The 144,179-nt window shown below is 40.0% G+C and overlaps 5 protein-coding genes across 8 annotated transcripts; 4 read left to right on the top strand and 1 right to left on the bottom strand.

Annotated features, from left to right (window-relative positions):
• The first annotated feature begins 2,694 nt into the window (after positions 1-2,694).
• LOC124288123 (leucine-rich repeat-containing protein 74A-like) lies at positions 2,695-33,488 on the top strand. The gene is made up of 13 exons (XM_046724722.1): positions 2,695-2,849; positions 18,703-18,949; positions 20,554-20,750; positions 21,055-21,162; positions 25,655-25,658; positions 26,031-26,080; positions 26,491-26,572; positions 28,732-28,817; positions 29,555-29,749; positions 30,293-30,388; positions 31,293-31,553; positions 32,198-32,283; positions 32,906-33,488. Exons 1-13 carry the CDS (start codon positions 2,748-2,750, stop codon positions 33,165-33,167), a joined length of 1,776 nt encoding a protein of 591 aa, XP_046580678.1. The 5' UTR covers positions 2,695-2,747; the 3' UTR covers positions 33,168-33,488.
• A 4,486-nt stretch (positions 33,489-37,974) lies between these two features.
• On the top strand, positions 37,975-44,373 carry LOC124274695 (ceramide phosphoethanolamine synthase-like). 4 transcript variants are annotated; one of them, XM_046710096.1, is made up of 5 exons: positions 37,975-38,050; positions 40,385-41,441; positions 42,006-42,125; positions 42,607-42,687; positions 44,097-44,373. In XM_046710096.1, exons 2-5 carry the CDS (start codon positions 40,689-40,691, stop codon positions 44,133-44,135), a joined length of 993 nt encoding a protein of 330 aa, XP_046566052.1. In that variant the 5' UTR covers positions 37,975-38,050; positions 40,385-40,688; the 3' UTR covers positions 44,136-44,373. The 4 variants fall into 4 exon arrangements, with proteins under 4 accessions (XP_046566052.1, XP_046566243.1, XP_046566116.1 ...); XM_046710160.1 differs by having other exon boundaries at positions 38,008-38,050; positions 40,350-41,441; XM_046710221.1 differs by lacking the exon at positions 37,975-38,050 and adding an exon at positions 38,066-38,492.
• A 5,050-nt stretch (positions 44,374-49,423) lies between these two features.
• LOC124274980 lies at positions 49,424-56,330 on the top strand. Its single transcript, XM_046710399.1, has 4 exons — positions 49,424-49,705; positions 50,110-50,322; positions 54,493-54,668; positions 55,115-56,330. Exons 2-4 carry the CDS (start codon positions 50,209-50,211, stop codon positions 55,152-55,154), a joined length of 330 nt encoding a protein of 109 aa, XP_046566355.1. The 5' UTR covers positions 49,424-49,705; positions 50,110-50,208; the 3' UTR covers positions 55,155-56,330.
• A 4,479-nt stretch (positions 56,331-60,809) lies between these two features.
• Positions 60,810-114,178, bottom strand: LOC124288030 (THO complex subunit 2-like). The gene is given in 38 exon segments (XM_046724625.1): positions 60,810-61,441; positions 62,285-62,346; positions 62,622-62,722; positions 64,966-65,023; positions 67,736-67,798; positions 71,642-71,677; positions 80,020-80,063; positions 80,754-81,097; positions 81,644-81,809; positions 82,765-82,849; positions 84,003-84,078; positions 84,365-84,480; positions 85,360-85,428; positions 85,867-86,004; positions 86,856-86,984; positions 88,117-88,271; positions 88,558-88,705; positions 89,995-90,121; positions 90,389-90,483; positions 90,781-90,840; positions 92,632-92,796; positions 93,320-93,499; positions 94,491-94,608; positions 95,134-95,230; positions 95,675-95,755; positions 97,552-97,645; positions 97,941-98,025; positions 98,456-98,491; positions 98,493-98,555; positions 107,520-107,680; positions 107,848-108,046; positions 108,347-108,519; positions 108,777-108,923; positions 109,593-109,688; positions 110,395-110,549; positions 110,937-111,070; positions 113,528-113,649; positions 114,095-114,178. Coding segments are annotated over 38 exon segments (4,284 nt in total). The 3' UTR covers positions 60,810-61,419.
• Positions 114,179-123,421: 9,243 nt separating this feature from the next.
• Positions 123,422-143,943, top strand: LOC124274595 (alkylated DNA repair protein alkB homolog 8-like). Its single transcript, XM_046709991.1, has 11 exons — positions 123,422-123,547; positions 123,790-124,033; positions 125,409-125,534; positions 126,051-126,251; positions 127,485-127,555; positions 136,202-136,418; positions 136,908-136,947; positions 137,088-137,148; positions 138,886-139,041; positions 139,228-139,377; positions 142,863-143,943. Exons 1-11 carry the CDS (start codon positions 123,422-123,424, stop codon positions 143,703-143,705), a joined length of 2,235 nt encoding a protein of 744 aa, XP_046565947.1. The 3' UTR covers positions 143,706-143,943.
• Positions 143,944-144,179: the final 236 nt, after the last annotated feature.

Here is a 144,179-nt window from a genome sequence, read left to right as displayed (position 1 = left end):
GCAAAAAGTTTTCCGAACGACAGTTATGGGCTGTACGACTGACTCCATCAAAACGATCGTTCTTTTGAATTCCTATATATTTCACAACATAGTCTGGAATGGAAGTCTGGGCCTAGATTTTCGAAGCTCTCTTAGCGCTAAGATAGTCGTAAGTTAATGTTAATGAATGGCACTTACGACTATCTTAGCGCTAAGAGAGCTTTCGAAAATCTAGGCCCTGGTGTTCGTGATAGGCTCTGGGGTAACCTGTAATGGGATCCTGAGATCTTTGCGCTGCGAGCACTAAGAGCAATGTTCCGTTGAAAGATAACGCCTGTTTCATATTGGCAATAACGTGCAGCTCAAAGATTTCACCAGAATATTGTTCGGCCATTAAGCTGTCGTTCATTTGCACTATGTTTCTCGTATTTGCGTGGGTGGTGTCTTCCAGAGTTTCCAACCCCGAGAGGGAAAAAAGCGTGAGATCCGGTGTCCAAGGGCCGCTGGTCCCGGATAGTCCAGGGTGGACGACAACGCATGATTGTGAATTCCGTTCTCAGTAAGTTACTGAAATCAATGTAGATAGATTCGAGAAGCGGATTCATATATATATTTTTCATATGAACCCAGTATGTCATGAGAGCCAAAGGCGTGAGAGTTAGCAGGTATGGTCTTCCCATATCATCACTCTGACATTTCGACATATGTCGACTTCCGGTATAGAGCTGGTAACACCTTCATTGCGCCGGTACATCTTGGCTCTCCAATACGCTGAATACAACTTTAATCTGGACTTGCTGCTGTGAAGCCCGTTTCTGGTGTACCTCGCTGTGATATTGCTGGAATATTGCTAAAAGCGGTGTAAAACTAAACTCACTCACAAGCCACGCTGCTCATACGAACTTTGCGCTATCGCTGGGTAGGCCTTACGATGCGTGCCAAACACAGATGACGTTGTATAATGAATTGACGGTATGGTTAGGCTGTGACAAGCAGCCTGGCTATGACCAGTCTCAGGAACTCATCACCTCGGCACATCCTGAGAAATTTGACGCAATAATGCCCAGAAAAGCGCCCTCCTTCTTTCATATCATAATTTTGGATAACCCACCATGTCCTTGTACATTATTAAGATAACCATCTTCTAGACAGTCCAACAGTGCTATATACTAACCTGGTACAAAATTACACCATAACCATGCTCCACATATTGTTCATAAAACGTTTACCTCAAATGCCTTAAGTTAGTGAAAATTGAAAGTGTGCCGTATTTTCAACATGGGGCTGAAATGGGTTCGTCTCAGTTTGACAGAAACAAATAACTATATTTGAATTGGAAACTAGCCCATGTTAGGAGGGAGATTCAGAACTGGAACCGGGGGACAATCCAGATTGCCACACGGCTTTGCATTACAGTAAGGGTTGGAAAGTAAAAATAATATGGTGCAGAACATCCTTTCACAAAGCGCTAAGGTGATCGTAAGTCACTAAGGTTGCCTTAGTGCAATGTTAAAGAATGGGAGTTAAGGTTAACCTTAGTAAAGGTTGCTTCATGAAAAGAGCCCCAGGGCCCCGTTTCACAAAGCTCTCGTAAGCAAAAGCCTCGTAACTTTTCTCGTAGCATTTGTACACCCTATACTGTAACCGTTGACTTACAATAGTCGTAGCGCTACGAGAGCTTTGTGAAACGGGGCCCAGGACTGTAAGGCATACTGGAAATGGGTTAACTTGTTCTGGAACATTCGAGCAATTCAGAATGACTGACTGAGTTTAATTTTACGCCGCTTTTAGCAATATTCCAGCAACATCACGGCGGGGGACACAAGAAATGGGCTTCACACATTGTACCCATGTGGGGATTCGAACCCGGGTCTTCGGCGTGACGAGCCAACGCTTTAACCATTAGGCTAGCCCACCGCCCCCAATTCAGAATGATCCGAATGTCACCAGAACCGTTTGGTACCAATCGATGTAGCCGAACTGTCACGATTAACGATTACAGCATTACATGCTTACGTTTAGCTGTCTGTTTCTGAAGTCACCACTTAAAGTTGAAGCCCCACATCGATCCATTTGTTAAACTCGCAATTTTGTTACTCGCTAATGTACAGCAACTAAACTTGGATACATTTTTTATAGGGAGTTATCTGATCAACTAAAATAAACGGATTATTAACTATGAACAACTCATCGGGTGATCTTTGGTCTTCTGAAACCCATGTTTCGGGATCGGTGGTCAGGCTCGCTGACTTGGATGACACATGTCATCGTCTCCCAATTGCGTAGATCGATGCTCATGCTGTTGATCATTGGATTATCTGGTCCAGACTCGCTTATTTACAAACCGCTGTCATACAGCTGGAATATTGCTGAGTGCGGCGTTAAACAACAAACAAAACATTGGTTGATCTAGTTCCATAACACGATCGCCAAATGCACACATTTCCAAAGAGCTGTACCTCTGTGTGTTTATCGGTAACGTGAATCACATTGGCATCTTTACAGGATAAAATCTACTTGTATAAACACACGAAATGTCTGGCACAACGGCAACATTCAGATTTCAATGAAGAAATCAATGAAATCATGTCGTCACTGCCTCAACAAACGAGTCGTGCGATCTAAGGGAGGTAACTCTAAATGCCAGCGTTGTATATGCTTTTAACAATATTCGATATTTGACTCCCTCCGCGCGTGCTCGGCTTCAGCATGTTCAAGACACCTGCATGCTGGCGAGAGGGACATTGGTTTGTGTCTGAAGCATCGCCATGATGAGGCTGGATCATTGTGTGATGGACACGGAGTGTTTTGAGAGAAATAAATTTCTGAACGACCAACACCACCTGAGGTCCACCTTTGACAAAAACCAGGTAGGTGGGTTCTTCAATAATTTGTTCTGATTTTTGGTGAGTGTTAGATCAAAGACATGGACAGCTGACTTTGGCGATTCCAATATAATTTCTTAAGAAGGACTGTTAAAACACATTCCAACACAAAAAAAAATAAGAAAAATACATTTCAACTGACTTCCTTATTTTAAGTGTAACATTAAAAGGTAGTGTCCCATTTTTGACAGCGTCTTGGTCAATGTTCCGTTAAAGTGTGAAGCGTCGCTCTCAAACTGGGACTAACAGAATGACGTGACAGAGTTATGGCGTCATATCTTTCTGCCTGTGGCAGTGTTGTCCAGTGATTGGGGGCTTTGAAGTGATTGGCTTTCAAGAATAAACTGTTTTAGTTATAGTCTTTTTTGTTTTAGTTTTAGTTTTAGTCGTATCCGACTTCTGTTACAGTAACTCCCACAATCACTGGCTAATCAGTGATTAACTGTGAAACATGTGTGAGCCGAGGAATGTCAAAAATGGGACTACTGGCTAGATCAATTACAGAAGTGTGAAATTTCACTGTCAAAATTGGGACTACTGGCTAGATCAATTACAGAAGTGTGAAATTTCACTGTCAAAATTGGGACAACTGGCTAGATCAATTACAGAAGTGTGAAATTTCACTGTCAAAATTGGGACTAAACCCATTAAAATTGCCAAACAATATACGTACTTTTTACATTCGTGCTATCTTAATATTTGACCATCACATCAACGTTCACTCACTGAAAATAACTATTTCGATCATGTGTTTTCGGAACAAATTTTAAAACCGAGGAACTGAATTAAATTAAATAACTGGTTTATATGTTTCCATTGTGGATTCGACTAGTTGGGTATTCCATGTAGACTTGGCCCGTACTGAATCACTTTTGTTTTCAAGGATATCGAATTTCCCATGTCGTGAAAAACATTCAATCAAAGGCATGTTGTAAATTTCGTGTCTAATTAAACAGCTCTGGCAAACCGACTCTGGGATAGAGAGATGCTTTAGAGAGAGTTGCCACTGGGATCAATAGGATTCAATTAGGAGGTATCTATCGAAGTATTTTTTATATGATTATTATTTAATCCTAGAATTGAGCGAGCAATTTATACTGCTTGAACCGAACTTACAACAATTGTTTGTGACAACACAGAATATATATATATCAGTATAGATTAACCCATCAGTGAATCTACAGAAATACCCCAATTTTAAATCAAAATGATGTGGTAAAATATACTGAAAACGCTGAATACGATAAAGGCCCCGTCACTTTACAAAGTGCAGTAAACTGTTACAGAATTTACTGAATGATGGATGTGACATCAACATCATCAATATCACCATGATGACAGTTATTGTGTTCGTTCATAAAATGAACTTATTGCTTATGTCACCTGCATGCTTGTAATTCTTTTAATTTAGTATTTTATGTGGTTCTTTCTTTGGGACCAGAAAATTGTGTCGGAATTCGGAATGAACAGATGTCGGATATTTCAATGTTTAAAGGTCACATGCAACGTAAAACACAACTTTGCAGATTCTGATACCTTTCGGAATGGACTTACCGAAACAAATCATCAAAAATGCAAATTCAACTTATAAAGTTGAAAAATACCGCGATGAAAAAAACCGCGCGAAATCGGAGTTCAAACGTTTCACTAAATTTCCCCAGACTTTTCTGGGGAAAACGGGTTTCAACAGCTGGGCTGCGCTCATAGCATGTGCGCAGTGAAATAGGTTCGCGCAACTTGGAAGCGGGCTGTCTGGTGAATACTCGGTGAAGGCTTTGGTGTGAGCTATTTTCATAATGTTTTGTTGATATCTCACAGGCGCGAGCTTTTTATATGTTATGACAGTATATATACTGTTTATATAATTTCATTTGTCTATTTCCCCACACGTTCTTCTTACCGAGTCACTTTCTTAGTTCGATACTTAAAAGCAATGTCATTATTTAGCGTTGACAGAATTTCTAACTGTGATATACTATGTAGATATGTCGCTGTCACAGACAAAACTCAATGTCTTGTTTAATTGACACCTGTGTGTCTGCCTGCCTGTCTGCTAATGACAATATTCAATACACAACTGCGATCACTGACCACATGCAATTTGAACTTAACACCAATCAGGCTATACACCATAAACAAAACGCATTGATTTATGGCCCGAGTTCGGTCGCTGTCACATTATGTGATTACACAGACAGGCAGGTGTGATACTTGAACACATGACATGTTATGATGTCTGTTGATTGCAAAATGTTATACACAAAAAATGAGCATGTATTTACAAAACCCAACATCTCTATATATACACACACAATCAGCCGTGAGGGCATCTGCAAATGAACCAGCCGTTACACCAGCCCTGACTGGGTTCGGTATCCCGGCTGCTTCGTTTCGAGGGAGGTAAACCCAAGTACACAATATTGCACTTTTTGATTTTTCGCTCTCTTGATGACAACTGCGTCGCCAGTTATTTTTTTCACAGATTTCGGATAATTCAGATGTCGGATTACTTTTATTGCAAGGTTTTAGTACTCACTTTCACAACAGTCAGTGTAATTAAACTGTATAAATCAGAAACACATTTATTTTCCATTGTCAAAAAAACCAAACATACAAAGTACCTGTGTGGTTGTTTTAGGTTCCGTCTTGGGCTGTAGTTCCACCAGCTTTAATGGCTAAAGTGAAAGCCAAACAATGAATAATTGAAAAATCAATAAGTGAGTTAAGAAGCTGAGCAATTTTTGTTAGTGTCCTTCAAGTGATTGTATCGATTTTATCCGATTTCATACCAGCCAAGCACGCCAGCTTAGAACGGTCTGCTTCCCTGCACCTTAATAGAGCAGGTGCTCTTTCTTACGTCATGTTATTGGCCTTAGATACTGGCATGATCGTTGTCCCCAGTTGATGGAGTCCTTCTTAATTCAGGTTATTTATGCGGGGAGAATTACTCTCGTTATGGAAATATGAAATCGTTTTATTGCCATTTTACTACCATGATAAAAAGGGGATTTAAGTGTTCATTTGTCATATATTGATAGCTCACGGAAGAAATACGTCTTTCATTATTGTTATTCTGGAGTCGCTGATTAATTACATTTTTTTCACAGTATTTTCTTCTACGGCTTGGGATTATTGTCAATACGTTTGATATAAACGATTAAGCGGAAAGTCACGAAAAGAAAATATTTTTTTGTTATTTGCAAAGAAATTGGATGATTTAATGAACAATACAAAAATGAATAATATAGAATTTACCACACCCACCAAGAGCATAGGCTTATTAATAACAATTAATAACAATCGCCAATCGGTTAATGCGTCCGACCACCACTACTGAGGTACAGGTTCAGTTCTCCACAAAGGTACACTGTGAAAATAATGACAACTCTCATTGTACCACACATATAGCCATTCGGTAATACCTGTCTTCCTTGGAACATGAAAACAGGCAACTGGTTTGTCAAAACTTCTCACAAAAGAGATAACTACAGCTTCAGCTTAGGCGTATACAAAGATCAACCACATCTCATTGATGTCCCTCCGGGTACCCACTCCTGAACCAGGACTACCCCTAGACTATAGGACGGAAGAGTCTGGGGCTTCACCTATATCAGCCAGACTAAACAGCCATGATAATATTAGAAATATATAATATCTCTCATATGTTTCTATCAGCTGACAAAAGTGATGTCTTCAGTTTTCTGAGAATCAGCTTATGCGGAGCTCAGTTGTTGAACAATCACAAATTACAAAGTATTCATTCATTCATTCTTCAAGCAGTAGCGAGAACTTGAGTAGTTCCTGCATAGAGACATATAAGATTTTGTCAATGTTGCATAGACCCTATAGTAGAATCAGAATACCATTTGCCTTCAGTTTCCATTTTATGCATATTTAAGATATTGAATTCTACCACATATCATTGCTATTATTATTATTAACAGCCAAACTTACAATGTTGTTCTCCACCTCAACTCAGCCAAGGAAAAAAATATTGTTAGCACTTAAGAAACAATTGTTTAATGACATTAACTATCCTACGTAGTATTACTGTCTACTCTGTATCTGTTACAGGGAATGTGTGAAACCAGGGATTTCACAAAATCCCTAAAAGAATCAGTGAGGGGCCAAAATGAAATGCGTCTAACACTTTTTCGATAAATTCACATTCTAAAGAGTCAAATGCCTTTTCAAAATCAACCGTTACTATAAGTCCGGGGAGTTTATGTACTTCACAGTGAGAAAAACGTTGGTCCACGCAAATAAGAAGAAGAATCCCGCTATTTGCACACGAAATAAGAGTAGAAAGGAGCGAATGAAGCAGGAGCTTAAGATACACGCATTTAAAGCAGCGAGAAAATGACCTTGGCACCCCCACTCAAGGTAGTAATTAGATATGGTTTAAACATATTTTATTCTATTCAAGAAGAAAGAAAAGGATTGGCAAACAAGCCTAAATGGCTTATATTAATGCCGCTCCATAATACATGTGAAGGTTCACATTTGTGCATAATACATATTTATAGTGGTTATAACAAGTTATCTCTGAATAATAACAATCATGGATATCAACAATTTATCTTGGTTTTGTTTCGTGGCCAGTTGATACAAATAAAAAAATAAGAGAAGCTACAAAACTTTATGAATCAAAACGTTTTGATGTAATAATGAATTGATGGACTGACCGTAGAATATCCATATTCGTCTGATGAGATACTGAGTTATTGCCATTTAGCACATCCCGCAGGGAGAAACCTTTCACATAGAAATACGATTCGTATCGAATGGTATTATATTTAGGACACATGAAAAAATAGTGGAATACATCCTCATAATCTTGTGAGCAGGAACAAGAAGCATTATCAGAAATGAAACGATTATACTTATCACTGTTTAAGTCACTGCATCCCAATCTAAGGCGGCAGTGTATTATTTGACAAAATCGACTACCAAAATTTAGATCGAACATTGTGTTGGTATTAACTTGTGGTGTGATTGAATTCTTAAACTGTCCAACAGAGGAAGCGTTTGTAGCATTTGTAGGTAGGTCATTCCACAGTTTAATTGTATCGGGCAAAAACGATTTGGCATAATTAGTAGATTTGCATCTTATAGTCTGATAATTTTCATTATTCCTAAGATTGTAGTTACTGTTATCAGAAACATTCCCTGGAGCAAGATCACAAAGATAGTCAGGAACCATATGGTTTACCATTTTGTAAAATAATGTTAATTTAGAAGTTTCTCTCCGTTTCGATAAGGAAGTCAGGTTTGTCTCATGATATAGTTTCGCATGGCTCGTACCTCTAACTGCACCGCATATTGTGCGTAAGGCATCTAAGTGAAGGTTTTCTAGTGACAAGGACTGTTCGTTTGTACAATTGTCCCAGAGATGACAGCAATAGTCAAATAGAGGTAAGATAAAGGATTTATACATTGTTTCGAGAGTTTTGCGTGATAGTCTATATTTAAAACTACGAAGGCAATTAATCATAGGGCTAATTTTCCTTATCATTTCATTAATGTGGGAATGCCAAAGGAGGTTTTCCTGAAAAATAATGCCTAAGTGTTTATGGATCTGCACTTCATTTATAGGGGTACCATTCATCGAGAGGGGAGGTTTCGTAGAAGGTTTCGTTTTGTGTGAAAACTGGATAGTTTCAGTTTTGTTTGGATTAAATTTTACTTGCCAGGTTTCCGCCCATTTAGATATTCTGTCTAAATCTGAGTTAAGAATAAATGCACTCGTATGGGGATCGTCGATTATTACATAGAGTGATGTGTCGTCTGCGAAAAGGCGTATATTACTTTCGATTCCATCAACTATGTCGTTTATGTATATTAAGAATAAAAGAGGTCCAAGGACTGATCCTTGGGGCACTCCGGCTATTATCGGTTTTAATTCTGATTTGTAACCTTGGATAACTACTCTTTGCATTCTATTTTGCAAATAACTTCCAAACCATTTCAATAACTTCCCATCTATCCCACATGATTTTAGTTTATGGATAATCCCTTTGTGCCAAACTTTATCAAATGCCTTGCTTATATCGCAGAATACAGCTCTTACTTCTTTTCCGTTGTCTATAGCTTTAGCAATAAAATTATACAAATGCGTGAGTTGGTAAGCTGTTGAATCTCCTGGCATGAATCCAGATTGTAAATTTGAGAGGCAATTGTTATCTCTCATGAAGTTAAAGACATATTTAAATATACATTTTTCAAAGACCTTGGATAAACAAGATGTTAAGGCAACGGGTCTATAGTTCGAACAGTCGTTAATATTACCTTTCTTGTGGATTGGTATGACTGCTGATTCTTTCCATATGTCTGGGAAAACTGATGTTTGAAGTGACTTGTTAAAGAGGTTAGTTAATGCTAGTGACAAGGAGGGGGATACCAAACGGAGGAAGCGGTTTCCAATACCATCTGGTCCCACTCGCTTTGGTAATGTTTAACGATGATAGAACATCTTCAACATCCTGCTTTGTAAGATATAAATTCCTCATATATTTACTATTATTGTTTAAGGTCATATTTGGAAGATCCTTATTAGGGTCAGCGATTGTTGCCTGGTCAATAAAGTAATTATTTATTACACATATGTCGTATATTATTAAGATTCCCTTCAGAGCGCCAGGGTAGAGACAGGTCACTAGTGACTACATACGACATCAGAATAATATACGACACGAACATGTGTACGAGGACACGCTTCCTGGCTATTCAATCATTCACACATCATTAGTTTCAGTAATTAAATTACACAAAAATTAAAAATACATCCTCGATCAGACAACTGTAGCGTGCAACAGACCGTGGTGTACTGCGCGAGCCGCGACCGATGGTAACATGAAATACTGTTTGCAACCACAGGAGTCAAATTTAGCATGGAAGGGTGTAAATAATACACCAGCTTGTTGCCGACCAGTGTTATGATGAATCTCTCTGGATATGGTGTTTCACACGGGGACTATATACCGGGCAAGAGCGTCACACAAACAGCTTCATTACAGCTTGAATGATTGAGTTTAGTTTTACGCCGCTTTTAGCAATGTTCCAGTAACATCAAGGCTGATTACATGACATCGCCTCAGATTAACAACCGCCAATTAATTGGTTTTACGCCGTTTTTAGCTATATTCAAGCAATATCACCCAGAAATGGGCTTCACGCATGGTAACCATGTGGGGAATCGAACCCGGGTCATCGGCGTGACGAGCGAACACTTTAACCACTAGGCTACCCCACCGCCCCTACAACATAATGAACATGTCAAAGCACATGCTAGGTCTTGGAGCAAATTCTCTATAATTTATTGTCCCGACAACGACACGTATTCCATATGGAACACATGTAGTTTTAATGCCTTTTGTAGTGTATTTACTGGTTTGGTTTGTTTTGGACAGGTAGGTAGGTAGGTAGGTAGGTAATTAGGTAGGTAGGTAGGTGGGTGGGTGGGTAGGGTAGGTAGGTAGGTAGGTTATAATACAAAATAATCACGACACAGATTGTCGACATTTTCGACGTGCACGCAAATACCATCTGAGCAGACGATTTCCCACCGCCTGGGTATATACTCTTACACCAGTGGCCTGTTGCAACCAGTCCCTTATCTGAGTGCCAGTTTCCAACCGATTTCATACTGTTGCGACTAATCCGTCTTGAGCTGGACATCTTTGCTGATCATCGACGTCATGTGTTTGTTGGTTTCGTGCCCTCGATCTGCTGATCAGTACTGTTACCTGATCGGTGTTTAAATGTGTTTATGAAAGTTCTGCTCACAACCAGACCTGATGCAAAAGGTGAATCTGCCTACCATACCTTGCTGGTCTGAAGGTCTGCTACAGGACAATCACAATGGTGTGTTTCGGACGTAAATCACATGCTTTCATTACAAGACATTGGTACAATTCACTGTAGTTTCACTCAAAACTTAACAAATATCCTCTCCTTTTTGCATGGTATGTTTGACAATGTTCAACATCCTCATCGTACGTCATCGTACCTCAATGGCGTCAACAAGTGCTCACAATAACAGTCACTTGTTTATCTGGTCCAGACTCGATTATATACATGCCACTATGCGCAACGAAACATTTGAGTGCGCGGTGTAAAACAACAAGCACGTAATGTTGGCCTCAATTCACCCCCACCGAAGCTCTCACCTGAAGAGCGTCCGCCCGGAGAGCGGAAGGTCGCGGGTTCGATCCCCGACCGCGTCATACCAAAAGACGTTAAAATATGGTACTTGTTGGTCCCTGCCTGGCGCTCGGCATTAATGGGTACAACAAGGACTGGTCGACTCGGAGTCAGTATAATGTGTCTGAGTGGGGTATTCATGCTTCTCTGCGGCATGGTATCTCAGTGGGCTAGCACTATAAAACCAGCTTCAGTCTGGGCTAGTACAAGCAGCCGCACATACACACACGCACGCATGCACGTCGTCATATGAGCAAAATATTCTCAAGCACGACGTTAAACCTAATTTCACCTCACCTCACCTGAAGACATCACTCACAAAGCCTGCAAGATTGTCTTTTCGATATAACAAATAACAGTTTGAAACAGATGGTATGTAACGAGATAATCAATAGAAAACGTTCAAGCTATTCTTATATAGCATTAATTCTGCTGAACTATGCTTCTTGTGAATATCCATAGACCTTTTTAACTTGCAAATATAGACTAACACTGAGGACGGCCTACCACATGCTTTGTTACCTCAACAATATGGTGTAAAAACCTCATTAAAATTGTTTTTAATTAACTGGAGGGCGGTGGGGTAGCCTAGTGGTTAAAGCGTTCGGTCGTCACGCTTAAGACCCGGGTTCGATTCCCCAAATGGGTACAATGTGTGAAGCCCATTTCTGGGTGATATTGCTGGAATATTGCTAAAACGGCGTAAAACCACACTCACTCATTTTAATTAACTGGCGGTTTTTAATCTGAGGCGATGTCATATAATTATTAATCACAAAAACAAAAAAGCAATGTGGTGATTATAAGCTACAACACGTTCACATACACTAAAACTGTAACAGTAATCAGATAAAATAGGTAATCCAAAACGTATTTGTCTCATCAGAACCCTTACATATAAATGAGCATAACCATTGCCCTTTAACGAGTACACTAGTACAATGAATGAATTATATATGGATTAGCAAATACCATACCGACCGATTACCTTAATACAATAGCTTACAGAACAGCGAGCATTACACCGTGGTTCCTTGCCTGGCCCTAATATTTGAATAAAGGATTTCTATAATTGCATAACATTTCTGGATTACCCCACAGAGAGAAGTACTAGGTGAATACAATAATCCCTAATACGGGGCGCCTTGTTTTACACAGCAGCCCTGATTAGGGATGTAAAAAAAATCAACGCGTATGAAAATATAAGCACGGTGAACCCCCACCTGCCCCGTCGTCATGGTATGTTTCACAACCTCCGTGGTATATAGCCATTATACAATGGGATGGATCCCAATCAGATCATGGCTATGGTTTAATTAAGGACACAGTTACCGCTCATATCAATCAAGTCGTACAGACAATACTACAGGCTCGAGTGTCGGTGTGCGTGTCCGCTGGCTCTAACTACATGGCGGGCAGGGTATTTACATGGAGGCTATAGACTATAGGTAAACTCAATGGACCTTGACTGATAGGGTCTCAAGAATTAGATTATCCTGGAACTTGACAGAAGGAGCAGTTAGTATTGTGTTGACTGTTGGGCAAGGTGGACTGTGTTGGACCCAAAATCTGACTTTGGGTTTTTGTCGCAATTGGACATATTGTTTCAAATCACAGAAAACTGTATGTTTCATGACATGTGACTTTGTGAAATGACTTAATTAGCATCGTCGTGACAGATTCGAATTTTGGAATTGGAATTGGAACTGGATGCTATGCGTCATGGAATTTGATGGCGTCTTGTTTATACCAGAGATTGTAGTTCCGGTCAGTGTGACGGTTGGCCAGTGGTCAGTTTTAGCTGGTGTACGTTTGTGATACAATGTGTCTGTACTTGTGAGGATGACAATGGTGTAGATGCTATTTGACGTAAACAAACAAGTATGACGTCAGGAACAGAGAGCGCCCGATCCTATGGATCCATGAACCCTGACACCACGCCCCGGTCTAAGGTAAGGAGCATGTGTAGAATGTATATGTTTGTTTTGGTTGTTGTTGTTTATGTGTGTGTGTGTGTGTGTGTGTGTGTGTGTGTGTGTGTTAAACGCCAACTCAGCAATACTCCTGCTATAGGAGGCTGACTAACTGAGTCTGAACCAGACAATCATGTGATTGACATCATGAGCATCGATCTACGCGTTTGAGATATGACTTGCATCAACTAAGTCAGCGAGCCTAACCACCTGATCTCGTTAGTTGCCAGCCCTACGGCAACCATGGTGTGCTGAAAAACAGTTCTAAATAAAAATATATTCATACATACTCGACACGTTGTATCTTTTGACCAAGTCAGGCATGAAATGTGACTGAGGAAAACACAACTACTTCTAAACGATCAATAAGCTTACTTAACCCTAGGAAAGATACCTTCCTTTGTCGGTGATGGGAAATTGATAAGGTCGCTCCACAGATTCTTTCTTTAATCAAAATTTAAAAGGAAATATATATATATATATATTTATAAACTATAGTATTTTTTATTTTATGAAAACTGTTGCCACAACGCACGTCACACACCCCAGCCACACCCTGCACCATGGACATAAGTGTAAATACACGGGTACCTTCCACTACCATACGGGTATCTGACCGAGCAATGACAACGCAAGAAACACGATATATATAATCTCCATGTCAAACAAAATACATCGACTGTACAGCCATATCAGATTACATTATTAACTTGTATGTTGCAATATGGCATCTACACCGATTGCATGAATATTTCATTACCCTGAACTGATTAGATAAAAAATGACCTTATTAAGCGTGCCCACGAATGGTTTCTATTGGAGCACGTCTTTCGTGGTGTATTTAAAAGACGAGTAACATAGTTGTCATGACAACGTTTAGACAATTCGTGCAAAGAAATAGACAACTCGTCTAAGGAAGAAGACAGGGCAACTAATAGAAGAATTTGAAATTGACAATTAGTAAACGGAAACCGACAAGGGAATGGCGGGCTGGTGTACATTTCATTGTCAGCAGGGTAGGCGCTCATTAGCGACCGTATCTGTCAAATGAAGCCTTTATGTCTTCACTATCTGTTAGATTTGCAGTTAGGTTTTTGTGTTTAAGGAATAGTTGACATTCTTTTGTACAACTGTTCGTGTTGAAGGCGACTTTATGATGTCGAACAGGGTTGGTTGACGTGTAGTGTAGGAGGGTGAACGGTGTTAACAGTTGCATATAGCATGTCAGACAATACCTACAACCATGGTTGTTATCAGGCTTTAGAAAAAGATCGACTGATTTGTATCCTGTGAGTGAGTGAGTGAGTGAGTGAGTATGTTCTTACGCCCATCTTGTGGCAATAATCCAGCAATATCTGGTCACTCAGTGTATCCGATGAAACCCAGGCGACCGCTTTAACGACTAGGCTATCGCAGCGAACATTATAACATAACATTCCAAAACTAGGCTAAGATTTTCATGTTTAGTTATTATTTAGTGTGTCACGTGATCCTATGTACAGCGCACAGGTAAAAATGTTTGATCGTGTGGTTTACTTGGACAGGTGACCACGTTAAGCGTTTGACCGCCAAGCCTTTTAAGAGCTTCATCTTGCTGCTCACTGAATCATATGTAACAAATGTCATATGTTGGATGCAGGTTTCTCCTTTACGACGTTGTTCGAGAATTGTCAATGAATGGGTACCCGGTAGGATGAGATTGGATGTGTCCAACAGGCACATTGTGTTGTGTACTGAGCTGGCAATGAATGGGTACCCGGTAGGATGAGATTAAATGTATTTCACAGGCACATTGGGTTGTGTACTGAGCTGGCAATGAATGGGTACAAGTAGGATGATATTAGATGTGTTTCACGGGCACATCGGTTTGTGTACTGAGCTGGCAATGAATGGGTACCCGGTAGTATGAGATTGAATGTGTCTCACAGGCAGCTTGGGTTTTTGTATTCCCTCTGGAAATGAGAATGCAAAACAAGGGCGGACTGATAATAGTACTTCAACAGAAGTAATGATATAGCACACTGATCATGCTTTTGGGTGCGGATATTGCGCATTATAGGTATATAAATATGACGTCATCGTATTATAGCCTGACTTTAAGTTTGATATATTCTGTCACATGTGCTACGTCTTGGCAGCATGTATCAGTTGTATTTGTGTAAGCTGTTATAAGGAAATTAATATCTTTGTCACATGATCATAAATCCCTGAATAAATATCTCAAGGCCTAATATCCTAATTGTATTCCAACACACCGCGCCAGCTTTCTACCAGACCGGTGCTATATATCCTTTAACGCATGTAACGAACCGTTCTGATAGCCACCTTAAGCCTCGACATTGTACACGTCTACGCCAAAAGCACCTGTTTCAGTGGTGCCTACTTAATCGTGTAATAGCTTCCAGAAACTAGACTCCTTTGTGTCCGAATTCGTCGTTAGAAGACTTGCCAATCAACCGAAAAATCCCCTTTTGAAGGGTCGTCGACATTACAGATTGACCCCCGATTTCTGACATGTCTTGGATTTGCACGCTCGGGGTTTTAATGTGAAGAACTTGTCAAAACATACATGGGGAGATGTTAATTTTGTGCATGACTGAATTCTACATGAGAAACGATAGATGTATTCATATTTGTCTTAGTGGGAATATTCCTTTATAATATACAATAACACCAAGGGAATTGTACGATTGTATGAAGGAATTTAGGAGATCTTTTTAAGATTATGAAAATCAACATGCTGCGAAGTCCCTTGTTTGTCGTTTGCCTACCGTCAGTACCAGTGGTATGCAAATCTTTTATATATGGCTTTGGTTTACAGGTATTGTTCCGGGTGGCATGTTTCATATAGAAATTTGTTTATTCCACGAACGACATTGCATAGCCAAATCTGTTTTGGAACAGTCTCTTGGTTTCGGACTGAAGGACACTTCTACGGATAATCAATTTGCAAATTATGCAAGAAAGCTTCATAAATAACGACTATATAGGCTTATGTATAAATGTGCCTCTTCCATTTCCGTTTTTATAATTAGATCTAGCATTTTTATTCTTTTCCCTATTTTTCAAAAGATATACGTTTAACGTAGTCTTTTTAAAAGTCATTTTGAAGTCCTTTTAAAACTAACTATATTTTCTTATATTTGTGAAGACAGTTGTGCGAATGAAGTGAGTGAGTATGGTTTTACGCCGCTTTTAGCAATATTCCAGCAATATCACGGCGGGAGACACCAGAAATGGGCTTCACACATTGTACCCATGTGGAGATTCGAATCCGTTTCTTCGGGGTGACGAGCGAACATTTTAACCACTTGGCTACAACACCGCCCCTCACAGTCTTAAAGCCGTCGGTGATTTGCCAAAATGCCACGTAAATATAACTGTGAGAGGCAAGTTTAAGACCTCTACAACTTTGGTGAAACCCACGAGCACCACCATGGCTATATCTAATCAGGTCGAACCAGGATTTCAACCAATAGCACAGCTTTCTTGAGCGATCAAGGGACGTAACTCCACATCGTGAATTGTGGCACATTAAGCGATTCGTTTACCCGTGGCTACACTTAGAGGTTACCGTTACACAACACCAAATGTTTTTTCATAGACTGCTATAGTAACGTAATATTTTTTAAACAATCATCCTGGCAGTCAACAGCCATTCAATGTACACATGGGTAGAGTCTAGCCTTTATACAACAATAACAACACAAATTCCGGCTAACTTAACCAGAAGATTTTCGGAGCACAGAAAGCTGAACACATGAACCCCAGTTCCGCACCAAATGTCACCTACTGGAAAATATCTGTACACACAATACGCATAAGTCATGGTGAAAAAAATGACAGCACTAAATACTTAAAATTGTGGTCAGTTTTAATTACTGGATGAATGTGCTTTTACAAATCATAAAAACTTACATTATTTCATCCAATCACAGCTGTCACATGTCTCTATCTCTTCAGATGTTTAGAACCGTCGTTCAGGGAGCATGTGATTCTGATTTAGTGTAGTGGAACCTAGACATATGTTGCTTTAACGCCTGGTTGATGTGTAATTGTACACAGCATAAAATTATAACATAAAAATATCTGGTTCCTATCTTACGAGGGATATATCTTAATCAATTACAGTTAATTATCACTTTAAAGCATTTATATAGTCACAATGTGATCAACTCATCTGTCTTTAGTTATCTTACCTCAGTATTAATAGTCATATCTCCTATCAGGGCTGGGATTTAGATAGGTAACCGATTCACACCTCACAAACAAACGTTTGTAACGTTTACGGGAGTCACGTGACTGAAGGTATATATCCCCTGTCCCGATATGTCAATCATGTTGTTATCTCTTTACCATGTCTTAATTTCATGACGTCATTGCCACACGGAGTCTCGCGAGCATTGACTGTCAGTCCGAGGGTCAACAAGCAGTAACAAAACGTATTCTTTTAGTATCCCGAAACGAAATAATCCTGGGATGTTTATCACCGATCTAACCCCTGTAACAAGTGCGTTTGGGTATATAATAACTGTATTTTGCATGTAAGGTACATATATCAAGCCAGACAATCTGTGGCCTTTACAAATCAGTGACTTGGTATTTAAACATTGGGTGATCTTCATTGATAAGGTATCTGAATAATCAATGATAGCAGAAATAGTATCAGTTAAAGCGGTGAATCACCCGCAGGAGACAGGTTTGTCCGTTTTTATTTTATCGGTTTAGAATTTGATTTTGTAGGTAGTTTGTATTTAAAAATACATTATTACAGAATGCATTTGTATTTTAGAGTAATGTAGTTACTTTGTTTAACCGCAAAAAGTTATTACTTCTGTACACAGACCGACGCTTGTCACATCATTTGCGGCATTAACATTAAGTGATAGTTGAATTTGTAATTAAACTTTTAAAATAATGACCAATGAATGAGACGTTTCAAGACGCCGTATCGCTTGTTCAGAGTGAATAGAGCATAACGCTGCTTTGAACAGCATTAATTCCAGTTATATTTCGGCGTGCAGCTCTATCATAGAGGAGGGCCCCAAGTGATGCAGGTCTCAAACGTTTACCACAGTAACGTATACGTTGCTGACAAACATAAAACAAAACCGGGAGGACAGGGATTCGAATACACGATAATATGTCTCTGGAGCGCTCAAGGGAATGCAACTCTGAAGATTGAATTGCCTCTCCTCAGACGTCTAGCCGCGTTCCTGTTCTGTTGATGTGAGTTTACCACAAGCACAGTAATGGTGCTGAAACCCCATCTGCACAGCCACTTACAGCGCATTAAACTAACGCTCCTGTGAATATTTGGTAGGTAATATGTAATTGGTTGTTTTTTGGTCTAACGCCGCACTCAGCAATATTCCCCAGCTACATGGCGGCGGTCTGTAAATAATCGTGTCTGGACCAGACAATCCTGTGATCAACATAAGGAGCATCGTTCTACGCAACTGGGATAATGTGACATGTTTCAACCAAGACAGCGAGCCTGACCACCCGATCCCGTTAGTCGCCTCTTATGACAAGCATGGGTTACTGAAGACCAATTCTGACCCGGATCTTCACGGGTATGGTGGTAATATATACAAGATACTAGTATACAAACTGCATAGTTCAGTATAGTGTTATATAAAACCATATTTTTTCTCTTCCAGTTCGACATATGGAGTCTGATAAAAAGACCTATGACGGCAAACTCCTATCAACTAACGGCGCGATACCGCGTCAAGAGCGCCCCAGTGCGACGCGCAAAGAGCGGCGTTGTGACGCGTCGACGACGACGTCTTGAATCCCGTGCTGAGAGTGAGGGGTGCGAGTCCATTCACAGCATCACGACTGCCACGGACTGTACCTTCTTTGATCTGGACAAGGACTTGCCGGACGACTTCTTCGATCAAGATGGTTGGTTATTGTACAAAATCATGATTACAACAGTGATATATACTTAGATATAACATGTTAAATTGTTCTAAGAGTTCTTATAGTTCTTAAACTATCGGCGTAAAACCATACTCACTCACTTGATCGTGTTTTTTATGATTATAACATAGTCTATGGTTATAGCAGCTTCTGTAAGTATAGCAAATTTTAATGATAGCCTGTTCTTTGGAAATAACACTTTCAATAATTACGTACGACATCTTTATAGTCATAAGATTGATATAGTTAAAGTTATCAATAATGTTGAAATCGTTAAAACCAACTCATTCACACACTCATTCACTGGCTACTACTGATTCTTAGTTTACAACATTTGCGAAGGAAGACAACATAATAACATTATCTATTATTGCCGAAGGGTTTGCCATCGATCTTGAACTTTATTCTCCATATTTTGCGCTCGTAGTAGGATTTATTTGTGAAATGAGAGGATTGCTTTTCTTTATCCGGGAAAATCTGTTTATGAATATATAGAGATTAGATCACAATTTTCAGCATGTCCCTTACTCCGAATTGTATTTAAATGGGTGGTAGTACTGAGTTATAGTTATAAGCTCTTCCGGGTTGCGTCCCTTTGGTACACCAGAAACCGGTTCGTAGCGATTGTCACCAGGTGTGTCAGCGTCTTACCCATGCTTGTAGGGTGGCATCAAGACGTAAAAATCTGACAACGGCGTTAACCCCAACTCACTCACTACTATGTTGTGCCACTGTAGGAAATACCAAAGTATCTGAAATTCTACAGTCACGCGCTACTGCTTTTAACCTTTGTCCGGTGCAAATCACAATGCGTAAATGCACAAATTAAGAAAAGTCAATGAAGTGAAAGCAATAGTTAGAAAAGAAAGTTAACCAACGTATGGGTTATTTATGTATTGGCTTTCAACACGCTGGCTGGAGACATTGCACTAAGTAGCGCTGTGTTCACAGGCCAATGTCAGGACGGTATATGAATGGCATGACTCATATTAGTTAAATGACCAAATAAATATTTAAGTTGCCGTTTGAAGAAAAATACACTGCAATTTCAGTATAGATCTAGAAGCTAGTTTACTAGAATTCGTAGGTCACCGAAGCCCGTCATGATGTCAGATGATGCAGCGTTTGATCTGATGTGCTCTTCATCTGGTAATATGTGTGTGTAGTCATGTATGTTGTGGTATAACATTATCTTTGTTCTGTTTTGCATTTTAGGGTTCTTTATATGTTGTTTTTGTTGAACAACGCTGCACTCAGCATTATTCAGGCTATATTACGACTGCATGCGTGAACCAGACAAGTCAGTGATTGACATCGAATTAGCAGTGTGCATCGAGCGATGCAATAGGAATACGATGACATGCATCTCCAAGTCTTTAAGCCTGACCGCCTGATTCCTTTAGTCGCCTCTTACGTTAAGCATGGGTTGCTGAAAACCAATTCTAACCCGGATCTTCATGGGTCTCATAGAACGGTGGTTAACTGTAGCATAGTCGCCGCGACACGTTGACACGACACATTTCTATATGTTTCTATACATACATACAATGGCAATGCGACCAATCCATATCCTTACATTGCTTCAGATGACGAGGCAGACTCGCCCCGACGACCCCAGAGTATCGCTGGAACCCACAGTCAGAAAATGTACCTGCGTACGTGCAAGGCGATGAGGATCACCCCAACCAACTACGTATTTCGCCACCTAGCGGAGGAGAAGATGGACCTCAAGCACCACCTGCTGGGACCGGAAGGAGCAAAGGCATGCGCAATATCACTCGTTGTAAGTAACCTTGACGACGACATTGTGGCTTGGGAGAATTATAATGGAGAACATATCTTACTTTACGTTTGAATGGACATATGCGTACCTAGATATTCTGAATTAGGTTTAAATATATTTCCCGAAAATCAATCTGTAAAGCTGGGTAGCTGAGTGGCTACACTCGCACACTGAGCAGTCGTTTCCAATTTCTTTGCACGAAAACCTTTCAAGTTACGTCCACTGATGTTTAATTTTCAAATATGTGTCACTGTCGAATCGGTAAAGGTGTTTATTTCTGCACATATCGTTTCGTGTTCTCAAGGAGAATTCCACCGTCCAGAGCCTTGACCTTGAAGACAACGCAGTAGGAGTGAAGGGGGCGGGATATATCGCCGAGATGCTCACAGAGAACAGCTTCATCACGGAACTGGTTAGAACCAACGTTGTTGTTTGTGTTTAGTCATAATGAGACTTATTTCTGACATGGCTGACGAAATAACTGAATTCAAGAATCAATGTTCTTTTAGACTTTCACAGATTCTTTCAGGAAATGGCAGTTGACAGTCCAAAATTTATACTCTTTGATAATGGGGTTTGTTTTTTTAAAAATACAAAAATTAGAAAAGAACTACGTCTCAGTGATTAGTTTGTATTATGTACTTTACTCCTCTTTTTAGTTCTATGACCATTACGGGGCGGTGGGGTAGCCTAGTGGTTAAAGCGTCCGCTCGTCCCGCCGAAGACCCGGGTTCGAATCCCCACATGGGCACAATGTGTGAAGCCTATTTTGGTGTCCCCCGCCGTGATATTGCTGGAATATTGCTAAAAGCGGCGTAACATCATACTCACTCACTCTATGACCATTATACTAACTGTAACTGTAAGTCCAAATTCACATTTAGCTTAATCTATTTAGAAAATCCCCAGAACCCCGGCGAACCATTTTGGCATTCCTTTTATGCTTGAAAATGAAATTATAACATGTTGTTGCTATATATCCTTCAACGTTAATGAAAAATGTACCGATTTTGCGTCCCTGATTAATACTAGATGAAATCAGGAGAAATCATTTCTCATGGGAAAGCCTTCACGCCAGTTAGTACACTTGGGTGAATAGATTTCGCAATGATAGGATTGCTCAGTCATATAACGCTGTGGAAGTGAAACAGTCGTGATTTCGAACTGCATATTCTTCCCGTTTATAATCAATTGATTGTCGTTCATATGTCCATTGCTTTCAACAATACACTTCTATAACATACTTCAATGTGGAGAGCCCTCACATACAAAGCTGAAGTGCTTTAATGGCCAGGGGGGCGGAGTAGCCTACAAGACAAAGCGTTCGCTGGTAACGTCGAAGGTCCAGGTTCCACTCCCCACATGGGTACAATGTCTGGAAGCCATTTCTGGTATCCCCCACCGTGTTACTAATACCATACTCACGCTCTCATTCACTGAAACCCCATCTCACGCTCTCATTCACTGAAACCCATCTCACGCTCTCATTCACTGAAACCCCATCTCACGCTCTCATTCACTGAACCCCATCTCACGCTCTCATTCACTGAAACCCCATCTCACGCTCTCATTCACTGAAACCCCATCTCACGCTCTCATTCACTGAAACCCCATCTCACGCTCTCATTCACTGAAACCCCATCTCACGCTCTCATTCACTGAAACCCCATCACGCATTCACTGCTCTCATTCACTGAAACCCCATCTCACTCTCTCATTCACTGAAACCCCATCTCACTCTCTCATTCACTGAAACCCCATCTCACGCTCTCATTCACTGAAACCCATCTCACGCTCTCCATTCTCCCCATCTCACTCTCTCATTCACTGAAACCCCATCTCACGCTCTCATTCACTGAAACCCCATCTCACGCTCTCATTCACTGAAACCCCATCTCACGCTCTCATTCACTGAAACCCCATCTCACGCTCTCATTCACTGAAACCCATCTCTCACGCCATCTCCCCATCTCACGCTCTCATTCACTGAAACCCCATCTCACGCTCTCATTCACTTCTCACGCTCTCATTCACTGAACCCCATCTCACGCTCTCATTCATTGAAACCCCATCTCACGCTCTCATTCACTGAAACCCATCTCACTCTCTCAACCCATCCCATTCACTCTCTCATTCACTGAACCCCATCTCACGCTCTCATTCACTGAAACTCACGCTCTCATTCACTGAACCCCATCTCACGCTCTCATTCACTGAAACCCCATCTCACGCTCTCATTCACTGAACCCCATCTCACGCTCTCATTCACTGAACCCCATCTCACGCTCTCATTCACTGAAACCCCATCTCACGCTCTCTCATTCACTGAACCCCATCTCACGCTCTCATTCACTGAACCCCATCTCACTCTCTCATTCACTGAAACCCCATCTCACGCTCTCATTCACTGAACCCCATCTCACGCTCTCATTCACTGAAACCCCATCTCACGCTCTCATTCACTGAACCCCATCTCACGCTCTCATTCACTCACTGAAAAACCCCATCTCACGCTCTCATTCACTGAAACCCCATCTCACTCTCTCATTCACTGAAACCCCATCTCACGCTCTCATTCACTGAAACCCCATCTCACGCTCTCATTCACTGAACCCCATCTCACGCTCTCATTCACTGAACCCCCATCTCACGCTCTCATTCACTGAAACCCCATCTCACGCTCTCATTCACTGAAACCCCATCTCACGCTCTCATTCACTGAAACCCCATCTCACGCTCTCATTCACTGAAACCCCATCTCACGCTCTCATTCACTGAAACCCCATCTCACGCTCATCATTCATTCACTGAACCCCATCTCACTCTCTCATTCACTGAAACCCCATCTCACGCTCTCATTCACTGAACCCCATCTCACGCTCTCATTCACTGAACCCCATCTCACGCTCTCATTCACTGAAACCCCATCTCACGCTCTCATTCACTGAAACCCCATCTCACGCTCTCATTCACTGAACCCCCATCTCACTCTCTCATTCACTGAAACCCCATCTCACGCTCTCATTCACTGAACCCCATCTCACGCTCTCATTCACTGAACCCCATCTCACGCTCTCTCATTCATTCACTGAACCCCATCTCACGCTCTCATTCACTGAAACCCATCCCCATCTCACGCTCTCATTCACTGAAACCCCATCTCACTCCTCTCATTCACTGAACCCCATCTCACGCTCTCATTCATTCACTGGATGGAGGATGGAGGAGGAGGATGGATGGAGGAGGAGGGAGAGGATGGATGGAGGATGGAGGGAGGGATGGATGGAGGAGGAGGAGGAGGGAGGAAGGAGGGAGGAGGATGGAGGGAGGAGGATGGAGGAGGGAGGATGGAGGAGTGGATGGATGGAGGAGGATGGAGGAGGAGGGAGTGGAGGATGGAGGAGGAGGAGGAGGGAGGGAGGAGGAGGAGGAGGAGGAGGAGGAGGATGGAGGATGGAGGAGGAGGAGGGAGGATGGAGGAGGAGTCATAATTAAAGCCGCTGCTCATACACACCTAAAAATGGACACTCGTCATCACTTTCCGTAACCTGCAAGTTATTCGTCTTTTCACGAAATAACACGAATTTGTCACGAATGAAGCACCGAGGTTGCTGCGTGAACCATCATTGGAACCAATATAATGACATAAACAACATACCCGTGAAGGTGCGGGTTTGAATATTGATCTTCAAGAACCCATGCTTGTCGTAAGAGGCGACTAACGGGATCGGGTGGTCACGCTCGCTGACTTGGTTGACACATGTCATCGGTTCCCAACTGCGCAGATCGATGCTCATGCTTTTGATCACTGGATTATCTGGTCCAGACTCGATTATTAACAGACCGCCGCCATATAGCTGGAATATTGCTGCGTAAAACTAAACTCACTCACTCACATAGACAACATTAATATACAAATGGTCATCTCCTTTCACTGCATGACCGGAATTAATCCGGCTCCGTTTCTGAGTCAGTCACATTCGAACAACGGCGCATTCTCGGATAAATTACGGAAAGTCGAGATCGAGACGTAATGGAGATTATTTCCTGAGAAAGTGGAGAAACGGGTCACGATATTCAGACCTGGTTTGATGTGAATTCCATGTCGTAGCATTGTTGGTTCAACCGAGATCAATATACGCTGTCAATTTGAACACAAATCGCACCTTAACATACAACATCCAGTGTTCTCATGACGATTTGGTTCACTTGCATTCCATTCGGATAAGGTGCAAATTCTATGAATAAAATATCTTAAATGTATTTTTGTTTTGCACTGGCGTTCGCGTCCCTAGGTTAATTACAGGTAGATATCACCTGTTGATGGTGATTACATGTGACAGACACACGCACAGTCTAGGTATATTACATTTCAGTTACCGACCCCATCCGCATCCATAATGTATAGTAAACAGATCGTGTTGGAAATGGGGAGAATTTGTTTTGATAAAATTAATTATTGCGACTGAATTGTGATAAGACGATACAAAATAGTTTCGATGTTTTTGGTGGTTTGAGGCGAAAATGTTTTTGTGTTCATCGATTTGGGTTTTCAACGCATTTTGTCTCAACCCGTTTGTATCTGTTATGTTTTCTTTACACCTGGAACCGATGTCTTACCTGTGACGTTCATTAACATAACACGGACATTAAGCCGGAAGACATACCTGTTAACTGCTTTAACACGTTAGCTCATTAATGAGAACCCCAAACAGAACATTTACCTTTCGCTGATATATAATTCATATGCATATCTTATATCAAAGGCCTTGGTGTAGTACAGTAGTAAATGATCCGTTATTTGTTAAAATCTGCATAAATATTCCAATATATGGTTATTAATATTACTTGGGGTACTGCTAAAATTGTACAATTTAAATAAAGTTATGAAACTGTCTTTGAAGCAAGGTTTATATAAGGTAAAGCTGAGGATCCATTTAAACTATTGGATACTGACGTCAGGTTCCTCAAGTCATAGCCCTCAGGATTAGGTTTACACGTCTTGTGTAGAGCTGTTACTTTCATTAACGTGAAGCCAGATATCTAAATAAAACACGGAAATCCTCATCCATAAACGACAATTAAGCACGATGTAAAAATTATTTTAATGTCCAATCCAACAAATATATTCTATGTTGTCTTGACACGAGTTCGAATCTCGATTGTGTTTTGCGTCACATAAATTTTCAACTGAAAAAAAGAAGATTCCTTCGTGTCCCTTTTGAATTACTAAGTCCTAATGTAGACTGTGTATAATGTTGCTCTGGTGTTTGTTTTCAGGAAACAACCTACAAGAATATGACGGAGCGTTGTTCTCCAATCTCATTGAGGTAAAGGTTTAACGACACAGTGAACCCCTCCAATCCGGACGGCCTTGATACAAGTGAAATCGTCCGGCTTATTAATGTGCGGATTAATGATTTGTTTATGTAGTAGTAATATTCATATGTACTGTCGTGCAAAAGAAAGTATACACACATATTTGAGTGTGGTTAGAAGTGGAACAAACAAGGAATGATTATTCTATGGTAACTGATATGGATATCACAGCTGTATTTTGGACCTTATGTTGGCTGTGTTTCGGCGACTGTTCCCAGGCATGTAACAGTTTGATAACGTTTCTAATTTTCAAGCGAATATTTTTCTCGCCCAACTCTGACAAACGACTTCACACCAACGTCGGTGTTTCTGGTTACGCTCATTTTTTATATATATTAACATTTAGTTGTTTCTGTTACAGGATTCACAGAACCTTAAAGAATTGAAACTGAGCCACAACTGCTTCTGTGAGATCGGCGGTATCACCATCGGCGATGCTCTTGGTGAGTTTAATCAGAATATGTTGGAGAGTGAGTGAGTTGGGTATAACGCCGCTTTAAGCAGTAGTTCAGTTATATCATGGTTTTACAGCTTAATATGGGAATGAAGCCCAACATTTACCACTCTTGTGAAACCAACATGCACAGGTATGCTGCTGACAAACCATGGCCAAATGACCGAACCGGGATTCGAACCAAAGATCTTAGGTTTCTGATCCGGCTAACAGCAAATGTGTAGGTTCGAAATCATTTATTTGGTTTGATTACATTTTTTATTTATGACCTATAGTTCTCCCTAAGACCACGTGTAACGCGGGACGAACAATACTGCTTTTATAAAGGCAAGTATAGACAGAAGCATCTATATTAAACGAATTCCACTGTATGTAATCCATCAACATTAACTGTTACGGGGTACGGGATACGTGTGTTAACTTCAGAAACTAATTTTCACATATGCAATCTAATGTATAAACATAAATGTGTCCTATGAAACGAGCCTGATAATTTCCACCAGGGCACCGCTTCAAAAAGCGAACTTAAGGTTACCGTTGGCTTATGTAAGTACAACCAGACATTATTGAGAATTTAAGATTGTATTTTTTTTTTTAAATTTCACTCATTACTTACGTATTAAATGTGAATATTAGCAGAACATAACTTTAGATTCAAAGACAGATGAACAGTTAATATTTTCTCAAGTCACCATGGGCAGCAATGCAGGCTTCAATGCGGCGGGGCATACTACTGATCAAAGAAGTTAGAAAGACGTGGTCCATGCTGTCCCAATATCGGACCACCTCTTCTTTCATGTCAGCAATATTTGTCAGATTTTTCTTATTGACACTTTCCTTCATAAGTCCCCAAACATTTTCTATTAGATTTAGGTCAGGGCTATAGCTTGGTCATTCTAATAATATCATATTTTGGGTCCGAAACAAGGCCTGTGAATGCTTTGAACGATGTTTTGGGTCGTTGTCCTGCTGGAAAATCCAAATATTTCCATAGAACACGTGAGCAGATGGAAGTAAATGTCCCTCGAGAATATCTGTGTACCGCTCACTGTTCATATTCCCTTCAAATACACAGAGGGGCGTTGCCCCTAACACTGATATGCCACCCCACACGTTAAATTTCGGACTGTACTTTGGGCGCTGATACAAAGGTTTTTAAGTTTGTTTGGTCCAGAATTTCAGTGTATTAGAAAACAGCCACACAGAACTTTCATCTGAGAAAATCACATTGTCCCAGTTAAAATTTCTATGCTGTAAGCACCAGTTCAACCTTCGCTCCTTTTGTTCAGGTTTCATGATCGGTGATGGAATTCCTCGATTTTTCTGCCAACCACTTGCGTGCAGCTCAGTTCTAATTGTCTCCTTACAGACAGCCACAGTTCCTCTATCAATCATATCCAGCCTTAAGTTTTCTAAACTCATTCGTTTGTTTTTAGAAACAAGAATACCAAGCCGCCTCCTGTCACCGACAGTCAATTTTCTGGGCCTACCTGCGCCTACCTGATGCTCAATGCCATATCCATTTGCAATATTTTTCAAAACACGATAAACAGTGGACAAAGGGATGCCTGTTCTACTTGAAATCACTTTAGCTGATCTGATGTCCTTGTTAAAATACTCTAAAATCAAATTCCTCTTCTCTAAATCATCCATACTGAGGATCACTGAAAATGTCGTTTGCTAGCAAGTAAACAATGGGGGATAACTCTTCACAAACCAATAAAAAAGGATTAACGAAGTTGTCTCTCTTGAATGAAACCAATCACTTGATAGCTGGTCAAGGTTGTTTATATTAGAAATCCATTTATACATATTCCTAAAATTCTCAATAATTTCTGGCCATAGTGCTCTGTGAAACGAGGCCTACAATTCCCACCAGGGCCCAGTTTCACCAAGCCGTTTTACTGCTACGCCTGGCTTACGTAACTTCCGGGCTCTAAGACTATAGTCTGAGATTTTGCTTTGAAGACGGGAACCTGGGGCTCTTTTCACGAAGCAGCCTGTACTAAGGTTAACCTAACTCCCATTCTTTAACATTGCACTAAGGCTACCTTAGTGACTTACGATCACATTAGCGCTTTGTGAAAGGAGGCCCTGGGCAATACATTTTGAGCATTAAGGTTTCTCAGTATCTAGAAATGTTTTCAGGGTGGAATGACACGATAGAGTTCTTGGACTTGAGCTGGAATCATCTGAGACGGTCCGGAGCGACATCGATTGCTAAAGGAATTGGCGTGAGTAGATATCTGACGCTTGACTAACCATGGGAAATAATCAGCGAAGAGCATCATTTGGTACTTAAGATTAAGTGTTAATAAGTGCGTCTGTATCGACCAGACCAGAAATGTCTGGCCCTCGTTAGATCTGCCCTCCATTAAGGAAGCCAGACTGTCATTATGAGGACAATAGCGTTCCAGTTAGGATATCTATATAATTTCTGGGACAAGACATTATTGGTGTTTTAGAATTATGCTTGTAATAAGTTAGATTAGTGTTCTTTACAACCGGAAGAATCAATCAAGAAAATGTTTGTAATTAAACTAATGATCAAGTCACCAAGACTAGTTATACTACTCTAGATAATAACTAATCTAGAAACAATGATAATGCTATGGTCCGTATGACTAGTTCCAACTAAGGCCGCGCGGAGGCTGACACACAACGTTTATGTAATTACCACCAAAAAGGGTCTTTCGGCAAAAATACAGTGGTGTCAGACACTAACATTACTCTTAGCGACTGATCGGGTGGTCGTGGTATATTTTTGCTGAACGCAATATCTATAGCAGAAATACACAGTGCACTTAAGTATTTCTGTGTTCTGTAATTATTCTGATCAGTCAATGATTAGTTATCAAATCCTTATTATCAATGGTGCTACGATGTACTGTGAACATAGAATCAACACTGTCAGTCAAATATATCTTAGTTCCATAGTATTTGTAACACTGATAAATCCCCGTTCTTCTAGATCAACAGTGGGCTAAAGGTGCTGGACTTGTCCTGGAACGGCTTCTATCTGGACGGATGTAAGGAGCTCGCCAACGCCTTGGAGAAGAACTCGACTCTGGAGGACATCAACCTGTCATCCAATAGGATCAACAAACAGTGTCTTCAGGAACTCTGGAAGGGGCTCAAGAAGAACGAGACACTGCAGAAATTACGGGTGAGTATACTCAGTATAGATCCACAAGGTTTATATTGACTTGACTTGGAGCACAAGTGTTTCGTGAGCAGATACAAAATAGTGACATGGATAGGTATACAAGAGTTGTATCCTTTTCCCCAAGAACGAATACAGTAGGTCCACAAATGTCAATTAATAGATCAACCAAAGATGCACGAGAAAGTCCACAAAGGCACATCAGCAGATCCATAAATATGCACGAGCTCTGAAAAGATCTATCAGTAAATCCACAAACAGAAGGTCCATCAAAGATGTCATCACAAACATTAGTTGACGAGTCGGGGCGGTGGGGTAGCCTAGTGGTTAAAGCGTTGGCTCGTCACGCCGAAGACCCGGGGTCGAATCCCCACATGGGTACAATGAGTGAAGCCCATTTCTGGTGTCCCCCGCCGTGATATTGCTGGAATATTGCTAAAAGTGGCGTAAAACCAAGCTCAGTCAGTCAGTTGACGAGTCACTCGAGACACTCGAGAGAACACATCGTTTTCTGTAAATCATTGTAATTCACATTGTATATTCCAGCTGTCTGACAACCCCATCACATCCAGTGGAGCCTACTTCCTCCTCAATTCACTGAGAGAAACAAAATCATCCGGACTAAACTATGTGGACCTGGGGGTAAGCATACCATTGATTATCTAAGTCATACAAGTGGTAACTGAGTCTTTTTAGTGGCCACTGAACGTGGATAGGACGATGAGGACGTTTGCCGTGATTTGCATCTATTATAGAAATAGATGGCTCTCAGTGTGATCCCTTTGCCGAAGCACGCGCCTTGAAAGATAACATGACGGTCGCATCTTGCAGATGCAGTGTTGCTTCCCCTGGGCGAGTTAGTGTCCTCTGATCACTGGCTCTAAGCATAGATTCGGCTCAATTCAGTTTCTTTCAGGAATATATGCTTCGTTAAACGTCTGCCTTAAATTCGAGATTTAATCCACGATAAAAGACATGACAATAAATTGATAATGACAGGAACAATAGGCTAAATAGGTCATTTCCATAAAATCAGACAGGTAAGCACGAACATCTCTCAGGTTGTAGTACGAGCGAAGCCCAAAGTCGCCATATTTGACAGAAAGGGGTCGGCGGCATGGTGACCAGTCGATCTGAGACGCTGCAATACCCTGTAATAATTTGCGTCGTGCCCGGATCCTATGATCGGTTCGTTATGTTTCTTGGTTTGATAGCAGTAGACCAAACTGTCACCCGTTAGAATTGATCTTCAGCAACTCATGCTGGTCGTAAGAGGCGACTAACGGGATCGGGTGGTCAGGCTTGCTGACTTGGTTGTCACATGCCATCGTATCCCATTTGCGTAGATGGACGCTTATCACTGGATTGTCTGGTCCAGGCTCGATTATTTACAGACCGCCTCCATGCATGTATATCTGGAATAGTGCTGAGTGCGGCGTTAAACAACAAACAACCAAACGAACCACACAGCGCCACTTTGGGCCAGATAGCAAGTCGTGATGTAACGTTAACCAAATAAACCAAAGTCAACCATTCACCTTTCCAGACGCAATGCGTGGAGGGGCCGTTCGTGACGATGTTGCAAGACATGCAGGAGCAGCGGTCCCTGCAGATGAAGTACGGTGCTGTGTGGGACCAGTCGATGGAGGCGGAGGATGACGAGATGGACCTGGTGGACGAGAACCCTGTCCTCATCTTGATGGAGTTCGGCAAGCTGCTGGGACTGAGGTTAACAGACCTCTTCTGTATGATGGACAAGGACAACAGCAAGACGCTGACTAGGAAGGAGATCAAGTGCGGGTTATTGGTGGGTCATAAGCTCAAAGTGACAAGTTATAATCCTGATTCCCGAGGATGATACAGTATTCAATAATCGTGAAATTAATGATAAACTCACTCTTCCGAAATCCTGTCCGGGATATATTCAGGATATTTCGATTTAGGTCTGTGCTTCAAAACACATAATTCTTTTTGTTATGTATGGCATTTGTTTAAAAAAGGGATTGTGTTATTTAGCTAGTGTTAGTATTAGCATAATTTTCATCACGTAAAAAAATGGGTTTTACGTGAATATTTCGCTCAGACAACAGGTGAGAGCTGCTTGTACTAGTCCAGACATTTTATAGTGCTAGCCCACTGAGATACTGCCGCAGTCTGTACTCCACTCAGACACATTATACTGACTCCGCACCTTTAAGACAACATAATAATGTTAGGCGGAAGTAAAAACATCCAGTCATTCCATTTTTAGACCTACGCTTAGGCTATGAATATACATACATTTTAATAGAAAAAAATAAGTTGAAAAATTGAAAAGGAGCCCCAGTGAGATGGGAACATGAGGTAAATGTAGACTTCATTTGGGTTTTCGCAATATAGAACGTGCTGGGCGGAATGGAAACATTATGTGGTTTAGAGACTCTGAGACTATCCAACATTGTACTCTTTCAGGAGTGCAACATACCGCTGTCAGAGAAGGCCGTGGACCACTTGGTAGAGAAGCTGGATCAGGATGGTGACGGGGAGATTGACTATGGGTAAGACGTCAGACCATCAGGCAGTGGGGTAGCCTAGTGGATTAGGCGTTTGCTCGTCACGCTGGGTTCGATTCCCCACATGGTCACAATGTGTGAAGCCCATTTCTGGTGTCCCTTGCCGTGATATTGCTGGAATATTTGTTAAAAGCGGTGTAAAACTAAACTCACTCACTCACGTCAGACCAACTGTTGTTACTTTGTTGTGCATCGCACTAAGCAAAATTCCAGGTATATGACGCCAGTCTGTAAATAGTTGAAGGTGGGTCAAGTAAACCAGTGGCTGATGACACGGGCGAAACCGAAGAATTTACTGTCGACAGTCCTGCTTACAATTGTGAAACGTATATTATTGTTTTACTAGCTGATCCAATCTATATATGATATTGCTGACGAAGATCAACAATGATCACTCATCCATTCATAAATGGCGCTTAAATATACCTTGTATCCATTTACAAAAGGTGATTGGTTGGTCAGATTCAGACACGTCGTTCCGTGATGGTCACGTCGATTGTCATAATATCTCCGGTTTGCCTGGTCCGGGGAACTCTCACACTGCTTGCCCACAACCCCAGTAAATTCATTCACATACAGTAATTGTACATCCATCTTCTCGTTGTAGAGAATTAACAGCTGGGCACCAGCAACACCGACGGAAGTTGACGAAGACGATCATGATGTCGCGAGAACGTAACGTTGACATGGAAGACACAGATGTGGGCCGTGTTCGGAAAAAGCTACAAAAGCTGATGGCGAAACAGCTCGGCGGCGCCATCTTGAATACTGGATTCAGTACAATTACAGATCTCGCGAGAAAAAACGGGAAAGTTGTTGACACGAAGGACAAACAGAAGAAGGCAAGGCCTTCCCAAAAACATAAGTGATATTATGTTGATATTACAGAAAAATATTGATATTATGAGTGCATTTACAAAAGATTGTGATATACATACGCAAACTAAGTATTGGATACAAAGGAGCCAAGAATTATCTTATGTTAAGTGATTTAAAAACGGAATGGATAAACCTGAGAATGAGATGATGGCCAAGTTGTTGGTGTAACATTCGGCTCGGCTCAATCCAGTGAGACCTCGGCAAACACTGACAAGAACCCATGTTGAAACTAGGCTTTGATGAACCTTATATGACTGTTCAAATTGCTTCCGTTTTCTTTTGTATTCAAATTAAAGTGAAATATCATTTTCTGTTAAGCGCCAGATAACCTGTCTTTTAAAGAGATGTTGTTTCATACCACCTTTTAAAGAGATGTTGTTTCATACCACCTATCTGCGGCAGGGCTTGGCGCTTTCAGCAACGGCCTTGTCGTACACACTATACCCGTCTCACAATTCACAACCCAGAGTGGAGCAACTTCGGCGGACCAGAATGTTATGAACGGGTTCGAATCCCGGTTCTCCCTGATAATGTATTCAGGTTTGTCCCCGCCATACCAATGCTGGAGCCTCGAGGGTTTTCTCCAAAGGGTTAAACATCTTGGACAGCCATCAATTCCAACATCCAGTTAGCACATTGGGGTGATGAAACAGAAGCGATTGTAAATCACTGGAGCATAGGAGATGGCTCAGTGCATGCTCTGGTTTTAGTAACTTTGTTGTAATTACACGTTGTTTGAACAGAACAGAATACACTTTTATGACATATGGGAAAATTGTCAGAACAGAACACACTGTTATGACATTTGGGATTGTTGTCAGAACAGAACACACCTGTATGACATAGGTGGGTGGGTGTGAAGGATCGGGGGCGGGGTAAGGAACAGAGAACACTCTTGTGACATTTTTGTCAGAACACACCTGTCTGACGTGGGGATGGGGGTGGGGGTGTTTCGGAACTGAAGTCACTAATATGACATGTGGGATTGTTGTCAGATCAGAACAGAGTTTTATGACATTTAGGATTGTTGTCAAAACCGGACACAGTTTAGAATACATTTGGGATTTATTATCCGAACAGAACACTGCTGTGCAGTTGGAGACGACGTTTAGACGACCACAGCATGATTTAGTAATAAAAGGAGGCACGGCTCGCCGATAGTCGAGAGAAGAAGTTGTTGTGGTAACACGCACTGCGGTGGTTGATCAAACATATATTTTCTATACAGACGTCCAGATTCCATTCGCCGTTCAAAATTTCGGGATGAAATTCATAGAGCAGGACTGGAGGTACTTTGTAATTTATTACAGATAGTGAAGTAAACCTCTGAAGTATTCAGGCCAACAATATAACACATATAGAACAATATATCACAGTTACAGACATATTTCACATGCGTACTACACTGACGAGCAAAAGAAAGTATACACTTGAAAATTGTTATCATACCTTATCTACTGAGAATAGTCCACGACACACTACTAACAACTATGATATGATCCATATCAAATACAGCACCATTGAATAACAGACCTTGTTCGGTTGAACGTCATCAAACGTGTCTACTTCATTTCGTTCGAACAAGTTCCTTTCGTTCGGTAATTTGTTCAAATAGGGCTGTGATGGAACATTCATCCATCGATCATTCATTCATCCATTCATTTATTAATTCATTATTAACATTCAAATGATAACTGACACATACAAGAAATGTGTTCAGTTCATCACATCGTTCCCCAGCATGTGTGATCGGTTCCCAAAGTCTACTTATTTATTGCCAAGGAAACGCATGGAAGGAGATTCATCATTGGAAAATGCAAAACGACGGGAAAAGGAGGCTAATGTCTTCAAAGCCAGGAGTTCTATACGAAGGCACCGAAGAACATTAATTTTGACATATGCTTAGTGAGTTCTGAATTAATCATTTCGTGTTATTCGGGAAACAGATAGATTAACGTTGCACAAACATAGATCAGATTTGGAGGAGTAGTTTTCACCAAAAGTTAATGACTTTCCTGATTCAAGCTAGTCTTTCCTCTGGTCTCACCAGGTTCATAATATGATGCGCACGTAAAATCACGGTCATGTCTGCCTGTTTAACGGGTCAGTACGGCCACATTTTACTGATGGTTCCTGTGTCTGAATGAATTTTCTATACATTGATCAGAGGGTCGACAAATTACATTTACGATCCTTTTGTATGTTGAGAATGTAAAACACACAGTTTAAAACACACAGGTATTCACGTACTTCACATATGGTGTATTCACACTGCTATTGGTGTTCCCCGTCATGTTTTGCAAGCCATTATAGGGCAAGCCAAGTAAATAAGTACATAGAGATAATAATATGGTATAGGTAAACCAGTATAAACGACATGTGAACACGCATGCACGCACACACGCAGAAGCACACATACACACTCGGTGGTGATGTAACAAGTGCTAACCATCAAGTGCAAATCATAAATGAAATTAGCATGCTGAATACTTATCTTATCCAAAACATATCCTACAAGCATAGGGGCGGCGGGGTAGCCTAGTGGTTAAAGCGTCCGCTCGTCACGCTGAAGACCTGGGTTCGATTCCCCACATGGGTACAATGTGTGAAGCCCATTTCTAGTGTTCCCCGCTGTGATATTGCTGGAATGTAGCTAAAAGCGGCGTAAAATCAAACTCATTCACTCACTCACTACAAACATAACCATTTGCAGTAGTGTATGATGCACTACAGGTGAACTTGTTGCTAAGAAAACTGACACTGTTTTACACCGTAGAGACAGGTGTATTTTGCTACATTCTTGAGTGATTCGGAGACACATGTTACGAGTTTTGTAATACATTTTAATACCAATACAAGCAGCTTCCAAATGGCTTAAGTCTGAATTGAGGATAAATTTAATTACAGGTCTCGGTCTTCGGTAATATAACCACACAGATCTTTAAGAAAATGACTTTTAATTCTTGAAATTTATTGGTATAAGTGTGTTCTTCAAATGTAAATGCCCATTTACCTAGGCTTCCTGTAGAACTATATATTGCCTTATAAAAATACAATGAATTACTGAAAAAAATCATTTTCATTTTTTGTAATCCATTTCCACGCAATATATATGCCTTTGTATTTCAGTTTTCGGACCCAGGTTCGATTCCCCACATGGGTACAATGTGCGAAGCCCATTTCTGGTGTCCCCCGCCGTGATATTGCTGGAATATTGCTAAAAGCGGTGTAACACCAAACTGAATCTGTCTTATCATTTGTCTATACCTATCGGTCTCTTATCTCATGCTTTCTTCCTCTGTCACTCTCTCCTAGTTCTACCCTTGTATCTTTATCTCATTTCTGACTGAGTCTCCACTGCCATCTGTCTCTCTGCCTTTTTTTACCTCTGTCATCCCTCAACTCCAATCTGTCTGTATCTCCAATATCCCTCCCTGTATGGATCTCCGAACCCTATACTTGTATCGTTATCCGTAATCTGTCTCCGTCTGTCTCTATGTGTCTATCCATTTGGTTACCTGCCCTGCACTGTGTGACTATCTCTCTAACTATCCGTCCAATTCCCTTCCAATGTTTGTGTTTGATGTACATAACCCATATTCACTCTTTGTTGTAAATCTTCATTACTGGAGGAAATAAAATATATCCCACTTAAACGAAATAATATGAAAAACTGATTAGATATAACTCGGAACCACTGTTCAACACATACACACCACTGAATACCTCAGATTATACCTTTCACCGGATATTGCTGTACAACAGAGAGGAACGGTCGAACTTCTCGCAAACTAGTCTTGGGAATCGGAAACCAAAACCACTATCGATTATCGGAGGACTTGTGGTGAACGATTATCGGTTATAATCGAAATATATACATTTTTAATGTAATCACCAATTTTAAGGGTTTTTCCCCAGGGTTTTTCTAATTAATGTTTTTTTATAACTAATACTGTCATGCAATGAAATGAACGCATGCAAGTAAGACACTGGAATTGTAATTAAACAATAAAAGTGGTTAAAATTCTACAATGCGCATAGCTTTACGCTGTTGAGCGCATGTTTGTTCGTGAATATTCATCAAATTAAATGGTTAGTATACTTAATTCAAGGGTGTTATATAAAAACAACAAAATTCTGACTAATAAAAAATAATTCGATAAGAGTGAAAATTGAGCAATGTGTGAGTGAACGTTTATTGCCACATTGAGCAATGTGGGTGAAAGTTTATGGCCACATTGAGCGATGTGAGTGAAAGTTTATTGCCACATTGAGCAATGTGAGTGAACGTTTATTGACACATTGAGCAATGTGAGTGATCGTTTATTGCCACATTGAGCAATGTGTGAGTGAAAGTTTATTGCCACATTGAGCAATGTGAGTGAAAGTTTATTGCCACATTGAGCAATGTGAGTGAAAGTTTATTGCCACTTTGAGCAATGTGTGAGTTAAAGTTTATTGCCACATTGAGCAATGTGTGAGTGAAAGTTTATTGCCACATTGAGCAATGTGAGTGAACGTTTATTGCCACATTGAGCGATGTGTGAGTGAAGTTTATTCAAGTTTATTCAAGGCGACTTTCCGAGCGAGTGAAAGTATTAGACGCACTGGCGTCTAACTGTGGATATACGACATTCCAGAACTGTGCACAACATTTTTACTAACCAGGATTCACTTATAAATAACATTTTTGAAAATGCAGCAACTCAGTTCATTTTGTAAAAACACAAATATCACTGCTCACAAAAGGGCTGTTTGACTGTGACGCCCGTCTGTCTAAATATAGATTCGACATAGTTAACAAGCCGAGATGTCCTTGGAAGGACCATAGACACATAAGGGAGTGATTTGATGGAGTGCGTTCACAAATAACGTGAGTATTTGTCTTCAGACAATGCAGTTTAACTAAACAGGGATTATTTCTGGAATCAACAACTTTCAGCTTGAGGGTAACCTTACCAGGGTTTGTTTTAGTTCCTGAACAATTGATCGTCATTGGTCACCCAAGTACACTAGAGTTACCTCCCTTGCCAGATAGTTTCGCCAGTCTGCTGGGACTAAACTCACCTGACCCTGGTTCCCGCGTTCACTCGTTAGTCCGATGTGCTCGGACATAAGCTGTTGTATTCGCGCGGTTTGTTTCACGTTCTCGGAAAACCATGAACATATTTTCGATTTCTAAAATGTTTCTTGTCTTCTCGAAATCAGCTTCTTCTGTGACGTCATTTTAAGACCCGAAGTCCCGACCTAAATTGGTATATTGGGGTAGAATAAATACCCAGTACCCAGTGCTGTTCACAAGAGACGACTAGTGGGTAAGTTTGGCACAAGTGTAATCAGTTTAATGTTGGGTAAGAGGAGACACGATGTAAGTCTATATATGAACGTAAGCGTGACTTGGCATATGCAACAAGTGACTCTTTGGGAAACGAGACGGACTTTTTTTTTTCCGAAAATCTCGTTTCCGTTTTCTGCAAACATTCATCGGAGAAGTTATGCGTAATTCACCAATATTGAGGCCACGTATTCATGTATTTTGAGAGGTGGGCTAGTATTTATTTCATATGAAATTTGGTGACTGGTGTTATTAACACTTCACCGCGATATACCTAATATACTTAAGTTGCCACACTTTCAGATGTAATGTTTTGTTATATTGCTAATTAAGTATAATTAATATAATTTATTACTCACCCGTTGAAGATATCACTATTTAATAATTTTACAATGTTATTACATATTGTGTAATAACATCACGTGATGCCGTACGTATGACGTCAAAGTGGTTTACAGTTATGACGTCACAATGCTCATACCTCTGTCACAATAGTATTAGACCTTGCCTGACTATCGGAAAGCTGAGAGTCATCACACTCGTTGAATTCTTAAGAAAGAATTACTTTGCTCGATATTATTTTGCTAATGTTTGGTGAGTAATAAATAAAATACTAAACTATGTCCCGTCTAGTATTCTCTATATAATAAGTCCAAATCTTACATGTTTCGCTAAAAGATCAATGTACACTTTATGTAATACGTCACACTGAATAGACGTCACTACGCCATTCGCCCTCGTGCTTTAACCATAGGCGGATCCAAAGTCTAGTGGGTCTAAGTGGCTCAGTATTATTCGTTACACTGCTACACTATCTTGGTCGCGTCAGCTAACCTTTGAGCGACCTATGACCGTCCAATCAAACTTAGACGGCCGAACGGATTTAACCAATCAGACAACGACTACTTGTTAGGGTTCGGCGGGACTTACAAATCGGTTTTTGGATTTTCTTTTCCCTGGTCGCTGACACTGATCTATCAACAAACGAAAATCAGCATAAAACACAGATATTTGACCTGCAGTATATACGCTTATGGGTTTTCTAATGACATGGTTACTATTTGCTTATATTTTCGCAAGATGACATCCTTGACTATTGACAGAAACGCTATTTTCAGCGACTGTTTACTCATTACGTGTATCACTCGGAAGCGATCGTGTGGAAAATAGCATTCGGAATCGTTCGAGTCTTTGAGGTAAAGGATCAAACGGTATGTGCGAATGTTAACTTTCGCGATTTGGTAAGCTATGTTCTGATTGATCAGTCCAAAAGGTTAGCTGACGCGACCTTCTACTAGGTTTTGTTAGACTCAGTATAGCAGAAAAAGGAAACATGTTTTAATTATGTTTTATTAATCAGGTTACTTTTTCGCATTGGCGGAGCCCAGGCGGGATTGGGGGCACCCCCCTGACATTGGATTCGCCTATAATCAGAATTCAACTATAATAGGTCAGGGCAAAATTGTACTTTATTACACCAAACATGTACTGTTTCAAATATCTATCCAATTGAAGTGAATTATAAACGACGAATGTGACGGACTCAAAAGCCCTTAACTGTCGAACAAGAATACTCATTGTTAACCTTTTCGAGGTTGAAATGCTAAGAAAACACATACGGAGAATCGCATTCCTATCTGGTTAGCGGCGCTCTGATTGGTTAGATGAAAGGTTGTTCTGACCTTGACCTTGTGATGTCCCCAGATCTTTGTTTAGCAAGTGTAGGTGTTAGAGACCATGGTGCGATTGTGATTGTGTGCAACGCTACCAAACCGTACTTTATGAAGTCAATACCACGTATATCTCGCTATATTCATGTTTTTTTCTGTCTTTTCAGATATGTGTTTTCTTGTTTTTTCCTTGTTTTTTTAGTTTTTGGTCGAATCAGCTGGATCTGCCATGGCAGGTAGAGAAGTGGTTTACCACATATTGACAGCTTCGTGATTTTACTTGCCTTGTTGGTATTGTCAGTGGTGTGGGAAATATTATCTGGATACATTCAAATGACCAAGGAGGAAATATGAACAATCAAACAAGACTGCTGCATGGGCCTGACTGACTATCAATGGCGTTGGACTCATGAAATGCCTATCTCTTATTGAATTGTGTATGCTTAAATATTAAACAAGTATTATTTTGCGAGATTTATGTCACGGACGGCAGGTGTAAGTTTGAAATGGCCCCTTGTTTCCATAGCTTCCGTGGTGAGAATTCTGTGATTCTGTCTGTCTGTTGTGTAATGGCAATGTATTACATCATAATGGATATGAGTTTATATTACACGCTCCACAATACCAGTTTAGTTAAAGAAGCAGCCATTGACGATCCCAGTCGATTCTCACCCTTCCACCCACTGACAATAAGGCTGCTAGTCTTGGACCAGACAAACCATTACATCGTCAGGCCATCTACGGAAGTGTTCAACTACATGACCAACTTCAGCAACGTCTTTTCCTTCATCTCCCCCAACATCATCAGCGTCACTCACGCCTTCATCAGCATCGTCGTGGGAAAGATGGTGTCGTCAGACAACTTACGTCATCGACAAATGGGAGCGTTTTTCTTCGAGCTCCGAACATGGTTGGTTAGTTTTGCTGGTGTCGTGTTTCGTAGCCAGGCTGGTCGTCCTATATTCAGCTCCCTTCACGGTATATATGGAACAACTCTCAACAGCGTATGCGACATGCTTGGAGGGGTCGCCCTATGCGTAGGCGTTTGCGTGTATGCTGTAAGACATTACGGAAGACGAAGAACAAATGAGGTGTCTGTTGGAAAAGGTTTAAATGTACAGGTCCCATCAAATCGGGTGATTGTTTTTAACGTTTTCTTATACGCACTGTTGGTTGTACTATCATACGGATTCCTGGCCTATTTTGTCATGCATCTCGAGCGGTTCCTGGAGAAGCCATTCCCAGATCCTCAGCTAACGGTAGGGTTGACTTGTTTCAGAAGTGAGTATGCGAGTCAGTTAGGCTTAATAGTGCAGTGGACACCTTTCCAGTGATATCACAGCATAGAAACAGCATTAGTAAATCCCCGCGAAGATTAGAGTAACAGCTGGTCTCCAGCAACACTCGCTTGAGGTGACCAACGGCATCGGGATAGGGTTCACCCTGACATTATATCGCAGTTGCGTAGATCCGTGCTCACGGTATCAGTCACTGGATTGTCTGGTCCAGATTGGATTATTTACACTACCCCGCCATATAGCTGAAATATATTGTTGAATATGGCAAACATACAACAAACAAAACTAATTTCATGTCTCCAAAATGCGTACGTAGATCGATGATCGTGGCATCAATCACTGGATTGTCTGGATCACTGGATCACTGTATTGTATATCTTTTTGTGTCGTAGATCATTAGTCATAATGTCATGATGGTCCGATATGAACCGGTATTCAATGCAACGCGGGGTACTAAATCTTTTGACATATGTGGTGTGATTATTCTACACTCTGAAAAACAGAAACCTATTTGCCTTTGACCAGACAGTACAAACGACTCTTCTCCATGCTTCGTCTACCTGGCTCTTCCTCTGGATGTGGCGGTTCTTCACCCAACAGATGTTCCAGTACCTTGTCATCGCCATTGCAATGGACAAAACCTGGGTAACATTCCTGAACATAAGTTTTTTAATTTACTACAACACGGGCGCTATTGACGTTAAACGCAACGCATATCGCTTGCAGTGTCGCGTCCCTTATCCATACCAGAATACTGTGACCATTGGAATTCCAGATTCGCTATGTTTGTGATTCTTGGTTTGTCCCCACCATGGTAGTGTTGGTTCCGAATAACGTGGGGTTACAGATATATAACTGAAACACTGTTGAAAGAGACCATTACTCACTCACTCACTGGGTATATCAATTAGTAATATGTGCTAATGAAGCTCAGCTGCCGTAGACGTAAATAGTACATTTACTGTAAGATAGTTGTAAGTACCTGACAGCATTCGGTGATTCTCCGTTTGTCGTGTCGAGTGATGATCTGGTTGAATGCGTTTCGAAGTTTTTTGTTTTGTTTTATTTATTCTTCGATATAATATCCGTTACGTTCTTTAGTGACTGGTAACATTTATATTTTCAGGACTATGTGAGCATGTCGCTGTATTTCTTCTACCCGACTGTGATAATCCTCATGTCCCTGTGCTATATCTACATCGTCCATGTGAGTGTCTCATCAAACAAGTAGAAAATATCCAACTCTGAACTGATTATCTGCAAATACATCGTGTCAGCAGCGACGCTTTGTGGGCGGACTTAAAACATGCATTGTCGAGGAACGGGTATTCGATAATTTCAAGATGTTTAAGTATATTAATGTCCATTGTCATTTTAATGAGTTTGGAGCAAAGCATAAGGAGAATTCTAATTCAACTTAGTATGTAGCACGAGTTCTGATTGGTCAGTGCTATAAATTTCCGACCGTATAATCAGCATATACGGTCGCAATTTGAAAACCGATTCACCAAAACCTTTGAATGTATCCCTACACTATTGGGGTACCGCTGCTTTGCAGGACATTGTCATTTGCAGAAGCCATAGGTCAATTAACTCCCCTTTCCAGCTAAAATGGGTGGAATTTGTGTTAAAAAAGACAAAACAGTATCATAAATTTAATTTTAAGTTCAAACAACTTACTCGCAACAGGCTGTTGACCCAACACTGTTAGATCATGAAAAAAGATTTATGACGTCATTATGGAGCGTGACGTCACCTACTGTGACGTCATTTGACAACAGAACTGATAATGGCCCGTAGTTGGTGTAAGTTCAAGGAGTGATATGATTAACCTTTGACCTAGGGGAACTTTGACCTGGTTTAAATAATGAATTCCTTTCACGAAAAAACAGCTTAAAACGAGTTGAATTAGAATGGGGATAACTGTACTGTGTTTGACCAAAGACGTATATAGTTTGGCGATACCGCTATATCGGCTCCGCTTGCGCGTCGCCGATATAACTAAATTTGCGGCTATATAACCACCGGTATACGTCCCCAATTCGTCAAACACAGTACAGTTATCCCCTAAATGTTGACGCGACAGAAACTTTACACTGTGCCATATATTAGTGACGTCATGGATAATGGATGACGTCATATGACATTCTTCCACAAAATATATGACGTCATATCTTCAACTGACCAATGATCACCGAGATCTGCTCGAATGCAAAATCGGAAGGTATCCTGAAAGTTAGTAGAAACATGTACATTTTACACTGTTTCGTGTTCTGCTAAGCATGTTTATCATAGGCTGTGATGATGCATGTTTACCGCTTCACATTTCCTTTTTAAAAAGGGAATCAAAACGTCTTACACCTCTCCTAACGTTTTGAGAAGAATGTTCGAGAGAAAATTTTAATGATTTGAAGCAGCCGGAAGTGTTATATGACTGGCTGCATTTTATTGAATCCAGTTGATATGGACCTGTGACCGAGCAGGAAATTACACTGATTTGTCTGGTTAAACTATAGGCTAAAAGACTATATCCAGTGATATGACTCTAAATATTGTTGGTGTAAATGCTACTGTTTGAATTGCGATATATTAATACATATCAAATCTGGATTTCAGATGAATTCTATTATCCTGAGCGGCGAGTTCACCTCGTGACGTTTGTAGACTTCACCTGGACAGTATCAACACGATCTGCAAATTCTTCCAAGTCATTCACCATCTCTACTAGAATGTACTTGCGTTTTCAGGAGACATCCACGCAATATTGCAAAGAGTTAAAAATATTACTAATGTTTGATGTGGATTTTATATACTCAGCAGCAAAAAGAACGTCAGTACGAATTCAAAATCAGATAGGCACTGTAATCAAATCATTACAGAAATGGAAACAATAAGCGGATCAAAAACATTTTTGTGTACAATATCCTATCACATGAATGAATAACTCAGCACAATTCCAAGACATTACGTGAACGTTTGCAGTCCATTCAGACCCTTGACTTCAGTATCTAGTGTGATCACCACGAGCGGTAATAACTGCAGCACAGCCTCTATGCATGGAGTGCACCAATCGAATGATGAAGGCCACTGGCACCTGGAACCACACTCATTATTCAATCTCCTCTGAATTTCATCCCAAAGATGTTCAATTGGGTTTAAAGCACGACTAAGGGCTGACCACTGCATAATGTTGACACCGTTCTGCTGTAGGAAGTCCCGTGTAGCTCTGGCAGTATGGGCCAGGGCGTTATCATGCTGGAAAATGTTGTTCCGGTGACGTGCGAAATGTGGTATGACGTAGGGTCTGAGAGCTTGGTCGATGTAGCGCACCGCTGTGAAGCCGCCTCTTCTCCCTGGAACACCACAGGACCCACTTTCTGGTTCAGGCCTATTCCACCCCATACCATGATGCTTGCACCTCCCCATGAGTCTCTTTCCATAACACATTGGTCTGAGTAACGCTGGTCTACGACAATAGAGGTTCCCGCTGTAAGACGTCGGCGTACTGTATCAGTACTGATTGGTCTTCCGTGTGTTCCGACTGTCTGGCGTGCTGTCTGGCGAAGGGATTCTGTACGTGCTGTCGCACAACATGGCGGTCGTGTTGTCTTGTGGTCGCCCTTGGTCTGCCAGTACGGCGCCTGGCGCCTGGTTCCTCTTAGCTGTCGTGAGTCGCGGCATCATGCTGACGTTGTAATGTGAATGTTTCAACCAGGTTTGGGGGTGATTTTATGGGGCTGGTCCTTGTGAACATCACGTGCAGCATGAGTTGCATGAAAAACATGGAGAACACCGTACCATCTCCGAGATCAGGTTGCATTTTTGAGACCATTTCCTGGGTTCAATTCTGAGTTTGGGAATGAATGTCTTTGCTCAGGTAAAGTTGGAGATGTTGTGAAAATATACAATCAAAACATAAAATGAGTTTACAGTTATCCGTTTCAGCGAAGGAAAATTCCAAACTGACGTTTCTTTTCCTGCTTAGTAAATATTGATGATGATTTAATGATGTACTAGTCATGCAATACGTGCATGAATGTTGTGCAGTGCCTTTAATATTTGCAAGACGTCATGCAAATGTGTGATGTGTCAAAATGCTTATACCATTATTATGAGCTGAACATATACTCATGCCAATAATGGTTGTCATATACTCATGCCAATAATGGTTGTCACCCCCCTTTAATATTTTTTATTGGAGAGGGTGTGTTGGGTTTGGGGTGGGGAGGGGGGTGACAACCATTATTGGCATGAGTATATTTAAACAGACTGGGCTAGAAGAAGTGGCTGATACATAGATACGATCATATGATAAACAGTCGAGGCTCAAGCTTGCAGTCTCAAAATCTAATCCTGGTCTGTTTCGATTTATTAGATATATTTCAGAAATGAAAAGAGAATCTGACTCTCCGATCTGTTCAACGTAACATCGATATTTTTTATCCACAGGTCACATACGAACCACGGATGAATCTCTAATATCTAAACGGCCAGTAGCTAGTATCAAAACGTTTAGATTTTGTCTTTCGTTGGATTTATGATTTTCTATAACTTTATAATTACATTCCATGTGAATAAAATGGTTGAACATATTAACTGTATTCGCATATTCCTGGACTAGTTTCACTAGGTAGCATCACCACACGGCTATGTTAGTAGGTGTTTTGGTTTGAAAGCCGTGAAGGTCCGGGTTAGAATTGGTCTTCAGTAACCCATGCTTGTCGTAAGAGTCGACTAACGGGATCGGGTGGTCAGGCTCGATGACTTGGTTGACACATGTCATCGTATCCCAGTTGCGTAGATCAATGCTCATGCCGTTAATCACTGGATTGCCTTATCCAAGCTCGATTATTTACAGACCGCTGCAAAATAGCTGAATATTCCTGAGTGCGGCGTTAAACAACAAACTATACAAACTTTTGGGTTGAGACACGGGTCGGATAATCGTTACTCTGAGACCCTGTTAAGCGACTATTCTGACGGTGGAGACCGTGTTGTGAAGCAAGTACTGGCAAGGTTCCATATCGGGGAGATCGGTCTATGGAGCAATGCCTTGCGGGGTTAATAATCCGTGAATTAAACACAGGGGGCGCTGTTTAAGGCAAGATCCTGTTACAGAGTACCTGGACTGTCAATGCTACAATGTTTTATACAAGTTCGTATCAATTTCATCCTGCTATATTTCAGCTTGATAAACAAACACAAATTCTGTAACTATTTGTAAAGAAAAAGGAACTTTATGTTCGCATTCTTAGTGTTATTTGCTTTTGAGCATGTGGATGGGAAACCTATCGTATCTAAACGACTTCCAGCACAGAGAATACTGATCCCCGGGATTTCCGTCGTCCAATGGCCTGGTATATCTGTAGACTTAGTCTCGTCGCCATATGGCTGAAATAATGCCAGTGCGACGTTAGAATTTTACTCACTCACTCTCAAGGAGTGCAGTTCGTTATGCCTTACATTCCGTATGGGGGCGGTAGGGTAGCCTAATGGTTAAAGCGTCCGCTTGTCACGCTAAAGGTCTGGGTGCAAAGCCCATTTCTAGTGTCCCCCTGCCGTGATATTGCTGGAATATTGCTAAAAGCGGAGTAAAATCATACTCACTCATTACATTCCGTATGATCAGAGGTTGAAGCCAAGATTCGCTCGGATTCTAAATATTTGGTTGTCAATACCATACCCGTCAGGCGGTAATATGTGCGACACTTCGAGTCTGTAAATAATCGAATCTGGACCAGACAATCCAGTGATGGATATCATGAGTGCATCGCTTTATGAATTCCGTTCACATCAATCTGGCTCACCTAGAGCTGAAATACTGCTCACAGCGGCATGAGACTCTCACTCACTCACTCACTCACTCATTTTTGATTGGCATTTAGCAGTTAAAAATTAGAGTGAAATATAACCTCCCCATCGTAAGTAACTTAATCATAACGATTCATATATTAAAGGGCACGTTATCAATTCATCAAAAAGTAATATACAAAAACAATATCACATTACACCGTGAAATAGCGATATTAAGAGTTGCGTTAAACAAAATTCTCTGAAGCACCCACTTATTTTTTGTATTGGTGCTACCAACTCGTTCACAGACAACGTTGTCATATAGATCGCGGTAGAGGAGTTACCCGATATAGAGACTGATCAATCACAAGTCATGGTTCGTGTTCAGCTACAGTCAACGGGGGGTCGGAGACGCTACTTCAATCGACATAACTCTGTTGTGAATGTGAAGGGTTATTTTCATATAGTCAAGGGTCCTTCTCGACGATTTACATTCGAATTATTGATGATGCTTAATGACAAAGTAACATATAGTTTGATATAAATGTTGAACACGTAAGTGTAAAATACACTTTACAGGCGAATAAATGAATAACTCTTACTGAATAAAGCTTAGAGAAGGACGAAGAATTGAATAATGCTTAACGAAGAAATGAATAATGCTTAACGAAGAAATGAATAATGCCTAACGAAAAAATGAATAATGCTTAACGAAGAATTGAATAATGCTTAACGAAGAAATGAATAATGCTTAACGAAGGAATGAATAATGCTTAACGAAGAAATGAATAATGCCTAACGGAGAATTTAATGCCTAAAGAAGAATTGAATAATGCTTAACGAAGAATTGAATAATGCCTAACGAAGGAATGAATAATGCTTAACGAAGAAATGAATAATGTCCAAAGAAGAATTGAATAATGCTTAATGAAAGAATGAATAATGCTTAACGAAGGAAGGAATAATGCCTAAAGAAGAATTGAATAATGCTTAACGAAATGAATAATGCTTAACGAAGGAATGAATAATGCCTAAAGAAGAATTGAATAATGCTTAATGAAAGAATGAATAATGCTTAACGAAGGAAGGAATAATGCCTAAAGAAGAATTGAATAATGCCTAACGAAGAATTGAATAATGCCTAACGAAGAAATGAATAATGCTTAACGAAGAATTGAATAATGCCTAAAGAATAATTGAATAATGCCTAACGAAGAATTGAATAATGCCTAAAGATGAATGAATAATGCTTAACGAAGAAATGAATAATGTCTAAAGAAGAATTGAATAATGCTTAATGAAAGAATGAATAATGCTTAACGAAGGAAGGAATAATGCCTAAAGAAGAATTGAATAATGCTTAACGAAATGAATAATGCTTAACGAAGGAATGAATAATGCTTAACGAAGAAATGAATAATGCCTAAAGAAGAATTGAATAATGCTTAATGAAAGAATGAATAATGCTTAACGAAGGAAGGAATAATGCCTAAAGAAGAATTGAATAATGCTTAACGAAGAATTGAATAATGCTTAATGAAGGAATGAATAATGCCTAACGAAGAAATGAATAATGCTTAACGAAGAATTGAATAATGCCTAAAGAATAATTGAATAATGCCTAACGAAGAATTGAATAATGCCTAAAGAAGACTTGAATAATGCTTAACGAAGAATTGAATAATGCTTAATGAAGAAATGAATAATGCTTAACGAAGGAAGGAATAATGCTTAATGAAGAAATGAATAATGCCTAAAGAAGAATTGAACAATTCTTAACGAAGAATTGAACAATGCTTAATGAAGGAATGAATAATGCTTAACGAAGGAATGAATAATGCTTAACGAAGAAATGAATCATGCCTAACGGAGAATTGAATAATGCCTAACGAAGAATTGAATAATGCTTAACGAAGAATTGAGTAATGCTTAACGAAGGAATGAATAATGCTTAACGAAGGAATGAATAATGCTTAACGAAGAAATGAATCATGCCTAACGGAGAATTGAATAATGCCTAACGAAGAATTGAATAATGCTTAACGAAGAATTGAATAATGCTTAACGAAGAATTGAATAATGCCTAACGAAGAAATGAATAATGTGTAATGTGGTCATTGATTGACATTTTTTAATAGAACCCGAAAGTGCTTTAAACTTTTGAGACGCTCCCCACGTGCACCCTGCAACAAACAGGTGCGAGGCCCGTCTCAGGTAGCAGGCTTCCGGGCTACTCCAAGTTTACCTATGTGATCTACATGACACGATACTTTCGTGCGGGGAGCTTCGTGTCACGTGACACACCTAAAGACCCAGGTGGATTATGCCTGTCCGCGGAGGAACGCCGGAGAAGTAGATTAGTCTGATAGTGGTGTACCGTTGTACGGGAGACAGCCTACATTCAGCGTTAACATAATTACCGTTACTTCATGGTAAGGGATTTTTGGATCTATCAGATCAATGGTCAGCATTTGTGGAGATCTTTCAAATTTGTGATATAAGTGTATTTAGAGAAGAACGTTAATTCCGTTAACGCTGCCAAATTCTGATAAGACTCAAAACTCCTTGGGTTTCTTTAACGAGACACGCACGACGAAAATTCCAGCGAGGTTTGGATTAGTTCAATACAAATGAGATTATAAGTCTCATTTCGGGAGAAGCGAATCAGCTGGGTCTCGAGGCAATGTTTGTTTTCGGATTTAAATCCAGCCGACCGAAGTCTGTGTACTAATCAAACACCATCATGACATTTCAGTTGTGAAATATCTCAGTATCAATCTATCACCGCGACATATTTTGTTGTTGACATTGACAACATTTTTCTCTGTTTGCATAGTTGTCAGGGAGGTCAACGGTGTCAGTTGTGCCCGGTGTGTGAATCGTCGACTTTACTCTTCTGTACCCCACAAACCGGCGTTCGACATCAACTAACAATATGTCGGCTGTTGCCATGGTAATGAGAACAAATGTACATAACAAGTCTATTCAAAAGGAGTTCCTCAGCAAGTTAACGGAATATATGGCCAAACTCTTCGGCATTGAGACCAAGGTAAGCCAGAGGGAAAACGTGGAGTGAATGGATAGTGGGTGAGTGAGTGAGAGGCGAGAGTCCTTCCCCTTCAACCCTCAATTTCAAGTGCGTGAGTGAATGGATAGTGGGTGAGTGAGTGAGTTTTGGCTTAAAGTGAGAGGATTTGACGTGATCTTAGACAGAACTTAATCACTTTGGGCAAACCTACTGGAGGGTAATGGTGCGTACAAACTGAGGTTTATCAAGATCATTTTGGTCATCAGATCCTGGCAAGCCCAAGGGACGCGACTCTGGTTAACCAATTGCTAAACATTTCTATGTGAACCTTTCGCAGTCTGTACCACCGATAGCAAACACAGTTTTACATGCTAATATATGGAGTGTAAATTCAACCTTATATGTATTTACACCAGCGGTTAGTCACGTGGACTACATATATGTACAGTCTGCAATTTCGTCTGGTGATCTCTTTACAACGAGCTCTTTTCATCAACAGAAGAGAGAAATATATCACCATCTACTTATCATATCTTGTTTGTTTCATGTTTAGACATTATCAAAAAGAGGATTACGCTTTCTTATGCAGTTTAGATCAGGGTATGCCTTACTGAACACATGGCAAACCACGTGGGTCAACTAAGGTAAATGTTATGGTATGTGGGTGGACTGTTAATCACTGATCAGTATACCCGTGTTAACATAACCAGTGGGGCGGTGGGGTAGTCTAGTGGTTATAGCGTTGGCTCGTCACGCCGAAGACCCGGGTTCGAATCCCCACATGGGTACAATGAGTGAAGCCCATTTCTGGTGTCCCCCCGTCGTGATATTGCTGGAATATTGCTAAAAGCGGCGTAAAACCAAACTCAGTCAGTCAGTAACAGAACCAGTTCAGTCAGGTACCGTTACTAAACGTAGTGCTACAATGAATGAGCCTTTAATATGTATGTACAGGGGGCATTCTGATTTGAATATGCATACAGAATTATCAGATAACTGTCTTGAAATATGTATAAATATGACACTTGTTTTGGATTATGGACAAAGAAAGTTTGTCTTGTGATCATGCCATTAAACAGGTTGGAAACTTCTTACCCATGTGAAGATAACTTCAAACAAAACTATCGCTAGTCTGTGTTTGATTCTTCAAACTTCCTTTGAAAATCTAATTTCTGTATTTCGTCGTCTGTGACGTCATTAAACAATCGAACGTGACGTCAATGAATAGGGCCATTACACTTACTCACGGTGTTTTACTGCACAAATGTACATGAATAAAATGGATAATAAAGAAATCATTACACTCGAGCACATGTGTCATACGACTTATACAAAACTCGTGCAAAATTATGTACTGCCCTCGCTCTCGCGATACCAAATTTCACACTCGTCTCATATAAGTTGTCTGACACATTTGCTCGTGTAACAATCTCTAATATCATCCCACGCCGGATAAATGAAATGACACCACTATGCTTTGAAGACAACTGTGACATTATCAGTTACAATGACGTCACGGTCAAATTAAATCCGTGGGTAATATCTCTGCTGTTCTTTTTGCTCCAAAGACATTGGTTAATGTGTTTACACACTGAATGAATTTTTTTTGTTATAAACACAAATTGTGATATAAAGAAAAATGTCTTATAAGTTGTGATGGTATATCAAAAGCAACTCGGAGGAGACTCATCCAGGAACAAGATCCCACGCAAGGCAATAACACTGGATATTCAGTCTCGTGTACAATGTCATTCATGTTCATTCGGGTCGAGTGCATTCTGGCAGTCGTAATCCCTGCCAGTATATCACTATTGACTGCTGTCGAGCTGACAGTTCATGCAAGTCAGTACGGTCGACAACGTTCTTTACACTGGTAATTTCAGTAACTGTATTATTGTGCTGGGCCGAGCGCCGGGTTATCAATATGTCATTGGCAAGTATATCAGTGTCATGCTGTACAGTGGGATTAAGCCTAACCCAAGCTCACACAACGATCAGCTATACAGGAGGTTCCCGACCTGTACCATATACATAGACTCGTGGCGTTTGTTATTTTTGTCCCCACATGAAAATGTCAAATAAACTGACGTCCAAAAGAAAGTATACACCCTTGTTTGATCGTTGTGGAATTGCAACGAACTAGGAATTGTTATTCGACGATGATGTATTTGATACGGGTATAAGAGTGAGTGAGTGAGTATGGTTTTACGCCGCTTTTAGCAAAGTTCCAGCAATATCACGGTGGGGGACTCCAGAAATGGGCTTCTCTCATTGCATCCATGTGGGGAATCGAACCCGGGCCTTCGGCGTGACGACCGAACGCTTTAACCACTAGGCTACCCCACCACCCCACGGGTATAAGAAGCATCATATTAATGAGTATCTCACAGCATGGGACCGTTTAGCAGCGTCCGTATTGTTAAGTCAAGTGTTTTCAAGGGCACAGTTTCTGTACGCATTTATCCACGGGATTTGATGTGCAGTCTGTGATTCAAGTAAACTACGTTTATAACGAACAGACGGATATATCGACATGTTTTGGTCCCGGCCACTTGGTGTATATTTAATCGAAATACATATAACGAACTATGGTCATTCGAGTTCGTTATAACCGTAGTACTTGATAAAGGTATCAAGTTATATTGTGTTGAGTTTGATATTTCACTTTCTGATGCGAGAGTAGCGCGTATTTAAGAGGTACCAAATTAGTACCTTCCAATAAGGGCTACCAGATCCAACTTTTACCAGCCTGAAGGGAATATTTATAAGCGCCCCCAACTAAGCCCGAAATGTTTTTCTTGTGTCTTGTACAGACCTCTTTACAGAGAACAGCAGTGTAGAAGTGTTACATAAATTCCCAGTAGCACTGTTTCAGAAAAGGCTTTCGATTCATCAACATGTAAGCCAAGTTTGTTCTCTACCGTTATCACTGCGAATACGGTAGCATGACTGTCTGCCTGCCTTTCGAAGTCTATGTGAGACAAGTCCATCTTATCAGGGGTCGGTAATGGTTTGGTGATTTGTGCACAGTTCCTTTACACCCGACAATCTAAGCCTGACAATGGATGTGTGTGAAACGAATAAGAAACATGCTAATCACACACAACCAAGTGTTGAAACAGTAACTGTCATTTGAGAACATAAGTCCTACGTTACTGATGCACAACAGTCTCATGACAGCTGAGTTGGTACTTAATGATCCAATGGATAATAAACTTGTCTAAACACGCCACTTAGCTTATTTTAACAGTAGACACAAGTATTTAAAACACAGTTTGAGCATCTCATATATTTTTTCTAAAAACTGGGGATGGGTAGGTGATGAGATAAAACATTATGTTGCATTACGTATACTACCTGGCAAAAGAAATTAGCGTTATCAAACCCTCACAAGGTTGAAACCAGTCTCCGAAACATTGCAACTTAGGTCTATGTATACATGTGCGGTATAAAGGAACACCTATTATTATACAGATGATATGGCCATGATCGCGAGGATGGTTACCGGAAGTCACGTTGTACCTACCGCGAAATCAAGTGGCGAACATATATCATTCATATTGGAACATTAGATTCTGGAGCAGATATGTAGACCATGTCACTTTGTTGAAAGTGGATAAGGCAATCAGTGACTTCTTTCTTTCTTGTTGAATAATAGGTCATTTATCCATTGTCATAGGTGTTTGGTCAGTGCTAACAGAGCGACAGGTGTTATGTTACTGACACATGAACACACCGGGTTTAGCCAAATATTCGAAACAGCAATAAGCCGATCGTGACAGCCATGGGATACTACTCTTTGCTACAAGTCCCATTACCTCCATCTAGTGGGCGACTCAGGCCAACAGTTAGCTGGCATGGAGATGTACTCCTATAACTACACAGCTAACAAAAAACATGAAACACCCTTTCCAATAATTATATCATATTTGAGCCTGTAGTATTTCAGACCCGTGAAGATCCGGTGTAGAATAGGTCTTCAGCAACCCATGTGCTTGCCATAAAAGGTTGACACGTCATCGGTTCCCAATTGCGCAGATCGATGCTCATGCTGTTGATCACTGGATTGTCTGGTCCAGACTCGATTATTTACAGACCGCCACCATATAGCTGGGATATTGGGGAGTGCGGCGTAAAACTAAACTCACTAACTCACTGTAGTATTTCAATCACATCCCACTGTTTGTTTAGAATGTGACCATGGAGCTCCACCTGGAGGCACTGATGATGAGAGCAGGATCCACTGCACCCATGATGAACATTGACCTCCACCATAACAGTAACCGGGCCAACCAGGAAAACAAACCACAGCTCGCATCAGACATCGCCACGTTCATATCAGCTCAGATCAGGATACCTGAGGATAGGTGAGCTATGTTTTGTGAATTGCAGATGAGCTATATTGCTGGGTGAATTGAAGGTCAGGACAGTGTCCTTCTTGGCAATGGGTTACATGTATGCTGCTGGGAAATGTGCAAGCATGGTGGGAAAGCACCCTTGAATTAAGTTCTTAGATCAATTGGTATCAGGGCAGCATCTCTGGGCAGAAAGTGCTAGGTAAACTGTAGGGCTGAATGTCCCTAGACAAGGTGACCTGTTGTAAAATAGGTTAACAGTACTTTCAATCTTCCCATGCTTGTCAGCAAAAGAGGACCATTGGCCACTCCTGGCAACTAAGCCAGTTGCATCCTATTGGATGGTGTGTTTTGCTACTGTCTGGGCCATTCATTACTTTTTAAAAGTCTTGATGTAACTAGTACTGCTTTGGGGTTACACATTATAGTCACTCACAGTTTCCATGTTTTCTTTGCAGGATACTGGTGCTGTTCTTTGATACACGGAAATGCACATGAGAATACAGCACTCGTATCAATACATCCATGAATCCCTCTTCCAATGGTGGTGTTATGTACTGAATCTACATAGTGCCTGCCTTAATAATTATGAAACTTGCCAAAAAGTGACATATCCCATTGAACCCAATCTTGTTTTTGTTGTATCCAGTCACAGATTTTATGTATTCTTAAGATTGTAGATTCATTTAGCTGAACCTGAATGTTAATATATTTTATAACATTGTCCTGAAACTTCAGTAACCTTGGAATGGCTACATTCTGTGTAATGAAATAAAATAAATTCTTATTTCAACATTTAATGAAAACACAACAGTTGATGTTGAATCTTAGCTCATAAATCTGAATTTCTGATTCCAATGTTTTATATATTAAAAGTTGAGGTTGTAAACAAAAATCTCAATCTTATGTTTGTTGTGCTAAGCCACCTTTAGTCAGCAAAGTTTCAGTTACCTGTTGCAGACTACTCAAAATAAGTCAAAAACACCCACAATCTTGGAAGAGTGTTGAACACTGAGAAATAACTACAATTGTATGAAAATATGGGCGTTCTTGAACATATTTGAGCAATATATTTCTGACTATCTCATGTCTAGGTCATTCTTCAAGAGCTGAGATTGCTTTGTAAATAAGGCCCCATTGCCTACAAGAAAGAGTACCAGCAACATCACAGCCAATAGCTGGTCCTCAAGAGCTACCTTATTTGTCACAACTCACATCACAACCTTAAACAGCTAAGAAGAAAGGACCAATGAGAACCCCCCTGTTTTGCACTTACTTTTAGCGGGCAAAGTAATAAACAAAGTTTACTAAAAAAAAAAGGTCTGGCCTTAAAAGTGAGGGATGTCCCCAAACACTAACAGTGCTGATTTACCACACAGACTCTGTTAAGGGGCTCACTCAGGAACATCACCTCAGGAACCAATAAAAAACAACACATAACCTCAGGCAGACCTTCACAGAAGACAAACAAATCATATTCTGTACAAAGTTTAATTACAATTCATAAAATGTATGAACACATTGAGTAGTATGGGTGTTTCAAAAGCAACGAACAAATGTCATTACTTGAACAGATGACAGTACAGGGAACCCTCACATGTGAGGGTCCGACATCTCACACAGCTAAGAGTATTACTAGGGCATTACCCCTGCCAATATCAGCACAGAGGCTCAGAAAACCATTCAGTATCTTGTAACTGATGACTCTTTATTACTGTTACAAATTTATCAATATTTCAACTAAATTTTTCTGTTAATTTTTCACAATTAACCAATAACATATTTTGATATATTAAAATATTTTAATGATTTCAATTTGTTACTGTTTGTCATATAGGTAATATTTTGGAAGCTTTCAAAACCAAGTTCACCTTTTAGAATAAACAGTGTGATTAATGTCAAATCCTCCCTTCATTGGTTCCCTTGATGAATGACATGAAAAATACACTTGGAAAAAACTAAACATATTCATTTTCACATGTCCTGAAATTTTGGAGTTTAGTTATTTTTGCAATGAATACATATGACAATGATCACCGATTAACAGTTGGTTCAAGAACACTTTCTCTTCAATATCATTTAGTGTTGACATAGAACAATTACAATCAAATTCATTGTCAGTAATTCAAAGTATGTCACAATACAAACAAAAGTCCATGTGATTTGTCAAAATTAAAGCTTGATATGTTTAAAACATCCATGGCTGTCTAACTTGGAAATACAAACCATGAGGTGCTTAATTATTTTCCAAGTGTATAGTTCGCCTTCCAAATATTGCTTGTTTACTGTGTTTTAGGTACTGAACACAGATCCATGTAAGACATGTCAACAAAAACATGTCTGTAACAACTTCATGGAGACATACAACCAAACTGATGATCTGAGCATTTATAGAATTCATACACATTCACCAAGTTCTAATGTAAGTTTCAGGTATTCCTTGCACCCAGATGAGGTTAAAAAAGAAATATGTATTCAAAACTGACTGAAAATACAAATGCAAAAAAATGAACACGTCTGTAAATGTAACAGAAGAAATAATAAACTCTGTATACATCAAATGCTCAGACTATGCAATAATTAATATAAACATAAAATGTTTAAATGGTATTTTTCAAAATGTCATACTCAATTCATATTTATTTTTCATATTCATCTGTAACATTAATAAAAAAATACCCCCACTTTTCATATCATCAAAGCTTTATATGGCACATTGTTCAATGACAAGCAGTGTTCCTTTTTCCACGGTGATCATAGCACTGCTGATACTTCCAAAAACCTTTTTAAAACACTATCATGACAATAAAAGAACACATAAGATGCACTTATTAAAGTAAAAAATGATAGTTCTTCAAGAGAACTTACTTATCACACATACATACGAACATAGGGTCTAGTCAATGAAAAAAATAACTTCATAAAGATGTAAAAATGCACAACTGCCAATGAAACGATAAATGTCCCCCTTCAATGAATCCTTTTCATAAAGTTAGAGATTTGATCTAAACCCTCTTTATAATGATGATTATGAAAGTAAACTTGTTAAAAGCAAATCTAAGGATACTGCATTAGTTTTCTGAGTGAGTTTGGTTTAACACCAATCTTAGCAATATTCCAGCAAATATCATGGCAGGGGAGACCAGAAATGGGATTCACACATTGTACCCATGTGGGGAATCGAACCCAGGTCTTCAGCGTGACGAGCAAATGCTTTAACCACTAGGTTACCCAACCGCCCTGCATAAGTTTTCTGAAACACTAAACCACATCTAAGATTTCAGCTCCATGTAGAAGGTAAGTCCAAACTGACATGCCTTGGATGTTTACCATTTTAGAGAAGTCTATATAAGTGTGATTCAAACAAAACAAGCATATAAATCAGAGCAAATCTTGGATTGAAAAAAAAGAGGCAGAATCAAGCAGAGTGCTCTAAACTGCTCAGCCACCCATGCCCTGACCAGTTTGGGGTCATATCAAAAGATGACTGAAGCGACAAGGAAAACTCAAGAACCCCAATAGTAAAATCACAAGCTACGAGCTATCTAGGAGCAACGAGTGTATCCATGTGAGGATTCAACCTGTGTACCACCCTTCTTACAGACAAAAAGCATGAAACTCTTCTCACATTACCATTGACTTTCATATGTAGTAATAGCTTCACATCATACCACAAGAGTGAGTGAGTGAGTTGAGTTCTACGCCACACTCAGCAATATTCCAGCTATATGGCAGCGGTCTGTAAATAATCAAGCCTGGACCAGGCAATCCAGTGATCAACAACATGAGCATTGATCTGCGCAATTGGGATACGATGACATGTGTCAACCAAGTAAGCAAGCCTGACCACCGGATCCTGTTAGTCGCCTCTAACGACACACATGAGTTACTGACGATCAATTCTAACCCGGTCATACCACAAGGGGATGTAACTAAATGTTTTTATACAGAGAGAGGTAGGTATGAATGATACACTACCTACTGTTTGACATGTATTCAACATCAAAGGTACACCAGAATCATAATTCACATTACAATAAATTCCTAGACCATATAACATACACCTAACGTTTTACAAAAATGGACAAATTGACATGGAAAACATAACAACCGTAACAGTATTTTATGACTGAGGTCTCAGAAACATAACCAGATATTACTGAATAATTGAATGTCAATCTAAGATTGCAGAAACAGGCAAAATACATTCATTATTTCAGGATAGACAGAACACTTCAAAATGAAAACTAATCTTGGGTCCACTTACAAATGTGTTAAGACTAATAATATTCCCTGTTTAGATCCATTATTGCATCATTTGATCAAAATGATAATAAATCTCAGTTTAAGGATGAATAGAAGTTGAGGTGTTGTATCTCCTGAGGGGCAGATCATGGCAAGAAGTGGTGTAGCATAGATAGTGGGGAGTTTGTGACTCAAGGTATTTTACATGCATACTGACCAGTGTGGCAAAAACTGGCTGTCCACACCACTGATGCTAAAATCTCTGTCTAGCTAACCCATGGCTATCTGCAGAGTGAGATGGGGCATAAAGCTGTGTTGTAACATTTAAGTAAAAATGAATGTACAGATTTGTAGTGATCCTCACTAGGCTGTAGACATTTATAACCAGAGAAACCCCCAGCATAACTTTGGCACTGACAAATTAAGAATCAAAAGTGATTATGGGGTTCAAAAGCTTAGGCAGATCCTGAATGATTAAGGAGCAAAACACTGCACAGCAAATTGTACTGCCGAAAAACATTTGGCCAACTGTGTATAAGTAAGTTTTACTGGCTATTAATGTGCATTCTAATCCCATACCACTCAAAATAGCATCTTACAAAGGAGTATGGTGCATTAGCATGAATTATTAAAGTGAAGTACAAGTGTGTGTATGAAACTGCAAGCTGACAATGGCTGCTTTGCAACATTATAAGAACAAGACCAGCTAGTTCTGTATTGTGATTTTATTCATAAAGCTTTTCAATTCATCTGAACCACACCAAAAGGTAGTCCTGGGAATAGAACTGCAATCTCTACATGACAAGTGAGAGCACTATCTACTTTCCCAATGTACCATGAACTCAATGGCTACATATATGTTACTGACAGGGTGTGTCAGATGATGACAACTCACAAACGTACGTCCTACTAAAACCATAGAAGGCCCATTCACATCATTACGAGCCAACTACATGCCTAAGCCATGGAGGCATTTATTACACCCACTAACTCATCAATGATCAAAATGGGATGAGTCTATAATCTCTCTTATCATGAAAATATGAATCCAACACACAACAAATTCAGTGAGTAAACCATTTTGTACCGTGAATGTCATGAATTCCTACAACCACAACTGGTGCATTTACCATAACAACCAAAGACAAATTACAGCATATAAACAGTTGGTGCTTACAACACAGCTATTTCTTCAAAATGACAATCCACTCTATCCAAATAACAATGTCTGAAGAGATGAGTACAAATTGGTACATGGTATTGAATTCTTTTAAAATGCTGCCATTACCTAAGCTTTCCCTGAAGCAACTAACAATGTAACTCTGTCAAGAGTAGCATTTTGATGTATAAAGTACTTGTCTGGTATTTACATGGTGGTTTTTTCCATTTGGCATTAACATCTGAATCAGGACATCAAATATACATAGATATCTGTCTCTATAACATATTGAAATTGTGAATATTCTCATCAATGTTGCTTGCTGTATCACATTATTTTTGTTCATGTTTTCCACACACACATTATTTTGGTAAAACATAATCTTCAGCTGAATCTAAAAGATGCTTTTTCATGCTTCTTTATTCAAATCTGCTATGTACAGTCTTATCATACTTTTTCTTGAGAAAAAGGAAGGATTTTGTATGTAAAAAATCTCACTTAATTCAACAGTAATGACTGAAGCGAGCATGCAGCCAAGATGGACTACCAATGGTATTCAATAACCCTCCCTTAACATGAATGTCCACCTAAAGCATCATTCAGCATTCAGAGCCATTTCTTTCAGATTTAATCCAGACTCTTCAGCAAACATCCCCTGGAATCTTATCCACATCTCCATCCCAAACAGCACTACTGCACAATAACTTCAACTGCATATATAACAACCATGTATGATGGGTCAGTATGTATTTGATACACACATTACACTGCAGCCACGAGTCAATGCTGATTCAGCACTTTTACAACTCAACACAGGAAAGCTTAGAACAATGAGCAAGTCAGATGGCCTCTTTCTGGTCAATATGTCTAACAATCCAGTAACCTTCAGTTATTGTTTAGGGTAGTGATGATTCACAAATGCATCCCAAAGCATATCACAACACCCCAAACATCTGTCCAACTGAAACAACTACTTTTCATCCAGAAACAGTGCACATACAAACAGGCCATTCTCAAACAAAGTGATATGAAAATGTTCATCAACATGTGACAAAAAATACCCCCAACCTAACCAAGTCATGACACAATGTAACAATTTATCTAAGTCAATGGCTATATTGACAAATGACTGTTTGATCTGCTGTCGTGAGATTCACACTACTGTGACATTCTCGCTAATACTGTGTTTTCTTCATCTATGTAAACATGAAGGCACCATCGATGATAGAAAATTAGGTATACCTGTCTCAAGAGGAAATGTCTGTACACAAAAATAAAATACTTTGTGTGTATGTATGTACAACATATACAAAACTTGTTACGACGAGTCTTGGTCCTGCTCGTCTGTTATCACAGAGGTCATTTCTTCTTGGAAGATGAACTGGGATAATTAAGGAAACACACAGGAGAACAATGGAGAATACATAGTGAAAATAATTGTGAATGAGTTTGCTTTTATCACTGCTTTTAACTCTATTTCATCTATATTATCTAAATGAGAGGTCAAAGTGAAAAACAGGTTGCATAAATTTTCCATTTTTGGGAATTGCTTTTCAAGGTGATGAAAACCTCCGAAAGAAAAGCAAGGCAAAATGGGGTTCAAAAACGTCATCTAAGGGACATATTTTTGCCAAACAAGAAGCACTATCTGAGATGACTGGGCTAACTTTGCTGCCAAAGTAAATATTGAATGAGTTGTATTTGGTAATCTTCCTAGATATCTTTGTGTCTATCATAGGACATCAGCCTGATGTGTCCCAAATGATAGATTTTCCCTCTTTTGTGAAATTCAAGAGAATTTTTAGAAAGCTAATAAACCAAGGATCATGGTTACAGCAATTCCTGGATTTGAACTCAGGGGTGGGGTTTTACTCCACTTTTAGCAATATTCCAGCAATATCACGGCAGGGGACACCAGAATTGGGCTTCACACATTGTACCATGTGGTTAATTGAACCTGGGGCCTTTGGCATGATGAGCGAACACTTTAACCACTGGGCTACCCCAACATCCCCTTGATCAGCTGATCTTGGTACCACAAAGTACTGTAACTCTACTGTATACACTGTACTGTACTGTACTTTTGAAAATGGATACAAAAATTTCAATTTCACAGTTTAGTGTTAAATTGTTACATCAATTGACATTGTCATCCATCATGAGTATTGTCTTTTTTCTTGCATCAACATGATACAAACAGTGTCCTACCAGTGTTTAAGGATACGTTTTCTCTTTTTTCACTTTGACTTTAGACTTGGCTGGGGACTCGTCAGAATCAAAGACTTCCTGTGAACAAATGTTACAGAATAATCAACCATAACAACTATAAACAGTTCATATTTATGTACATTCTATACAATAAATTCATTATAACAAATATGAACATCATACATTAATTTCTTCTGCTCCCCTAAAAGATATGATATGAGTTAATTTCAACCACTGCCCATTTCACAGAAGTCAATAAAACACTATTTCTTGCTTACTGAAATGTTAACAAATAAACTGATTGACCCAACTATCATGGCAAGTTGTCTCAAAATGAAGAAGCTGCTACAAACCCTATTGCCACGCCTTGGCATGGATGGACTGGATCTCTCCCAGCTGTGTTCCCGGCTCCTGCTGCGTCTCCGATCGGGTTCACCATTCAGCTTGGACGTTTCTGTGAAGAGAAGCATGAGAGTCAGAAGGGCACAATGCCATGTGTAGAAATATTCCAGCCATTTCACAGCATTAGATGCTAACGATTCACACACACCATTCATGGAATCAGATCTAGCAATTTGGCATGATCTTTTAATGCTTAACTTATGTGAGTTAGTGAAAAGGGTCTTAAATCACTTCAAGCAATATTCCAATATCACGGCGAGGAACACCAGCTATGGGCTTCACACCTTGTACGAGCGTACCCATGTGGAAAATTGAACCTGGGTCATTGTTGTGACAAGCGAACGTTTTAAGCACTAAGCTATCCCAAAGACTGAGTGAGTGAGTGAGTGAGTGGTGGTTTTAGAGCATCTCAACAAATATTCCAGTATTATCATTGCACAGGTCACAAATACATTGTTGCAAAATATATTTGCTTTAAAAAAATATAGGCTGAAAATTTATGAACTTTTCTCTCACATCAGTGGGTCCCTCAGTGTTTCTTTACTTTTCATCACGATATCATGACTTGCCTAGGATCTGAAGATTGAAGCCTTTACCTCAATAGCAGGGAGTTTGTTTGCTTAATGCAGCTTTGAACAGTATACCAGTTTATCAGTGTAGCACCTTAATCAGAACTAAGGGACTGTTCATTATTCATGGCTAGGGGGGTTGATGATGATTTTTATGGAGAAGCTTGTCCAATGTGAATGACCACCCCCAACCCCCCTGCCTAACATTAATGTACAAAGTGACTCCACTCCCACATGTCATGTACAAAATCTATGACACCCATCTTCCCATAATTTTTTAGCATAATTTCATAATATTTTATGTACAAAACTGATGAACACCCCCACCCCCCACGTGCATATAGACAAAGTTGATGTCCCCAACCCCGAACAAACTGGTGGCTACCCCTTAAAATCATCAAGCCATAAATTATGAATGTTCCCTAACTAACGTATTGACAACTGGTGGTGAGGAGTCTCAGCATTTTATTGAATGCGGTTTATTGTCACAACAATCTTTATTTCTGTTGCTTGAAATTAAAGGAGTCTGTGGATGAAACAAGTGAAACTTTCCATTTCATTGTAGTACTGGTCATGAGAATCAATATCAGCTCACTACCATCATTCACTCCACCTCATCCTAATTGCAGTGAAGTATAAATAGCTGTGTGAGGGGAAGAAGAGTGAGGGGAGAGTTCTTTATCAACAACATCCTGAGCCATTTCTGGAGATTTAAACATATGCTTGCATCTTGATATCATCAACATGGTCACTATTTTTGAAAGGGTAGAGGCTTGTTCCATTTGGACCCTGGCCTATACAATTCCAAAAAGTGGGAAAGATAAGTCAACGTAAGATGGAAGAGAAGTACAGATTATGGCCATTGTTTTGATCAGATTTTGATTTGGAACATTCACAAAAACTCAAACTTAACCCCTTTGTTCATGCACTTGTCCAACATGGATCATGTTTAGTAGTCAATATATAAGTAAGGCTAAATAAAAAAAAAGTTGTGGTTCCAATTACATCTCTTAAAAATTTAGGGTAGGTAGGTAGGAATTTAAAAAAAATTTACATGTTTTTTTTTTAGAAGGTACTAAAACCATATGTATCAATGTGTAATTGTTTATTCAACCAAGCTTGCTGCCATCATGTTGACTTTCTCTATCAGAATGACCGATATCTGTCGGTGCCGGGAAAAACAATGGTATCTGAAAGCTTATTTTATTCAGTGCGCTTAAAAAAAATAGGGTTGGTACCAGAATTTAAGGGCTGGTCGGTAATTAGACCCACAACATTCTTTTTGTGCCGAAGGGAAAGTATATTCTGAAAGAAGCTGCAAATAATGAAGACACCTAAGATGGGAAATAAAAGGCATAAAACCATATTCACTTAAACAAGATAATACTGCATTACTTCGCCATGTGACTTACTCTCCCTACATTGTTTCATTGTATACCAAAACAAAATTCCCTCGTTCATTTCAAAATATTTTTTTAAAAGTTTTGTCACAAGAGCCAAATGATCAGGATATAATGTGTGACTTGCCTGCCCTGACATGGATCAGTGGTTATCAATAGGACGCAAACATTTCAGGATTGTTGTATCGCCATGTCATGGATTGTTATTGTATTTAATACTACTGGTCGAACTTGACCAACTCATATTACTAAAAGACTAAAGTGATATAACTGGAATATTGTAAGCTGTGCTGTTAAATGATATATGCCCATTGTGTCAGTCTTACTTGTGTAATCTTCGCTGCGCCTCCTCTTGGTCTCGTTGTCCATTTCCAGTGAATGGTCCTGAATAGTGAGACTAGTGGATTAGTGTGGGGATAGAAAGGATGGTAGAGAGGGATAGTGGGTCAATGAAGCTGATGAATGACTTTGTAGAGGCAGTGAGATTATATATGTACATTATTACCTATGAGGGCGAATGTATCGGGGTTCATATTTTTCATACGATGCCCTATGGCAAAATATCACTTTGTCATGGTGACGTGACGTCATGAACAATGCTATTATGTCACATTTCTTCTGTGACGTTGCGATCTACATGCGGCGACAGTGGGTAGACAGCCTATGTTTGAAAGTAGATTTGGGTTATTTTCCTCAATTTGACGACTTCGGTAATAAACAGAATATTATATTCGAGCCCATATCATACTATTTTTACGAAACTCGTGCCTACATATCGGTATATTCCTCGCTCTCGCTCGGGAAATACCAACATTTAGGCACTCGTGTTATAAACATAGGTAGTATGACATGGGCACTCACATAATATCCTCTATATCCTAAATTAGTCAGCAACTTAGGGCTGATCACATTTCATCAGATTTTTTACTATAAAGCACTCATGCATTAAGAAACATATACTCTCAAGCATTAGAAGTATCATGAAACCTATGAGTCTTGTGTGTATGGGAGATTCTCAAGAAATATTTAGGCAGGAAGAGAACCTTTTGTCCCAGTGGAATATGAACTGTTTTAATCTGCCATTTTGACATATTTGGTGTTACTGAAGATCCAACTCAAGAATCATACTCTTTGTGACCAGTAAAGGTTTTCCCTCACTTAATTAATAACACAGATGCATAGTCTGTTTGGGTTCAAATGAGAAAGATGAATGATTAAGTGACACGAAATATGGGTAAGTGCACTAAACATAAATAAGACAAATGGTCCTGAAACCTCTGTACCCAACAGGATCAGAAATCTGACGTTTTATGATCGATCTCGGAAAAAGTCGTTTTAGAAACCATCATGTAATATTGTGCTATTTTCACACTTCACACCGAAGGGTGACAAACTGCTGTTGGAACAGCACCAGCACACATTCAGATGCATCTCAGCACAGCCAGATGAGATGACCCCAGCTGGTCAGGTGCTGTTCCATCAGCTGTTTGTCAAAAGTATTTAAACTTCTAAACATATAAATATATAGAAGTCTCAAATTACAATCCCCTGAAATAAAATGGTTGCTCCATCAGTTCATGCCTCCTGTATCTGTTTATTTCAAACGCTGATTCTCGTCATGTGCATACATCATACTTCTTGTAAGTCTGATGTCAGTAAACATACTTTTAAATATTAAACCCTCCCCTTGAAATCTGACTGTAAAATGTTGACATTTTTAGAAAGGAAACCACACATTCCATTGGATTAATGCACAGCAGTTCATCAGCAAGGCCAATACACCAAGGAAGGTTGCCGAATTGTTATAATCGTTGTTGTATTTCATCCTGTTGTAAGTAGAGTTGATGCTGTTCGTTTCCTTGAAAATATAGGATGGTTGCCTTTATGGTCATTTATTGACTTTATCAAAAACTTTTTTCACTTTTTTTTTATTAACAGCGTGTACATATTCCATAGGTTGGTAGCTCTATGCTAGTTTCTTTGATAGGCTATGCTTGAGATAAACATCAGGAAGAATCTTTCTATTAAGATCAGCTGACATGGCAGCCATTTTCCTCCAACTTCCTGTGTAGTCTATTGTAACAGAATCCTTTTCACATAGACCATATGTTGACAATGGGTGTGTTGCATATGTCTGTGTAGAAATATATTCTGCAAAATGCATTATCAGCTGACAGCCATGTTTGACTTGTGAACAATAAATTCTTCTTAATTTATACTGGAAAATTGAAATTGCCTCATTAAAGAATTTTGTAATCTCTCATAAGGCCAGACCAATTTTATTATTTGTTTTACGGATCAGCCGGACATTTTTTTTCAAGAATAAGAAATAATAATAATAATAATTTTCCCTGCCCAAAAAATAAAATCCAATTGTTTTTATTGGCCAAAAATGTAAACTTACAAAAACATTTTTAAATTTTCTTTTGCCCCATATACACTTCATAAATTGCCAAAAAGTAAAACACTTTTTAGTACTTAGCAGGAATATTACTTTGATTGGTGATTTTATTTGGGTTTTTTTCCCTCCTGCCCTAGGTTTTCTGAGGACAAAAATCATATCTGCATTTCAATTTGCATCCTTGGCCAGTACCACTGACAACCCTAACACAACCAATGGTAGAACCATATGTCTTATTTGAATCATTTATAACCAATAATCTTCAGGCCCCAGGCTGTGAACCAAGAGTTCCTATTTAACAGACCATGATGTCATATTTTTATGGGTTTTTTTTATACAGATGTATTTACAGTAAGTTAATTAATATCAGTAGAAATAGAATTAGGGTAAGTAAGCTTGATTTCAGTATTGATCTCCTTGCTTCACTTACTGAACATTTTTGTTGTTGACATCTTCATTTCTGAACAAACATTCAGATCTTCAGAGTCACATCTTGAATAACTGGTCTTTTTGTCAATAATATCTTTACATGGAAGATTCCAGACAATTTGTCCATTAGATATTTGTGGATAAGTGTCATATCCTATACAAGTACTTCTTGGGAAAAACATTTTGTCCTTCCAGGTTTTCACTAGTTTCTAGGACTGATCCTTGTGGACCTACTGAAGATTTCCAGAGTCAGATGACATGCTTACCCTTTTCCTCTCCTTCTTCTCCTTCTCTCTGTAGATCTCCTTTTCTCTTTCATAAGAAGGGCTCTAAAAAAGATGAACAGGGTTATGTGCAAAGTATAGTACAGGTGGGCTATGTTTCTGGTGTCTGCCTCTTGGTGTGGAGTTCCTGTGCGGTTCTGGTTTGGTTAGAATTCTTGCCCGGCAATTCATGCTTGTATTAACAGTTGTAATAGATCTGGTGTTAAGCCTGCTGAGAACTACTTGATTGTGTTCGTCACCACCCCTCCCATGTTGGCAAGTTCAAGCTCTCAATCAATGGTTTGCCTGGTCCAGACCTATTGACCTGCCTCTGTGATGTGGTTGGAACATTGTTGACTCTCTCTCTCTCTTCGGGTTGAGACAGATCTAAGTGATACACACAGCTCCTGATGCCCTGTACAAGAGAAGGTCAGCAGCAAAGTATCCTAATGTAGTAAAGGACATGAACTTCCCTCTCCGATCAGTACCTGTCACACAATCATTGCTTCATTTCTAGCGGAGGACAGTTAATACTTCAGGACTTCAGTAGCTGAACTGACCACTTAGGATGGTAGTACTGATGTAAGCACAGCACAATGGACAGACAGGCGCCCAGAAAAAGTGCAGACCATAACCCTCCCTCTCAGATCAGTACTTGGCATGCAATCTGCTCCACTTCTGGCTTGGTCTTCAGCCCTTTCATCAACAGAACAGCTCGAGTGGACTAATCACCCATAAAAGACATGAATATTGAAGCATGTGTCTGTATATCCATGTCCAGTGATCTTTATAAGTTCAGGTACTGCAATATCTCTGTGAAGGTATGTTCCCATTAAAGCAAGACAATTTGTCTGCTAGCTTTCCAGTCTCAAATGAGCAAGGTTATAGGTTGATAATCCTTGACATATCAGTGTTCTATAAATACAAAGTTGAAGGCAGCCTGTTCACATTTGATAGTTGCCACTAAGGCATCATCAGTTACATACACTATAAGTCAATGCTATTTCACAGATGTATGTTGACGGTCTAGTCTTGTCAGAATTGGAGAAGTCAGATTGATCAACGCCACCAGTTTACAATGATCTACTTGATCAGCTAAGTCTTGGTTGAGAGTTGGCTTTCCATGGTCCATCAAACGTCCATAATCAAATCCCATTTCGTTTCAGGTCTTGGGGACACGCTGTGTTATACACTTTCTTCATAGACTTTATGACATCAATGTAACCAGTATGTACATGAACCCTACTTTGCTCAAACATAACGTTCTTACATCATTTCGGATAACTGCCATCCAGTGAACTCACATCTAGAAGGACTATTCCCTATATGTTTTCTGTCTTAATTCAGTGAGATAAATAAACACATGCTTTTGTTAAACCTTTGTGTGGTAAGAGGAGAGAATGATTACTGACAACAGAACTGCTTGTTACCAAAATAACATTAAATAGAAACCAACTGTTTAGCAGTAACAGAAGAGTGCTCAAGACACCTGTCAGGATGGAACAGTTTCCTTGTGAACAGAAGCACTCATCTAGTCAGAACTTGGGCTGTTTTGAAGGAAAAGTCTGAGATGCCAGAAAAACATATTTTCAGCCTGGCATGGATATAGATGTAGTTCCAGCGCATTAGTTACTGGTAAGTGAAATCACCAAAGTGACTACTGGCAAGCGTGCAATGTCAAGACTGAAACATCAGCACTGCTACATCAGAACTGAAACAGTTGAGCAGCGATGTTGGTGATGAAACACTTGTTTGGCAAGGTCAATACTGAAACACCTGTGCAGCTGTGTCTGTTCTGAAACAGTTGTGCAGCAACATCAGTGCTGAAACACTTAATGACTGACTGAGTTTGGTTTCGCCACGCTTTTAGCAATATTCCTGCAATATCACGGTGGGGGGACACCAGAAATGGGCTTCACTCATTGTATCCATGTGGGGATTCAACCCGGGTCTTCGACGAGCCAACGCTTTAACCACTAGACTACCCCAACATCAGAAACACTTAATGGGCCACAGGGCCAATAAAGAACAAATTGTGCAGAAATGTCAATACCGAAAGACCTATGTCAATACTGAAATACCCCTGCAGCAAGGTCAATAGAGAAACACTTGTGCAGCAGGGTAAACAGCTGCGTAAACAGCAGGGTAAACAGCAGGGTAAACAGCTGCACAGCAAGGTCAAAATGGTGACACATCTGTGGTGAGGTCAGTATGGAAACGGTGAGCAGCAAAGTTAACACTAAACAGACAGAAACAGCTGTCATTACTGAAACGCTTGTGTAACAAGGTCAAAACTGAAGCACCTTTGCACCAAGGTCAAGTCCTTAACACATGTCGAGCAATGTCAGAACTCCTACATCTGTAAAGTAAAGTCAATAAAGACATACCTTGTGGAGTATGGTCAATACGGAAACAGGTTCAGAGCAAGGTCAATGTGGAAACAGTGTGCTGCAATGTTAATACTGAATGGAGAGAAGCAGGTATGCAGCAGTGTCACCACTGAAACATTTGTGTAACAAGGGTCACATCCAATCAACCATGTCACTACTGAAACACTTGTGCAGCATGGTATGTACTGAAACACCTGTGTTTCACCTCATCTATTAATTGCCTCAGATGACAAGTGTTGGATGCATGGGATAATATTAATGAGAAGTCTTATAATGCGCAACAAAGCATGCTCAAAGCGCTAACACCCTGATTATTATTACCCCGGATAACCCAAGCTGCCTGTTAGGCGTTGGAAGGTTATAGTCACATGACTTTATCCAACCGGGTACCCATTTTCTGCTGGGTGAACAGATTCAAGGGGATCAATTTAACACGGAACTCTGTGGGGTTATATGATACTTTGCATGTGGGTGAGTACTGAAATATCTGTGGAAAGACTGTGGACTGAAGTAAAGACATGAAAAGACTGTCTTGTTCCACAATGTCAGGTTTAATGTGCTTGGCTTATGGGGTTTCTTCATAATTTATAATTGCAAAACCAAGATTGATTTCCAATGTTGGTGTAGTGTTTTGATCTAGAATAAAGTCTCTATGCAGTGGAAAACACAATAATCCAGTATTATTATATTTCTGTTTGCCTGTGTGACAGGAGCTGTGGCGTTGTTTTCTTTATCCCTTTTCAGAGTATTAAATGGTCATAATGTACATACTACTTTTTTATACATAAATAGGGGTGTTGTTCAGAAGGATGTATGCACTTTGCTGTTGTTGTTACCAGTAGCTGACCAGGACAGATGGAGACACCAGTGCAGCCATGCACTGATGGAGACACCTGTTTATCACTGTACAGACACTAGGACAGCCCTCCTTTGATTGAGAAGCCCTGTAGACATGGAAGCAAACATCTAGCCCTCCATAGATTCAGATTTTAGTGAAGCCCTCTGTATGGAAACAAACATCCAGCCCTCCATTGAATGAGGTTTCAGTGACGCCCTCTATACACTGAGACCACAGAGAAGCACTGTGTAAATAGAATGAAACACCAGTGCACTCCTGCACAGACGGATACAATTGCAGCCCTCTAGAAGCTCAGACACAAGTAAAACTTGGTCGAGGGTGAGAAAAACCCAAACAACTATAATGAGGATGTGTAGGGTAACATGTCTCACAAGCATGATGACACGGGATCCCATGTAAAAGCACATAGGCATAGCCTAGGTGAGGTGAAATGGAGGTTGAAAACCAATTAACTGCTGCAGTTACAGTACCACCTCATCCATTTATTTGTCAGCTCCTCAACATCTAGAACAACTAGTAAATAACAATCAATCGATTGGGAGATAGTCCCCACAGTTAACCTCACATTCAAAGAAACCTGTTGAGTAAAAAAAAACGAAAAAGAATGTCAAGTAATCATATAATGTATGTATAATGCACGTTTGCAGCAACCAAACTTACCCTCTTATGTTTGGACTTGCCCTCATGGACAGGCTCCTGAAATATAAGTTCTAGTTGTAAGATATGTTATATGGGTAAAGTTTCCCTTTGAAAACACAATGCTCACATAAGTGACATCAATAATAGTTCATGTCAACTTGAGGAAGTTTTACAGAGAACATATCTGACCAGATGGGTGAAAATCATGCAGATATGTCTTACACCACTGACCAGAAGAGGGATTCAAATTTAGACACACTGGCATAGTACCTGTAATACCTCAGCAATCGCCACAATTCAAATGGATTAATTTTCATGAAAAAGCTGCGGGTAGATAATACCCTGAATGATTGTAAAATGAAATAATTCAGACTTTTGAATGTTTCCTCTGTACACACACATATGGACATGACACTATGTGAAAAAAAGGACCCAAACGGTAGAAACGGTTTCTAATGTAGATGTATCCCTATATGGCTTGGCATAAGACATGTCTGTTGTTACATGGATAACAACAAGATGTACAAAGAGCAAAACTAAAATACATATCTCAGGGCCAGCCATTTGATATTTTTTGAGGGTGGAAAGGTTGGGGTGTGGCTGGAATATTTTGCTGACACTGTCAACCGACAATTTTTCTTAATTTGAACACACATTATAGTTCGGAACATCCAGTCTGTGATTTTGGTATAAAATATGAAATGTCCCTGAGCATTTCCTGGTTCAAATTGTGTCCCCCAAGGACTGACTGACTGAATATGGTTTTATGTCGCTTTAAGCAATATTCCAGCAATATCACAGCGGGGAACACCAGAAATGGGCTTCACACATTGTACCCATGTGGGTAATCGAACCCGGGCCTTCGGCGTGACGATCAAACGCTTTAACCACTAGGCTACCCCACCGCCCCTCCCCCAAGGAAGTCAAATGGCAGGTCCCTATAAGCTTGATGACAGGCGTTGGGAACCTTGATCTTGGCTGATTGGTCTTCTCACCAGTATGGAAACTCTTCGATCCCTGCCGTCATCTCTCTTGACCACAAAATCACCTTCCTTCCCATTCCATAACAGACTTTTAGGAAGAAGATGATTGGCTTAACTTCACAACTTTGAATTTACTGCTTGTAAAAGCTGCATCCATAAACTATGCTTAAGTGTTACTACGGCTGTTGGACCAGTCAGTTTATTAGTTTGACTAATTTGGTCAAGTGTGTAGACTGCATATATAAATGCATACAGATGAATAAGTATTTCACTACTTGATTTACACAAGTTCTTACAGTAACAGCTTAATCAAAGATTGTTACAATCTGAAAGGTGATTATGGCTGCTTCAGCAATTTTTCAGGCCATCTATAAAGTCTTACTGTATGAGAAGACAAATCAAATGAGGAAAATGAGCTGATACTTTTCATCAGTGCTTGATTAAAGTGGAAGACACATAAAACCTAACGACCACTGGGAGAGGTTAACTTGATCCCGCATTCAAAATGTTGCTTAAGAGACCCATCAGTATGAGGTAAGTCCAGTTCTCCCCTACCCTCCTGCCCCTGGTAGGACAACAATGAGAGTCCATCTAAAATTATCCCAACTGTTATTGCCATTTCACTGCTCCCTGAACAAATAAATCACAGATATTTTTAGAGAAACCAAACTACCAAACTGGGTAGGCAATTTAGAAAAAGAAATAATGATGATATTGTTCAAACTATGATTTTTATAATATTGTATCTTAATTTGCCATTTTGGGGACATTTTATTTCAAATTTATATTTGGCCTCTGAGTAAGATAAATCCCTGCTTCAGTTCATAGAGAGATGCTTTGTGGAAAGTTCAGATGATTACCTTCACCAATAAATAGGCAAGCAAAACATGTTCTTTACAGCATGTAACACTCCACTGTATCAAGCAACACTAAATGACATGAAACAAGAGCAAAGAGTTGACATCAATCATACAATTAGTTACTTGGTTTATGAAGCACAATTTTATTGTTCATGACATCTTATCGATCATCACTGACACTCTCCTTTTTGAGAAATTCTGGAGTAGAATTCAAATCATTTACACATGTAATCCATGCAATGTAATCAGAAACAAAGACATAAAAGCATTTTCTCCAGTTTCAAAGTGTAACAATGCTACAATATTAACCATGGTTCACTTGAACCCAAGACCACATCCTGTTATCAAGTAAGCTTATAAAACCAGTAATGTTCAAGATGTTATCATTTCACAGGTAGACAATGGACTATTGTTACCTGTCAATGGTGAACATGAAATTATGGAATTTCAAATACTACTCAGTTAAAGAATATTTCAATGAACCACTGATATATGAAAAATGATTAAAACATATCAGGTTTGGATGAAATTAAAACTCAAGATCAGGTCTAAGCCATAAATACAGAATTGAACACTCACTAAAATAACCTTGATGTGACATATCAATGTAGACAATTATTGATATATGTTTTTTTATGTAGGTCATGTAACACTGGAAGAAGTTACAAATATGCCCCAAAATAAGTGAATTGAAATATCTTTGATTGTTGGGCAAAGTTTGATAAATAACAGCCCTTCATGGCATGAAGATTTTATTGTAAAGTCAACAAAATAAAATGGAATATTATTCATTATCCAGTGCATTGTATCTCAAGTATATTATGACAAACACTCTGGACCCATTCATCACTATGGCTTCATCTCTATCTGGTTTATCAGTAACATTTCATAGAATTTCTCTTGCAAATTAGAGTAATTTCATTGGATAACTAAATGTACCAATGTGTCATTTGAATCAGTCTCAGACTGACACTGTGATAAATAGAGGGTCAAGGATGTTCACCAGGGCTTGATTTAAGGAAGTAAAATCTCTCTCACTCACATCTTAAAGTAATATCCTTGTTTCACTAGGCCAAAACAGGTTGCACCTGTTACTCAATTTTTTCTGGGAAAGAAGTAGTTTGTAATGATATCCCATAAATTATATATCATTTCTTATGCTTGAGTGTTTGTACTGATGCCATAATATGACATCAATATAAACAAAATTATTCTGGGTCTGAAAAGATGATGTTCATGACATTGTAACTGCTTCAAGCCAGTTTCTCATCCCACCAGTTTTCCACCTGAAGTCTGTACAACAAACAGTACAATATTTAACATGTACTGAGTGCAAGCTGGTAAACATATGAGGCTCCATTTTACACCAGTGCTAGTTCTAAATGCTTAAATCAAGCTCTGTTAATCATGATAGAACAGAGACCGACACACTGGATAATTGATGGGGCTGAACAGAATTTAAACATCTAATTTCAATTTAAAAGAAGTATGAGTGAATTTCACCATCATGATTTTGACCATATCAAAACGCTACAATATACAAAGTATTAAAAAACATGATACTCTATCTGTTCTTATCACTGATAACTACTTCATTTTCGATCATTCAAAATAAAAACTATAATTGACTTAAAAGTGCCTTAATTGTGTTAATGAAATCACCATGTTGACACTACCAGCCCATAAACCACCGTAAATTGCTCTGGGCATATCATTCAAGACATAACATCTCGGATCTTAATTTTCTTAACATGACATCATCCAAATCCATTACAAGTTCAAAAAGTGAGTGAAACTGTTTTAGCCCTACTTTGAACAGTATTTCAGTATGATCAGCACAAGATAATCTGAGTGACATATACTTTTTTGTGTGAAACACTGGTATGGTGCTAGCAAACTTAAAATATACAAGGCAAAGCTGGGATTCAAACCCAAGATCAGACACCTGACACAGCTAACATGGACCCTGGGTCCAACATTGATTGAAGGACATATTATTACTCTATCTTCATAATCCAGTTAAATCCTTCACAAACATGATGGCATTATAAAAGATATGCTGAAATGGTACATCATTTTTGATACATTGAAATCACGGTTTGTCTTTTGTTTCTCCAACATGATGGAATTCATGCAGTGCATGTTAGTACCTCTAAAATGTATTTCAACTGCAGATCTTTATTTCCTGTTACCAGTTAATGTTCACTGCCATACTGACTACAAAGCATATTATCATTGTTATACCAAAGCTATAGCTGTATTGTAAGATATTCTTGCTTTGAAAATCTAAATCTGTGACACAACAAACAAGTCTGATCATGAATGACAATACTGGCAGTATTCAAGTATACATTAATCATGGAATGTTGAAGTACTTTAGATTACAACAAAACCATAACATGTTTCACAAAACACCAAACCACAGAGTTCATGAAACTAAATAAGTGAAGGAATTATGTAAAATTATTATCTGCTATTAAACCATTACGGTAACATCATCACATTATTGTTGTTGCATTTGATTCTGAGCCAGACATTCACTGGCCATCTTGAACAAGCATTTTAACAGGCAAAGCTAGAGGAACTATATGTCAAAAAAAAAAAAATTAGGACAAATTATTTATCAACCATGACATGACAGTCATTAATCAACAGGCCCTTCTTGTCAACAGATTTCTTTGTCAATTATTCCGTAACCTAATTCAATATTGGGGATATTGGCACTGTTTTATAAGCATGTTTAGAAGGTACTGAGTGTCAATCATAAGAGAATCTGAACAAAGCAGGGAAGTATTCTTTAGTTCCAAGTTTCTGCACTATATTGTTAAATCAATTCTCATATATTTAAGCACAAGTGGACACATGTCTGGTGAGGAAGTACCAAAATCTGAGGGTATGTATTTGAAGACTATTTGAAACATTTAAAACATTATGATCCAACTGTGCAGAAAGTTTGAAAAAACAACTTGTGTTTGTCAAGGGACAGTTTACCTAAGTGTATACACAAAAATTTGGTTTCCAACTGAGAAAGACTAATATAATGAACCTAAAAACACAACTTTTTAAGGGGGGAATTCAAGTCAAATAAATACAATGTCTTCAGTAAGTCGGTCTAATAATCTCCAATGAATCACAGTTTGTCAACTTTGTTTTTTACTGCTTGCCATTTTTTCTAAAATTCAAACCATGATTATGTGAACTACCACATAGTAGACAAGAGTCATCCATTTCTTAGAATTACTCACAGAGGTAAATTTTGCTTGTCATGAGAATAACAAGGTTGCACTGTATATTAGGTTAGTGTTACACTAACAGCTATGCTTATACCAATTCCATGAGAATCTGTATCTTATACAGTGCCAATTTCAACCACCTCAATCCTATTTTGTATATACCCCTATTTTTATGCTTTTCAAGACCAGCCTTGTGTGCTACATCACCAGGGCTCCAGATAAGGGCCGACGTGTCGGCATGTACGGATATAAAATAAGCACGATCTGTAGGGAAACATTTTTAAAAGCGTAGCAGATAATGGGACCACAGCAATGGTGTACGGTTTCAGAATAATTTTTAGACGTATTTATCTGAAAAAGTATTGTTTTATTGTTTACTGACCTGTTTACACAAGAGTAGCAATGTTGTGGTGCATATATGAAACGAAACACAAGATTCCTGATACGCCATTAAATTCCATTCAGTACTCTAAATGTACTCTTATTGTTTTCCAGTACTCCTATATTGAAAAAATAAGGAGTACGTACTCCTGATCATGAAAAATTATCTGGAGCCCTGATCACATTATCTATAAATTATGTCATGTTGTCCCACCTTCCTCCAATGTCTTTGATTAATTTTCTTACTCTGTTATAATGCAATGGTATTAGAACAAGAATTGTAAGAAGCCATAATTGCATTGATCCAGTGTATAATCATGTTCCTCATTTTAAAACAGCTATCACTACACTACAATATGAAACATAGCTTTGATGAATTCAATATTGCAAATCCAGCAATTAACACAGAATATACCATGGAATATTCTTTTCTTCATATTGATTGAAATATTTTTCTTGTTTGAACTTAAATGATTGTGACCATAACATGATCATAATACTGTTTTTTACCAATTACTGACAAAAAAATAATTTTACCAGTTAAAATATGCACAATAAATGAATAACAGATTCACTGACAAGTTTCTCTGTGTTTTCCATTTGAGAGGTAAGTAAAAATCTTTGCAAGGCACAATTAAGCTTCACATTACCAGTCATTCTCAGACATAAATACCATACAGCATCATGGTTCAATATCACAAAGACAAATGGTAGCCATGGTAACATAAAAGCAAAACAATAAAAAATCTGTCAACACAAAGTTAACCATAAACCAAATGTGTAATTTGTTAATTGATATACATTCAATAGTAACAAAAGTACAAGAAAACATGTCTAATTGCCCATTGATATGAGATAAACAACTGAACTGAAAATGAAACGATGGAGTAGAAAAGCATTGAAACAAGGAGAAAAGATAAATTTCTGGCATCTTCTTCAGGTGTTGACAACTTTGAATGACCCTCCATCACTGAATTTCACTTGGCACTCACACAATTTAAATTCACAAACACATTTCAGACACTTTCTTGAGACTCCTCAACATGGAGTCGTTCTTCGTTGTTTCACACACATTTCTCCACATATTCGGTCAAGCACTGACGAATGCCTTCAGGGATTTCTTCATTTACACACATGGGGACTCACTAGCAATCACAATTGATATCACGGATTAGTGAGTAAGCACCAATACAAACTCTCTCTCCTTCCATCCTGTTGAAAATGTGGTTGAAAGACTGGAGTGTAAAGAGCTCCAGTGATGAAAACAAAATCATTGTAAACCAGCGCCTGACAACACAGAATTTGGCAGGGTTCTTGAAATACTTGCACTCTTTGGAAGAAGATAATATGGCTTGTTCCATGGCCATATTAGCTCATGACGTCAATATATATTATCTCCTGATTCATAGTCCTGAATATTTATACCAGTTCCTAATCAGAAAAATGTTATGAACTGAAGATATCTTCTTATTGCTTAACTGTGATGTACAAAGTCTTAGATAAACATTTAAACTTAAAAAGTGTCACTTTTTACTACCTCGACTATATTATTTTTATAAATCTTACAAGAATTATCATGTTCAACTTGTACTTGTAAATTGATGTACAATTCAGACAAAAACAATTATCATTATTATTAACCATAAAAGTCCTGATGAGTTCAAACTTTTGATATCTTTTACACAGAATATATCTGGAACATTACTTATGCTTCAAGAGCACATAGTCCAATTATAATACATGTTGAAGTTGTTACTCCGATACTGAATCAATTAAGCTTTTTACCACAATTTCTAAAAAACTGATTACTATACTCTGTTTATCATCCTTCAGATGAATTAATGAATGATTCTTCAGCTTCTCTCATCAAGATTTTTTCCTCTTCTTCCAAATAAGAATTTTTAAAATGATAAGTCCTTTCATCAGAGTGACATCCTCTCCTTTCCAATGATCCTGGCACTATCCACTATGGAGATCCTCAAAAAGCAGAGCAGCGTAGAATTTCTTCTCATTTATATTTAGGATTTCTTTACACTTTGGCAAATTTGGCGGAAACAGATTCCAAGACACAGATTATGCTTTCATCTCATCCAATGTTCTTTATCTCAGTGTTCATTCACATCCCATCTTCAAACACGGATTCAACACATGAGAGTCTCTCCCCATTTGAAGGCAACTTATTACGTGACGTGAATGTCCATATATTTTCATCAACTGAGGAGCATACTTTAATACAGACATCTTGACTGGCTTGTTGCCTTATATGGATTACATCTTTATCAACCACATTACCCTAACCGGGTAAATGATTCACCATGACTTTACAGGGAAGATCTGGAATTACTTTAGACATCACAGCTTATAAAAGCTTCTTCTCCACACAAAGGCCGATAGAGGAACGATTTCAAATTTCTTCAAAATTTTCAATAAAAGGATGACTCTTATAGCGATAGGATTTCCTTTACCATAGACATTTGGACAAACAGCATTTGACAAACAGCTTTTCCAGGCCGGCAATTAGATGGCCGAATCTTGAGCCAGAAGTGGCTACCTTGATTTGGCGACATCCTTCTGATAACACTCATGAGGGTATGCAAAGCCCCGACTTGAGATGAGCTGTGGCCAGGTGATGTGCACATCTACGATGTCGCGGTGTTGTTGCAGTGATGGACCCCCCACCAGGTGGCAGCATGCGCAATATGCTAGCTTCCTCCATCCCCCCTACACTACTCTTATCTGACCCTTCATCACCGATTAGCTCCCATGACTTGAGCACTCACTCCTCCGTGCAGACTTGAAAAACACAACTCCTCCCTAGAATACTCAAAAAGAAGACTGATTAGTAGGCAGCTGCCTGTGCCCCACTCCTGCGCTGACTGTATCCTCCTCCTCGAGTGCCACTCCTGCTAGGAACATACCTCCATAAGCTCTATACTACTAACCTTAGAACCTGACGCTGACACGTCAATCTTCCTCCGTTTGGAATCTGAAATACACAAGTTACAATGAGTTCTTTATTTACCTTAACACATTAAGTTAGGGTTTCACATTTTATGCAGGCAACACTTCCCATTTCACTGTTTTTCACCCTAAAGGTTCCTTGCAGGGGGACTCTGCTGAAGTTATAGGCACTTCTAGTTTAGTGACCTTGACCTCCAATCTCAACCTTGAACAGCCTAGAGATTTTGGGGTTTACTTCACACTGAGCGACCTTGACCTTCAATGCCATGCATTAATATGCAAGAATATCACCTGGTTTAGACATGAAGTCACCAAACAATACTAAACAATATATATAGACAGAAACTATTTACAAGCCATTTCATAAGTGAAAAGACTTCAAAGTCATTGTATTCATTTGCCACAATCAATTTGTGATATTTGGCCTCTGGTGACCACGATCTTATACAGAGGACTGATGTAAAAAACAAACAAACCTGCTTCAGAGATCTTGCAAACTAAGCTCATCAATATTAAACTGAGTAACCTGAGTATCCAATCACACATCAGAAACATACCCAAGCTAAAATAGCAGGTGTATCCGGTATGAGGTCTCTAACTAATCTGTCATAAGCTTGTGGCGGGACTGTTAACAGCGGGTTACCTATTGAGATGTGATTAACTTAACGTGCCAGTCTACTTTCCAGTTATTGAACAGAACGTGCAGACATCATACCTCTTTCATCGCCATATCGAGGAGAGTTGTCTGTACTATGCCTCAGGGAACTGCCACTGCTGATAATCCGCTCGTCTACTCTCTCTCCAGGCTCCTTGCTTACGCTACTTCTGGATTCTTCCTTCTCCGACCGATCACTGTCATCTTTCTCACGTTTCACCTTCACCTTTTCCTCTTTACTCTTCTTCTCACCCTTCTTCTTCTCCGACTTGCCATTCTCCCGAGCTGCCTTAGCCTCTGCACGTTCCTCCTTTGTCATGGACTTGTCCTTGGTCCTCTCCCCAGATTTGTCCTTGTGAGACTTCTCCTTCACAATCTCCTTGTCCTTGGATGAAGACTTGGAGCTACAGACGGAATTGGGACATTATATGTTACTGTTTAGCAATTATGCCAATGAGGAATGAAATATTTTTGATGACATCTTCTACATCAAAAACACACACAAAACCAAGCTTGCTAACTAACCAGAACCCAATCAGGACAATCAGGTTCTAAATCTTACCAAATGATGATAAGAAAACAAGTTAATTTCTGGATAACTTCAGAGGTTTATTTGTTGCTATGTACCAAATTTTCACTCTTTCCCCAGCTATTGTGCAATTCACATCCATGAATCACTAAATGTGCACAATTGGTATAGGACACTCAAAAATGTCGCCTCTGTGTCAAACAGGGTTGTTTATGTCACTAGTTTTGCTTAAAGTTGATCTACAGATGATTTCAAAAGCTGTAAAAACTCAAATTAAAATTTTCCCAAATAACTCTAGACCAGAAGAACACTTATTCAATTTAACTAGTCCTTTTGAAAAAGGACACCAGCAGACCAGTGCCAGCGTCAAACACTGCGAAATATTCAAAACATTCCCCTTGTGACTGGTCCCACAACTCACCTTGAAGTATCTTTCCCTTCATCTGGGGATTTCTTCTCTGACTTAGATTTTCCATCTTTCTTCTCCTTCTTCTCTGACTTGTCTTTCTTTTCAGGTTTATCTCCCTTGTCACCACTCTCCTTACCCTGTTTGATGTCCTTGTTTTCCTTCCCGTCTTTCATACCACCTGTAACAAATCATTGTTATAATTTAATACGGTCAGTTAATGTTTTTAGCCAGAAATATTACAAATATATGTTGGCTGAAAGTAATACAAATGAATCTTCTGAATATACAAACAAATTCTAACTCGTGTGATCAATGACAACACACACAAAAATAAATTTGGTTACAGTGACCGCTTGCTATGGGAGGAAAGTCTGAAGTGAAGCAAGCAGTCCTGGACATTTACAACTATGGTAAAACTCACATGCATTAGCATGGTGCTGACTATAACTCAAAAAGTGACAAATCAGTGATTCGAATTAACACTCTCCTAGTAAGGCACCTTATTATCCCCACACAGTCACTGTAGCTTCCACAGAAATGGAAGTCAGACAACTGGTAGTCCAGATCAACCTATATTGTCTAACTTGGATTTGCAACCCATGACTATAGGTTCCTTAGATATGCAACAGTTCACAGCACCCACAACTCCATGACAGAGATTCAGACTGGCTTTGGTTATTGGTTGGAGTTTGTAACTGGCTGATAGGAGGATACCCTTTATCACCATTTAATCAATCTGGCAAATACCAGGTAAATAAATAGTTACTCCTCACTACTGGTTCTATAGCCCAAATAATATCCCGAGTGAGTGAGTGAGTGAGTGAGTGAGTGAGTGAGTGAGTGAGTGAGTGAGTGAGTGAGTGAGTGAGTGAGTGAGTGAGTGAGTGAGTGAGTGAGTGAGTGAGTGAGTGAGTGAGTGAGTGAGTGAGTGAGTGAGCGAGTGGAGTGAGCAAGCGTTGTGTTGGTAAACTACAAGTTGATGCACATAGTTGCTACCAAACCATCAGATAATGTGTGTGTCAAAAGGGTTTAAATGTTCTGAGTAGGCAAACTACAAGTTGATTCACATAGTTGTTACCAAATCATAACATCAAATGACTAAAGGGTTTGCACGTGTTGTGTCAGTAACATACCATTTGATTCACGTTTCTTCGCATCCTTTGCAGCATCTGTTCTGATCCCAGAGCCATTGGCTGCTGCTGCTTGGGCGGTCTTTTTCTGAAGAAAATAAGAAGACATCGATCATGGTATGCTGCAATTAGTATCTACAGTTCATCCGTTTCTACCAATATTCATTTTTGAATTGTGGCTGCTCAAGTTGACTGTAATGGAGAAATCATGAGAATCTCTTTGTTCTTTTGAAATCAAAACATTTGATTTACTCTCTGCATTGTTTTGTTTGACACATAATTTCTCTAGAAGTTTGCATGAGCATTACTTTTGTCTAAATTGCACATTCAGTATGGTCTTGAATGGTATTTTTTCCAATGTTCTATCCAGAGAAATCATATTCTGGTATTTTGCAAGAGGTACTAAATGCATTTGTAACTACTTGCCTCTTTCCGTGACCTACAAGAAGACTTGTACCCCTATCGTACGCCATTATTGCCAAGAATCGTGGCAAACCAATCAAATCGTGCATAGTAAAACGCATTTCGAAGGATGAAAATGGCGGCACGTTGAACTTTGAAACTTTGCTAACTATGCAAAGCACAATTTCAACACAAACTTTGAGCTAAAGGAGCAGCAACTTTCAACACTGAAACATACTTACAAAGGGAATGACTGTATAGTTGTTTTGTCCATGGGATATAGCTATAGGATATTCTTGGAGTAGCCATGTTTGGAAATTCAGAGTTATCTTTCCTTGGTACTAGTACTAGACTATTTTCATCTCCGTGCCCTTTTGTGCTTAGACAGGGCCTAGTCGTAAATATGGCCACGAGAGGGGTACAAGACGCCATCCGGCTTGCCGGAATGACACGAGTAGTTACGAATGGTACTAAATGACAACATTAATGTAAACAAGGTGACAGGAGTGTGACTTCATGTTGCTTTGATCAACTTTGAAGAATCACCTTCTCCACAAAATCTAGTCAGATTAGCTGCAATACTGACTGACTGACTATGGTTTTACGCTTCTTTTAGCAATATTCCAGCAATATCACGACTGGGGACACCAGAAATGGGCTTCACAAATTGTACCTATGTGGGGAATCGAACCCGGGCCTTCGGCGTGAGGAGCGAACCCTTTAAGCATTAGACTACCCCACCGCCCCAGCTGCAATACTAAGAGACAATGACAATCACTTGATCATCAATGAAATGATCAATATATCCATTCCACCTTTCCTATGTACAATTGACTCACAGCTTCAACATCTTTGATATGGAATCGAGTCTCCGGCATCCATTGTTGCTTCTTGCTCTTCAGCTGACCAGAATATCTGTTTTAATAAAAATCATACAGTTAATAATTGATATGCGTAAAAGGCACTTTTAGACTAATCTAATATCTGTGTGCATATCCCAAATTCAGGCAAAGACACCAAGACTGACTGACTGACTGGTCTTGTGGGGATCGCCGCTTTCGATCAATAGCCAGCAATTTAACCACTAGGCTACCAGAAATGGGCCCACATTGTGCCCATAATTAACCGGGTCTTCTGCAAAGAAACTACTAGGCTATCATTTCAAACACCAAGACTATCCACTAGGTCACACAACACCTACCCCATGGCCAGAGCATATATGTCTGGTCTCTTGTCCTTCTCATCCTTACTGAGACGATCTACTCGCCGCTCCAACGCCTGGCCAAACTGCATGATGCGGGGGTAGTGAGGTAGAATCTGGAAACAAGTGGTACTTATGCACTTTTTTCTTTGTATTATTTCATTTGTAGATTAATTCTTATTTTGTTGAACAATATATTTGACTCATCAAATGATGTAACATGATATTATAACAAGGCTCTCATAAGAAGTTTGTTGAATTATTGTGGAAATAAAATGTGGAGCAGATATTCTTATGATTATTTTTCATCGCAAACAAATAAGCAGTTACTTAGGTAACAAGTCAGGTGAACATTGATATATTTTGTTCACATAAATTCACATTTTATCACAAAGTACCAACCATGCACATATTGTTTTTTTGACATGTTGCTATAAATTTTCAACATTCTTATTTCTGAACACAACAAAGGATGTTTCCACTACATTTCAGAAGAATGAACTGTAAGTGTTAGACATAGATTTTTCTTTTAATTTATTTTTCTTTATATATATTTATATAGCACCAATATCCAGATCACCTGCTCAAAGACGCTTTGTTTTTCCCTCGATCATTGGATGTCAGTCTCAAACGGCACAATGTATTATCAATCTCAACTCCCTGGGGATCATACAACTCTTGCAGCCACTAGGCGCACCGAGTTAATGTGGCTTTCCCATTCTTACAAGGTACCCATTCACACCTGGGTACAGCTAAATTGCTATGTTTTATGCATGTAACTAGTCCAGCAAACTTCTTGGTATCTTGTTTTGCAGCAGTGCCATGTTTTAGCTAAAATGTGGATCACAAATGTTTTCGAATACAATAACTGTTTCACAATGTCTTCGTTGCACTTTCACTATAGCTGAACAAAGCAGTTAACTTTCATCCAATAACATTCACTGCTTCCTTCGTTCTCTTTGTCCATGGATACAAACTATCACCTTGGGCCTCACCTTTGTCAGGATGATGAGAGCATTCCTGATCTGGATGTAGTTTTGGGATTCCAGACATGCTACCATTGCCTAAAAATAAGTCACAGTCAAGACAATCAGACACAAATAAGCATTAAACATATTTTATTTCATCGTCTGAACTAAAAGCTTTACTTGTGTCATTTGTGTATTTTCATAGTCAAACCTTAGTCAGAAAAAATACACTAAAGGGGAAACAATTCATGCTATTCTATTATTCAAATGAACCATTTGTCTTTCAAATTTGCTGACATGGCAAAACAATGCCATGTTGAAACAATACAAGTCCTTGTTTTCTTCAAGGAGTGTAATTCTTTGTCAGGAATCCTTTCAATATACTTAAGAATTCCCACAGTATGAATGCAGGTCAAATGTTCAATTTACAATAAACAAACTTTATTCCTTACCATACATTTTAATACATCAAGATATATATTCAACATTGGATTTTTGAAATCCCACTCCCCTCATGGATTCATGTAAACCCACCTTTGTCAGTCTGAAATGCCACTTGTGGCACACATGTCTGTAGTTCTCAAAGTCCAACCCATCTGCCTTGTTGCTGTTCTCTTTATCCTTGGTTGCCTTCCTGAATACCGTCACAAACCCAGGGTACCCAAAACATTCCTACAGTAAAGAACCACACTGATTAGAACAACAACAAAAACAACAACTGCAGCAATGTGCATGTCTAAAATGAACAAAAACCAGACCTTAATGCATGCTCAAAACAAAACATTATTTCGTCAGGGGTATATAACCCAAGCTGCCTATAAGACGCTAGATGGTTAACAGTCACATTACTGCTATCTCCTCCTACCTGGTACACATTCACTGCTGGGTAAAGAGACACACATTTTAGTTCATTCTGACAGAGCACTGTACCAGACAAAGCTAAAGACATTTGTTACTTATATTTCCCAGTAACTGGTATGCCATTTTTATTGTTTCTATTTATAAGGACCATTTATTGTTAATGCAGCAGTTATTACCGAGGCTAAAATTTGATGGCCTGTAAATAATGAAATCTTGATCCAATCAATCCAGTGACCGATATTATGCGCTACGTCACATCAACTAACCAATATCCTGGGCCCCGTTCCACAAAACGATCGTAGCGCTAAGATGATCATAACTATCATACTTTATCATAGACTTACGACTGTCGTAGCTCTACGATCACTTTGAGGAACAGGGCCCAGATCTTTAACTACCTCTTATATTTTATCGGTTTCTTTTTTAATCGTTTAATAGCACACTCAGCAATATTGTCTGTCTGGTAGCAAAGTATATTCAGCAGGTAAGTTACAGCTAATACAAAGCCCAGAATATACACCTTAACAACTGATCAACACAAGGAAACTATTTCACAGACAGCATTATTTAGACAGCAAGGCCTCTATTATTTAGATAACTCTGAAATTGCTGTATCACATTTTTATGCCCTAAAAAAGCCATAGTCAATAGTACATTCTGACCTTTTCAAAGATGGCACTGTCACTATGCCATTTCATGATGGTGTCGAGTGCAGAACAGAGGAAACGTCCATACCGACTAGCTTCATTTTCCGTGCAGCTGGTCACAGTATAGGTAATATCACAGAAGATCTAAAACACAAGACACAATATCAGGGCTGAAAAGCCTGATAACACTTAAAACAATATTGAGTGTGAAAATAGCAAAATCATAACAAGTGTTTGCCACTGATATGGTAATGTCCTGCCACTAAAGAATGCAGGGGTCGATTCAAGGAAATGAAACATACTTGCACCCAGTGCAACCTAAAGCAATCACCTTGTTGCATCAAACCAAAACAGGTTGCACCTCCTGCTTAATATAAAATCTTATATAATGCTTGAGTTTTGGTAAAGATGGTTTAGAACAGTAACCATTATAACAAAAGAAATCACATACAAGATGTCTGAAATGGTGTCTGCATAGTCACCAAATGTAGGCTGTTGACATAACTGAAAACATTGGGTGTAATGTTTTATGAGATCGCATTTAAATAAGTTTGAAAAGTATTCAAAGTGTTTGTTGACCTTGAAGATAAGGTCAAGGTCACCCAAATCAACTGGTGTCTGCGTAATCCCCCAATGTAGGCTGTCACCATATTGGAGATATTTGATACAACAGTGCAGGAGATATCATGTTAACAACAATTTGAAGAGGGTCAAGGTCACCCAAATCGACTGGTGTCTGGGTAATCCCCCAATGTAGGCTGTCACCAAATTTGAAGACATTGGTTACAACCGTTCATGAGATATTGCGTTAACAAGAATCGGGACATACGGACGGATGTACGTACGTACAGACGCCGCCGAATACAGAGTGCCACCTTCCGCGTTGCGGCGGGGGACAATGATCTGGACATCCCATTCTTAGTGACGTTATGTCCATTTGCATTTGATTAAAAATGTCCATAGCAATCAACACAAAGATGGTTTTGTAGGACACAAAGATTTGATGTGATTCCTGTCAAAAGCCACACTCAGCATTATTCCTGCTACATGGTGGCCTGTAAAGCAACCAGTCTGGACCAGAAAATCCAGTGAAGATACTGTGAACAATGATCCTACATGGTTTGATGACATCCTATCAATTAATTCATCAAGCATGACTACCCAAACATGTTATTAGGGATGAAGTCTGACCCTGAATTTCTATGGGTTGGGAGGGTTTCTGAACTAAACATGTTCTGTACAAAGTGGAAAAAAAAGAAGTTCCAATCTGTCTTACTCTATCATAGCAGATTAGAGTTGAGAAGTGAGGTGTCTTCAGCTCATGAAGCACATGTATGAACTTGGCACAGAAAACAGCATCACTGGCTGTGAAGCAACATCGAGGGAAGATGCATAACTGGAGGACCTCTGTGATCGCCTCACTCTTGGAACCTGCAAAACACAAAACAGGGCTGCCAATAATTCAACAGAAAATTCAGGAAACAGTGATATGCTTGCAGCTGATAAAATATTAAAATTTGATCTGTGGAACAAAACACGGGCTTCCTGCATGATGTATATTGGACCACAAGGTTATCCCATGGCCCAGGCTGCTAACGCAATGAATGCAAGCTTAATAAATCTCAATATCACAAACTTTATTTCATTCATCAAATGTCTACAGTTGTTATGACCAATGCGAAAAGTGATATGTCTGAATCCAGTTAATGTGTCATACCCTCACGTGACAGGAACCAGTGATCACGTTCATGCTGGAGTCGAGCCATCACTCGATTGACATGCTCATTCTGCTTCTTTTCCTCCTCCTTAAGTTTCTCCATCAGGTTGTTACATCGTTCCTTCTCCTTCTTCTTCTTGCTCTGGGGCTGCAAGGGAAGAAGAGATGTAATGACAATCGGAATAGAATGACTAGCATTCCACAGTATGTATTGATCTTGTCTGTAAAATCTATGGTATTCACAATGACATAGCAAACCATTAAGCATCTCTTCATTAAAACTGATAACGCTTATGTTTACAAGAGACAAACTGTTCAGGTAAGTTAAAAAGAAAAATATTGTACCAATTTTAGTCAAAATCATGATGATAGTATGGGAAAATTGTGAAATCACAAAGCACATGTTTGAATGTGTAGCTAGCACATCAGCATCAGTAGTGGTGGGTTGTGATGGAAGTGTTGGTTATGGTTGCATTGGTGGTGTTGGTGCTGGTTGTGGTTGCATTGGTGGTATGTTGGTGGTGGTGATGGTGATGATGATGATGGTGATGGTGATGGTGTTGGTGATGGTGTTGGTGATGGTGGTGTTGGTGATGGTGGTGGTGATGTGTGTGATGGTGATGTTGGTGGTGATGGTGGTGGTGGTGGTGGTGGTGGTGGTGATTGTGCTGGTGGTGGTGATGATGTGCTGGTGGTGGTGATGGTATTGATGGTGATGATGGTGTTGATGTTGGTGATGATGGTGTTGATGTTGGTGATGATGGTTTTGGTTGTGTCGGTGAAGGTGTCAGTGATGGTGTCGGTGATGGTGTCGATGTTGGTAGTGATGGTGATGTTGGTGTAGGTGATGGTGTTGATGATGATGGTGCTGGTGTTTGTGGTGATGGTATTGACGGTGTTGGTGATGATGGTTTTAGTGGTGATGGTGATGGTGATGGTGGTGGTGGTGATGGTTATGGTGATGGTGATCATGTGGTGTGGTGGTGGTGATGGTGCTGGTGCTGGTGGTGATGGTATTGACGGTGTTGGTGATGATGGTGGTGGTGATGGTGATGGTGATGGTGGTGGTGGTGGTGGTGTTGATGGTGTTGATGATGATGGTGCGGGTGCTGATGGTGATGGTATTGACGGTGTTGGTGATGATGGTTTTAGTGGTGATGGTAGTGATGGTGGCGGTGGTGATGGTGGTGGTGATGGTGATGTGATGATGGTGGTGATGATGGTGATGATGATGATGATGATGGTGGTGGTGGTGGTGATGATGATGATGGTGATGGTGGTGTGGTGGTGGTGGTGGTGGTGTTGATGGTGTTGATGATGATGGTGCTGGTGGTGATGGTATTGACGGTGTTGATGGTGATGATGGTGTTGGTGGTGACGGTAGTGATGGTGGTGGTGATGGTTGCAGGGGTGGTAGTGTTAGCTGAAAAGACTCACCATGTCCCTGTTATCATCAATGGCATTGATCTGGCTGTTGAGCTGCTGAATCTGTTTCTCATACGCTGGAGTCGGGGCTGCCAGGTCGTACATTGATAGAGACCAGAAAGTCAAGTAGAACTGAGGGCTGCAACAGCAAACAAACATGTTCCAATCAGTAACACCATTCTGTGTATTTCAATGCTCCTTCCTAATCTCATGGGCATATTTCAAGAAAGGAAAAAGGGTTCGTTTGGAATAAAAGCAGTACTTATGAAGTGCCTTCAGAGGTGAAATGAAGGTTTCCTAATTGTGATTTGTCATTTCTAAGCATGGGTTCTTTCAAGCTAGGCTGACATAGCACTGCCAGAAAAGCAACATAATTATTTTCTTGAGAGAGTGACGTAAACTGTACCTGATGTCTTCCCACACTTTGCTTGGATATAGAGAATGGACCAGGTCAATGGTTGGTTTCAGGACTTCTTCAGATGCTTCAATATAGCGTTGAATCTGTTGACAGAGAACAGTGGTCAACTGCCAGCAAACATGATCAAGAACACAAACAGCTTCCTGAGATCATGTCCACACGTACATCGAACCATATTCACAGAGGGATATGCCTGCACAAAAGTTTACTTTACAGGCCTGTTACCGTACACCGAGATGTCCCAACTAAACGTAATCTTTACTCATGGCATGGTAGACCCTTGGCAGAAATAAAAAATATAACATCTGCCTACTATTCAAGTGATGAGAATGCATATACTGGTAACTAAAACTAGTAACAGTCTCAGGAACAACACTTACCTTTGTCTGACTACTACTTTTCTGGCCTTTATCACTCTTTCTCTTTTCTTCATACTTGGCCTAGGAAAAGAATGAAAAATAATACAGGTTAAAACGAAAGGCATTTGTTGGATTTCTGTTGAACTAAAATATCATATGCCAGAGTGTAACATTATAACATAAGAACCTTGTTAAGAGTATTTACTAGGTGGTGTCTGTGTGTGGTAAAAACAAGCTGGTTGGAAACAAACCATGAGCCAGGTGGTGACATATTCCTGGCAACCTTCTGCTGGGCTCCATCAGCCCTAAAAAAAAATATGTTGTGGTTCGGATTACCCGACCGACCCTTGAATTCTGGTCCCGACCCTAGTGTTTTTAAGAGGTATGAATAAAACAAGTGTTTGCCACTAATATGGCAATGTCCCCCGCCGCTAAAGAATGGAATATCTATATTTACTACTTTCTATTTTTGGTCACATACAAGGAGTATGAGATGACTGGTGTCTGCCTAATCACCCAATGAAGGTTGTCAACATAATTGAAAACAATGGGTGCAATGTTTTATGAGATATCGCATTTAAATAAGTTTATAAAGTGGTCAAAGTGTCATGGTGACCTTGAAGATAAGGTCAAGGTCACCCAAATAAACTGGTGTCTGCGTAATCCTCTGATGTACAAGAGTAAGAAAAGTGGTCAAAGTGTTGTGGTGACCTTGAAAATAAGGTCAAGGTCACCCAAATCAACTGGTGTCTGCGTAATACCCCAATGTAGGCAATCACCAAATTTGAAGACATTGGGTACAACAGTTCATGAAATATCTCGTTAACAAGAGTTAAAAGTGTACAAAGTGTTGTAGTGACCTTGAAAATAAGGTCAAGGTCACCCAAATCGACTGGTGTCTGCGTAATACCCCAATGTAGGCCATCACCAAATTTGAAGACACTGGGTACAACAGTTCATGAGATATTGCATTAACAAGAGTTTGAAAAGCGGTCAAAGTGTCAGTGTCCTTGAAGATAAGGTCAAGGTCACCCAAATCTACTGGACCTTCACCAAATTTGAAGACATTAGGTAAAAACAAGAATAAGGTCAAGGATAGAAAGTCAACATGATAGCTGCAAGCTTGTTGAATAAACAATTACACAATAAATCGAAAAAGAATGTGTGAAGAAAAAAAATATGAATTCCTACGTAGTCCTACCCTAAATTTTAGAGGTGTAATTGGAACCACAACATTTTTTGTGTTTTGGCTGGCATACTGTGTCATGGTCACATTATTGTATTCAATACCCCAATGATAGCACCCAAAGTGAAAATAAAGATCCTGTTTTGTACAAACTAGATATCACATTGGTTGGTGAATCGGATTTACATTTTATAATCAATGATACAGGGCAGTAATGTGAGAAATATAATTTCCTACCTTTCCTAACAAGAGTGTGATTTGGAAACAATTTGTGAATGCAATTCTGTGTAGATTTGTGTTATATGATACAAATAATAATGCAACTGACATTTAATACAGGAACACTAAAGATAAGGTTTGACAATGTCACCCAATCCGGGCAGATTTGCTACTTTTGTGATAGAAGTGCGTATCCCCCAATGTAGACTGCTGACTTTCTTAGGTTGTTATATCTGACATGTGACACTTGTTTGCTGTTTATATATCTTTTTTGTCAGGTTTTGATTTGAAACAATTTAATGAAATGCATGTTTAATGTGTAGATTTGGGTTATATGATACAAATAATAATGCAACTTAAAAACTTTAATACAGGAACACTAAATAGATACTGCACCATGTGCTGTTTGAAAAACGTACTATCCTACCGACTGAGCATTGAAAACACTTCTACGACGGTGTACTCACATTGATCCCATGTGCATAGAGAGACCTGGACAGGAAGAATGCCGAGTCAGCTGGTAGATGAAACGTGGTCATGAGGACATCTATACTGGGCAGTCTCTTCACAAACTCCTCCGTGCTCAGCTGCATGGACAGGAAGCTGCCAAACTGAACCAGTGTGTCCTGACACTGGAACAAAAGGAAACAACACGCCTTGTCATCATTTGAATACAATCAATGTATAGCATCTCTCCTATATTGATCTTTCAGGATTCAACTTCCATATGGATATATTGAAGCTATGGCAATAACAAGTTCAGCTATGCCCTTTGTACTGGCAACTACAATTTTTTCAGTTGAAAATTTCACATATTATTTTTATCATTCTTATCATGAATATCTTTGTAACATTATCAATTTGTATAACTACAATACACAGACTGTAACTGAGTTTGGTTTTACCTTCACGGCTGGGGACACCAGAAATGGGCTTCACACATTGTATAACAACTACAATACACACAACATATACATGACTAAAGATACATATACTGCATTGAAAAATAATCTCAAAACTATCATAACAAGTGACTAGATGCCGTTTATATTCTGAGACCCAATATCAATCATATACTAGATACCAATGTAGCAAACGTGAACACAAAAAGAAACAATAACTTATAAAATGTGACACAAAGAAAGATCGGCATACCTGATCATAGAGTTTCCCCACAAGTTTGAGATGCCTGTTGGATCCTTCCTTAAAGACAACACAGTTCCTCTGCTGGGACATGAGCAGACATAGTGACAGAGCAAGGTCATGTTCCAAAAGTGTCTCCTTCAGGCGAGTTGATGACTTCTTGGTGTTGCGCACCTGGGCAAAGTAGCCTCCCTAGCAAAGTTAAGAGTGAATGAGTGAGTATGGTTTTAGGCTGCTTGAAGCAACATTCTAGCAATATGGGTTTCACATATTGTACACATGTGAGCAATTGAACACCAGCCTTCAGCATGACAGGTGAACGCTTTAACCACTAGGCTATCCCACTGCCCTAGCAAAGATAAGAGTGAGTTTAGTTTTACACCGTTTTTAGCAATATTCCAGCAAAGCAAAGATGTAACTTACAAGGTGAGGTGAGGTGAGGTGAGGTGAAATTGGGTTTAACGTCGTGCTTGAGAATATTTCGCTCATATGACGACGTGCATGCATGTGTATGTGTATGTGCGGCTGCTTGTACTAGCCAAGACTGAAGCTGGTTTTATAGTGCTAGCCCACTGAGATACCATGCCACAGTGAAGCATGAATACCCCACTCAGACACATTATACTGACTCCGAGCCGACCAGTCCTTGTTGTACCCATTAATGCCGAGCGCCAGGCAGGGACCAACAAGTACCATATTTTAACGTCTTTTGGTATGATGCGGTCGGGGATCGAACCCGTGACCTTCCGCTCTCCCGGCGGACACTCTAACCACTACACCACGGAGGCGGTCTAACTTACAAGGATACATTACAGACAACTAATTACCTTTGGAACATATCAGTTAAAAATAATTAGTCGTGAGATAAAAATAACAGGTGTGATTTTGTCTTATTCAGGATTGAATGTTTTTACTTTAGAGCTAGTGAAAAGATAAAGGACCCTCTTTTTTTAATTAGTGTCTGTTCATATGACTTGTGGCTAAGAATTAACAGGCATATACTTTCACTGGAACATGGTGTAGTATTTTCAAGCTATTCCTTTATAGAAGTTTGAACCACATTTATAATTGAGCATGACTTCCCATATTTGAGAGGAAGCTCACTATAAATTGCTTGGGTGTTATTTCAAATGTGTAACACCGTGTGTAAGAAATGTTCATAGACTATTTTTGAGATGCCTACCTCCTGTCTGAGCAGCTCGCCTCCCGTCATGGCTTCCAACTGGTCATTGGTGATCTCCTCAGATATTTCCACACCCGTCATCTTCTGTACCACCTCCCTCAACAGCAGCAGGTCAATACTGCAACATCCCAGACAACGCTTGTGACGGACTACAGTGAATGAAGCCTAAAGCCTACACAGACAGTGCGACAGTACTGAAGCCATCTGCATCCTGATCATCATATTGACAGACTACATACCCAATGAGGTGATAATTTCAACCATGATACTATATTGTAATGCTTAATAATATAAAAGAAGAGATATGCAAATGTACAAAGCATCATATTTCAGATTTAGCATTATACTTGGCTCAAGATTCTCATTGGTTTAGAAGAAAAATCACGTTCTCCATTTCTCCTACCACTAACCTGCATATAATTCTCTTACTCATGCAGATAATTTGATTCGACAACATTTTAAGAACTGTGCAATTTGAATGAGGTACAAAACACAGATAAGACAGCACATGGGTTGAAGGTATTTAATGTAACAGAATGGAAACATACAATGGATAACTAAGAACTCTGCAGGTATCCATTTTGTCAGTACAAACATAATATTCAACACTAAACAGAGACCAAACCAATGAACTTGTCCTCACCTCTTGCCTGCCTTGAGTTTATTGGCCACATACTGCATGATCCCAGCCAGTTCCACCTGATACTTGCGACAGATGCACCCAGCAAAGTTTGCCAGGCCTGGAAACAAGGCATTCTGTTGAAACCTCTGCATCATCCTTAGTATATTTATACTTGACATATTCATTAGTTTTATGAATCTCTGTTTAATTACAACAAGTTTCATAAAAGAGTTTCCATACATATTGGAAAATACGCATATCTATTATCAAGACCCAAAATAATTGTAGGAAAACAAAAAGTCATCATGAAGCAGACATACCAAATCAAACTGAGACTTTGGAGCAAGTTGGTACAATTCCATGGAGTAATTCCATGTGAAGTAATGTTAATCTGATCAGGTAGTTCCACAAATTGATCAATACAATAACAAAATAACTTATCAGAGACTATGCATGTTATATTTAGTTTCATGCTACACATATAGTTGGTATCTCTGATACACCTAACCCTTCCACCCTATTCTCAACAGATTTTGCACTTCAATGATTTTTCTCTACTTACTCTGAAGCCACAAGGAGATGTTTGTGTCATCATGCTTCATTCTCTCCTTTTCAGGACTTGCCACGGCTTCTATTATACAGACTACATTCAGTGAAGGAAAGAGTAAAAAAACATCAGCAAATGTTGTCAAACAGTAAATACGTGGCTAAAATATCTCTAGCTACAGTTATGCAAGCATCTCTTTATTAATTGGAACACTTTTTATGGATAGACAACTTCTTTGTTGCAGTAGTAGTTGTGACGTTTCAGTGTAGATCCTAACACTGTTATCAAGCAAATTATACACAACATTTGCACAAGGAGAAATATATACATGGCAGGTATTGTTAGGATCTACACCGAAACGTCACAACTACTACTGCAACAAAGAAGTTGTCTATCCATAAAAAGTGTTCCACATCATACCAGCTTCTAAACGCCACTTGAGAAAGTCATGTCTTCATTATTATGTTAAGAATGTGCATTACAATCACATAATGGCATGACAGCTTAAAGGTCACATGCAACGTAAAACACAACTTTGCAGATTCTGATACCTTTCCATATGGACTTACCGAAACAAATCGTCAAAAATGCAAATTCAAGTTATAAAGTTGAAAAATAACGCGATGAAAAAAAACGCGCGAAATCGGAGTTCAAACGTTTCACTAATTTTCCCCAGACTTTTCTGGGGAATACGGGTTTCAACAGCTGGGCTGCGCTCATAGCACGTGCGTAGTGAAATAGGTTCGCGCAACTTGGAAGCGGGCTGTCTGGTGAATACTCGGTGAAGGCTTTGGTGTGAGCTATTTTCATAATGTTTTGTTGATATCTCACAGGCGAGCTTTTATATGTTATGACGGTTTATATAATTTCATTTGTCTATTTCACCACACGTTCTTCTTACCGAAGTCACTTTCTCAGTTCGATACTTAAAAGCAATGTCATTATTTAGCGTTGACACAATTTCTAACTGTGATATAGATATGTCGTTGTCACAGACAAAACTCAATGTCTTGTGTTATTGACACCTATGTGTCTGCCTGCCAGTCTGCTAATGACAATATTCAATACACAACTGCGATCACTGACCACATGCAATTTGAACTTAACACCAATCAGGCTATACACCATAAACAAAACGCATTGATTTATGGCCCGAGTTCGGTCTCTGTCACATTATGTAATTACACGGACAGGCAGGTGTGATACTTGAACACATGACATGTTATGATGTCTGTTGATTGCAAAATGTTATACACAAAAAATGAGCATGTATTTACAAAACCCAACATCTCTATATATACACACACAATGAGCCGGCGGCATCTGCTAATGAACCAGCCGTTAGACTTGAGTGCACACCCACCCGCTCTGACTGGGTTCGGTATCCCGGCTGCTTCGTTTCGAGGGAGGTAAACCTAAGTACAAAATATTGCACTTTTGATTTGCGATTATACGCTTATAATTTTGTTTATTTGTTTTTTCATAATCAGCAATGCATATTATATGTCATGAAGAAGTGATAATTGTGTTTTAATTATGTTTGATTTTTTGGTTGCATGTGACCTTTAAAAATATTTAGGAAGGAAATAGGAATATGATGCAGGCCATAGTTACACATTGGTAAAATCCATGAGTGTCTGTTTGAAGCAAGGACTGTAATCCCGTAAAATGTGAGATTCAAACCTGCAGATCCTAGCACCTAAGGGATGCAACTCTGCTTAACAAATTACAGTGACAAATACATATAAGCTAAAAAGCTCATCTTCACATATATGTACGATAATGACAATGACTGGCCCCGCTTTAAAATCTTCATAATTCCACATCTTCTAGTGAGTTTGACACTCTTGCAATGTCTGGTTGCCGTGAGTGAATGTGAGACAAAAGGATACATGCTAAGACATCATAGGAGAAGGACGTGAGGAACTTGAGTGAGTCCACAACCGGGCCGATGAAGTTATCATAGCGCTGGATTTGAGACAGAACCTGAAAACCACAAAGTACAATTACACAAGCAGTATATGGACCATCAAAAGTAGCACATGCCAAATATAAATACCAAAGTACCAGGTATATGCAATTTATAAAACCAAGGAAATGCTTTTCAGATTTCATTCCCTTATAGCAATAGCAACAGCAACTGTGCAAAGCAGGTCTGTCTCATGAGGAGTGAATCTGCATTTCATGAGGAAATGACATAAGGATATATTTCCTAGGTCTAATAAAACCAAGCTTTCTTAATTCTGACATTCCCCAGATGTCACATATTCAAAGTACTTACATATTCAAACACTACCCCTGGGTTGCTGTGACTAAGTTTTCCAATTTGTCGACCAGATGGCTTGACTGTTTCTTTGGACAAGCGCCTGTAAACAAGACACACATACCTCTATGATCACAGAATTTGTATCATTCCTTTAGGAAAAACAATGCAACACTGTGGAACACACACATAAAGGACACGATAGAAATCTGCTTACGGATGAGATGGTATGTCAACAAATGTGACTGATACTATCAGTAACATCACACTGACACACTATCAAGTCAAATTCATAAGACACCTCTTACAAGTACAGATTAACAAGGACATATTCTCACCATTAAATCTCATCGGGACACAAACATTCAAGCTATTACAGGATAAAAAATTTGCTTCAGGTCTGTTAAATGGCTTTTTGATAAAATACCAAAAAAGAACAACAGTGACTGAAAGATCCTGCGAGAAGAGACATCTCTCTAGACTCTATAGACATTTAACACATGACAGTTGGATGTCTTCCCTGAAACACGTACTTCATGATGTACTTGGCTCGTTCCAGACAGTCCGCTCCTCCTGATGAGGATTGCATGATGCTGATGGGAGTCATTCTTCCAGTGACCATACAAACGGTATCTGAAAAGATAACATGCAACTTTCAAGTGAGGTGAGGTGAAATTGGGTTTAACGTCGTGCTTGAGAATATTTCGCTCATATGACGACGTGCATGCATGTGTATGTGTATGTGCGGCTGCTTGTACTAGCCCAGACTTAAGCTGGTTTTATAGTGCTAGCCCACTGGGATACCATGCCGCAGTGAAGCAGAAATACCCCACTCAGACACATTATACTGACTCCAAGCCGACCAGTCCTTGTACCCATTAATGCGGAGCACCAGACAGGGACCAACAAGTACCATGTTTTAATGTCTTTTGGTATGACGCGGTCTGGGATCGAACCCGCGACCTTCTGCTCTCCGGGCTGACGCTCTAACCACTACACCACGGAGGTGGTCTGCAACTTTCAAGTATTCAAAACAATGAGGTTATAGACATCCAAATAAATCAACAATGTATGTTTTGAATTCATAATGAATTATGACTTTCGGTGTCTGTATATCTGGACTGTATTGTTTAAGTCACATTTTCCACATTATTTAACAACACATGTTCTTCAATATCCCCAGCCACAGTGTTCTGTTCCTATTTAAACAACTATTCATTTCTCCTACAAATAGCGATACATAAGCTGATAAATGAGAAACAATTTCTGCAAAAATCTGTCCCCATTGGGCATACCGTGCACTAAGTCAAGAAACGCATGACAAGGGCCATAACTCTGTAACAAATTATAAGTTTCCGTTTTCAAAATCCATCAAGGCATTCATGTCCTGAAAACACATATCAAATTTGGTCTCCCTATCAACAAAGGTTTTTGAGAAATTCTGTCCCCATTATCTTGGACGGATGGACAGAGCTCCGACTTTGTGGCGGAGATAATAGTCTATTACAAATTTCTACAGTTTCTGCAAAAATCTGTCCCCACTGGGGGATAAAGTACAAGAAAAGCATGACAAGGGGCATCTCTGTAAAGAATTAAACACGCTTTCCATTTTCGAACTCCATCAAGGCATTCATGTCTTGAAAACATACCAAATTTGGTTTCCCTATCTACAACGGTTTTTGAGAAAATCTGTCCCCATTATCTCGGATGGACAGATGGACAGATGTATGGACGGAGCTCCCACTTAGTGGTGGATAATAATACGAACATTCACGACAGTACTTGCGAAGAAATGTAATTTTTCAACTAAAATTTATATTTTTATACTTATCCTGACTCATGATCTTTTGCTTATCTCCCTTTTCCTTGCAAATGGTAGTGGAACACTTGAATCCCTTGAAGTTCCCGAAGCGGACGTATAAATACACTCACCCACGAGTTACCTCCCTTTTGCCCTTTCCAGCGCAAACAGTCATGTGACCAGCCTTACTTGTCACTCTCTCCTGATTTTCTGCCCATGCACTTGGATCTGCTGTGAAATCTGAAGTGTTTCCATCAGGGAGGTTGGGAGGGCTTCTCGTCATGAGTCAGGATAAGTATAAATATATCAATTTTACTTGAAAAATTACACATTTTTTTCTTATCCTGATTCATGATCTTTTGCTTATAGAATTCGACGGATTGGTTGTGGGTCAAGCCACTTCGTTGATTCATCAACTGTCCTTAGATACGTCCTGTATCCCCCCATGGGAACTGCGAAACGGCATTTCTGTGAACCTATTCTTCCAACTTCCGCTATAACTGGGATGGATGTGTGTGTGTTGGGGTTGGGGTTGGGGTACTTTTTTGTCTTACTTCAGTCTCAGACAGGTTTTTTATTGTTCCCAATGTGATGAGTACAAAAACATGATGAGTACAAGCATATAGAGGAATATGTGCACATATCAGCTAGTGGGCTCAATAGCGATATAGTACACTAAGTACATTGAATATCAATATCAGTGATAATGTTTTTATTTAATAGTCATTCAGGGTTAAATTCAGGGATGAGAGGAAACTATTTGGCTAAAAAGCTTTCAACATTATTATTTCTTCTGGAGATGAATGATTCAGTGGTAAATATGTCTTTCAATATCCTTAAGTAATTATCAACTTTTGGAATTGTTTTTGTCAAAGAGCAAGTGTAAATATTTCTCTTAGCAGATAAGATTGTGGTTCAGTAATGGGTTCTTACCTAAAAAGCCAAATCAGATCAAAGAGTTTGTCAAATTAAGTGTTTGGATACGTTTCGTAATCCACTGTTCAAGTTTCTTCCAGAAAGTTGGTTTCATCACATTCCCAATATACATGGCATAAGGTTTCAACAGAATCATTACACAAAGAACATATTGCATTGTCCACCAGATTCATTCTAAAAGGTTCTTTTTTGGTATAAACAATTCATACTGAAATCTAACAGTTTCACATCTCTTAAATTCTTTCTATAAATATTAAAAATCAAATGCCAATCAAAATCAATACAGTCAAATAATGTTTCCCATTTTTGGCACATGTGAGGTTTAAAGATCACATATACTCTAGTTGGGTACCAATACATAAATCACTAACTGGCATCGCTATAAATGAAACCCTGTCATTAAAACTACTCACTTCGGTCTTTAATTAACTTAAATCGACCTTTTTGACAACAGTGCACAATTCTCACCCGCGAACGAAATTTCAACCAATCAGAGCGTGGCGTCTCTGTGACGTCATATGAGGAATAGATATGAGGGCCAATGCAGAATTCATCTACATTTCAGGGGGTAAATTATCTTGTTTACAGGTTTGTATAAACCTGAAATCGTGACAACTGTTGTGGAAAATGAAAGCTATATGTTCTCACAATCTACTGTCATTTAATTTTGTCTCCTGCTTTGCCTAGTTTCCGAGTTACAACTTGTTTTCATAGACGATTCTGTCAAAATTGATTGGTGTCGTTAGGCCCTATTTGTATAATGACTGATCCAAATTTATCCCATTTCTGTGTTTTTTTACCTCGATATTTAATCATGTCATGTAAAAATCTGTTTGTATTCTCAAAACAGTGTCGGCCCATAAGTTTTCACATGCAATACAGCAATTAATACTCCCTTGTTGTAACCCATGTTGGGTGGTATAAACCTACACATGTTATTTGTCATCATTCACTTGATGGTCAGTTAATGAATTTATAACAGGTATAATTAGTGGTAACACACTTAGATTACCCGACAAAGGTTCCCATTTGGCATTTCTTGTGTCTGGAGTAAATATTCAACATTATAAACATCGATCAAAGGATTAACCAATAACACCCTGATTGATTAATTACTTTTATCTTACACAGCGGATTTATCAAAAGGTAGTGTTTATGTATGTAGAGTTACTAATCTATACTGAATACACTCTGTCGTGTCGGTGTCTACGTAAAAACAACGTCCTTCTTTCAAGGATTAACCGGCAATACATTAATTGATTGCCCATTATTGGCTAACTAAATTACTGTTTTTAAAGAAAGGCGGACATTATGCAATTAGTTGCCAGGTGTGCTATCTTGGGTGACCAATGAGACTATACACCAATGTGAAATACCTGAAAAGATTGATCACTTTTTCGTACATTAAACTGTTAAAAGACACATCACTTGGAACAGTTGCAGATGAATGGCATATCACTCGTTTTTGTGGATATGGATGGATACATTCCTCGAACAAGGTAATAGCCTGACATTGTTCCTATAACTTTAATCTGTTTTAATTTTAATATTTGCATTTTGTTTTTATTCATTTGTCGTAGCATTCAACAGAATCATTGTTTTCGCCGTGAAGTGTAATGAGACAGACAACATACACTAGGGTGTGTGTGCGAATTATGATTCATATTGGCAAACTATAAAATGTCTAGATATTACAGTTCTGTTATAAATTCACTATAAGTATCAGCAGATCGCCTGCTTTTTATTAAGTTTCAAAATGCATACAACTATGATAATAAACTAATTAGGATTATAAGACCAAACATATAGACGTACATTGACTAGTATCTACATACTGGTGAGTGGACGTTAACCATGTGAATGTAGCAAGACATTTATCGCAAGAGTATTGTGACTTCGACCCCCACCTCGCTTCCGTGGAAGAAATCGTTATGTTATAAGTTGTGTCATGCAAAATCCTTTTGGTTATGATTCCAATACATATTTAACTATTTAGTAGAAAGTAGTTTTGATTTTCTAACTTGATGAAAACAAACCATAATCTCATTAATTCTAACAGACTTTAGCCCGTCACTTTACGATTTTCAAAATGGGGACCCTGTTGCTAACATCCGCCAGTCTGAGGATAAATGCTATTTAGGTTTGTTTTCACCGAAAGTTACAAAATCAAAACTACTTTCTACTGGTAGTAAAATATGTATTTGATTGATGGCCAATAGGATTTTGCATGACATAGCTTATAACATAACAATTTCTCTCGTGGCAGCGAGGTGGGTGTCAATATAATGCTACTTACAATATTATTGTTACTTCGACCACAACCTCGCTTCCGAGGAAGAAATCATTATGTTACGTTAACGTTATCGTTAAGTTGTGTCATGGAAAATCTTTATGGTCATCAATCATATACATATTTAAATACAACTAGTAAGTAGTTTTGATTCTTAAACTTCTGTGAAGCGATCTGAACACAAGTAAGATATCGTTTCAGGCTTCCACAACGCTCGCTTCGCACTCACAAACATAACCCATTTAGCACGAACTGCGGGTCCTGTGGAAATCTGTGCATGGTGACATCATCGCCCGACCCCTAGGAGCAATTGACGACAAAGCAACGATTCGGTATGTCGTCGTTGATGTCGAGAAATCATCAAAATGATGAGCGTGCTACACACTTTCTTGTCTTACTTCAGTCTCAGACAAGTTGAATCATGTTGATTCATGTGGCTACAGATAAACTAGTATCTTCTTATTACTAGATATTTCATGACAACCCATAGATTATGATAAGATCTTTACCATAAATGAGTTCTGACCCCTTCACGTACAGGTAAGATCTTTACCCGTACAGGATCTTTAATCACTCATACTAGCCTGTCCTAGACTGTGCACATGGACTTTCAAATTAATACTTTTCCTTAGTAAAAGTTATCAACAAGTCAACGTGATAAAGGGTGAGATTTTCCAACTCAGCGCCTTTGAGGAACCGTTAGTTGCTGTGCTACAACGAGAGGCCCAAATTGGTGAATGCCTGAGACGTCTTCAGTGGCTATGTCTCGGAGGTAGTGGTTGGCAAACACCGTGTCTGACTTCCAAAAGCAGCCCTCCATAATTGCAGATATAGAGCAATTTCCATGCAGAGCCAGTGTTGACGCCAGTGCTCTGACTTCATGTGGGTTGGAAGCTCTAGGTTCTAGTCCTGCTGCTTTATAGGCTCTCAATATGACGGCTCTCATCCAGAACGATATGGTCGACTTCTGCTGATGTCTCTGGGATGAACAGGCGGTTGAATTTTCATCTCCTTTTCTTTTGAAGAAATATCTTCAGGGCTCTGACCGGACACAAAGATAAGTCCTCTATATCCTCTGGTCAGAGGATTGTAGACAGCGCTGGTACGTGGAACTGTCTATCTGGCTGACCAGGCAGTTGGTTCTTGGCAATGAAGTCCCATCTAAGTCCTAGATGAACTGCAGCATGTTGCCCTGTGTCGAATCTGGTTCGACCAAAGTCCAGCGCATGTATCTCTAATATTCGAGCTGTCGTGGCTAGCGCAAGCAGGAACAGTCTTCTGTGTCAGCAGCTCGAGGGTAGTCTGGTCTAGAGGTTCGTAGGCATCACTCGTAAGATGACGTAGAATTACATTCAGATCCCAGGCCGGAGCTCTGAACTTCTTTTCCTGGTCCTCCAGTTTAAAAGATCTCAGCAGAGCAAGTACTTCTGGTACTTTCGTCAACTTGATGCCTGTTTTCATGGTAATCACTGTACTGATGGCGGCGAGGTATGTAGATAATGTCAAACCTTTCAGATGTCTAGTCTGTCTATGATGACACAGGTATTCCGCCACTTGAGGATGATTAGCTTTCATCGCAATGAAGCCTTTCCGCCTTGCATAAGTCTCAAACTTCAGCCACTTGTTATCATACAGGTTACGAGTAGATCTGCGTAACGCTAGCGTTACTGCCTTGGCTGCCCTGGCGGAGTATCCTCTTTCCTTCAAGCATGTTTTGATATGGTCCACACATGTAGCTGGAACGCTGTCGGGTTCACGTGGACTTGCTTGGTGTGCGGATGTATGAGTAGGTTCGGCCAATCTGGTAACTTGATTGTTGGACTTCCGAGATCTTCTATTAAATCTAGGAACCATACTCTCGCTGGCCAGTTTGGCGCGACCAAAGTCAGTTGTAGCGCCTGTGTCTGTTTGATCTTCAACAGTACTTCCGGTAGTAATTTCGGGGGTGGAAACGCGAAAGCGTTTAGTCCCAAGATATGCTCAGTGCATCTGTTGCCCAGGCTTGAGGATCTGGAACTGGTGAGCCAAACGTCTGTAGTTATTTGTTGAACCTCTTGGCAAACAGGTCTATGCAAGGGGATCCTATTTCCCTTATGATGACCCGGAACGCTTCTGGATGGAGCATCAATTCCGTAGGTGACGGGTGCAGTGTTCGGTAGAGAGCGTCTAATATATCATTCTGTCCTCTTCCGAACTTGGGTTCTGGAATTTATTGATCAATGCTTCATTGATAGCTCTGGACCTGGCCAACCCGAAGAAGGATCTCCTTGTAGCCGTATCAAGTTGAGATAACTGTTTATCTTCTACTTTAATACATCTTGTTCCGGGAGTCGTTGACTAACTTTATGTTATCATCCCAATCAGGCGCCTTTATAAATGGATCCATATGATGTAAGGGGAATCTCTTCACATTAAATTATGGCAGATGCTGACTCTGGTACTGGGATGCTTTCGTGTAAGCTGTGCGTAGGTTGGAGGGTAACTTGGATACAGGTTCAATCGGAGGGATAGTGAGGGAGTCAAAGTCGTCATTACGCATCATATAAGTGTAGACTTCATCTTTATCCTTAGAAGAAGATTCCAAGTTCAAACCGTTGGCAATCCAAGCTGTAACCTCTGCGTCTGGGAAGACGAAGTCTGCTTGCTCATCAAGTATCTCCTGATTATTAGAGCTAGGCCTCCGTGTATCATCCATCTGCGAACCTGTTTCCCTTCTCGAACCTTCATCATCCTTTCGCGAACCTCTGTCTGCAGATTCCTCCCTACGCGAACGTCTATCTTGAGAGTCCTCTCTTCGCAAACCTCCATCTGTAGATTCATCTCTTTGCGAACCTCTGTGATGTGAGCTTTCTCTTCGCGAAAGTCTGTCGCTAGATGTATCCCTTCGCGAACTTCTGTGACGTGAGCCTTCTCTTCGCGAACCTCTGTCTCGTGATGAGTGACTTCGTGAACGTCTGTGAGAGATATGAGATCTCGATCTAGAGCGGCTAGGTGTAGGAGATGGATCCTTCGATGTTCTCGAACATTGAGGGTTCGCAGATGTAGAACGATGAGTAGGCATCTCATGTCTTCTATCCTCCTCCAAGATGACAGAGTCGTCCGACTGTGGAGACCTTCGCAAAGGTGTACGTTCGCCAACGTTCGCGCAGGTCCGTAGGTTTGCGCACGCTGTTGGTAGATGAGAGGCTTCGCTGAGCCTTCGCTTCTTCCTCAAACCTGCGTTCCATCATGGTCATCATCTGGTTGGTGAATTGTCTCATAAATTCACCCGGGTCAAAGTTCTGCGTTGGTTGAAGCTGCTGCGGTGTAGAAGAAGCGTTCACGAACGCTGATGAGTTCTGTGCCTCGACTTCACTCTGTTGAGAAGTAAGTGGTAGTTCGTCAAACTGCTGTCCTGCTGTGACCGTTGCAGGAGACGATCTAGTAGTTGTAGAAGTTGATTGAGTCGCTGATCTTGTAGGTACTTCGGGTAGAAGTAATGGGGGATCATCAAAAACGTCTACTTCATGTGGAGGTAAAATCTCTTCGTTGAAGGATTTCTGATGCGTTGACTTACTGGCCCGCGTAGTTTTACCCTCCGATCTGGTAACAGATGCTTTCTTCTGCGATGTAGAAGAGGATGACGTCTTTTTCTTAGCTTGAGTCGGAGTCAACTGCGTTGTGGCCGATCTCTTCTTAGCCCCCGTACCAGCAGACTGCCCCTGCAACGTACTCAACATAGCACCAGTATTATGAATCTCCGCAGTAGCAATCAACATACAGTTTGCAGGCTGATCTCCTGTTTTATCAGCCTTGACTTGAGATGACTTCCTCACTCGATCCATGGCACGTCTATAGATATAAGACAAATATTGACTAAATTGTAGATTTGATAAATCAACACAATAAGTACAGCGCAAGCTGGAAGAACATGGTTTTATGCACGAATGGCATTGGGGGTGAGGATCAGCCACGGATAACCTGTGCCTGCAAACACTGCAAGATTTCATGGAGTGTAAACAAAGCTACACAACGATGAAATTATGACACAAATACAAATAATTTTTACAATTTTTTTACATTTAATACATTGTAGTTATTGCCAAATCCATACACAGCGTAATTTTGAAGAATAGGACCTAAATAAAAAGGATATACTGCCGTATATGGGACTCCAGTGCTTGCCCAACCATCCACTTGGGCGAAAAGGGAGAGAGTGACAAGTAAGCCTGGTCACATGACTGTTTGTGCGGGAAAGGGCAAAGGGGAGGTAACTCGTGGGTGAGTGTATTTTTACGTCTGCTTCGGGAACTTCAAGTGTTCCACTACCATTCGCAAGGAAAAGGGAGATAAGCAAAAGATCATGAGTCAGGATAAGAAAAAGATAATCTATTTCCAAATTTGTAGGATTTCACAATACTGTAAACGAGACAAACCAGTGATACTGACAATGATCCACATTGTACAATGACATGCCTTCAAGTAAGTCTCTGAGTTTGACAACATCCAAACAGTCACCTCTTACAACCAGCACAGGTTGCAAGGTACCAATTGTAATCCCAAAACCTGACAGACAGGAGTCAAGTCTTACCTGAGTTCATACTTGTAGAGTTTCAGGAGTCCCCATAGCTCCTCAGTGAGACAGCAATTACAGGGTAGGAGACACATGCTGGGCAGGATGACATCATCCAAGATGTTCAGGAACCCATAGTACGCAACATCATCTTCCGGACCCACGCCACCTTCATGACGCTGAAGCAAAACAAACACAAATGTGTTTCAGCAGCATTTCCATTATATTTACTCTGCTCTTGACATTCAGGGTGACTTCAAAACATGTCTGCTTCAGGGAGGTGATGCAGGTCCTACATATTTTCCATTTAACCAGTCACTAGTATACTTTACGCTAAGCTGCTCACCTTGGTCATGAAAGTCCTGCCAAGTCGGATGAACTTTGCCATGAGTATTGGATCCCGCGAAGCATGTGGTCCCAGGTAGAGAAACATAGGCATGACTCGCTGGTGTAGCTGTAGAAACGTTGTGACAGCATCAGGGGATATCTTACCCTTCCACCTTCGGTCTCTCTTTTTCATCAAAACTCTTGATAAACCACTGTTCCTAAAAATGAGTGAAACAAGCACATGTTAGACGACTGCTCTTTAAATATAGATAACCAGTTAACTGTAAGGTGAAAAATGAATACTGAGGAAGAGAGTTGTAAACTTACAGGGAATATAGCCTCTGAATGGAAATAGAGGGAATGTTATTTTTTTACCAGTAATACTCTATATAAATAGAAAATCATGAAGTCTGTAAAAACCCTTGCCTAGGCAGGACACACTAGTAGTGAATCCTGACACTCTCTCAGCCAGGTGACACTTATTCTTGTCTCAGGTCTGTGAGAACATGAGTACTTACTGCTGATAAAGAGGTTCTACGAGTGAGTGTATCAGTTGACACAAAGCTTGGGCAGTGGATGTGCTTGACATTGCAAAGAACTCTGGCATTCGGTCAAGGACAGCCTTTGCATTGTCCCATGCACCAATAGCCAGCAAGGCTTCACACAGGCCAATCTTCTGGTTATTAGTACGCTGAAACAACAAGGAAACATGGTACATAAAGAAATGAATGCGCACCATGAAGTAAAATGGATGAAAAGAAGATAAGCAGTTATCAGTTTATACCTTCACACATCTTATGTCAAAAGATCAGAATAAACAGCATTGCTGGGGACCAATTCTAACCTGAAATTCTGACAAAGACGCTAATATTCTCTGGTCATCTGATACCTACTGACAAAGGAACTATTTAGATGCATAGGACAGCATGGTATAATATTATTACTTACCAGGTCTATATTGACCATGTCATCCTTATCCTTGTCGTCATCTTTCCGATCAGACAACGACACAATGTTTAGTTTACGCTGGTAGGCTTTAGCATCAGCCAATTCTTTTTCATGGAATGCAATAATATCAGAGTCTGATGGCAGGAGCTGTAATAGAATCAGAAGTCCCTGTATACATGGTGAGTAAATGACCAGAAAGGATTCAACATTTGACATATTATTATCAAATAATGGCAGCATCATATTGTTCAGAAAATCGCGTAGGATAAAGCTGTGACTGTTATTTAACATGGTATGTAAAATTCTTTCCTCAATTTACATAACACTGCCAATATTTGAAAAGGGACACTTACCTAGATGAATGTATTTTAGAATAAGTTACAAAAGTTACTCTCTATCCAGTCATAAGAACATAACTTCACTATTCTAACTTCGGAAATGAAGTCTTGGGGCCTTGGGGTTTATTTCTACAATCCAATCTAGAGAAAAATCTTTGAAGGGCATTAAGAAGTGGAATGTGTAAGAAAAGCAAGATTTATGGATGTCAACTTTTTTATTGTGAATAACACAATGTTTCGGAGAGTATGTTTGCTCGTTCATCACCTGATGAAGGAACAAGCATTCACTCCGAATGTCATGTTAAGGCTGGTCACATGACTGTTTACGTGGGAAAAGGGAGGTAACTCGTGGGTGAGTGTATTTTTACGTCCGCTTCGGGAACTTCAAGGGATTCAAGTGTTCCACTACCATTCGCAAGGAAAAGGGAGATAAGCAAAAGATCATGAGTCAGGATAAGAAAAAAATAATTATACATACATGTGGATAGAGATCTTCTAGATGTACCAAGTTGTGTCTCAACAGCAGTGCTGCAACTCGGAACAGTGACGCTGTGGAATCAATTTCTTGATTTTGCTGAAAAAAACAACAACATGAAATGGAAAACGTAAGTAAGGGAGTGGCTTCAACAGCGCTTTAAACCAGTATTCCAATGAAGTCATGGCCTGTCAGCTTAATGTGAGAAGAAAGCCAGAAATGTGATGGTCTTAGACTTTGGTAACAGATATAGAAAGAGTGAGTGAGTTGAGTTTTAGGCCGCCTTCAGTAATATTCCAGCAATATCACGGCAGGGGACATCAGGAATGGGCTTCAGACATTGTACCAATGTGGGGAATCAAACCCAGGTCTTCAGCGTGACTAGCGAATGCCTTAACCACTATGCTACCCCACCGCCCCCAAAACAGGAGGAATAAAACCAAAGACCTGACTTCTATATTCTGTACACTCAACCTTTCAAAGTCACCATGACTGAGTGAAAACATGTTGTTGTACATGTTTACAACACAGTTAATAATCACGCTATATCATGACATGGAGCTAAAAATCAATCAAATGCCAAATAAACTAGTACATGTTACCATGAGCAAAAATCAAAGTCATCAGAAAACAATGACCACAAAATGTCACTCTAATGACAAGCTTAAGGTATCTGGAACATTCACTGTCTGAAATATCTGTTAACTAAATAGCCATAACATGATAATGAAAATCTTGTTCAATTCTTATATGATTCTCTATGACACTGACATTACATTAAAACATTACAAAGAAAAATTAATACCTCGTGAAATCTAAATCCCAGAATATGACAAAGCGTCAGTTTGTCTGTGACATAATCTTTGAAAAGTGGAATGTAGAATGACTCCTGTTCTGGGCGGCACTCGAAGGCCTCAAGCATTATGTCCAACACCCGATTAGGGTCCAGATCAAAACAGCCTGCAAACAAATGTACATCATGACACAAAGCACCTTCAGAATATACAAAAGCTTGAGCTCAAAGACACGTATATCAACTATTGTAGTGGATGCCCACAATATCTAAGCTCAAATCCCTAATCTTTAACTTGGCACAAAATGGAGGTTAATTGTTTTGCTCACAGAAATATGTAATCCTGCAAATCCTGCATATACTTCATATGAACCAAGAAAACCTGTAAAATACAGAGTAAGCAACACTACAGCTACATCTCAGTCTGAAATAATCACTATTAAATCAGGAAAAGATAAACCAGTGGCTTACGGTGTTCATTTGGTTTGCAATATTCCAGCAGTTTATGGGGAGACTACCCCACCGCCCCTGAGACTTTTATGAATGATATCTACCTATAAGAGACTTGATGTTTTCTAGCACTTGTTGATATGTGACACTTGAGGGTACTTCTTGATTTAGTTCTGTCACCAGTTTTGAGTAGCCCTCACTTTCCTCTCGTAGTAAGTTGAACTTCTGCTGCTTATAGCTGGGGAAGGAAACAAAAAAAAATAAAACAGTGCTATCATTCTATGCTGACTTTCCTTGTCAACTAAAGGTGATTTATTACCCACGTGGTCAACATATGGGTAGTTGCATACAAAACTCGTACGTCACACGAGTGTCGTATCGCGTTGACCTGTGTCGAACGACCTGAGATTCTAACGATTTGATTGGATAACCGTTGACCTCTCAATTAGGTCACGTTGTGACGGAACTACTTTTTCATTCATAACAAAACGTGAATTCATTCATTCACAACTTATATGCATTGTGGGAATGTAAACTTTGCGAATGTTGCCGTATAGCTGTTTAATTGTGAGTCGAACTGAGACATTATATGCGTCGAAAAACTTAAACATAAACTTTCCACCAGCGATGTTAGCCGAGTGAGGCAACTGCAAACTAAGAAACGGGGTTCTACGGAGTAGTTTAATGTAAGAGGCTGTACGAGGCGATGACAACAGACATACATCGTGACGTCGGTTACCAAGGGGGCAGACGAGCAAGGCGTAGTGACGTCATGCAAAAAGTGTACTACAGAACAACATACTTCCGCAACCTCTTTATGAAACCGGTTTTGGTTTGAAACCACAAAAATACGCTATTTTGTCAATTTAATGCATGTAAGACGTGGGTAATAAATAAAATACCACACTCGGTCTCATAACATATGAATTATACGAAACTCGTGACCTTCCTATGGTTTCAGACCTCGCTTTGGCTCAGTCAGATACCATACGAAGGACACTCGTTTCGTATAATTCGTATGTAATGAGACCTCGTGTAGTATTCTCTGTGTATTACATATGATATCTGCCAATGGTCTTGTGCCACAGAGCCACTGTTTGATAGAGTGATGGTAGTTGTTTAGGCAAAAAAAAAAAGGGTCCGTTTCCGGTTACCCAACCGACCCTATCATCACTCTCTCTCTCACTCTCACTCACTCACTCACTCTCACACACACACACACACACACACAGATCTTTTTTAACCAAGTCATAATCATGACTGGAGTGCATTACAATTCATCATTTTCATCCAAATCGAGTATAATATTATCATGTTTTTAAGTGTACGTAGGGCTAAAATGGAATGCATTGAATCGTCATAATGGGCTCTCACTGACAAAACCTGCAAATAAATATAGAAATCTTTCAATGTTTCATCACAAGGCATTGTAACATACTAACAACATGATATGGTATCCTTGAAGACATTCTCAGGTGCCCACCTGGTGCTACTAAAAAATATATTACATATATCACATATCTGCCAAGTTTTGCTGAAAGATATTAAGAAGTTTTCGAGTTGTGCTCCAGAAACGAAGCCCACCCCTCACTTTTGAGACAAAGTCCGAATCGTTTCCATGGAAACCGAGAAACATAAAAATGGCAAAAATCTGTAAATAGCAAAAGGCACCACATTAGGTCCTGTTTGATATATCTAAAAAGTTTTGATGAAAGATATTGAACGGTTTTCAAGTTGTGCTCCAGAAACGAAGCCCATCCCTCCCTTTTGAGACAAAGTCCGAATCGTTTCCATGGAAACCAAGAAAAATTAAAACGACAAAAATCTGTAAATAGCAAAAGGCACCACTTTAGGTTCTGTTTGATATATCTACCAATCTTTGTTGAAAAATATTGAACGTTTTTTGAGTTATGCTCCGTAAACAAAACGATTACGGACGGACGGACGGACATACGGACGAGCCGTCGACTATATCCCCACGCCAAAAAGTAAAAAAAAGAAAGATAAAATCGACCCACCTACCCTATTTTTAAAAAGCATGCAATAGGAAACGGACTTTTTTTTTTTAGCCTTACTGCCCCACCAAGCAATATTTCAGCTATATGATGGCTGCCTGTAAATAATCAAGTCTGACCAAGCAATGTAAGGATTGATATTGTGAGCAATGACCCAAACAAAGATGAAACAATGACAAGCCAAGTCACTGAGCCTGATCCATTTGGTGAGGATAACACTTATGGTTGAACAACTTCTTTATTTATTTTCTTTAAGCAATATTCCAGCAATATCACAGAGCAGCTTGATGTCAGTGCTCAATCTATACCGAATGGACACCAGAAATGAGCTTCACAAATTGTACCCATGTGGAAATCTGAACCCAGCCGTTTTTAAGCAATATTGACGAGAAATGAGCTTCACAAATTGCTTTAACCACTCGGCTACCCCACCGCCCCCTGTTCAACACCACTATGAAGAGTGTCTCATTAAAAAATACCGACTTCACTTAACAGTAGAGGAGGAAAGCCCCAGAATACCTTCAGGGTTAAAACCTTCAGGGTGCCACAGATGTGACGAACTGAATCAGCAAGATCACAGCTGAAAGTCATCAATCCAAAACCAATGAGTGGTCTAAGTGAGACATTTTATATGATCTTCCACAACAACTTGAACAAGTAAAAGAAACATCATCACTTACTATAGCTTTGTCTTGGTCTTGACATATTTCTGCTGGAATTGCAACTTGGAAAAGATAAGGCCAACAGCTTCCAGAGTTTCCTGATCTAAACGTTCCTTCAGTACAGGCTCAGTGATCAAACCCTGTGTAGAAATAAAGGATTCATTACAGGTGTTCTTCATTTGGTTGCACATTTTGTCAATGTAAGCATGAGTCAAGCTTAATTAGATTTGTACCAAAATAGGACATGTTTACCTTTTTGATGTCTGTCTTCAGATGTCTGGGGAGTTCATTAAATACATGCGAGCTCTGTTTAACACAACTATGAACAGTGTTTGAGTTTAATACCAACTTCACACTTCAGTAGAGGAGGAAAGCCCAAGAGTGGTAGGACAAAGATGCAAACCATCTGTGAGATTTGAACCCAGACATGATCATTTGATCCTACCATTGGTTAGGTTTCTCAAATAACAATGACAACAACAGCATCATTATGAACATTAATGATAATAATATTCATCAGTCCTTTACTATGATGACAATGAAACTAACAAGCATCACTGACAACAAGGCCCATGTTTTACTTACAGCGCTGGCTCGGACAAATGTTATAAATCGATCTCTCTGTGCCTTGTCCTCATTGCAAGTGGTCTCCACATCTAAAACAAACATTTGCTCAAATTGAAGTCACAACAAACAAGGTTTGGTTTGGTAAGGTTTATTGTTTTACGCCGCATTTAATTAATATTCCAGTTATATGGTGGCGGTCTGTAAATAATCGAGTCTGGTCCAGACAACCCACTGATCAACAACATGAGTATCAATGAGCATCAATCCATGCAACTAGGATACAATGTATCAGCCAAGTCGGCAAGCCTGATCATCCGAACCCGTTAGTCGCCTCTTAAGACAAACATGGGTTACTGAAGACCAGATCTTCAGGGGTCCATGACACAAGGAACACCACAATTCATATAAAGACATTTTAGGAAATGATCGCTTAAACTTCCACCTAGGAAATCGCATAAAAAACATTTTGTGAAACACTGAGCATGGTAAGTATTTCTGTCACAGTCATAAAATGACTGAAAATCACACACCAAAAGTACACACCAGGCACACAGCCACCGACAGTCAATGCACACAGATGCATGTTTCTCAACTTAGTAAACATAATAACTTTATCATAAAGACATGCCATCAGCCGAGTACTTACAACGTTTGCTATGATGGAACACACCGCGTAATTGCGCGGATAAACACCGCCATCCGAGAATGTATGATGTCAGAAAACACATTATATTTGATTAAATTCAATCCCATTTTCATTCATTAAAACTGTTTACAATAACAAAGGAGAAACCGTCAGTGAAATGGCATTACCTCATTCCATACAACACCCGCTTACCACATTCGTGAGGGTCCGTTTTTCGCGCCTACCGCGGTAGCACCAATTTCACATTTTTCTCAGCAATCACGAACAGATTACAGCCTTGTCATCCATTGACCCCAAGACCTGCGTTATTGACTCTTTGAAGACATATTTGACAATTAATTGCCAACATTTTGTTTTTACAATCAAAGTGGCACGTACCGCGGAAAGTCAGCGGTGACTTGTCAAACTGTCTCCTACGTAAAATGTATCCAGCCAGGTAACCCAAAGTGCCTAGCAATGCTAATTATTATGTTAAATATGTTCGTAGAAAACATGCATTATACTTATACGATAGCAATATATAAGATCTCTGTTAAAATAACTGCTTGACATATAAATTATTCTGATAATGGAATAGAAATTCTTTGATGTTATATTTTCGGATCATTTTTAACTGAATCACCGGTACATTGGACCAAAACACCGATCTGTGCCCAGCTGATTGCTATTTCCGGCTTAGTTGAATAACAGGTAGCATGACAGGAACAACAATTGAATTATCATGTCTTGTGATGTTTGATTGCAAGTTTCATGTACATACATCTATTTTCATTTACAAATTTTTGGGTTTTTTCACCTCCAACAATACGATATAGTTTTGACTGGGCACAATACACGAAATAGCAGTTTTGTTATGTCCATGGAATATGCGATCTTACTTGGCCCTTGTTCCGCGTTATGTAATTGTTACTATAACGCGGGTGTCTAATAACGAGGGGGGGCATCCGTGGACCCCAAGACCCGCGTTATGGCGACTAGCTATGACTATGTCAAATGTTTTGGGGTGTACATAGGCGGATCCAGAGGGGGGTGCAGGAGTGCACCATCCCCAACCCCCCTTTGTGCTGAAAGTTTGTTAAATGACCATTGAAACTCGGGTGAAAATGAAGTGTGCACCCCTCCTTTTCTCAATAGTGTGCACCCCCCCTTTCTCAAAAAGCTGTATCCGCCCCTGGTGTATATAGCAAAGTGGAAGGACAGTACTGAAAGGTTTTGAAGTTCTGCTCCAAAAAGGAGCACTTCCACAATTTCAGACAAAGTCAAACTTGGTGCCATGGAAACACACAAATATCTTATTCACAAATCCAAAACTACCAAAAGGAACCAGTTCACCACCAGACCTATCTATGTGCCAAGTTTGGTGAAGAAATAGTGAACGGTTTTAAAGTTCTGCTCCGGAAAAGAGAACTACCATCAATTTCTGTCAAAGTCACACTTGTTGCCATGGAAATGCAAAAAATATTATATTCAGAAATCCAAAACTACCAAAAGGCACCAGTGCACTACCAGACCTATCTAGGTGCCAAGTCTGGTGAAGAAATATTAAATGGTTATAAAGTTCTGCTCTGGAAAAGAAAACTGATCTTAAATACATTAACACTAATTGTTGTCATTATCATGCTAATAGTTTTGATACACTATAAAAGAAAATTTGAAGTCACTTGAATACCTGTTCAGGGTTCCTTATCTATTTTCACTGACTTTTTCAAGGCAAAATCTGTACACATCTTTAGCTACTACTTACTAGTTAAAAGCCAAGGGCTAGTAAAATTTCTTCTGGTTGAGCAGACTCAAAATGGCTTAGACCAAGACAGGAATCCAAAGTCTACTATACATAGAAATCTTCATGACCTTTATCATGTGTGTGATGACAATTTATCAATATCCTACAAAATATACTGATCTGAATCCCTGTTTTATTTAAAGCTGGAGTACTCACATTAAGATCTGCAAGAGCAGCCAGAGCCTGGTCCTGTTTGAGATGACCACGAAGAACACTCCAGCAGAGCTCGTACATTGCTCGCTTCATAGTCTTCTCCCCTGGCTCCCATAATCCACTGCTCTCGCTCTGTAGCTTTCGGCATTGCTTTACACTGAAATTGAACACACATCGTCATTTTACACTTTCATACACAACAAATTGATATTATTATAATATGAGTATGCAAGGTGGGTTTGAAGTCTAAGGGTGAAGAACATGTAATGTGATACTAATGCTAATAGCAAAGCCTATGACAATCTGGCGTGGAGCTTCATAGTTCTGAACATGCCAGTATTACTGACCATCTATTGAGCAAGTTACATTACTTTAAACTAAGAAATAATTATGTAAAGATGGTGATAATTGAAAACTTCAGTTATGCATTGATAATTATGCAGTAAACAAGTGAGCACTGCAACATCATCAAAATGTAGAATGTCTACAAAGCTGGCTAAAAAAAGGGCACGGGTAGTCTTATAAATGTGCCCATTTACAGAGGAAACAATATTTGCAATATGTGGGGGAGAAATACAAAAGTTAGGCCAATACCTATAGTTGGTTGCTATTGTTTTAAAATGGCAGGAAGGTAAGTCAACATTATGTTCTGAATGTACAGTCAATGGGATCCAGGAAATACAAAATATCATTCACTAAGTAACCAAAGCCCACAGTGCCTAAATGGAAACATGTAACTAATTTCTAAAGAAAGTATGTAGGCACACAAAAGAAATACTGCAGGGAGTATATAATGTTTTTTACTGTAAACAATCTGTGCACATGTAACATATTAAAACTATCCTTCTTGACATATTTCACTGTCATTGTCACAGAACCGTGAAACAAAATATCTCTATGCAAACAAGAGGTGAGGTGAGGTGAAATTGGGTTTAACGTCGTGCTTGAGAGTATTTTGCTCACATGACGACGTGCATGCGTGTGTATGTGTATGTCTGCGGCTGCTTGTACTAGCCCAGACTTAAGCTGGTTTTATAGTGCTAGCCCACTGAGATAGCATCCCACTCAGGCACATTATCCTGACTCCGAGCCAACCAGTCCTTGATGTACCCATTAATGCCGAACGCCAGGCAGGGACCAACAAGTACCATATTTTTACGTCTTTTGGTATGACGCGGTCAGGGATCGAACTTGCGACCTTCCGCTCTCCGGGCGGACGCTCTAACCACTACACCATGGAGGCGGTCTATGCAAACAAGAGACATCAGAAGATGACAAATCCCCCAGGCCCCCCACAAATTTGAAAGAACAAATATCTGACAGTTACTTAAAGGCCAACTCGATTTTTTGGGGGGACTAGATCTAAATCGTTTCTGTGGAAATCATGAAAAATACAAGTGTTTGCCACTGATATGGCAATGTCCCCCGCCGCTAAAGAATGGAATATAACACATTTACTACTTTTTATTTTTTGGTCACATACAAGAAGCCTGAAATGACTGGTGTCTGCATAATCACCCTATATGTCGACATAATTGAAGACAATGCTATGTGCTATGACGGTGCTATGTTTTATGAGATATCGTGTTAACAAGAGTTTGAAAAGTGGTCAAAGTGGTGACCTTGAAGATCAGGTCAAGGTCACCCAAATCGACTGGTGCCTGCATAATCCCCCCAAGGTAGCCTGTCACTAAATTTGAAGACATTGGGTACAACAGTTCATGAGATATCGCATTAACTCTTTCAACACCAGTCAACCAGAGGCATTTACTGCCATGACACCGAGTTCCCAGAGACCCTGAGGTCATAGATGAAGCCTATGTTTATGAAGGAAATTATAAGCTTGTAATCGGTATTGCTACTACATTCCATACACCATTTAAAAGATCTAATCCTACTGTTGATAATGATGAAGTTTATTTTTATAATATTATTCAAATAATACAACTACAACTTAAATAAATGTAGTTTTGAATGAAAATGCAAGCTTACATTTATAACGTCCAGATAAACCACGAAGGAAGCAAAAACTATGGCAATTTTTTTCCATTTGTGACATGTCATAAAATGCCCGTGCCTTTTTCTTTTATATTTTCATTTTTACGTCATCAGAAAATTATTATAAAAAGATTTCTTAAATAATATGTATGGTCGCCTATTTCCCGATATATGTGGATTTCCGCTCGGTAACATGACATAACAACGGAAAATACCTCCGCTTTCAAGCTTCAGATGAATAACATGCGTAGGCTTAATCGCTTGATGTCGGGCATCGCTCGAAAGCTCTGAACATCAACAATATCACTGTACCCCTGCCAAGAGTATTTTCTACAGTTGTAAGAAGCGATTTTATTGGATAAAGATTGGTTTCTAATGACGCTTTATTCGCCACAGTCTGCTATAGAGAGTCGTGATTGGTCAAAATCAGACACGTGACCTAAGGCAGCCAATCATATTACGGCAATGGATACGCGTCCTCGTAAAACTTAAAACTTTTAGATTTAGAAAAGTTTTGGGTAAAATATTGCTATTCTGAACATATTAAGCAAGAAATGCGCTACCTATAACGTAAATTATGGAACTTATTGGACGATCGTGCTAGGTTATGACCTGTGACAAAAATGCTTCATGTATATATTTTCGCATTAAACATCGTGGTCCGGCGTGCTTGAGATTGAGGCGACGAGAGCTCTAGATGTCACTTGTCAGTGACTTGACTTACATTACATGATCGCGACAAAAGATGGAAATAGTAATTTTATATGTACGCTTTGACAACTTTTATGAATGTTGTTGTTGATTTTATTCATTAGTTTATTCAATTTATTTAATGAATTCCTCGAAACATCGCTTACTTTGCTCTTTGACAATGTTTTTGTGGACCCGCTGCGAAGCATGTGTCCGAGAATCGCTGTTTTCAATAACATTGAGAAAATAGTTTATAATTTTAATTCTGCTGATAATATATGATAAATTGAAATTTAATAAGTGTTTTCAGACATTGTGAAATGTGATAGATTTTAACAAGAGTTTCAAAAGTGTCGTGGTGACCTTGAAAATAAAGGTCAAGGTCACCATAATCGACTGTTGTCTGGGTAATCCCCCAATGTAGGCTGTCACCAAATTTGAAGATGTTGGGTACAACAGTTCATGAGATATCACGTTAACAAGAATCGGGACGTACGGACGCCGCTGAATACATAGTCCCCCGTTCCGCGTTGCGGCGGGGGACAATAAATGCGAACAATCAGTAAAAGGCAAAAGGCACCACTTCAAGATCTGTTTGTATATCTGCCAAGTCTTATAGAAAGATCTTGAACGGTTTTCGAGTTGTGCTTCAGAAATGAAGCCCACCCCTCCCATGTTTCCATGGAAGTCAAGAAAAAGAAAAATGACAAAAATCTGTAAATAGCAAAAGGCACCACTTTAGGTTCTGTTTGATATATCTACCAATTTTTGTTGAAAAATATTGAACTTTTTTTAGTTATGCTCCAGAAACAAAATGATTACGGACGGACTGATGGACGGATGAGGCGTCGACTATATCCCCCCCCCAACTATATGATAGGGGAAAAAGAAGAAAATAACTCATCTGTTTTATGAGTATTGCATCTGTGCTGACTGTAGAGCATTAGGTATGGACAGCATGTTTGGAAAGGAGAACTTCAAAACTTTGTCCAGATGTTATTTGTGTGAATTGCATACCGGTAGATGTACCATAACATACATAGCATCCACAATTGCCAATTAACAGGAATACTGTATATGACTGTTGAGAAGAAGAAATTTGAGGACCAAAAACCAGTCTGCAGAAGGGAATGGCCCTACCTACAGGTTACACTTACAAACTTTTTTAAGAAAACCCATAATTTGTTGTTATTGTTTTGTTACCAGTGTTTGTCAAGGTACTGGTACTGTTGCGATTCACTTGCAAATTTGGCATCTCTTTGTGAATTTTGTGGATTCTTTGTGGTCACACGAATCGAATATTTAAAGGTATTTCTAAGACAGTGTTTTACTTTAAGTGATATATGTTATAAGTTGTTTTTTTAAGTGATATATGTGCCACGGAATATATCCAAGCCATGCAGCAGTGTTACTTGTGTCATTTTGCCAAAGCTGCTTATGGCACTGTCATTAGGCATTGTATTGCTTTTTGCTTTAGAGAAATTATGCTTCTACCTAAGCAATGACATGATAGTTTATTTTAATTCATTGATATTACAAGACTAAATATTCGTATTCATTACTATACATTTGTAAAACAATGTATTTGCCTCTTAGTGTATTTTTTGCAGCCATACTGGGAACTAAATTTGGGTTTGTCGCAGATCAAATGCATAATTATTGTGGAATCCTAGATATTTCAGGTAATAATTTCAGGTCATCCAATGATCATTATTTGGGTTAGGAGTCACAACTTAACTGTACGCACCTTGTTAAATACTACCCTGCCAAGATTGATACCTTCCCTGTGGACCCTGTTGATTAGGGCTGTGTATTGGCAAATAAATTTATTGCAATATATTGCAATTCTGGTACCCATACCCCAATATGTAGTGTTGGGAATCAACCTCTAAAACCATAATTGATTATCGATGTCTTCTGTCGATCAATTATCGATAAATGATCAACTACAAGTATAGATTTATGACCACAAGACCAGCTGGATGAGACGACTGCTATAAGTACAAGATTGCTTGTAATAAACATTTGTCATGACATGAGATCGTAACCCATTCTTTTTAGATATGGATTAAAAAACACTTTGACGAAAGGAGATTGAAAATCATGGAGTATTTGACAACAAATATGAATTTAGATCACTTTTTACAGCTAAACGATACGTTTGTCAACTATTTTTGTGTGTGAAAATTGAAAAACTTGAACTCAAGATCTAAGTGTCGACTTCGATGCAGAAATCAGAATAGAACGGCTATAGATCTAAGAGTACATGTGACAAATATCAATAAAACTATCCATTTCCATCCTTCTCGTGAATTTGACGAGAATTGAGCCTTTTGCAAATACAAAATGTTTTCTCGAAGCGAACATATACATGTGCGGGAGAGCGGGCATTTTGTTGACAGTCTGACCAGCCAATCAAACCGCTTGTTTTCACGTGTTCTATTTCTCAGGAGTATTTGTTGTTTTTAAAGCCATGTTTTCATAACATACCATCTAAATAATATATGCATCCACGCTAAAACTGTTGTTACGCTGCAAGCCACTACCTGCACAAGAAGAAAACGACTGCTCCCTCAGCAAGCTATAAATAGACTTGACTTCCTGTATAACAGTTGCCATTGCGAGCCTACCTGGAGGTATTTACAAATCTTGCATGTACACCAATCGTTTGTTGTTCTTGAAGACAGTATTCAGTGTTATCGATTGATTTTTTAAATCGATAATCGAGGTTTGATTGTCTAACGATCAATAAACCGATTATTTGATCGATCGGTGCACCACTACCAATATGTATTGTGATATATTGGGAGCTTCAGTGTTTGATTGTACATGCAGAGCCTAATTTCCAGATGAAATGAATGAAAGTCTGTGTCTTACCATAGAGATAATCACAATACTTCTCACATTATTACCCAATATGCCTGTTTTGAGAATAAACATTGCAATATGTATCGTTTGAAAGGTCTATCAAGATATTCCAGTGTACCGTGCAGTCCTACAGTTGATACAGACCACATAACTGGAGGTGATTTCTTATTCTAAACTTGCAGCATGTCATTAGCTAACCCAAGAGGTTACTGTTAAATAAAAAGTTCATATCTGTTCAAGAGTTATAAAACTTTCCCCTTTCAGCAATGTCAGAATACAAAAGCGATAGGTCAGCATAAAAGTTCATCTTTAAAACATGTCAAATGTTAAGAGCTTTCTTCGTTTCCAATATTGTACTGTAAGTAGTCACTCGGTTTCATCAACCATGCTTTGACAAGTGGTTTGCATCACGAAATAACATGGGACAAAGAGATGATCTAAAACTATTGAGTACGTTGTCACAAGAAGTGGAGACGTGTATGGTGCTCTTAACATTATTCACGTTAATTCTTGACATTAACGCTGAACGCGCTGGTGCCCGAAAAGGCATATAATTTGTGCTCCACATCCCACATTTGCAATGTTACAAGCGAGCATGTCGATAATCAACAAGTAAACTTTAAACGAATGTTTGGCAAGAAATATCAATAAACATGGATATTTGCCACTCATATGTGGCTAAGACCATAAAAATGCGACCTTAAATACATACAATTCTGATTTGCCCGTCTTTTCCCAAGCTTTGCAAGCATCCGCCGAAATACAGATGGACGCCATTTTCTTCTGGGAAATTTCGTCAATGACGTCACTTGTAAATAACCTCTAATATTCATTAAAGTTATATAAATGAACCTATAAGTCATTAAGGCGATCAACCAAGATTATCTTTCCGCAAACAAATTATAGATCTCAAAATAGTAAAAATATAATATGATGTCATCTAAGATTAGGTTATACCGAGTTGAATCGAATTGAAAGGTTTGAGAGTACCTGTATACCGCAGACGGATGTTAATAACCGGACAAAACACGTATTTGATTTTCTAACTGACAATATCTTTCGTTTTAGTAAATAAAGCAAATTTTGTGATAATATATAGATACATTATTATTTATTTCATAGCAAATGCTCAATCTGAAACTCAAGTCATTTTCAGCATAACAAAAATCGCAAAATAAAGAACGTCCTGTTTTTAATATGAAACAAAATGGCGGCGCCCACGAAACACGAGAAATTATCGAAAACAGAGCGAAAGATCTTAAAGAAGCAAGGAAAATCTCGAATAACACTCCTTAAACACGATGGTATCTCCACATCCGAGAGTCCAACAAAGGTTGACACATATTTTGCACATAGTCATTGTTATCTTGTTGACTTATAAGATCTACCGCTAGTTGACTGATACCTTATGATCCCTAACAGTGGGAATCGTGACTATATCAATCATGTTGTCATTACAGTATGACACCTTTAGCATGGCTAGAATGCTGAACCCAGGCTTGATTATTTACAAGCCGACATGATAATGAATAATGACTGCCTAATCAACATTATTATATCCTACATTTGTTTCAGATTCTCTGTGTCACTAATGCTGGTTTAGACAATGGACTCACTCAACAGGAAGTCTGGGATCTTTTCAGCAAGCATGGGCTTGTCACCGAGATCATCATGCTCCCACAGAAACCATACTGCTTTGTTAGTTTCTCTGGGACAGATGATGCTCAAAAGGCATTTCATGCTACCAATGGATTTTTGTTCCGTAAAGGACCAAATTCATCACAAGATGTGTATTTCTACAGTTCATATGTTAGCCAGGGTAATTGAAAACTTCACTTCTGACAAAAATTACAGTTGTTGTTATTGCTGTTGTTGTTGTTCTATGTTTCAAACCCATGTCAATAGACTCTAGAGCATGGGCTCTGGGGTATGATCCCTGACTGTGTCATACCTTAAGATGAAAGATAGTTGTTATTTAACCAGTCGCTAAACATTAAGCTTTAAGTCCATAATATCAATTATCATGTTAAAGTATGGTATTTCAGAAGCCTAGCACTATAAAACTGTCATTAATCTGGACAAGTAAAAGCAGACATATGCCCATACGTGTCACTATATATACCGAGAAAAAAAAGTTAAGCGCCAGCCTATTTCAAAACTAAGAAGTGAATCTGTGGAAATGTTAGGCTAAAATAATTGGGAAGACCAATCCATATTTAGAGAAGGTTCATCTGGTAACTGATTTAGGGATATCATAATCATTTGCATTTACAATTAAAGGAAATATCGTTAAAGATATGATGGCACTGCTTTTTAAAGCAAAATAACTATTCCAATTCTGCATATACAACACTATTAAACTTAGGTTTCACTTGTCAAAAATGACAATCATGTGACCATATAACAGTCATTTCTGATTTTCCCTTTTCAAAAGAAGGTTACCTTTTTGAGGAAAACAAAATGCATGTTTTCCCAAAGCGCTTACATCCTGTTTAAAGTAAAAGATAATCTCCACAATGATTTTGTTTTTAAACTAAAAGTACTAAACCAAATTATGATAGTTGTTTTTATCTGAAAGATTTCCTATGAGACAACCTATATTGGCAAAATATACTGGGTGGTGCTTAACTTTTTTATTCACAGTATAATGAAATATGTGCAGTAATCCTGAACGCAGCATTTAATCCAATTGAACATCACCACACCAATATCAATATGTCCCATCTCTCTCAAAACATGCTTTCAGTCCAAGATTTGGGTCTTTCAACATGTTAAATACACGCTTTCCCTGCATGTTTTTTTAACACAATGACTTCCTTGCATGCCATACACATTGTAAATTTTTTTCGAAATAGATGTGATAATTTAGGGATCATATGGTATCTAGATCTGTTGTGATGTCAGTGACAACAGTAGTTGGTTTAAAATATGAAGGCTGCCCAAGGATAAACTTCATTCAGTATGATATATTTTATGGATGTTACTAAAACAATGATAAACAGGAATTGCTACTCACAAAAAGACATATCGTAATGTTATCATTTCTCAGCTTCAGTCTACATTTCTTTAAGCTTATTCATATGAAAAATTATTTGTCTTATAGCATCCCTGAAAACCTCTCTGTCTTTCTGTCTGTTATTTTGCATAGAAGCTTAAAGCTCACATATCAAATATCAAAGTTTTCTACTATTTAGTACCAGCCAGTGTTGCCCCCTCAAGTGAGATGCCCAAAGGGTTAGTTTTGCTGCCAGACTTTGTCACACCAGAATTGGAGATGCATCTACTGGACCAGATCAAATGGAATGACGAAGGCAGCGAGGGTACTTGATTTCTGTTTTCTAGTTACAGAAACTGTAGGCTGACGTTTCAGTTATCAGACATGCTGACCAATTCATTACCACTTTAGCTTGAAGCTTACAGCTTAACTGCTGTGTACAACAGATATGTTAAAACTACAATAAACTTTGTGATAGTGTATCATTTGTTGATAATTAATGGCTAGTGTTACTTTCAAACTCTTTGGAGTCCTTTGCATGTGTAAGCTGCCTGGTGCTAGGAGTTAAAGGCAGAAGGAATGGTCAGCTTGGAGTCAGTACACTGTCTGAGTGGGATGTCCATGTTAAACTGTGGCGTGGTATCTCAGTGGGTTAGCGCTATAGAACCAGTCTATGTCTCGACCAGTGCAAGTTGGCGCATACACACACAAACATACACATGAACTTATGCCTACTATAGAGGTGCAATAATCTTGAACATAATGTTAAAGGCAGTTTCACCTCAATGCATCATTGCGTTTGCGCCTGACAAGATTGTTATTCAAGGGACTTTTCTTTCAGCTCAGAGAACACTGAAGCATCGTAGAGTAAAACATTATGGCTATGAGTTCAAATATGGCATCAACAATGTTGACCCCAATGACCCACTGCCAGAGGGTGTCCCAGAATCCTGCAGAGAGTTCCTCTCACGAGCCATAGAAATGGGTGTGGTCAAGCATTACCCTGATCAGCTGACTGTCAATCAGTATGAACCAGGGCAAGGTAAGTGAGAGACTAGAGCTGTAGTACATAGACTGTGTTAGATCCATTACTTGTTAGCTTTTGCATTACTTGGTATGTGTTTGATTTACTTCTTCTCCAGTTTAAATCAGAAGTCTACCTGTAGTCTGATTTCTATATCAGTTGCCAGTTTATCTCAGTATGTTGTCATGTTCATTAAACAACTCTTGTCTGCCATGCATTTTGAAATATTCTTACTAAAGGGCAGCTGTAATCATTATTATTATACGTTTGTCTGAAAAGAGAAAAGTGGTTTTCTGTCATAATAATTCTTTTTCACTTTTCAAATATTAAAAAAGTATTGCCTTATTGTCTTTTATCTTTCTTTTGATTTTCTTCCACATTGACATAAGTATTGTGTCTTTGTTTTGAACTTATTTATGTTACAGTCAGATTGTGAAATCAGTCATTTCATGAAATGACTAAGAGGGTCCTCCATTTCGCTGGATAATGGTATATCTGATCAGGATCACTGAAGTAAGTTTTGCCTATTGAGACCACTGACAATTAAACGGGCTGCTGAAGTAGCATTCCATTAAGTTGACGTTTTCTTGGCGATAGGTGCCCCAGTGATCCTCCAATCTGATAATGGATCAGAGTTCACGTCTCAAGTTATTAAAGAAATTCAACACGTCTGACCAGAACTAGCACGAGTACATGGTAAGCCACACCATATCCAAAGGCAAGGATCAGTTGAAAGGGCAAATGGCGACATAAAAGACATGCTGGTAGTGTGGATGAGTGATAACAAGACTAAAGACTGGCGACATCTTATTCATTTCCCGAAATGATTTAAATTTTTGGTCATTTCACAAAAGGACTGATTTCACAATCTGACTGTAACATATATACAAACAAATATTCTTGGTTGAAATAAGGTACCAGCAACCTATGCTGGCCTGAGAGGTGATTTAAATGATCAGTTTGTTGTGTGTATTTTTGGTGCTCCAGCATCTTGTATAGTTGCTGATAATATCAATCACTGGTTTGTCAGACCCAGCCATCATATAAGTGCTGTTCGTAGCATTAACTAACAAACAGGGCCTAAATTTTTGAAGCTCTCTTAGCACTAAGATAGTTGTAAGCATTAACGTATGACTATCTTAGCGCTAAGAGAGCTTCAAAAATCTAGGCCCAGGACAGTAACTCGGGAAGAATAAGCAATTTTTGCCCAGGGCCTGACTAGTTGTGAAACTGTTGATGTTTGTTTCTAAGGTATCCCTCCACATGTGGACACACCCCCAGCATTTGAAGACGGCATCGTGTCACTGAGTCTCGGTTCTCAGGTAAAGTACTGAATAAACACTTTCTGTGTGGCTGGTGTAGTTCAACATGGCAGTGGGTGATGATTCATTATTGCTTCCAGGACTTAGGGAAAGAGTGAAGAGTGCTAGGCAATCCAAGCAAATTACCAGCCATAAGAAACTGATCCTACAGTGAAACCTTGTTAACTCAACTTTATTAACTTCCTGTGCAGGTGTACCATTTACGTGTTAAAACAACTTTACCTTGATCTGCAGATATATTGTTTATAATTTAAAACAACAGTGAAATATTTAATTTTTAAACTTATCCTATCTCACGATTTGCACTTCTCTCTCTTGCTTCGACGCTGAGTGGAACGAATGAGAACTTTTCCTGTAGGCCTCTCTTGTCCATACGCCCGTGTTCCCCAGGCTGCTCTCCTTATAGGACAGGTCCCTAGTCCCCTGCTAAGCGTGCAGCACGTTTGTCTATCCAGGTGACTACCTCAGAGTGATCATTCTTCTTCTTGTCGCACCACTGTGTGGACGTATTGTGAGAGTTCTCAGCTTTCCTTACAAGTTAACATGAGAAATATATCATGGGTATTTGACCCTAAGTAGCGTAATTTTGCACACACTGTAACAATATTTACTTCCTCGGATCCCCACTCGTCATGTGTGGGTTGTAATGACCTGTGTTCCTGGAGCAAACGTTGTCGGGAATGTGCTCCCTTATCAAGGACGTTTTAGAGCATATAGACATGCTTGCTCCCGTTGGCTGGCAGACAGAGCTCGTTACACTTCAACAGTTGATCACCCGACAAAACCCCTCTTTCAAAGACCAGTATTAACTGCTCATCGTCCGGAGATTCCCATGTCGGACGGTGATGATTTTATTGGCGCATCATCAGATGTCTACTCGCCGTTCCGCCTCATCCAACCTCTCTGTGTTGCCAGCTGACACACAGAGCCGATCTACTTTGTCAAATCGCGCAACCGATTCACCACACCGAATCGGTTCGCCATACCAAATGGATTCACCAGACCGAACTGTTTTGCCACGGCGTATGTGGATTACGACATCGTCTCAATCCGCCATAATATTAAGACTGTTTCTTATCGCTGAAACGGTTCACATCATCGATTCGATCTACAGCACCGAAACGGCTCGCCCTGCCGCGTAACGGCTCTCTTCACCGAAACGATTCACCTCGGCCGGAACATTTCACCTCGCCTCACCGGTTCATCTGATCGTTCTAGATCTCTCCATCATCATTAAACGTTTCGGATTACCGAACCAATCCAGATCACAGTCACGATCCAGCTCACAACGCCAATCCAGATCATGGACTGATTCAGATCACATCAACATTCTGTCTCACCACCCTGAACCGATTTACCAGCCCGACTTGTACCGTTTCAACCAGGCCGAACCACTTCCTATCGCCGAACCAGTTCATCTGGCCGTTCAAGATTACTGAATAGTCAGCATTTGTCAATAATCCGTTCCTCGGACCTTGCCAGGAGCATCTGTGAGCTGAATTCCCTCATCTACGAGCCTATGCCAAATGTGGCAAGCTCTAAGCGACGACAATTTGATTTGTTTATCCTGTTTACCTTAACGGCTTGTGAGCTGCTTAATGTTTTTAGTCACATAACTTATCCCATCCTTGTACCCATCTTTTCGGCTGGTTGAACAGAGGTAGTGCTTCACCATGCCGAATCGATTTACATGTGATGTCCAGTCAGCTATGTGTTTAGACATATCATTGCTTTTTCGGCACTTGAGCTGTCTTCACGATCCCAGTTCTCAAGAGACATCCGCCTTGTGACCGGAATCTCATCTCATTCTCAGATTTAATCTACCATCCGATCTTCACCTTTGATGAATGATTCGATTCAACGAATCTACCCTTCGGTATCAGTTCATACCGATATCACCCATTACTAGAGATATCAGTTCTACAACCGGCATGTCCGATAGGGCATTACTAGATAAGCTTGCTAGCCAGGAATACTTTACCACGCTTCACTGAGTCTGGAGTGAGCGGTTTGACTTTTGCTGGGGTTACTTTCGGTTTTCTACTCTAGCTCAAGCACTGAGTTCAGAGGTCACTGCAGTTATCGTGGACTGTCACCAGGCAGCGCCCTCTACCTAGATCGGATCCAGACTATCTTCGATTTACTTTCAAGGGGTCATTGATACCAATGGAGGGTCCTGCTGTTTGGCATATGTACGGCCCCGTGGCTTTTTACTCAGATACCCAATCCGATAAAAAGCTAACTTCATTGTCGAGGCGTGACATTCGAGAACTATATCGATGACTGTGTTCAAGCCCAGCAGGATCCAGTCCTCCTTCCTCTCCACAGGCAGTTCTTCATCAAGTTGCTTGCGCAATTAGGATGGCTGCTGAATTCGGAGAAATCGGAGGTAACACCCACCCGGTGATTTCTTTTTTTGGGGACAATATTCAACACGACAGGTCATGATGTTTGTGCCCCAGGAGAGGTGGGACAAGATTCAGTGCAACGCACCACTAGTGCTGGTCCAACCCACAACTTTTCGCCAGTGGCAGAAGTTACTAGGGTGGTTGACATCGGCACAAGCGCTGACTTACAGGGGCCAGCATCAGCTTCGCCCTCTTCAGATTATTTCTGTGCCCATACATCCAGGGGCGACAACCCCAGGGAGTTGATTAGTCTTCCAGCACAACTACATTCAGTTTTTCGTTGGTGGCTCAACAAGTTGGAATGTTTGCTTTGGAGTCTCTATGGTGCCCTTCATACCGACTCAACACCTGTTAAGTTGGACGCATCTTTCAAGCTGGGGCTCACTTTCTCCATCAAGTGGCCTAGCAGAAAAATAGTCATCAGGAGAAAGGGCCCTTCATATCAACCTAATTGGAATTCAGCACTGTCATTCTCGCCGTTCGGCATTGGGCGAGTTGAACTACGGTTCACTCATATACTGATTCAATCAGACATTTCCATGGTAATTTTGTACATAAACCATCAGGGGTTGACAGGATCAGCAGCTCTGCTTCAGTTGATGTTTCGAATTTATCATCTGATCGATTCTCTCAACACAGTGGCCAGAGCCCGACACATTCCCAGGATGAGGAATGTCATTGCCGATGCCCTGTCACGTCTCAAACGACCGTCACTCACGGAGTAGAAACAACTGCCTCTGATATTCCAATGGAAGATCTACCTGTTACCACGACCAGATGTAGACCTGTTCGCCACTCAAGACAACCATCAGCTTCAGCGTAGATGATCACCAGTTGCGATCGTTTCTGCTTTGTGTACAATCGGAATAGAATTCTGAATTTTATTTCTGATTTGTGTCTTCCATTCTTCTGGGACTTCGATTTCTCCTCTCAATTTAATTTGAGACTCTGGAGAATCGCCACCTCACTTACTGTCCTCTGCTCTATGGAGTAATTACCTCAGTGAAGTGAGTCATTCGAAGTGTTACCTCCATTACGTTCATGCATGCTCCCTAAGTACCTATACACATCTATGTGATCTTACTGTGGTAAGTAGTGGAAGTCATAAGATGATGTTGTGGTACTGAACGCTAAAATTGTTTTCCGATTCAATTACCCTTTCACCTTCCTAGTGACGGTTTCTGTGGGGGTTGTTTCGAAGCAGGGGCTGGCCCGATAATAGTCATTAGACTTTTATTACAGGGGTACCTTGGAAATCGTGGTAATGCGACTGATTACACTCGCTAAGCTGCGTCCTTTCACTTTCATGAAGGTAGTGACTGAACACCACATTGCTCGGGAGTACCAGTCCCTGGGAGCAATTGTGCTCAGTAAGTCAATGGGTTCAAACTAACCATCGCACATAGTGACCTTGGTAATTCTTGGCCTACCTTGTCGTTGCTTCCTACGGATGTAGAAGTGTTCGACAATTTTGCTTGCTAACCTCTACTCCACGGAGCAATCACGTCAGTGTAGTGAGTCCTTCCCGATTTCCTTATGGATTTCATAGCGTTGTAGCTCCTAAGAACCTAAGCACACCGTTGAGACCTAACTGTGGTAAGTAGTGGAAGCCATGTGGTGTTGTTTTGGTACTGAACGTTAAACTTTTTCCGATTCAGTTTCCTTTTCCCCTCTTCGTGATGGGGTCTGGGGGGCTGTCTCGAAGCAGGTCGCGAGGGCCCGATTACTGAGTAGTGAATGCGGGGGTACTCTGATAAATCATGGCGAAGCAAGGGGACTTGCCTAGTTGCGTTTTCTTGCATATGCGAGGGTTACTGCCGAACACCACATTGTTCAGGAGATCCCATCACTAGTATAGGTACTAACTACTACTATGCTAGTTGGATCCTGCAGCCGAAAACCACATCGCTCAGGAGCACCCACTCTTGGAAGCGATGATGCCTAGTAAAGCCAAGAGGTTCAGGAGAACCCATCACTAGTATAGATACTATGCTAGTTGGATCCTGCTTGACCGAACACCACATCAAGCTCAGGAGCACCCACTCCTTAGGGCGATGATGCCAAAGTAAGCCAAGGGGTTCAGGAGAACCCATCACTAGTATAGATACTATGCTAGTTGGATTCTGCAGACGACGAACACCACATCGCTCAGGAGCACCCTCTCCTTGGGAGCGATGATGCCAAGTAAAGCCAAAGGGTTTCAGGAGAACCCCTCACTAGTTAAAGGTCACATAAACCCTAGAGGGTACAAATGCATAAATCAGTAACTGGCATCGTTATAAATGAAACCCGTCATTAAAACTACTCATTTCGACCTTTAATTGACTTAAATCGACCTTTTTGACAACAGTGCACAATTCTCACCCATGACGAAATTTCAACCAATCAGAGCGGCGCCCTCTGTGACGTCATATGAGGGAATAGCTTTGAGGGGCCGATGCAGAATTCATCTACATTTTAGGGGGTAAATTATCGTGTTTACAGGCTTGTATAAACCTGAAATCGTGACAATTGTTGTGGAAAATGAAAGCTATATGTTCTCACAATCTACTGTCATTTAATTTTGTCTCCTGCTTTGCCTAGTTTCGAGTTACAACTTGTTTTCATAGACGATTCTGTCAAAATCGATTGGTGTCGTTAGGCCCTATTTGTATAATGACTGATCAAATTGATCCCATTTCTGTGTTGTTTTACCTCGATATTTAATCATGTCATGTAAAATCTGTTTGTATTCTCAAAACAGTGTCGGCCCATAAGTTTTCACATGCAATACAGCAATTAATACTATGAAGTGCCCTTGCATGACTTGTCCTGGTCCCACTTAATCGGATATCAAGTCCAGCCTTCAAATGCTAGTAACAATGAACGGTGCCATTCCCGGTAAGAGTGATTGTGTCGGGATTTTGACAGCCAGTCTCGAGAGAGACTGCTTATCGAGACAGAAACACCCGTGAACGGTTTGACTTTTGCTGGGGTTACTTGGTTTTCTACACTAGCTCAAGCACTGAGTTCAGAGGTCACTGCAGTTATGCGTGGACTGTCACCAGGCAGCGATCTACTACCTTTATCACTCCACCTGGCGAACCATCATTTTGTTCGGCCAACCGAAATGTTCCTGAGGTCACCGATCGTATGAATTTCTTCAATTCGTTAACAATGTGAACGTTCCTGTAAATTGACTGACAATCTCCATGGGCCGAACATACTACATTCAGCACTCCGTTAGAACTGACATAGTAGCTCGACTTATTGAACGTTCTTATCTCAGGAGATATCTCTTTGTCAGAGGCAAGAGTTGTTAGACCTCTCATTTCCCTCGACCTGCGAGACGTCTACCTTCACATCCCGATACATCCAGACTATCGGAAGTATCTTCGATTTACTTTCAAGGGGCGTCATTGATACCAGTGGAGGGTCCTGCTGTTTGGCATATGTACGGCCCCGTGGCTTTTTACTCAGATACCCAATCCGATAACAAGCTACCTGCATTATCGAGGCATGACATTCGAGAACTATATCGACGACTGTGTTCAAGCCCAGCAGGATCCAGTCGTCCTTCCTCTCCACAGGCAGTTCATCATCAAGTTGCTCGCGCAGTTAGGATGGCTGCTGAATTTGGAGAAATCGGAGGTAACACCGACCCGGTGATTTCTTTTTATTGGGACAATATTCAACACGACAGGTCATGATGTTTGTGCACCAGGAGAGGTGGGAAAAGATTCAGTGCAACGCACCACTAGTGCTGGTCCAACCCACACCTTTTCGCCAGTGGCAGAAGTTACTAGGGTGGTTGACGTTGGCACAAGCGCTGACTTTCAGGGGCCAGCTGCAGCTTCGCCCTCTTCAGATGTTTCTGTGCCCATACATCCGGGACGACAACCCCAGGGAGTTGATTCGTCTTCCCGCACAACTACATTCAGTCTTTCGTTGGTGGCTCAACAAGTGGAATGTTTGCTTTGGAGTCTCTATGGTGCCCTTCATACCGACTCAACACCTGTTCGTCGACGCATCTTTCTAGCTGAGGAGCTCACTTTCTCTATCAAGCGGCCTAGCAGAATAATGGTCATCAGGAGAAAGGGCCCTTCATATCAACGAATCAGCACTGTCATTCTCGCCGTTCGGCATTGGGCAGTTGAACTACGGTTCACTCATATTCTGATTCAATCAGACATTTCGATGGTAATTTTGTACATCAACCATCAGGGGTCGACAGGATCAGCAGCTCTGCTTCAGTTGATGTTTCGAATTTATCATCTAATCGATTCACTCAACACAGTGGCCAGAGCCCGACACATTCCCAGGATGAGGAATGTCATTGCCGATGCCCTGTCATGTCTCAAACGCCCGTCACTCACGGGGTGGAAACAACTGCCTCTGATCTTCCAATCTAAGATCTACCTGTTATCACGACCAGATGTAGACCTGTTCGCCACTCAAGACAAACCATCAGCTTCAGCGCAGATGATCACCAGTTGCGATCGTTTCTGCTTTGTGTACAATCGGAATAAAATTCTGAATTTTATTTCTGATTTGTGTCTTCGATTCTTCTGGGACTTCGATTCTCCTCTCAATTTAATTTGAGACTCTGGAGAGTCGCCACCTCACTTACTGTCCTCTGCTCTATGGAGTAATTGGGGCGGTGGGGTAGCCTAGTGGTTCAAGCGTTGGCTCGTCACGCCGAAGACCCGGGTTCGATTCCCCACATGGGCACAATGTGTTAAGCCCATTTCTGGTGTCCCCCGCCGTGATATTGCTGGAATATTGCTAAAAGCGGCGTAAAACTAAACTCAGTCAGTCAGTCAGTCTATGGAGTAATTACGTCAGTGAAGTGAGTCATTCCCCAAGTGTTACACTTTGTAGCGTTCATGCTCCTAAGTACCTATACACATCTATGTGATCTTATTGTGGTAAGTACTGGAAGTCATAAGATGATGTTGTGGACTGAACGTTAAAATTGTGAGTTTTCCGATTCAATTACCCTTTCAACCTCCTAGGGACGGTGTCTGTGGGGGTTGTTTCGAAGCAGGGGCTGGCCCGATACTAGTCGTAATTACGGGAGTACTCTGATAAATCGTGGCGAAGCAAGGTGATTTGCCTAGTTGCGTTTTCTTGCGTATGTGAGGGTTGCTGCCGAACACCACATTGTTCAGGAGATCCCATCACTAGTATAGGTACTAACTACTACTATGCTAGTCGGATCCTGCAGCCGAAAACCACATCGCTCAGGAGCACCAACTCTTAGAAGCGATGATGCCTAGTATGCCAAGAGATTCAAGAACCCATCACTACATCACTAGTATAGGTACTATGCTAGTCGGATCCTGCGGCCGAACACCACATTGCTCAGGAGCACCCACTCCTTGGGAGTGATGATGCCTAGTAAGCCAAGGGGTTCAGGAGAACCCATCACTAGTAGAGGTACTATGCTAGTCAGATCCGGCTTCCCTTGTTCATTGCTATCTACGGTTGTCATTAGCCTATACAGTATATACTGTCAGTGCCTTTTGACTCAGGGTAATCTGTGACCCGCCGTCCAACCGTGGGATAAGTGCAAATCGTGAGATAGGATAAGTTTAAAAATTTGAAAATTTGAATCTAAATTGTATATTTATATACTTATCCTATCTCACGAGATGGATGCCCACCCAGCCTCCCCTCAACTCAGATTACGACAGTTACGTATAACTGTCATTGGCTCCAAGAAGAGAATGATCACTCTGAGGTAGTCACGTGGGTAGACAGGGGAACGTGCTGCATGCTTAGCCGGGGACTAGGAACCTGTCCTATAAAGAGAGCAGCCTGGGGAACACGGGCGTATGGACAAGAGAGGCCTACAGGAAAAGTTCTCATTCGTTCCACTCAGGTTTCGAAGCAAGAGAGAGAAGTGCAAATCGTGAGATAGGATAAGTATATAAATTTACAATTTATATTAAAATTTTCAATTATCACTATTATGTGATACCAGCATCAAGTTTGATTGAACTGCAGATAGCATTATATTCAGTATTTCTATTGGTCACCTAGAGATTAGCTAACATGGTTTTATGGACTTGAAATAAAAACTACTTTACATTCCTATGTACATTGCTATGTACATACCTGTATACACTGTCAGAAAGAATATGTTGGATCTATTTTGCTAAAATTCCAATTCTGAGAAATGTGATCACGCTGATCTTGTATTTCAGCTGTAGAGTCAGGAAAAGCTATAATTTTCTTGTCTGTGTTTCTGATATAGGCTGTTATGGATTTTCGGCATCCTGACGGTCAGCACCTGTCAGTGTTGCTACCCCAACGGAGCCTACTTGTGATGACGGGGGACTCTCGGTACATCTGGTCACATGGTATCACCCCCAGGAAGTCCGACATAGTCCCCACCCCTGATGGGGGTCTCACACTTGTCAACAGGGGGACACGGACATCCTTCACCTTCAGGAAACTGACACCGCTCGCAGGTTTGTTGTGATCTCTTGCCCGAACTAAATATACTGCTCAACCTTGTATAGGAATACTGAGAGATTTCAAGCCATTTCAAAACTCAAAGGGCAACCTTGTTTATCAATCTATATTTGTATACATTAACTTGAATGAAGATGCTTCAGTTCCAAGGTGATAAGTAATACTATTTGTATGACAACATACCAAGTAGTCCGTCCCATACAGCCCGAAAGTTGATAATCATTATATACAGGTACCTAATAACTGTTGAGAAGTAAATTTGCAATTTGTAAGAAACATTTCACTATAAGACATTATTATGGTAAAATATTATTATTTAAATAACTACTTAATGAAAAAGGTAAAGACAATTATTCCCTTATATGTTTCAGTTTAGTCAGTAAGTCAACTTGCAGCACTTTTTAATGTGTTTCAGAGCCATTAATATTGAAACTGTTTGTCTTTCTGTATAAATACTGTAAATGTCATTCTTTCTGTATTTGTAGGAGTTGATGTCAAATCTGTCGCCCAGGAACAGAGAGAAAGGTAAATTTCCAAATATGAAATAATAGTTCTTTTTTTTATTCATTTAACATGTTTACCACATTATAGTAAAATAGAGAAGAATTTGAAAATTTTGTGTAATATGTGTTTTTTATTCTATTCTGATATTTTCTACCTTTCAGCCCATATTTGCCAGACACAGAGTCAGCCGCTGTTCAGCTTGAACATGAACACGTTCACCAGGTGTGTAAACTTAATACTGATGATTCTCAGCATAGGCCCTTTGATGTGAGGGTTTCCATGACCCCTAAGGAACTACCGGTACCATACTTTAACATTGACATACCATAGCCCCAAGGGACCGTTCATAATTCATGGCTAGGGGGGTGATGCCGATTTTTATTGATAGTTTATATGGATTGTTAAACGTAGTTTTTTAAATATTTTTATGTACAAACTTGATGATCCCTCCTAGTACATGTGTACAAACTTGATGACCCCCTTACCTCCCCAGAACAAAATGGGTGACACACACAGCCTAATCCACCCCCCACCCCCCTTAAAATCATCATCACACCCCCTAGCTATAAGTTATGAACGGTCCCAAAGTCTGCTTTGTGCAAGAAGGTCCAGATGGATATGTTTCAGGGTTAAGGATTATGTCGAGTAATTATATATTGATATTCCCAACACTAACTGGCCATCCCCCATGTTCTAGTGGATACAGCTTCTGCCCAGAAACTGGAATTACTGGGTTCGAACCCTGCTCCACCATGAAACATTTTATGATGGTACTTCTTGTTACCCTGCCTGGTTAGCAGTAAGGGGGAAACAAGAAGTAGTTGGTTTCAAGCCAGTATACTGTGTCAGTGTGGGGTATCCATGCAGGGTTTGAAATACCCCCTATTTTAGCATGCAATGGCACGGTAAATATTGCAATGGCACGGATAAAAAAATGTCCTCGTGCCCTTATGGCATGCCTAATTTTTAGAGACATAACTCACCTTTAGTCATTTAATCCCCAAAACAAAACACTTACGCAAATAACAAACAAGCAAAAACATTTATTGACTTTATCGCCCAGGAAATCACTGGAATTCTGATAGATGATGTAAAGAAATCTGGTTGCTTTTCCATTTAGAGTGATGAGTACTGATAGTTCAGTTATTGAACAGGACATTGTGTTTGTTAGATATATTGAACAAGTAAACCTGTCACTTAGCTATTAAAGATGTTGGGAAAGCAGAACAAATGAAGCTTAAGAAAGCCATCTTAAACAGAAGACATATCAGTGATAACAGAAAACAGGTTACATTTGTTGTTTACTAACAATAAATTTCAAATGATCATCATCATTGCTACAGTCATTTATTCTAAAAACAGGTGGGCACACTTGATTTCTGAAAGGCACATTTAAAATATTTGCCTGGTGCCCTAAGGCACACCTCAGAAAAAAAGTATTTCTATCCCTGCCATGTTACACTGCAGCATAGTGTTTCAGTGGACTTTGACTTTAAAACTGGCATTACTCCAGACAAGCACAAGCAGATGCATGTATACTGACTGACTGAGTTTGGTTTTTACGCCGCTTTTAGCAATATTCCAGCAACATCACGGCGGGGGACACCAGAAATGGGCTTCACACATTGTACCCATGTGGGGATTCAAACCCGGGTCTTCGGCGTGACGAGCCAACGCTTTAACCACTAGGCTACCCCACTGCCCCAGATGCATGTATAAACATGACTATAGAAGTGCAAATATATTCTACCCTATTTCATGTCACCCAATAGTAGTTGTTGGAAAGAAGAAGTCTAAGGTTTAATGGTCCAAACTTACAGGGTTTCACTGCATTTAATATAATCAGATTCTATTTTAGCATCATAGCATGTCAACCTGTACAAGCATGAACAGTGCTTGTTCCGATTGGTGATATTAATGATTGGAAATGATGTTTATAAATGGTTTTCGTGTGTGTAGGTTTATGAAGATATAGCCGATCACTTCAGTGGAACGCGTCACTCTACCTGGCCCCAGATAGCCGACTTTATCCACTCACAGCCGACAGGTACCCTCCTGGCAGACATCGGGTGTGGCAATGGGAAATATCTGGGCGTCAACACCAACATATACGAGGTGATCAGATGTTTTGTGGCCACTTACTTTGTCGAGAAATATGCCATTTGATTGTTTGGATCGCTTATTAAAGGCTTTATTATTTGCTAAGAAGAAATACAAAGTGGCATTAAACAGATTTAATCACTCACTCACTCACTCACTCACTCACATTGTTATCACATTGTTAACTGATTTCTGTTGCAGCTTGGTTCTGATAGAAGTGTGAATCTGGCCAGCATCTGTCAAGCACGGAACTTCCCTGTGTTTGTGGGAGATGTACTGTCCATTCCACTCCGCTCAGATGTCTTTGACGTGTGTCTGTGTATAGCTGTCATACACCATCTCTCAACACAGGTAAGTAGAGCTCAGTAACAGTTGCCATTCACCGTTTCTCAACATTAGCTGATGGTTCACCTGGTTTCAAATATCTCAAGGTGAATTAGGCAAAGTAGTCAGTAATTGAGTTCATAAATAATTGTTTTCTAAGGTTGGAAAGGAATATAATGAACGAAATGAGTCTTGCGCTTTTAGATTCATTTGGCAAAGTATCCAATGTGATGTGTCATGTTTATTGGATGTTTGATGCATAATATTGATGCTCAAAACAAATACAAGTGCACAAGATATGATGTAGATCCAAAATTTTAAACTTATCCTATCTCACGGTAAGCACTTCTCTCTCTTGATTCGACACTGAGTGGAATGATGTAAACCTTTTTCCCTTGGCCTCTCTTGTCCATCCACCCAAGCACTCCATGCGACCCTCATTATAAGACAGCTTCCTAGCTCTCATGCAAAGCATGCACCACTAGCTGCCCACGTGACTATCTCTGAATCATCATTCTCTTTCTTGTCGCACATGAGTGTGGACGTATTTTGCTTTGCTCAACGTTTTCAACTTAGTCTACAACATGGGGAATGTTGACCAGCCAAAGAAGAGGATAAAATGCTCCCGGTATAATAAAGTGTTCTCCGTGAGTGATCCACATGGGTATTGTGTTGACTGTATGGGACAGTGTAAATGGGGCTCTCGTTGCGATAAATGCAAGGATCTTACCTTCGAGGCGTTTGGTGACTACACTCGGGCTTGTGCTCGTCGTGTTGCTGACAGGGCTCTTTATGCCGTTTCACTTGACGGACCCAGTCCCTCCAAGAAAGGAAAGTTTAAGTGTCCTACTTTGTCTGCTCGGCGGTCACAGTCCCCTCGATCGAATGAAGAGGATTTCATGAGAGCATCATCAGATTCTTACTTATCAGAAGATGTTCGGGATTTGTTGGGCTCTCAACATTCCAGCCCGAGTCCTTCGTCTTCGACCACGTTCCGGGTAGTGGTTGTCAAGACTGCTACCCTCAATCAATTGCATCATCTCGGCGGTGGACGCGGTTGCGGCATCAGTGGAGCACTCTTTCACCGATCAGGATGCTTACATCAGAGGCTGTATGTCCCTTATACTGGACCAATTTCAGATCGTACTTGACCAGCTGTCTCATTTCCTTGGCTATCTCCTGGCAGTTCGACGTCGCGGCCCACTCAATTTGTCTTCATGGGATGACAGGTTTAAGGCTGAACTCTTCCGTCAACCGTGGTCTGCAGAATCCTTGTTTAATGGCATGATAGGGGAAGTTTCGACGAAGGTGGATCGGGACACTCAATTTCAAGTTTCGGTGGAATTATTGAAACTCCAGAAGTTTCCATGATACATAGAAGGCTTCAGCGGTTTGTGCCGTTTCATCCGGAACTGCGTCAGGGTTTTCGTGGCCATTTGTCCCGAGCTAGAGGTAGCAGGTCCTCCCGTGGCACTTCTTCCCGACGTCCTCCCAAGTCCGACTCCCAGGTTGGGAGTAGGGCCCCCAAGCAGTGACTAGTCGAAACAATGGCACGACTGGGAACTCCCGCCTCCAGCCATCCCCATTTACAACTCTCCAGTGGGTGGGAGACTAAGGAGGTTCGCTCCCAACTGGACCATACTCAACTATCCTTTCGTGACCGACCTCCTCGCCACAGGCTATCACCTTCCAGTCATCGGACGTCTGCCGCTGACAGTGCATCCAGCACACCGCAGCTACCCGGCAGACCAGGTCCAGGTCCAGGTTCTTCACTCCACCATAGGTACGCTCATAGAGAAATGTGCAGTCCAGTCTCTCGGTCCGGCGCCCAGCACTGTGGGATTCTATTCCCCCATCTTTCTGGTTCCCAAGAAAAACTCCACAAAACTAAGACTCATTTTCAACATGAAACTTTTCAATGCCCACTATCTCCAGCACCCACCTCACTTCCAGATGGTATCAATCGTCCTTCTTCGGTTGGTTGTTAAACGCTGCGAAGTCGGAACTAACACCGACCCAGACCCTTCAATTCACTCACCAGGGCCTGATTTTCGTCCCCCAAGACATGTGGCTGAAGATTCAATGGCTAGTTCCGTTAGCACTGTCGCAGGCCAGGACCTTACGACAGTTGGGCCTCTTGACATTGGCACAGGAATTGACATGGCGGGGACAATTGCAACTGCGTCCGCTGCAGCCTTTCCTGCATCCGTATCTCGTCTCAGAGAATCTGAGAATGTCTGCCCACCAACGCAGATAGGGAAGGGTCCCTCGCGGTTGCTGCTTCCCTGTATTTTCTTGAATATAAGTCTGAACTTGATGTCTGCCTTATGTTTTGATTGCTTATGGGTTAGAACTACTTCACTTAGTTTTATACTAAGACACAGAGATACTACCACCTCTGTAGTTGGATGAATCTGGAGCTCGATTCTGTATCATGATGTGAAAGGGTTATACTTTTCGAAGCAATTACGTCAGTGAAGTGTGAAACTCCCGAATTCCAGTGGATTTCGTTGCGTTCCCACTCCGAAGTTGCCGGGCACATCCTTTGACTAAGCTTATGCAAAGGAGTGAGGGTCAATTTGATGCTGTCCCAGAACTGAACGTTCCTGAGTTGTGCTTCTCTTTCATCCGCCCCTGGTCGGTGTCTGTGGGGGTCTTCTCAAAGCAGGGGCTGGCCCGATTATTGTCAACCGACTTTAATTTACAGGGGTACCTTGAAAATCATGGTGAAGTGACATCCTTTCTCACTGAGCTGAGCCCTTCTTCGGAGGTTGCGGCCGAACAGCACATCGCTCGGGAGCACCCATCTCCCTGGGAGATGTTGTGCTTAGTAAGCCAAGGAGTTCAAGAGAACTCAGCACAAGCATAGGAGTTGCGTGCATGCGTAACAAGCCTCCCTTGTGCATCGCTATCTACGGTCGTTTCCAGTCTACACAGTTCCTGCTGTTCGCACTGTCAAGACACAGGGTATCTGCCTCCCGCCATCCGACCGTGGGATAAGTGCATACCCTGAGATAGGATAAGTTAAAAAAAATTGAAAATTTTAATATAAATTGTATATTTATATACTTATCCTATCTCATGCAACGGATTCCCGCCCATCCTCCACGCTATGCAGATTCTCCAAGATGGATATTATCCAGTGGCTCCAAGAATGAGAATGATGATTCGGATATAGTCACGTGGGCAGCTAGTGGTGCATGGCCGCATGCTTTGCATGAGAGCTAGGAAGCTGTCTTATAATGAGGGTAGCATGGAGTGCTTGGGGGGATGGACAAGAGAGGCCTAGGGTAATAAAGTTTACATCATTCCACTCAGTGTCGAATCAAGAGAGAGAAGTGCATACTGTGAGATAGGATAAGTATATAAATATACAATTCATATTAAAATTTTCAATATTGACAAAATGAGCTCTAAGTTGATGATCCATCTTCTCATCAACAAAAAATCAAACAGCCATTTCTCTCCCATAACCCTGTGTTGTACTGACTTTTGACGTTCTACAACAACAGGCCAGAAGACAGAGAGCTGTGGGTGAGCTGCTCAGGATCTTACGCCCCGGGGGTCAATTGCTTATATACGTGTGGGCAATGGAACAGGAGAGGAAACAGGTTAAGTCCAAGTACCTCAAGGAGGGCAAGACCACAACCCTGGATGGGAAGAACACTGCCCCAGAGGGCAAGGAGGTACCCCCTGAGGCCAAGACTTTACACCGAAAGGACATGACCACACCCCCAGATGGCAAGAACCTACACCCTGGGTGCATGACTGGGCTCAGTGATGGTAACAGTGATAGGAATATTGAATGTGATGGAGCCACAGCTGATGTAGATTTGTGTGAAAGAAAGAGCCAGGGTGGTGAATCTTGTGAAGACAGGTGTTTAGGCAATTGTTCCACATGTCCCATAGATTCTGTTGATGGATTGTTTAGAACTAATGGTGTGACCTCACATACAGCCACTGAGTCGGAAGGTGACATGAAGAACCTGTCAGTGACTGTTCCAAGAACTACCGAAATATCTGGTACTGACAGTACAGAAACCATGGAGAATCATTCTGAATCAGGTTTATCAGTAGATTTTAGTAATCAGTGCAACACCGCCAGTAAGAAACTAGCTGTTCATGTCAACAGGACAAACTTCAAGGAACAAGACTTGCTCGTGCCATGGCAACTGAAAAATCAGAAGACAAAGTCTGATGTTAAGACTGGTTCCGATGCCAGTACGTTTCACAGATTCTACCATGTTTTTACAGAGGGTGAGCTACAGGCCCTATGTCAGAGTGTGGGCGGGGCACAGATTGTGAGGAGCTTCTATGATCAGGGAAACTGGTGTGTGGTGTTACAGAAAACTTGACTTAAGAGTATGAAATAAAAAAATATATATTTATTGCCATGCTTACAAATTGGTGAGTAAACAAGTGATTGTATATATGATTAACTGAAATACGTATCTTGTTTTATATATTTAATAACAATGTAAAGAAGACATAGAAAAAGTAAAAGAACTTTCATAATATACTGTTATGACCATGTGAGAAAATTCATTCATACTGTATTATGTCATTGACTGTGATAGTAAATTCAACGATACATATGTAGTTGTTATGTGTGATCAATATCAAGTCCCAAGCTATTCATAAAAGTCAACAAGTGAGTTTAGTTTTACACCGCTTTTAGCAATATTCCAACAATATCACGACAGGGGACACTGGACATGGGCTTCACACATTGTGCCCTTGTGGGGAATCGAAACAGGATCTTAGGCGTGACAAGCGAACGCCTTAACCACTAGGCTACCCATGTTGTTATAATGCATCAATTAGCAATA

Source organism: Haliotis rubra, unplaced genomic scaffold, assembly GCF_003918875.1.
Source record: "Haliotis rubra isolate DU_JTF1 unplaced genomic scaffold, ASM391887v1 Scf1, whole genome shotgun sequence".
In the NCBI taxonomy this organism is placed as follows: Eukaryota; Metazoa; Mollusca; class Gastropoda; order Lepetellida; family Haliotidae; genus Haliotis; species Haliotis rubra.
The sequence above is the reverse complement of the archived record's forward strand: the minus strand, read 5'-3'. Positions and strand labels throughout refer to the sequence as shown.

Bases quoted from the DNA above. Each gene is read 5' to 3' on its own strand.
- LOC124274595 (XM_046709991.1), top strand. From the start codon at position 123,422: ATGGCGGCGCCCACGAAACACGAGAAATTATCGAAAACAGAGCGAAAG. The intron at 127,556-136,201 runs GTAAAGTACTGA...TTTCTGATATAG, and splicing joins CACTGAGTCTCGGTTCTCAG to GCTGTTATGGATTTTCGGCA. The intron at 137,149-138,885 runs GTGTGTAAACTT...TCGTGTGTGTAG, and splicing joins AACATGAACACGTTCACCAG to GTTTATGAAGATATAGCCGA.
- LOC124274980 (XM_046710399.1), top strand. From the start codon at position 50,209: ATGTCGGCTGTTGCCATGGTAATGAGAACAAATGTACATAACAAGTCT. The intron at 50,323-54,492 runs GTAAGCCAGAGG...CTGTTTGTTTAG, and splicing joins TCTTCGGCATTGAGACCAAG to AATGTGACCATGGAGCTCCA. The intron at 54,669-55,114 runs GTGAGCTATGTT...TTTTCTTTGCAG, and splicing joins ATCAGGATACCTGAGGATAG to GATACTGGTGCTGTTCTTTG.
- LOC124288123 (XM_046724722.1), top strand. From the start codon at position 2,748: ATGATGAGGCTGGATCATTGTGTGATGGACACGGAGTGTTTTGAGAGA. The intron at 2,850-18,702 runs GTAGGTGGGTTC...TTTCTCTTCCAG, and splicing joins CCACCTTTGACAAAAACCAG to TTCGACATATGGAGTCTGAT. The intron at 20,751-21,054 runs GTAAGTAACCTT...CGTGTTCTCAAG, and splicing joins CATGCGCAATATCACTCGTT to GAGAATTCCACCGTCCAGAG.
- LOC124274695 (XM_046710096.1), top strand. From the start codon at position 40,689: ATGGCCCCTTGTTTCCATAGCTTCCGTGGTGAGAATTCTGTGATTCTG. The intron at 41,442-42,005 runs GTAGGGTTGACT...GCCTTTGACCAG, and splicing joins TCCCAGATCCTCAGCTAACG to ACAGTACAAACGACTCTTCT. The intron at 42,688-44,096 runs GTGAGTGTCTCA...TCTGGATTTCAG, and splicing joins GCTATATCTACATCGTCCAT to ATGAATTCTATTATCCTGAG.